General features: G+C 41.1%; 5 protein-coding genes across 9 annotated transcripts; 3 read left to right on the plus strand and 2 right to left on the minus strand.

Moving 5' to 3' along the window:
• Nucleotides 1-4,750: 4,750 nt before the first annotated feature.
• YKT6 (YKT6 vesicular SNARE protein) lies at nucleotides 4,751-18,521 on the minus strand. Of its 2 annotated transcripts, none has more exons than XM_087938970.1 (8): nucleotides 18,346-18,521; nucleotides 16,199-16,332; nucleotides 15,115-15,197; nucleotides 14,349-14,449; nucleotides 13,237-13,341; nucleotides 12,183-12,248; nucleotides 10,306-10,407; nucleotides 4,751-7,316 (listed from the first exon to the last, which is right to left on the minus strand). In XM_087938970.1, the coding sequence occupies exons 2-8, from the start codon at nucleotides 16,300-16,302 to the stop codon at nucleotides 7,281-7,283; spliced, it is 597 nt and encodes a 198-aa protein (XP_087795096.1). In that variant the 5' UTR covers nucleotides 16,303-16,332; nucleotides 18,346-18,521; the 3' UTR covers nucleotides 4,751-7,280. The 2 variants fall into 2 exon arrangements, with proteins under 2 accessions (XP_087795096.1, XP_026573798.1); XM_026718013.2 differs by having other exon boundaries at nucleotides 18,410-18,517.
• Nucleotides 18,522-20,287: 1,766 nt separating this feature from the next.
• Nucleotides 20,288-65,597, plus strand: GCK (glucokinase). Of its 2 annotated transcripts, none has more exons than XM_087938971.1 (10): nucleotides 20,288-21,340; nucleotides 40,345-40,507; nucleotides 40,761-40,915; nucleotides 41,507-41,626; nucleotides 51,938-52,033; nucleotides 53,112-53,211; nucleotides 55,390-55,573; nucleotides 57,220-57,375; nucleotides 59,045-59,278; nucleotides 63,176-65,597. In XM_087938971.1, exons 1-10 carry the CDS (start codon nucleotides 21,296-21,298, stop codon nucleotides 63,318-63,320), a joined length of 1,398 nt encoding a protein of 465 aa, XP_087795097.1. In that variant the 5' UTR covers nucleotides 20,288-21,295; the 3' UTR covers nucleotides 63,321-65,597. The 2 variants fall into 2 exon arrangements, with proteins under 2 accessions (XP_087795097.1, XP_026573804.1); XM_026718019.2 differs by lacking the exon at nucleotides 20,288-21,340 and adding an exon at nucleotides 36,868-37,132.
• Nucleotides 65,598-73,439: 7,842 nt separating this feature from the next.
• MYL7 (myosin light chain 7) lies at nucleotides 73,440-79,305 on the plus strand. The gene is made up of 7 exons (XM_026718020.2): nucleotides 73,440-73,658; nucleotides 74,831-74,941; nucleotides 75,621-75,696; nucleotides 77,316-77,420; nucleotides 78,290-78,368; nucleotides 78,513-78,561; nucleotides 79,046-79,305. Exons 1-7 carry the CDS (start codon nucleotides 73,656-73,658, stop codon nucleotides 79,145-79,147), a joined length of 525 nt encoding a protein of 174 aa, XP_026573805.1. The 5' UTR covers nucleotides 73,440-73,655; the 3' UTR covers nucleotides 79,148-79,305.
• A 5,830-nt stretch (nucleotides 79,306-85,135) lies between these two features.
• On the plus strand, nucleotides 85,136-97,684 carry POLD2 (DNA polymerase delta 2, accessory subunit). 2 transcript variants are annotated; one of them, XM_026718080.2, is made up of 11 exons: nucleotides 85,136-85,548; nucleotides 87,351-87,605; nucleotides 89,088-89,209; nucleotides 91,499-91,622; nucleotides 91,739-91,853; nucleotides 92,878-93,076; nucleotides 93,953-94,033; nucleotides 94,140-94,297; nucleotides 94,698-94,825; nucleotides 95,812-95,913; nucleotides 97,397-97,684. In XM_026718080.2, the coding sequence occupies exons 2-11, from the start codon at nucleotides 87,386-87,388 to the stop codon at nucleotides 97,555-97,557; spliced, it is 1,410 nt and encodes a 469-aa protein (XP_026573865.1). In that variant the 5' UTR covers nucleotides 85,136-85,548; nucleotides 87,351-87,385; the 3' UTR covers nucleotides 97,558-97,684. The 2 variants fall into 2 exon arrangements, with proteins under 2 accessions (XP_026573865.1, XP_087795103.1); XM_087938977.1 differs by having other exon boundaries at nucleotides 85,238-85,667.
• Nucleotides 97,685-97,717: 33 nt separating this feature from the next.
• AEBP1 (AE binding protein 1) lies at nucleotides 97,718-132,177 on the minus strand. 2 transcript variants are annotated; one of them, XM_026718079.2, is made up of 22 exons: nucleotides 131,098-132,177; nucleotides 125,439-125,840; nucleotides 124,321-124,371; nucleotides 123,251-123,322; nucleotides 122,327-122,398; nucleotides 118,688-118,774; nucleotides 116,991-117,068; nucleotides 115,709-115,765; nucleotides 115,012-115,104; nucleotides 114,637-114,708; nucleotides 114,117-114,226; nucleotides 112,192-112,331; nucleotides 111,560-111,644; nucleotides 110,761-110,905; nucleotides 110,408-110,499; nucleotides 109,975-110,098; nucleotides 106,377-106,573; nucleotides 105,457-105,636; nucleotides 104,262-104,604; nucleotides 103,475-103,614; nucleotides 102,424-102,523; nucleotides 97,718-99,621 (listed from the first exon to the last, which is right to left on the minus strand). In XM_026718079.2, exons 1-22 carry the CDS (start codon nucleotides 131,360-131,362, stop codon nucleotides 99,062-99,064), a joined length of 3,465 nt encoding a protein of 1,154 aa, XP_026573864.1. In that variant the 5' UTR covers nucleotides 131,363-132,177; the 3' UTR covers nucleotides 97,718-99,061. The 2 variants fall into 2 exon arrangements, with proteins under 2 accessions (XP_026573864.1, XP_026573863.1); XM_026718078.2 differs by having other exon boundaries at nucleotides 116,991-117,071.
• Nucleotides 132,178-143,683: the final 11,506 nt, after the last annotated feature.

The raw sequence follows: 143,683 nt of genomic DNA on the forward strand, positions 1-143,683 counted from the left end.
TTAGGATGGGAATAAAAAAGATGACAAGTTGCATTTAGTCACAAAATAACACCAACTACTGTAGTTTTTCCCCTAATCGCCAATCACACTTTCTGAAAGACCACCCATACTTCAGTTTGCAACCAGTGTTATACAAGCCACCTAATTGCTAAAATTGAGCAAAAATGAGATGAGAAGGCCATGCGACCATAGAGCTTATGAAAAAAAAAAAGAGTCTTATACATGAGACCAGTTGCAAATGTCCTGGTGGACGTGTGCTTGCCCGACCCCCAACTTATCTGTTATGGTGGCTGGCAAGAGATCTAGAACTCTTGCTGAACAGTTACGCCAGCAGTGAATGACAGGAATATTGTTAATTCTAAGGAAGCCATCCCTAACCACCCCATTCCCAAGTACTTCAGATTAAACCTACTTTGTGCCTACCTACCTTGCCTTGCTTTTATCCTATTACAAGTGTACTACTCTTATATTTTTGGTAGTCTCATATATGAAACTGATGGGTTTCATTGCTTAAATTGCTTTGTGCTTTGTGGGAGAAACTTGTCTGAATCTAAAAAAAAAAAAGACTCATTGTATTTCAGTCGGCTCCCAGTACAAGAAACACAACTTTGCATGATCTGATGCTTTGGGGATTCAGTATCTTAAAGCTAGATTGATTGCATGTACTTGGCAAGAACAGTCAAAAATAGACTGCAAATACATTAAGAGTATGAGCATACCGAGGACAATGTGCCATTGTAACTATGACTTCAGTTGAGATTTGGAAGGTACTAGAGATGCCAAACTACCTCCCAGAGAGAGTTATGTGCTTGATCAGAAATTTGTACCTGTTGGGCTAAAGAACACAAATTGGCAATATTTTTGAGCAAAAAAAGGTTTGTTTTTCTGGAGAGTGATAGTTGCTGTCAGAAAGCTGAATTTTAAGAGAATGGACTAAGGGATTAGCTGAGCTGGGATGGTGTGATGTAGTGTCCTTAACAAGTGGCATGATTATTGCTATTCCCTGTGCATGTTCTAAGGGAGTTGCTTCTGGTGTCATTTCTGTGGTGTCCCATCTAATTTTGTTACTATGGTGCCCCAGTTCTTTGCCCCACGATGATACTGCTTTCTAGTATGACTAATGTGATGGCTTGCTTGTCTTGTCATCCTACTATGGCTGGTATGCAAAAATGATAATACAAATTTCAGTGTTGTGTATTGGCTGCCTACAAGCAGGGTAATCCACATCCCAGGGACACAACAGAAGAAGCTCTAGGGCCCGGTGATCATTTTATAGTGTGATGGAAAGGACCAATGAGAAGAAAACACAAGAGTATTGAATTGCATACCTGTTTTTTAGACATTCCTATGCAAATTCACATCCTTGAACATCTTAAAGCAATCCATATGGTTGAAAGTTTTAGCAACTGGAGCTCATGATGAACTATTGAAATAGAAGACTTGGTTCCTGTTTGGGTTGACAACAAGCATCTTAATTCCATGGAGATGCTGCACCATGGTGGACATGATAGATTTTAAGTGACTCTTTCACTTGAAAATAGGGGGGGAAGCATTTGGGCAAGCATTATTTTGTGCCTTATGGCTAGACTGTAGTTCAGTGGTTTAGACTATGTTCAGGCAGATCTCACCTGTCTTTGCACTTTAGTTGTTTCTTCCATCTAAAACTGCTCCTGTAGCACTGACAGCTGCTTAAGATCCATAGTTTCCCCGCTGGTTACAATAACCAAGGGCTCGGTTGCTCCTTGCAGTTGATAGTGGAAAAAGAAGCCTCTCTCAATCTCTCTTGATAGGGTCTTGAATTTTTGAGGCAAGCCTGAGGCCATCGACTCATTCCACCGTTAAGCGTGAGCAACTTGAGAAGAGGAAGGAAGCGCAGTTGTACGATTGTGCAAACCTGGCAGTTGGAGGCCTTTTAGCATGGAGATGTTTCGTAGCATTCAGGTGCAGCCTTAGTCCAGGTTCTCCTTGTAGATCATCCCCATCATCTCAATGCAGTATTTTGCATGGCTAATGAATGTAAAAGATAATTGGACCAAGAGAGAACGATGGAACAGGGGAGGGAGGGGGGAGGGAGGTGTGAGCAGGCATTGGGGGGGAATGTCCCACCAGCACTGATAATAGCGTTGAAAGCACTTTATATTGAGAGATTAAATCTCTTAACAACTGCCCAGTCCTGAGATTGGGCTTTGCACTGCACCACCGTAATGGCTGGAGTGGCATTCAGCGGAGCACAGGAGTGCAAGAAGACTTAAATCTTGCTCCTTTTTCTAGATGAAGCTCAAGAGGGGGCCTTGTATTGTTTCCCTCCCCAACACAGTTGTGTCCTGTGAGCATGCTGAAGAACAGGAGGCAGGCTGCTTGCTGGGATTTAGGTCAAATATCGTTTTTCCCCCTCCATACACAAGACACCCGCACCGACACTCACAGCTAAAGTGGGGCTGTGATCCCATCAACCCCCTGCACGCGCACATACATGGGGAAGAAGTGCTTCCAAGACAGGATTGTCCAGGGAGGAGACAGTGTTTAGAGCCAGTCGTTTCCAGCTGTTTTGCCTTTGCACCCTTGCGTTTAAACTTTTTTTTTTTTTTGGCATTTCTTTTTTCAAGGGGAGGAGTTGGAAATGGGGGAGGTGGGTATTCGAATAAACATGCAAAAAGGGAGATTTCACAGTGGGGGGGCATAATATAATATGCTTGTATGGTTTCTGTGGAAGACTAACTTGAGAAGTGTCTCTACATCCATGTATATGAAAAAACTTACAAGCCGCATGTTGAAACAGGTGTTTCATTATTAAACATTAATGTACCAGGGTTGCCTCCCCTTTGATGTTCACCTTGTTTACTGTGGAATTCAGTACATTGCTGGGGGTATTTTTAGACTGGGGGAGGGGTTGAATTTTCTTTTGCATGACCTTAAAGAGAAGCAAAATCTGTGTGTGTGTGTGTATACACACACACACACACACACACACACACACATATATATATATATATATATATATATATATATATATATATATATATATATATCTAGTGAGAACTAAAAGCAAAGCTGAAGCTGTTAGTCTGTTCTATGAATGCTGGTGGATCTTTTTTCTTCTGACTTAACTTTCCCTTTCCTTTTCTTACCATTTCACTGTCTTTTCTTTCTGAGCCTTGTAAGTGTAAAAAAAACCCCCAACCAATTCTGACTTTGTTTTTGTCTCAGAGAACTGCAAATAAAATAAAATTTAAAAAGAAACACATGCACACACCCAAACATGAAAAGAGGACTAGAAACATTAGGGGGGGAAATGTCTTGAGTGTGTTTCTGAGCTTTTATAACAAGCTTTCTTTTTTCCGTATCCTGCTTTCTACATGCTACCAAGTCAATTTTAATATAAAAATGCAGCTGTCAGCCTTCCTAGGGAAGTAAAGGAAAATATTCTTTGTTTGCAATACACACTTGAAATCTGCGTACATGTTTTCGAGCATTTTAAGACTTTGCCACAGTTTAATGAATCACTCCAGTTCTTAAATCAGTAGCACCGTTGTTAAGTGAAGCTGGCTTTCCCATTAACTTTCCTTGTCAGAAGGTTGCAAAAGGTGATCACATGATTCTGCAACTGTCATAAATATGAGTCAGCTGCCAATCATCTGAATTTTGATCACATGACCATGGGGATGCTGCAATGGTCATGTGAAAAATGGTCATAAATCCCTTTTCCAGTGCCACTATAACTTTGAACAGTCACTAAATGAACTGTTGTAAGGCGAGGACTACCTGTATTGATCAGAATAATATCGATCATTCCAGGAAAGCTTGAATTGATGAGTACTTTCAAGTGAAGCCTTGTGCAGTGTCCCAGCCTCCTGCAGGAAATTTTATTTGTGGAGGATCTAAATAGACTTTGACCTGCTCTGCCTCTGTGAGAGGAGAAGATTCCTAAGGTTGGGCTAGCTGCACTAGATCCCATTGAGAATATAACATTAAATGCAGCAATTTAAGATATTCATTCTTCGTGGATCATTTGACAGACAGGCCAGATCTGCTTGAGTGTCATTCAGCTTCAGGTTATAGTTCTTGGTTCCCTTATTTATCACATATGATCATAGAAAATACCTGGTGGGTATTGGAACAAGCTGCTTTAAGGTTTAAATACTGTTTTTCAAAGCAATCCTCAGCTAGATTGGCACAATAAAATATTCAGCTAAAATAGGGTTGTTTCATAGTTTGGGTGTTAGGGAACTCTATTATCTCATGGGGTGGCTCACCAGGTAAGACACTGGCCTTGTCGGCTGGAAAAGCCAGCAGCTCAAATTCAGGCCTTGGGTGCCATGCATTGGGGATGACTTCCCATCTTTGCCCCAGCTCCTGCCAACTTGGTGGGAAGGTAACAGTGTTCTGTGATGTCATGCTGGTCACGTAACAGCAGAAATGTCTTCAGACTGCACTGGTTCAATGGCCTTGAAACAGAGATGAGCACCATCCTGTCCCCTACAGTCAGCAATAACAGGTGAAGTAAAATCTGCAGGGACTCGTTTTTACCTTCTACCTTATTACCACACGAGGCCCTAATTTTTGGTCATAATAGAAATTGTTGGAACATTGTTAAATACAACATACAGGCATGGAGTTCAAAAATATGCAAACGCAGCCAGTCTTTCTGGAAGAATATATTGCAATATTGGAAGCATATCTAACAATTGCACCCCTATGAGAAATATGACCCCCAACTAAAATCCCCACAGAGTTAATAAGACACAACCAATTCTAGATGATCAAGTGACAACTTTATAGATATATTCCAATAACCAGTACATACAGACATTAAGCAATATTTATTAAAATACAATCTTTAGTAAAAGCTTCCACATTAGAAAGAGGTTAGGAATTCATGAGCCTAAGGGGCAAAAACAATATAACACAAGCAAGTTTCTACAGTACTGTACATTTCAAATCACAGAATGAGAGGAGGAGGACTCATTTTCTTTTAAGCAAGTAGTAGCGAAACTCACTGCAGTGTTTCACTTACCCTCTTAATCTTTCGGAGGAAAGTTAACAGTCCACAAGGAACTGACCACTGCAAAAATGGACTTCACAGAAAATACGACAGCCCTTAAGTTGATGCATCTGAAGCAGACATTGGAGGAAGAAAAAGAATTAAGGCTGGTGATTTCTGGCACCACAAGGGTGCTGCATCAGATCTGCCAATGCAGCCTCTGCACGAGTTCTTTCAACCAGGTGTCTTCCCCCAAAAAAGACCTCACAAAGCAAAGTAGCCAAGTTGTCAAGTCCCAGGAAGTACCCAGTCAAACAGAAATGTGTTCAAACCCCAGGTTGCTGACTTGTTCCACTTTACTGTACTAAGTTGATGAATATATATAAATTGCACGGAAGTTGGCTCAATAAGTTATCAAGAGCTGATGCAACTGTGCATGACGGACACATTTTAAGAAAGGAACAATGCAAGCCAGAAATACAATTTCTCCTCAAAGTCACATCAGGAACCTTCAACTTTGCCTTAAATTGCCTTTTGTCAGTCTGGCATTTTGTCTTCTTGGCACTAACTGGTTCCTTGCTAATGGGCAAGGACAACTTCCTGGTTTTTTACGTCTCTCTTCTGGAATGGAGAGAAGGCTCAGTGAGTGATGTCAGTTTATCAACAGAGTTAGGAAAGCTGTGCCCAAGATGTTACATCTTGAGCCTAGAAGATGGAATTCTGTCCCAACTGGCTTAATATATCGGAGGAGTGATCATTCCACCATGGGTGGGTGTGCACAAACATGCCATTGAAGGGCAAAGCTCCAAGTGACATGTTTTTCCTATTGCCTAGCTGAATTGCTTCACAAAGGACTCCTGGTTGGGGATCAGCTGACTTTAAGGGACATGGTGTGCAGACATGTCCAACCCACTTACAATAAAGCAAAACACTGGGAAGGAAGGCAGAAATACAGCTGTAGAACGGTAACCTTACCCACCCTGGCCTCCACCCTACAAAAGACAGAATGGGCCTTAGAGCTGAGATGCCACTGACAGAAAGACAAAAGCATTAAATAACATTTCCTACACTTACACAAAACCAGCAGGGACAAATTCTCCGACCATGGGAGAATAGTGTCTTGGCCAAAGACACCACAAGACAACGCCAAGCTGCGTGGTTGCAGCAACGAACACACTGAGACCCAATACAGGATAGCTCATACTCTACAAGGCTCTGGTATATTGGCTAGTGTAAAACAGCAGCTTATTCTTTTGAATGCAGCATGTTCAAGGAGGGCTGCTTACCAGGGCAGGTTTATCATCAGGACAGCAGCCATAATACATAGAGTGGGAAGGTATGCCGGGATTGCAATACAGCTCCCCATTCATTCCACGTCCTGCTGAATGGTGTAGTATCACCAAACCATCAGCTTAGATGAGTTACCAGCTTTTCATCAATAAACCCAACCTAAACAAACTGGAATATCCAAGAGCAACTGAAATCCTGGGTTTGATCAGTGGCAACGATACCGGATAAAAGAGGGAGCTAAATGCTGCTACTTATATCCTTGGCAAAAACAAAACAAATTCTTGGTTTGGGAAGGTTGGGAAGAAGTTTCCCACCTAGAATCAAGAGAAAACTTAAAAGCATGTACATATCCATATTAGTCCTAAAACCACTTTCCCACTTCTTTGGAGTAAAGTATAATTCTATATTACAAAGTATAATCAGTTCTTGGGCTGAATTAGAGATCTTTTTTCTTTTTTTCATGCAGAACGCAGAGATCCATGTTCTTTGAACAATTCTGAATGGGTTCAAAATGGATTGGGTTTTGCTTCACTTCCAAAAATCAGCACCCAACATTTTAAGACACAAGGACACTATGCAAATCCTGGAAAAAAGGCATTTCCAGATGGCCAAACTCTTTTTATTACTCTTAAGTATGCACGAGTCTACATCTGTTTGTAGGTTTGGAAGGAGAGCAGCAAATCCCCACACAGATATCAGCCAATGACCAAAACAGGAATGTGTGTAAGCACCAGGATCCATTCTCAACTCCCTTTGTGTCACCAACCTAATATCCCAGATACACTCTTGCCATGAAAGTTCGTTTTTTCAAATAAGGTTTCAATTTCATGGAGCCCCCCAACATGGTAGCCTATTTCTTGCCTCCAGTGTGGCTGTAATGGCTGAATCTGGGAACATCAGCTGCTGCTGTAGTTACATGTAGGTGCTGCTGCCTCTCTCTCCAGGAGTCATGAAATCCAATCCAATCCAGATAGTCCAAAGTGGTGGTGAAGGTACACGGTGAATGGAGTCACATGATGTCACAGCATGAATTCTGCTTCCGGGCCTTCCATGTCAGGAGAGGTGGGAAGAAACACACACTTATTACAGGTAGTCCTTGACTTACAACAGTTCATTTAGTTCGAAGTTACAATGGCACTGAAAAAAGTAGCTTATGACCATTTTTCACAGTTATGACTGTTGCAGCATCCCCATGGTCACGTGATTTACATTCAGATGCTTGACTACTGACTCATATTTATGACAACTGCAGTGTCCCAGGGTCATGTAAACCCCTTCTGCCACTTTCTGAGAAGCAAAGTCAATGGGGAAGCCAGATTCACTTAACAACCGTGTTACTAATTTAAGAACTGCAGTGATTCACTTAACAAATGGGGAGGGGAAAGTCATAAAAGGGGGTAAAACTACTTAACAAATTTCTCACCGAGCAACATAAATTTTGGGCTCAATTGTGGTCATATCTTGAGGACTACCTGTAATTATTTATATTAGGATTTATTATTGAGAGATGTCTCCATGGTCTTGGGGGAGTGTGGAAGCTGCAGTCCCTTTCCATGATGGAGAGCTATCCTGTGAATCCATGTGTCAAAAATGCACTCCTATGCCAGTTTTATATATATTATTGGTCATGGGTACCTTTATAAGGCACTCTTCGGTTTAAAAACTCCAAGAGTTGCTCATAAATTATACAAACAACTCTTTAATAATGAAAAATTCCAGTAACGTCAGAATGAGAGACAAGGTGGTACTTCCATCATAATCTACATGAGTGCACTGGGGGAGGGGGGCTGTGTGGGTGGAAATAATGCTTAAAATATTAAAACTTTACTTTTAGGAATCTGAACTTTACTTCAGATTCCAGCCTCTGGCTTGTAAGTAACATTCTTTGACATGTTTTTGTTTCTTAACCCTGCTGGCTTTTGGAAAGAGGGGGCTTTTGTAACTGTCCATTGTGGCAGCCATTTTGCTGGAATAACCACAGAATTTGCAAAATGCCTAATATTGCCCGCTGATGTGAAAAAAATTGGGAGGCCTTTTGCCAATGATTCTCATAACATTAAACTTGCTCTTCTCCAAATTCTACTCACTTATTACAGGTAGTCCTCAAACTTACAACTGTAACGGAGCCCGGAATTACAGATAGTCCTTAACTTACAACAGTTCCTTTAGTGACCGTTCAAAGTTACAACAGAACTGAAAAAAGTGACATGACCGCTTTTCACAGTACAACCTTTGAAACAATCCCCATAGTCATGTGATCAGAATTCAGATGCTTGGCATTGCAAAATGAAAAAGGTCTTCTGCAGTCAGGACACAAGCCTAAGATTGAAAATCTTGTCAGATGTTACATCTTTTCTATCCTGCTCTATGGAGTGGAGAATTGGTCTCTGACAGAAAGTCAGTTGAAGAGACTCAGAAAGTCAGTTGAAGACCATTTGATATGTGGATTTATAGGCCACTATTATATATAAGCTGGGTTGACAAAATTAGAAATGAGGTAGTGATAAGCTGTCTGGGAAAGCCAAGGGAAATCATCAAAACCATAAAAAAACAAAAGCTAGAATATTTTGGACATGTGATGTGACACCTGAAAAAATACGGCATACTTCACTTCATCCTCCAGGAAAGATTAAAGGCAAACAAGGTCCAGGTAGAAGAAGAACCTCAGGGCTTCAAAATCTAAAGGACTGGTTTTGACAAAACTCAACATTTTTTCGTGTGGCTGCTGATAAAAATAGGATCGCCAATGTGATCGCCAACATCAGATGACAGATATGGAGGAGGGAGGAGGAGGAGGAGAAGGAGGAGGTGGCGGTGGCAAGTGGTTGATACTTATGATCATTGCTATGGTCCAAGGTCACGTGATCCCCTTTTGCAAAGCCAGGCTCACTTAACTCATCAATTGCAGTGATTCACTTAACAAATGTGATGAAAAAAGTCATAAAATGGGGAAAAACTCACTTAACAAATGTCTCACTTACCAACATAAAATTTGGGCTCAACTGTGGCCGTAAGTTGAGGACTACTACTAAAAGTCATGCTGGTCATGAATTGGGTCATGATTTTGTGAACTTTTTGTGGTGGTTGTTAAGCAAGTGCACTGTACACAAGTGCAAGTGTACACAATGGACACTTTTTGCTGAAAGCAAGTACCAGTTTCTGACCAAAAAAAATGTACCTTAATCATTTGACAGTGAGATCCTTCAAATGTCAATAAAAGCTATCATTAAAAAAAAAGTCATCAAACACTTAAAATATGATCATGTGACCACAGGGGGAGGCACAGCTGTCAGAACTTCGATTCTGGGTTGTAAGTAGCCCTGGCTACATCTGTTGTAACTTCTAAGGCTCACAAAGCAACCAGTCATAAATTGAGGACTACCTGCATAATAAGGAAGCTTTGCATTCAGTAACAATTTCATTCTACTCAAAGGTATCTTTTACCAATCTTTATGCACCTTCCCAATGAGTAACAGTTTTTTGTAAATGTATATTCATAAATAACAACTACTACTGTATTTTGGCTCTAAATGTGATGTATTAACATTACTATCTCCCGGCATTTGCCCTAAAAATGCTTTTCAAAAGGTGAGCTGTTGAGGCCACTTGTGGGTTTATCTGTGTCCTCAGAGTCTCTTGAATCAGAGTGCAAATGGCCGTGGAACCTTCTTGGGGCTGCTGAAAGGACCGTGCCATAGATAAGAGATTGATGGTGTCATATCCACCCCACCTCTGTTGAGAGAGGGCTGTTCAATTTTAACCTAAGATGGTCTCTCTGACCCCTCTTTCAAACCAGTGAAAACAAAACCTTTTCAAGGGAAAAAACAAGAAAGCTCAGTTGCCTTTTGAAAAGCAACTTTGGAACAACCGCGACCTGAATGATTGAGAATCTCCATAGACACTTACGGCATTTGATTTCCAGGCCACAATCTCCACTGACTAAAAACAACCCATACATTTATTGCCTCATAAATAATTGCAGGAAGACAGGAAACACTGTCTATATTACAGAACACTGGCCCAAATATACTTACAGTTTTGTAAAAGGCTTTTGACTGATTTCCAAGAATCTCTGACTTGGCCACTAAGTCATCCAGTTTCTCTCCTCGTTCTAACAAGGACTCCATTGTATTGTGCTAAATGGGAAAAAGACACAGCTGAGAGATAGAGATCCCTGACTTAGGAACCCAGCTGCAGAAGAGGCAGCAAACATGGGAGCCTATGAAGTGGTGAAGCTCCGATCGCTCTGTAATGCCTCAGAGCTTAATTTCCACATTTTCCCTTCACCCATCCTCTCAGCCCCCCTATCAAGCGTTTACGGTTTCCACTTTCTGATTTGGAAAAAAGTTTAGGAAGCGTCATTGTGCTCTTCACAACAGATGGGCCTCCGTCTACATTTGCCTCTTAAGGACACCAATGGTGGCTTGGTCTACCACTACCACCACCATTAAATCCGTTCTTCCACGTTTACTTTAGTCTCTGCCAGAATGCTATCAAAGAGCTATTTGAAGAAATTTACCCCCAAATAAAAATGTTTGTCTCAAAGGAATAGTTTTTGCCATCCTACAAATGCCATTTTCCTAATATTTTAAAATTAGAAACACAAATCTGTTTTCTCTCCCCCTGTGCTAAAAATACAACACTCTAGAGGCCACAGACGATAATGGGGAAGGTGGCTTTCTTAAGGAAGGACACAAAGCAGGACATTCAGTGTTTTATCCCACAACTCAAGAACCTATTCTGTAGTATTTCATACACAGCACACCTTGTGATCTTAAACAGTGGCCTATAGATGTTTGTTCCACTCACAACCTGTTCGCCTGGATATGTACTATCTGTTGCTCTCGCATGACTTTTAAAAACTTTTATTTGTATTCCACCTTTAGCATTTGACAGAAATGTTTAATTTCCAGCCTCTCCCCAGCACTTTTCAGCAGTATCAATTTCCTATTTGTAATCAGTGGATCACTTTAAATTTCTAACAGGCTAAAATGATTAGGGTTCATTTTGAAGTAACTGCAGTGTAGCAGAAACAATATTTATATTTGAATGTATCTAATACAAGACACACGAATCAACTGCTTACAATCCAATCAGTGTTAATTTTGATGAAAATTACTCATAGCGGGTCTCTCAACTAAATAACTCTATTGCTCCACAATACACAAAGAATCCCAGGATTTCAGAGGGATTTTAGGACTGACTATGCTCTAAGAAGGTTGAGGTCACACTATTGACCAGCCACTGAGGATACACTAACTACTGTTCTCCACATATTGCTAGAATGTTTATTCTAGAAAGAATTTGAACAACCTACTCTGCGCACCGTGTTATCTGTTCACTGAATGGAAATTCCACCATGGCATTCAGGGCAATGGTGGGGAAGGTGGCCTCCTTGAGGAAGGACACAAAGCAGGACATTCACCGTTTTACTCCACAATTCAAGAAGCATTTTGTTCATTACTGGTATCTGAGCATCTCTGACGACACCATAATAACCAACAAAAAGGAGGTCACAGCTAAGATAAAAATTAGTCATGACCTACTTTTATCTAATTGCATCATGTTTTCATCTTGTCTTGAAGAATTACATGTAATCATTAACAGACTGAATTAAAAGCTACCCAGAGTCAGGAACATCTAGAACTATATTCACATGTACAAAAAAGAGAGGAAGTTTTGTTTTTATATAACATTCACAGCCTCAAAATAAAAGGATTCTGAGGACTTTAAAATAGGACCTGCATTTACTGAATCCATACTCTGAATGCCATACACAGATCCCTGTGCCAAATAAATCTCCTCACTAAGGTTTTCCCCTAGAATTTGCTTTTTTAAAATTATTGTCCTGCTTCCAAATTTTACCGACATCTAGCAATCTCCATATTAACAGCAAGATGCTAACACTTACCAGGATAACTTTGGTCTCATCCAATTCGGCTTGTACTTTTGTCATTGCATCGGCATCACGAGGATTCTTAAAGAATGATAAAGACTTTTATTTGATGATGTTCTTGGCATGATACTAAAAATTGTGTTTATACAGCATTACAATGTAATATTTAGGAGAGGCAATTTCTTCAAGTATACCAAAGCCATGCAAACTCAGGCCATACCGTGCCCTGAACATCAGATTTTATTATGATAAATATTTATTCCCTCTGCTCTTATCTCAGCAACCAACCACTACTATGAAACATAATAAAAAAAACAGATGCAGTCAACAATGTGAGATCAGAAATATTAGGAAAACAGCCTAATGACAAGGAACAGATTGGTTTCTTGTCAGACAAGAAACTAGTATGTGGTGTTTTTTTGGGGGAGATAATACTATTACAGATTGTAAATTTTAAAGGTTAAATCACGCATTATAGGCATTGTGGACTGAGTATAAATAAAATCAATTTCTGTTCATCATGTGAAGGTAAAAGACATTGGATTGAGCAGTGTAGAGAAGAGCATCAAACAAATTAGGGGACTGGAGGCTAAAATATATGAAGAATAGTTACAGGAACTGGGCACGGTTAGTCTAGGGAAGAGAAGGACCGGGGGAGACAGGATAGCAGCTTCCAATATTTGAGGGGCTGCTATAGATAGGAGGGAGTCAACCTATTTTCCAAGGTACCAGAAGGCCAGGCAAGGAATAGTGGATGGAAACTGAGCAAGGAGAGATTCAACCTAGAAATAAGGAGAAATTTTCTGACAGTGTGAACAATCAACCAACAGAACAGCTTGCCTTCAGAAGTTGTGGCAGCTTCATCACTGGAAGCATTCAAGAAGAGACTTGACTGCCTGAATCTGTCAGAAATGGTGTAGGCCAGGATCTCCTGCTTGGGTGGGGGACTGGACTAGATGACCTACAAGATCCCTTCCAACTCTATTATTCTCAAATCAAATTATTTTTCTGATTTCTGAAACCTTTACAGATTTTTTCTCCCAACAATTTATATTCATTCCAACCATACCTGATATTTACTAAGGTATCCATCCAATGCTGTATAGGTTATCGTTGCTGGAGATCCAGAAGGCCAGTCTATCCTATTAACTTGCCTAGAGAATTCATCAAGTACCTATATACAGAAGACCAAGAGAAACCTAAGAATCCTTTTATGCAGATTTTCAAAGAAGTCTTATATTCCTTTGAAGGAATTCTACACAGCAGTCCCCAAAAATAAAATTAGATATTACATTTTTGTTGAAGCTCAGACACCATATTGGAACTTATAAATTCTAGAATTATATAGCAGAAAGGGACTACATGAAATGAAAAGCAGAAAGAACAGTGACAATGATTAACAATATTCCCTTTTGACATGGACAGCAATGACTCAGACAATCTGATGCTAGTGAAACAGTTTATTATTAGACTTCTATGTTGTTCATCTTGCCGAGGTAATAATTCTACACGTAAGAGTTTATTTAAACCCAATTCAAGTAACAGAATTAAATTTGTGAATGCATTTTACATAGAGTTAGTGGACTTTTTGGGCAGATTTTCTGGTCCTAAGTTACTTTAAATTTTTTGTTAGGCAAAAAGCTCTAAAACCTGGGTGCATCTTGGAGAACTGTGGGCTTAAAGCTCCAGAATTCCTCAACCTGCATAGATTTCTAAACATTTTGGGAGTTGAAATCAATATATCATAAAATTGCTCTGGTTGGGAAATGCTTCTCTACAAAAGATGCTGCTTGCATACAAGAGCATACAAGACTGAAATGAATTTTAAACATTCATTTTAATGCATTTTTTTCTCCACCAACCTCCCCTACATCATCACACACAGTCACATGTGACAGTCCCAATGGGAGCATTGCTTTGTAAACAACTTTGTTGCTGCTGCTTTATATCTAGCATATTTCATTCCCTGGTTTTTCAAAATCTTTATTAATTCTAAATGGCATTTTACCCTATGCTAGGCTTGGATTATGAAATACGATTAATGCAAATTACTTTAATGTGATGTCCGAACTAAGTCAGGGCTCTATTTCAAGGCAAGTTTAACTATGAAACACCTACTCTGTGTTATCTTGCAGTCCATCTGTAGATACTCAAATCCTCCCTGCACAAGCTGGTATTTACCTTATCCAACAATGTGAAACAAACCCGGGATGGATATTCATGATCTGCAATTACCACTCCAGCCAAACCATCATTCCGTACATAAACATGGCAGAGGTATTCTGAAATGAAGAATAACATGAACAATGTACATTTTTCCCATAAAAAATTCCACAGAATTTGTGAAAAAGAACCACAGATGTGTCCCAACTCAGCAGTCCCTTTGTTTATTTTAGGTACAAGATGGCTGAGCTTTTTAAGTCTCACTCTGAACATAAGATTCATTTTGGAAAAAAAGAAAATCCAGCTTCCAAGCAGAAGGAATAGGAATCTTGCTTTTGAAATTTTCACGTAAGACTTAACAGCACTGAACACTATACACATTTCATCTTCTGTTGTTACAATTTACCTTACAAAAAGATCAGAATATGTAATATGTTTGGATGAAGTAGTCCTAACTCAAACTATTAGCAGTGTGTGATCAGTATTTTGACCAAGAGGAGCAGTTTTAGAAGTAACATTTTCACTGTCTATTATTGTATAATAGCAATTGCCAACTTGCCAGAAATTCCTAAGAAAGTCAATTATTTAATTTGACCTAGAGAAATCATCCAGAACATTCCCTTAGATAACTTCCAACATGCTTTTTTTCCCTTAGAGAGCAGTAGTTATCTACATCTTATTATCTGCATTATTCTCAATGTTAAGCCCTACATTTAATATTTGCAGATATACACACCCTTATTTATTATAGTTCTGTCTAAGGCAGACTACTGTGTATGCCTACCTTGTTCCTTTACAGAAGCTCTGCTTCCAAGCTCTGAACGTTCTACAATCAGTTGACTTGTGAAGGTCATAAATTCTTGAACGCTTTTAAATAAATAATTTTAAAAATATCACAATTAGTTACTAAACCATCTATATTCAAATGCACTGTAAAGAAAATAAATTTTATTAGCAGCATCAGCTGCTAATAAAAGATAATTACATCATAAAAATGGTAAAAGCACATGATGTAGGTAGGAGACCACCAGGCTAAGCCCAGGGGAGGGGTCAAGTACATCATCAGACTGGAGTCCAGCCCATCTTGAATTCCACTGATTCTTATCTACTGCCAATTGGCTCTGACAGTTGGTAGTTCAGAATCTTGTAAGAGTGTTTGGGTGTAATAAACCTGTATTCATTTGAACCATTCTGGCTCCTGATTTCTTACACCAGACATATGATTTTATTTTAAAAAAAAAGATTTTCAAAAGCAGCATACAAATCATTTAAAAAGCAGTGTACGAATCTGTAACAGTAAAATAAGGCCAAGGGTAAATGAATAGAAAAAACTAATCCTTTTAAATAGGAATTCAACGTATGTTTTAATGAGTGCAAGTAACTTCAAAATATGAAAAGAGAAAAGGATTTCTGATAAACTGATATTGTTTTCTTTTCAAGCTCTGGTAGTTCCATTTTACGATATAATTTTGCAGGAAGATAGACCCACCATTCAAAGGTCAAATGCAAAACTATATTTAGCCATGTATATTTAGAATTAACAGAAACAACCTAACAAATTCAAAACTGCTAGCATTCTGCTTACAGCTACAAGTATACATGAATGTATATGTTCAGATTTCTCAAATAGGAAACAGTGTTAAACCTAAACAGAATTCATACTGAGGTGATGCACTTTAGAAACAGAAGCATGAATGTGAGGGCTATCATTTAGCATTATTTTTCACTACTTGGATTTAGAAGTTACATCGGGGAAAAAAGTATTACATCTTGAATTCAATGCAACAAATTCAAAGGGAATGTCATAGTGCGGTTACAGGAAAGCATCAAGGGGAGAAAGCTGATCCTAAAATGAAGTGAAGTCTTACCTGGATCTCTGGAAGAAGCTAAATGATGAGATATCATAAGCAGCTTTCAGTAAGTGCACTTTGGGATCACCTTTGTAAAGAACACTTAGACTGTAAAGCTTCATCTTTTTATCTGTTCAACCTTTCTTGACAACCTGAGCAAAGAAAAAAAAAACCACCTACCTTAATCAATAATAAAGTAAAATACCACAAGGATAAAGGCAAACATGAATTCCTAACTAGAGGTCTATCAGCCTTTTACATGGATATTTTTTACAACAGAAAACAAAGGCTAGCAAAACAAACTCTTGTGCTTATTTACCTGCATGATTGTCCTCTGAATTAAGAATGAAATTACCCTGCAACTAATCTTGATATTAAAGCAGCTGATTCATAGGAAGCAGAGGTGAGTCAGAAATGGCACTACAAACTTGAAGGACAAGTTGCCTGATCTAGTTAGGAAGCAGTAGGTAATCTACTCCCAATCCAGGATGATTTGGCACTTGTTCATTATTCAAAATTCATTCTGCCATCTTTGGCCCATATGGATAATCCTTGACTGGATTCCCTTCTATCTTATTTCCATTCCTCTGCATGATAATCCAATTCTAAATGTAGTTGACACAAGGTATTTTTCCATACCAATAGGCTTCCCTTCTGAATTTTCTAACTTGAAGAAGTCTACGGTTTAAACATCACATTTCCCGATTGGTTCCTGACTTCTCAGGTGAGTGCAGGTAGTCCTCGGCTTACAACAGTTTATTTAGTGACTGTTCAAACTTACGTCACTAGAAAAAGTGATCCATGACCATTTTTCATAGTTACAACCATTACAGATCCCCATAGTGACATGATTAAAATTCAGACACTTGGCAACTGACTCATATTTATGACAGCTGCATTGTCCAGGAGTCACATGATCACCTTTTGCAACCTTCTGACAAGCAAAATCAATGGGGAAACCAGATTTTAGAAATTACATCAGAAAAAAGTATCAAAAACCATTAATTTATCAACTGCAGTTATTCACTTAATAACTGGCAAGAAAAGTTGTAAACTGGGGCAAAACTCACTTAACAAATGTTTCACTTAGCAACAGAAATTCTGGGGTCAGTGATGGTCATAAGCTAAGGACTACCTGTATGTGACCTTCACATACTACCTTCACTTAAAGGGGGCAAATCTGAAAGAGGTTTGTAAGGTTGAAACTATGTAACTTTACAAAGGAAAATCCAAGAGCAAAACCCCAGAAAAACTTCCCATATTCCTTCACAAATACATCAATCAAATGTTATATGCAAATTTATTTCAACAAGACCATTCAATTTCCATTTTTTCCCATGAAGGTGAAAGACTCTAATCTTCGACTTAACAAACTTTAGTGACTGTTCAAAGTTACAATGCAACTGAAAAAAGTGACTTACAACCGTTTTTCAGTTATAACTTCTGCAAGCAATCCCAGGGTCATGTGATCAAAATTCAGATGCCTGGCAACTGGTTAAAACCTATGACCATTGCTGTGCCCTGGGGGTCACATGATCCCCTTTTGCCACCTTCTGACAAGCCAGGTCAATGGGGAAGCCAGATTCACTTAACAACTGGATTACTAACTTATTAACCGCAGTGCTTCATTTAACAACTGTGGCAAGAAAAGTCGTAGAATGGGGCAAAACTTACTTTAAAAAGGTCTCACTTAAGAACAGAGGGGGGTTGGGGGGGTAATTGTGGTCGTAAATCGAGGACTACCTGTAGAAGAAACACACCACCCCACACCACCCTCAAAGAAAGGACCCAAGTGAGTTTTTGAAAAACGACTCAATCCACAGGGCTGCTTTCTGAAATAAAGGCCCGCCCTTTGCCAAAAAAAAGATGGAGACGATGAGCCATTCGTTCGTTTTAAGATTTGTTTTTCCACGCTCCATTTTAAGGCCCCTCCCAAACCCAGAAGCCAAACCGAGAGGCCGCCATGTCTGTCCGCACCCACCCCCCGCTGAGTTCGCACCCCCGTCGGCCACTCCAGTCTCCAGCTGGGCCTGAAGGAACCAACACACCCTGGGCCGCCCTTAATAACAAGCCCTTCCCGACTCCAACCCCCTCAAGCAGCTGGCTGGGGATAATAGGCGTGGGTGTCCAACCAGCCAGGGAGGTCTCTAAGGCAGTAACAGTACCAGTGTGGGGGTGGGGTTCCTCGTTCCCGCCCGGTAGGCCGCCTCGCTTCCCGCAAGGACCCACCTCACGACCCGAAGGGAGCCCGGCTCAGCCCCGCGTTGCCTCAGAGACGCTGAGCGGTCCGAAACAGTGATGGAAGCGGAAGCCGGCACGCCCTTTGACCCCGTGACAGAGGAGCCGGAAGAGCTGCCAACTCGACGGCCGGCTGAGCCATAGAGTTACGAAAAATGTAGAGCTAGGAAAGGGGAAGAGTCGCCCCGCGTACGCGGCTGGACATTGCTCGGAGCTGTTGGAGAGACAGCGTGTGGCGGCGGGGGGAGGGGTGGGGTGGATATCTCTCGGAATCCCCCGCTGCCAGACTGTCCTCGTGGAGTGCCCCGTGAATAGGATTTGTAAATGCACGACCACAGTTGAGTCCAAATGAATAGGACGCTGCCACAAAGAAAAGGGGATCAAATTATTCTCCAAAGCACCAGGACAAGAAGCAATCAATTGAAACTAATCAAGAAGAGAAGCAACCTGGAATTAAAGAGAAATTTCCTGACAGTGAGAACAATTAACTAGTGGAACAGTTTGCTTCCAGGACGTGGGCGCGCCATCACTGGAGGTTTTTAAGAAGAGGCTAGAGTAGACAATCACTTGTCTGAAATAATATAGGGTCTCCTGCTTTTGAGCAAGGGGCTGAAGACCTCCAAGGTCAAAAATATAGAACTATTCCAGTTCTATTCTGGGATATATTCTTGGATATAGAAGAACGTTGGTTGCAACTTTCTGGGGCTGCTGTATCGTGATCTTGCTGTTTTAAATGCTGTAATGACATGCCAAAACAACATGCCTTTTTCTAAATGTCAGGAACAAGGCAATGACATAGATGGGGAACAATTTCTGCTTTGGTGCAAGCAAGGATCTTTGCACGTGAGAGTGCAATGGCTGAGACCTGTGCAATGAAAGATTTTACTCCACCTTCCTTCTCGTCACCACAGTCCAGCTTCTCCACAGCAAAATGTGGCTGCAGCAGTGTCTTTTGCCACGACTGGCAATTGAAAAGATGTTTGTTCCTCTGTAAGCACAAAAATTGGACAATTACACATCAGTTCAACCTCATGGAAACATGGAAGAATATCATGCAAAGCTGACAAAATAGGGAGAAGCACAATAAATAGGAAACATTACCATTTTACATATTGTAGATAAAAAGCCACTCAAATCTTCAATTGCATGTTTCTTGGAGATCCTTGGACATTTTGGGACTATTGGATTTTTTATACGACTGAATCTTTTGTACTTGTAGTACAAGTGCTAAGAAGGCAGAAGACCCAAACTTACCAACCAAGAGGTGTCAAGATTAGCTCCAACCCAAATGGATGAATTTAACATGGACACCCCCCTCTTTGATTCCATAACTCACAATAGGACTGGCTCTTTTTTATTCCTCCTCCTAATTGTACTAATCTGTCAACAGTGGAACCTGCTCAGGTTATAATTCCAATCAATCAGAATAGATCTGGAAGGGACCTTGGAGATCTTCTAGTCCAACCCCCTGCTGAAGTAGGAGACCCTATTTAATTGTTCTCACTGTTGGGAAGTTTCTCCTTAATTCCAGGTTGCACCTCTCCTTGATTAATTTCCATTCATTGTTTCTTGTCTAGCTTTCTGGTGCTTTGGAAAATACAGGTAGTCCTCGACTTACAACACGATTGAGCCCAACATTTCTATTGCTAAGTGAGACACCTGTTAAATGAATTTTGCCCCATATTACAATCTTTCTTCTCACAGTTTTTAAGTGAATCACTTCACTTGTTAATTTAGCAATATAATTGTTAAGTGAATCTAGCTTCTGCATTGACGTTGCTTGTCAGAAGCTGGCAAAATATGAGCCAGTTGTTGAGCATCTGAACTTTTATCATGTGACCATGGGGATGCTGCAGCCATTGTAAGTGTGAAAAATGCTCATTGGTTTTTTTTCCAGTGCTGTTGTAACTTCAAATGGTTACTAAATGAACTGTTGTAAGTCGAGGACTACCTGTATTGAGGGTAGATATGAGTTAACTGCAAAGCTATTTCAAGTGAAATGGGTGCTTCATTCTAGGAAATGCTCGCTTGATGTTGCTAACTCCAGGTTGGTTGTGGAAACGCCTTTCTCCCTTTTCATAAATATATGCCCACTGACCTTCCGCCTTTCAGAGAAGGATGCTGATGACCAACTACAGGTTGCTAAGCTTGGCAATTAATTGGCAGAGACAGCTAAAAAAATAATATGGTTGCTATGTCCATTTGAATTAAGCCCTATTTCCATGGTAGCTCTTCCACATGACAGCTTTAATAGAATGGAGAGAGTTGATGTGCAGTGGAACTGCAAAAGAGTTTCATCCATTACTATGGCAATGCAGTGTTAGTCTTGAGACTCATCCCCGGAAGTAGGCCTTGTGGACCGCAGAAATGACACAGCATCTCCAAGCACTAAAGTAAATAAATGTAATGTGTCCAGAAGAGTAATTTAATCAAGAGGACGTCCCAAGCTGGGTTACTCAGGAGGCAATTTTTCTCACTGTGAAACAGCTCACGACTTTGTCTTCAAAATGTTGATGGACAAAAGGGATCTTTGGGCAAGGGAGATATCTGCTCAACACCCCACAAAGTGACTTTGAGAGGAACAAAGTCAGAGAAATCCCCAGGCAAGGAGAAACCCAGAGACCAGAAAGTTCATCGCTTCAAACGTCGTTTTCCAAAGGAGATGAAGTAACATTTTGCCTGACATAAAGCCACCAGAGACAGTGGAATAACGTCAAGAGGCAGAACAAGGAAAGCTGCCTTTTTTGTTAAGGGCATACAAGGGTGTGGTGGGAAAAGAGACAGACAGAGAAGAAAAGCATTTGGCCTTGTTTATTTCTGGACCTTGGGCAGATTGATTTAACCACTGACTCCTGGTCGGTGCTGAGAGTTGCCCCCATGCTGGATCACAGAAATAGGATGGATAGCTCCCAGAAGGAAAGGGTAAGGTCCTATCTTTGTTTTCTCATTCTGGGAAGTCCAGGGTGGGGCTGAGTTTTGTGATTTTGAAGGCCATTCACCAAAAATTAAGATATGGGGGCATTCTTTAAATGGAGGGGGATACAGTGCAAAGCTGTAACCAAATGCATCTAGGTTTATGTACCCCAGTGCAACAGTTTAAGGTTTGACGCAGCAAAGAGACAAGGGAGATTTTTGAGTCATTACAGGTAGTTCTCAACTTACAACCACAACTGAGACCAGAATTTCTGTTGCTAAGTAAGATGATTGTTAAGTGAATTGCACCTGATTTCACAATCTTTTTGCCATGATTGGTAAGTGAATTCCTGTGGTCATTAAATGAATCATGTGGTTGTTAAGTGAGTCCAGCTTTTTCTGTGGATGTTGCTTGTCAGAAGCAGGCTGGGAAGGTCCCAAATGACAGTGGGATGCTGCACCTGTCGTAAATACATGCCAGTTATCAAATATCCGAATTTTGATCATGTGACTATGGGGATGCTATGATGGTCATAAGTGGGAGGATCAGTCATAGGTTACTTTTTCTTAGTGCTGTTGTAACTCTGAACTGTTGCTAAATGAATGGGTGTAAGTTGAGGATTACTTGTACCCCACTTGATTGCATCTGATACTATGAGCAAACCCTCAATGTGGATAGCAAATGAGGCAGATCAGTGGGATAGGAGAAAAATTCCATCCCTTTCAGTTGAAAGAATCGGGAAACTTTATTCTCTAAATTCATCTGGATAACTTATGTAACAGCAAATTAGAGATACCTTTTCAAAGTAAGATACAGGCTATAGACTTGTCTTTCCAAATTTATTGAACTACTGATTGTTCTGAAGTTCAAATGGGCACCCCAAGAGCCCAAAGATTTTGTTAGCCTTGAGAATCCCCATTCTTTGATTTAAGAAGTTAGATTCCCCTTGAAGGTATTTTGCTGTTTTTCCCATTTTTTTCTACTGAGCTCCCAAAATTGGCTGCTTCCATTTTGACACATCCTAGTTTTCTTGCAATACAATCAGTTTATAAGTGAGGCTGAACTATAGCGACATTTCTATATCAATCAAGCCTGAAAGTGAACTTATACACTATGTTTAAGCGACACCCAAGTATCCTTGTTCTCAAAAGATCCTGAGGAACCATCTAGGGATACTGCTGAAAAGTTGAATTGAGGTAACTAAAGCCTGTTTGTTCTTGGCCTCTGGTAACTATACATACAAGTGGTAACACCATATGAAGATGTACTTATATATAAGCCATAAGGGAGGGAATTGCCTAGTCTAGGAATAAGATTTCAGAAAACCAAAATTAGAAGCACGCCAGGTTTGATACCTTGCAGTCAGATATTTTGCACTTTGCTCAATGTAATTTTAATGCCTGGACTTTAATATTTGCTGTATTTTTGAATTGATATAAACAGGTTCCCTGAATCTGCATGAAGTGGGTAACCTAATTAAGCATAGCAGGAGCTGCTGGGTTTTTGCATATGTGTGTTCCGTATTCTACCATAAGTTCCATTATGTCAGGACTCAGAAGGAATTTAGTGGATTTTTAAGGGATTTTGCTAGTATGCAGTCCATTTCCTTGATCCAGTAATAACTTAGGATGCGGTTGCACTAACACAGGAAGGATGGTGTAGATTTTCACTTAGGTCAGCAGAATATATAATGTTAACTCAGACCAATTTGCTCTTGAATTAGGTCACTGTGATATGACAAACATTTTTAAAAAAACCTTTTTATCTGAAGGCTCAAATGTTTAAAGAACGGTTGCGGGAATTGGGTATGTGTAACTTAATGAAAAGAAGGACTAGGAGTGACATGATAACAGTGTTCCAGTATCTGAGGAGCTGCCACAGAAAAGAGAGGGTGGGATCCAAAGCACCTGAAGACAGGGCAAGAAACAATGGGTGGAAACTAATCAAGGAGAGATCCAACCTAGAACTAAGGAGGAGTTAGAACAATTAATCAGTGGAATAGCTTGCCTCCAGAAGTTGTGGATGCTCGAATGCTGAGTGTTTTTAAGAAGAAATTGGACAACCTTTTATCTGAAATGATATAGAATTTTCTGCCTAAGCAGAGGGTCGACTAGAACAGGAGTCTCCAACCTTGGCCACTTTTAAGACTTGTGGACTTCAACTCCCAGAATTCTTTGCTGGCTGAGGAATTCTGGGAGGAGTTCTGGGAATTCTGAGGAATTCTGGGAGTTGAAGTCCACAAGTCTTAAAGTGGTCAAGGTTGGAGACCCCTGGACTAGAAGACATCCAAGGTCCCTTTCAAATCTGCTATTCTGTTATTCTGTTCTTTAAAGGAGATGTTGGAGAAGTTATTTTTCCTCTGTGTAGAATGTTTCTTTTCCTCATGGAATAAATGTTCCGGCATTGCAGAAATAAGTATAAAACTGACAAGCACCTTAAAAGAGGAGTTCTACCTTCTCTCCAGCAAGATAGAAAAGCCTTTCCTATAATGAGGTGTCCTACTACCACTTGCAGAAACTGTTTTTCTCATGTAGTTTCATCACAAGCTTTCTCATAGATTATTGTTGCTCAGATTTGCCATGAATCAACTGGCAGCAGTTTTATAGCAGGTTTTATAGCAGGTTTTGCCAAAACAGGGACGCTATCACTTTACCTTGTCAGTCAACAAAATCCAATGTAGCTGAAGGACATTGCATTAGGAAAAGTTATTTTAGAGGAAATGACTCATGAGACTTTGAACCCTTCTTGCAGAGGCTGCAAACTCTCTGCATGGGGAACTTCTGCTTAATCCTTTTCCAAATTCAAAGTTTTTGGCAGAGCCAGTACATGTTCTGGAATGTCCACACATCAGCTGGATTCTCTGCTTTTTCATGGAATTATATTGGCGACAAAACAGATATGGATATGATATCCATCCTCTGGGGAGAAGTAATTTGTTGGGTTGAGACACAAATTTATGAAAATATGAACATCATAAACTACTAAGTTTACTAATCATAAACCTTAAGAACACATATTTGGGGATAAGACTGGTGGAGTACAATGGAACTTATTTTTGAGTGGATGTATGTAGGTCTGCATCATAAGTTTTTATGAACTGGATGACCATCTTATAAATGTATAACAAATCCTGCTCCTTTAAAAATAAGATTCTGTTTTTTAACTCATCAATAGTAAATTCCCACAGATTGGGTATGGTATAATAATAAGTATATTGGCATAATTAAAGGTAAAGGTTCCCCTCGCACATACATGCTAGTCATTTCTGGCTCTAGGGGGCAGTGCTCATCTCTGTTACAAAGCTGAAGAGCCAGCGCTGTCCCAAGACATCGCCGTGGTCATGTGGCTGGCATGACTAAATGCAGAAGGCGCTTGGAACGCTATTACCTTCCCACCAAAGGGGTCCCTATTTTTCTACTTGCATTTTTACATGCTTTCAAACTGCTAGGTTGGCAGAAGCTGGGACAAGTAACAGGAGCTCACTCTGTTATGTGGCGCTAGGGATTCAAACCGCCGAACTGCCGACCTTTTGATCAACAAGCCACTTGTCTTAGCCACTGAGCCATCGCGTCCCTCACTTTCATAATTAGACAGTGCTAATTTTTAATTTGCAAGTAATGTGCAAGAGGATTATTGTTGACAATGAAGGAGGAATTAAGTTGTGGTGTGATGGTAGGTTTGTTCCATATAACTCACATCAGCAGAGGGTGCTGCTCTACTATCCCACATCTCCAATTTCCATTTCGTAAGGGACCAACAGTCTAATCAAAGAATTACCAAGAAGAAAACAACGCTCCCATCACTTCTCACAGGCAAGTTACTTGTATATAAACAGAGCACAAACCCCACTCCATTCTAGCACTGATGATGTTACTTATTTGGGTAATGAAATGTCTGCAAGCAAACAACCAAACTCAGAAAGCATTAAGGACCTCACAGTTCAACCCTGAGCTACAAATATTATTTTCTATTATTTTGCCTTTTCTACAATATTTCTGCATTAAACAGAGAGGTTTTCCTTGGGTTAAGAGCAGAGGTGGTATTCAGCAGGTTCTGACCAGTTCTGGAGAATCGGTAGCTGAAATTTTGAATAGTTCGGAGAACCAGCAAATACCGCCTCTGACTGGCCCCACCCCCATCTGCCTCCCGACTCCCAGCTGATTGGCTGGGTCTTCTTTCTTTGCCCTGAATAGGAGAACGGAGCTGGAAAGCAGGTTAGTAGGGTGGAGTGGGAATGGGATTTTGCAGTAACGTTCCCCCTGGAGTGGTGTGGGAATGGAGATTTTACAGTATCCTTCTCCTGCCAAGCCATGCCACTCCCACCAAGCCATGCCATGCCTACCAAGCCATGCCCACAGAACTGGTAGTAAAAAAAATTGAATCCCACCACTGGGTAAGAGACACTCCTAAAATTTACCATCCAAATTAATACTAGGAATCTATTTGTCTTTGACTACTTCCCGTAAAAGCATCTGTCCTATTTTGTATATGGTCTGAGTTTTCTGAGGATCAGATGGTATCTGATGGGAGCTCAGTCATTACAAGTCTTTCCAATTTCTTCCTTGAATGGATGAATGTGGTTTCAGGGAAGTGACCTGACAAAGATACTCAAACTTCAAGCCAGGTTAAAACCAGGTAAATCCAGCCAAATACTTTGTTGTGAGAGCACACGGGACATTTTTTAGAATGAGGGAAAGGAAGGGAGAAATAGCCATGGGTCAAATGGCACTAATCCTATGCAAGTAGGGCATCCAGTGAAGATATTGATTTTCTTTTTTTTTAAATCAACTTTACTAAATTTCAAAGAGAGATAACATAGAAAATAACAGAAAGGGAGAAATTGGGAGAATGAGGATCAAAAGGGGAAAAATATGTGACCAGAAAAAAACATATATTTTTTTCTTCCATATCTTCCAATTTTCTTCAATACAGATACAAATATATAATAAAGTGACCTCTTACTCTGAATGAAAACAAAACACAAAAGTATCTTACAAAAATATACAAATTAGACAATAAAAATGACATCAGAATCATGTAGTAACAAAATAACATGTAAACTTAAACATAAACATATAAAATATACAATATATATGTCTAATAATAATAAAATATACTATGTTTCCACAATCATCTGGGCTTTATCAAAGTCTTGGAGATATCAAAAGTGGCTCATCATTTCCTACATTTAGCCTAGGTAGCAACTCTCTTCATTAAACACAAATTACACATTTCTATCCAAGCTAATGGTCATGATCATCTGAGTAGCTCTTCAACAGTCTGAGCATCACACAGAATCTGGTTAAACCATCATATAAATTTCCCATAATGACTTGGACTTAGGTTAAATTGGGACATTATGGAAATTTAAAATTCCCACTAGACCCAAAACACTCAGATGAGATTGAATGTTCCTTTTACTGCCCGCTGCTATGTGTTGTTGTTTTTTTTTCAATTTTTTTTAATTTCAATCTTCATATGCACAACAATACATTAATAGTGTGGCACCCATATATCATACATTTTAGTATAGGCAAAATTAATAATATCAATCATATCTCTCAATGCATATATTTCACATTAATTCGTAATCCTTCAATGCTTATTTTCAACCTTTCAAAACTCTCTCCAAATGCCTACCACCCTATTAATTAAACATACCTAGTAATTCCATTATTCAATTTTCTCCCTGCTTTTATTTTATTTTCTAAAATAAAAAATTCTCATTTGGCAAGCAGTGTGGTTCCAGGTTTCACATCTCAATACAAACATGACCATTGTTACCTGTTCATTATATTTGTTTTGTTTCATATTGCATCATCCTTATTATTGTTAAATATTAAGCTTATCTTATCCAATTCATGTTATATTAAATCATTTTCATATCTTATTTTACAATGTTATCTAAAATTCTTATCTCATTTCTGTTGTCATTTCTCATATTATTTTTTTCTGTCACATTTGTCATTTTATTAATCCTTATCTGTAAATATAATCGTCCCCTCTGGTTAATAATTCGAGCTAACCACCTTCATTCCAGATTAATATCAATCTCCCTATCTAGTATATAACACAAATTATATATATATATATATATATATATATAATCTCAGATTCCGCATTATATTTTCTCAAACATCTTATGAATTATCTATACATTACAAAATACTATTTTCAGTATATTCTTATACATCACAACATATTACCCTGCGGAATGTCCTTCCTTATCCTTTTTTTCCCCACCCATTATCTCTCCCTCTTTGGACAATGTACTTTCTTTTCATCCTTGTTTGTTTCCTATTCCTCTTTGTTTTCTGGTCCTTTCTCTTCATTCCCTTTTTTCCCATTCTTATTCCCCTCCATTTCTCATTCCAGTTATCAAACTTTTCTCTCTCCCTGCTATGTGTTGTTATTGAACAGGCCTTTCAAATCCATTAATAAAGCAGAAGGAAAATCACAAACACTGTGAGGAAACTACATGTGTATGTGTGTGAGAGAGAGAGAGGGAGGGAGAGAAAGAGAAGACTATAGTCTGTATTATCTTCCCTTCCCCCACAGTATGTAATTTTATAAATCACAACATCTTCTGTGATTTCTCATGCAATTTCCTCTTATCAGTATTGTCTGAGCAAATACTGCTTACCAAGTGCAAGATTTCCAGTCAGGAAAATTAGTTTCTGTGTTTTACATTCTGATGAGTCTTCCTGCTTCAGCTCAGACAATCTGGATATTTCTGAGCAAACAAAATAAACCCAAGACACAACTTCAAAGCATACAACAATGGCTTGTATTCCACAGGTGAGCGCCAGATCACCTAAAAAACATATACCGTACATACCACTGGGGTAATGCAGGATTTGTAGTTCACAGAGTTCTCAAATATGCATCCACTATGTTCATGTTGTTAGTTCAACACTTTCTAGGTACTGACATCAGCTGTTGCATTATATTGCTAAACTAATAGTTATGTGGAACAGGCCAGGCCTTTGGTCATTACATGATCTTCTAAATATTAACTCTATGTCAGGAATAACCATTCAACAGAGGAAGAGAAATGTCAAACAAACAAAAAACACCCTCTTTGGATCCCGTACAAGGAATAGGAAATTCTAAGTTTGTACATTGTTCGTTCCATTGCATAATACAGATGACTGATTTCTTCCACAACCTTTCCCAAGTTAATTTTAACATGAATTTGGGCCAGGTTTGTGCATGGAGAGGGAAATAAACTAGAAAATACTTTTTGTATAAATCAGCAACTGGGAAACAAGATTGTTTATTGAAAAAGATTACAAATAAAGAAGGAACCTACATTCACATGACCCATGAATGTGCCCCAAGAAAGAAATCATGATTTATAAATATTGGAAGCTGGATCAAGATAAACTGGGGGAGGGCGGGATATTATGGGTAGCATAGATTAATATCTAATATGAGCCTATCTGACAACAACCATAGCATATGGAAGATTGTGATTAGAATGTAAGAGAAAGAAATGGATATAGAAATGAAATTGAAGATAAATAGAGATGTTAAGTGAAATGAAGAGAAAGGGGAATATGTAAAGGTCAGAATGAAAGTGGTTGGGTTTTTTTTTTGGAGCAGCTGATGCAGCGAAGTGAAATGAAAAGTTCAGTTGGGAATGAAAAGGTTAAAATGATTGTTGTGGTTCACCAGCAGCCTATGCAGATGGCAGTGGAATCGGACAGTGGGGAAGAACGGGGACCAGTCCGGGAGTCTGGAGAGGAATCGGATGAGGGTCCTGTGTCCAATGCAGAGATGGGGCCAGGACCATCTGGGAGTGGTGTGCTGATTCCAGAGCTTCCAGAGTCTGGCAGCAGTGAGGCAGAGGAACAAGGGGAGCCTCTTCCCAGTGCACATGTGCACAGAGCTGCTAGAAGGCAAGAGCAGCTGAGACAAAGTATTACGCCTTGAATTACGCCCTCTTCGGTCTGATTTAAGTATGGTATATAAAATCATACATTGCAATGCCCTACCTGTCAATGAATACTTCAGCTTCAACCATAACAACACAAGAGCACACAAAAGATACAAACTCAAGGTTAATCGCACCAAACTTGATTGCAGGAAATACGACTTCAGCAACAGAGTGGTCAATCTCTGGAATACTCTACCCGACTCTGTAGTTTCTTCCCCAAATCCCCAAAACTTTAACCTTAGACTGTCTACTATTGATCTCACCCCTTTCCTAAGAGGTCTCTAGGGGGCGTGCATAAGCGCACCAACCTGCCTACAGTCCCTGTCCTATTGTTTCTTTTATTTTTCTTTTATTTTTCTTATATGTACCCATTTCATGTATTCATAACTATGTATACACTTATACTTATTATCTTGTAAACAATTGACAAATCAAATAAATAAATAAAATAAAGTAGGCGACTCAGGAGTAAGGTTTGGAGGTGATTGCCTCTCCCATAAGGTATAAAGAACAGGCAAAGGTAAAAAAAAACCTTTGTAGGAAGCAAAGTCGTTCATTTTGTCAGATTAATCCTTGAAGCTCTGTGTGGACTTTGTACTTTGGTTGCTTTTTTATAGTTCATTTGGCACTTTAGTTGTTGGCAGCAATTCAAAGGAGAGAAAGGTGGGTGCTTATCTCGAGGGACTGTTTGGGACTCATTACAGGCTGGGAATGAATATTGAAATAAAACAATTGTTTTAACTAAGCGCGTGCTTAATTATGATCTCAGGAAGCCTTGGTCAGAACAGTGATTGTCAGAAAGTTTGAACTGGTATCACTGAGATTACTGGAATTCATAGAAGATTGATAGCTGCATAGTATGCTTTAGTGAATGGTGATAAGAAAAGAACTAGATATGAGTTTCAGGAAAACTTCTTGCAAGGTTCTGAATGAATGAAATTCAGAGGAAAATGTTGCTCTGTTAGATCACATAAATGGAGAAACAGGAAAGAGACAAGAGAATAAAGAAAAGGACTTTTGCCATCTGTAGACTCAAGAATGAAGGAAGAAATGCCAATTGTTTGGTGGCGATCTATTTAGAAGAAAGTCTGTTTATTTTGAATCATAATTTAAGTATTTTTAAGTCTCCTGAAGTTGTCATAGCAACTGTTCTGCAGAGAAGTCTAACTGGGTGTTCTTTCGCTTTTATTCTTATTCTCCATTTGAAAATGTTCGTTTCCAATAACAATTTTATTCTTGCTTAACCTCTGAGCAAACACAATCACCTTTTGGCTTACCTCACAAAGTTGATTGCAGGCAATTATTATGTTTACACTTGTTAATATAACCAGGGCCCTAGGAAAAGGACATTTCTATTTCTGGGCTTAATATTAATGCTAGCTTAATTATCTGATGATATGCATAGACACACCAAACCTTAAATTCAGATTAATAAAATATAGTGTTAAAATACTGTAGTATGCTATGCCCACAATTACTTTTTGGGGGCTTAATGAATTGATGCCAACCTTGGGGACTTTAACATCTGTCAACTTTCAACTCCTAGAATTCTCCAGCCAGCATGGGGAAGTTAAAGTTTCCAAAGTTGGACACCCCTGGTTTAACATACAAGACTGGTTCCATTAACAACAAAGGAGATGACATGAAACCTGGTTCCTTGAGGTACCATCTGCCTTCCCATAACATTTGCCTGGCAGTTTTGACCCTGCAGGGCTGGCAGCCTCAGGTTCCTTCATTTGTACTATTCATCTCTCAATGACATTGAACCTCAAAGTATACCTTCTCACTGGCAAGGTTCTTCCCAACACCTCTTCCCTTCCCTCCCTTTCTTTCTTCTTGTTAGCCTCTACTCTGAATTTGTTTAGAAGAGTTGTGAAGACCTGGTCCCTCACCCAGGTTTTTAGTGAGGGAGAGTGAGTGATGTTTTATTATAATTTATTTTATTATAATATTAATAATAATAATAATATTTTATTATGAGCTACCCTGTGTCTGTTCCTCAAGAAGAAGCAAATGGGAGAAAGATTCAGTTGATAAATGAGTCCATCCATCCTATTACTTTGCATGTACTCTATTTGCATGACCTAAGTTGACCTAAGTTCCCGTCATAAATTTCTTTTCCAATAGCAAGTATTGATTAAATGAATAGATAAATTAATTAATAGTGTGGTAAGACTGGATGAGCCTGGGTGATGTCCCTATTCCCTTTTTGGCATTTCCTTGATATTTACCAGAAGAAACCAGTCACAGAAAGAATGATGATGAAAGAGAAGCTGGTGATCTGCAAATAACTGGAATGAAACTGATCCAAGTGAAAATCCATTAACACATAAAGTCTCACAGGTGATTGATTTCTCTCCAACCCAGCTACGCAACCTGGAGAGAGAGAGGATTGCCTATCGCAACCTTCTGCCATAGTCCAGGAAAGGGTTGGCTCATTAGCTTAAAAAAAATATGTGCAAGCCACACGTGAGCATTCAAATAATGGGTTTGCCTCAGGAAGCAACTGTTACACATTGTGGGAAGTTTATAGGGGACTTACAGAAAATACCAAATTACTGTGTGTTCCACATCTGCAGAAGTACAAATAAAATCAAAATGAACTTAAATGTTTGAGAATAGTTACAAGACAAACATCTTTATAAACCATGTAGAACTAGACCTTCAGCATGTTTCACGATATATGAAACACAGGAAAACATCATCTAGAATTAATAGACACACTGACTCCTCTTTTTAAGCTTTGTCTTTGTATTTACAAAACAATTGGCCCAATTACCTGTATTCTTTCACCATGGCATCTGCAGTGGCTGAATATTGTAAATGTAGCAGGTTTCCTGACATGTTCTACTCTGAGTAATAAATAAAAAGGAATGATGACAGAATGTGTACGTGAAGGCTCTACATGCAGAAACAAATCAGTAGTGTGACAATTTTAGGAAGAAGACAAATGGGCACCAAAAAGAAATGATAGTGTTGTGCAAGTCTTTGCAATTCTCTTTTTCACATAAGACACTCAGCAAACCTACCACTGCTTAATTCTGTAGCTACTGAATTCAGTATTGTCTTGTCCTTTCCATCCTCCTGTTAAGAAGGATGTGTTCCATTAGAGGTTGTCAATAAACGAAAATATTGCGTAGCTTCAGTCTCAAATAACCAATTGTGAGATACTTGCTTTTCAGCAGCACTCGGGGAAGATTGTACTAGCAAGAGGCCAAGAGAGCAAGCAGAGAAAGGAAAAAGCATATCAGCAAGGCACTTTTCCTCGTTTGATTAATCCTCCCTGCCACTGCCTGTCTTCATGATTCCTGTCTTATCGGTGCTGCTGGAAAAGGAATTACACCACTGCCAAATGAATGCTATTGAAGCAGTGGTAGAATTCAAAAAATTTTTATTACTGGTTCTGTGGGTGTGGCTTGGTGGGTGTGGCTTGGCCTGGTGGTCATGGCTTGGTGGGCGTGGCAGGGGAAGGATACTGCAAAATCCCATTCCCTCTGCACCCCACTAACCTGCTTTCCAACTCCGTCTCCTATGCAGGGCAACCAAAGAAGACCCAGCCAATCAGCTGGGACTCAATGGGAGGCAGAGAATAGATGTGGGCGGGGCCAACCAGAGGTGGTATTCCAAACTACTCAATATTTCTGCTACCAGTTCTCCAGAACTGGTCAGAATCTGCTGAATTCCACCTCTGTATTGAAGGATTATCTTAGACAAGTATCTTGAGGGAATGAATTTCATCAGCACAAGAATAGAAAGTGCTAAGAACAACAGAGTGTCCAATCATGAATACAGGTAGTCCTCGACTTACGACCACAATTGAACCCAAAATTTCTGTTGTTAATGGAGATATTTGTTAAGTGAACTTTGCCCCAATTAATGACCTTTCTTGCTACAGTTGTTAAGTGAATCACTGAAGTCATTCAGTTAGTAACACAGTCATTAAGTGAATCTGAATTCCCCATTGACTTTGCTTGTCAGAAGCTCACAAAAGGGGAGTCACATGATACGGGACACTGCAACGGTCATAAATATGAACCAGTTGCCAAGCATCTGAATTTTGATCATGTGACCATGGGGATGTCACTTTTTTCAATGCTGTTGTAACTTTGAACGGTCACTAAGAAACAGGCGTAAGTCCAGAAATACCTGTACATGATATGGATGTCATCATGCTGTGATCTGTAAATGTTTAAAATGATATATGGGAGAAGATTTGAAACAAACAAAATGTGCAACAGTATTTTGGAAAGAAGCAGACAGGTATGAGGAGAATTGTTCTGAGGTACATTAGGAAGAACTTCAGCAATCCAGGGGCAACCAAACCTTTCATACAGAAAAGGTTAACTTGAAAAGATTTGGAACAATGTATTGATAGACGGTGTGTATGTAGTTCTCCCTCCTTCTCTTTTTCCCTTCTCAGCAACCCTGTGAGGTAGGCCGCGTTGAAAGAGACCAACTGGCTCAAGTGATCAGTGAGCTCCCATGACTGAAGTCACGGTATACTCTTATGTAATTTATTTTACACTGCCATGCAATATAAATGAGAACATATTTATTTATTTGCCCAGAGTCACTTAGATGAGACACACAGGTAAATACAGAAAATTAATAAAATAAATTAATTGCTAATAGATAAAACTGCAAGATTGGGATTGACTAATGGATTGATTATGTACCATCCAGTCTTTTTCAGCTCCTAGCAAACACATAAGGTACAGGTAGTCCTCAACTTACAAGAGTTCATTGAGTGACAGAAGTTACAATGGCAGTGGAAAAAGTAACTTAGGATCATTTTTCACACTTGTGATCCTTGCAGCATCCTTGTAGTTCCGTGATCAAAATTCAGAGAATCAGCAGCTGACTCATACTGTATTTATTGATGGTCCCAGGGTCATGTGATCCCCTCGCGCGAACTTCTGACAAGCAAAGTCAATGGGGAAACCAGATTCACTTAACAACCATTTGACTAACTTAACATCTGCAGTGATTCACTTAATAACTCTGGCAAGAAAGGTCACAAAACTCACTTAACAAATGTCTCACTTAGCAACAGAAATTTAGGGCTCAGTTGAGGTTGTAAGTCAAGAAGTACTTGTAGTCCTTTCCACACTGAACTATTCCTAACCTGGTCTTCCAACACGATGACTTCATGCAACTGTATATACAAATAAGCAATATATTCTGCATTTCTAAATCCTATGTAGTAATGTTCAGATTTCATTGACAAAGGAAATTCAGTTTAATTTCAATTGATTCATTTTTTTTCCTACAAACAGTTGTCTGCTTTTCCAAATCTAAAACCAATTGTTGCTTAATGCCAATGATGCCAATGACTAAGATCTCATAAGGAGCTAAATTGTGCCTGGTTAGAAATCAAAATGCAGGGTGTGGTTTGAAGGGAGATTATAACATAAGTTAAGGTGACTTTCAAGGTTGGAGGTCTCCTTTGGTCTCCTGTTTTTTCTCTTATCTATTTGAACAGCACACGTAATTTAGAATGACTCTTTTTCATCAGGTAAATATTTTAGTGCAGCATCCAGGTTTCTAGTCAACCATTAACTCCAAGACCTAGTTTCTCATCCAAATAATAAATTATCTTCTAGCTTGAACCCTTCAGACAGTAATTCATAATCCTTTTTTGTGGTTAGAATCTTTACATAGGCAACTAGGGCACTAGGACAGGAATAATAGAATTGGAAGAGACCTTGGAGATCTTCTAGTATCAAAATTTCCAGTGTTGGAGCATCCACAACTTCTGGAGGCAAGTTGATCGACAGTTGTTCTAACTGTCAGGAAATTCCTCCTTAGTTCTTGACTGACATCTTTTTTTCTGTAATTATGGATCTATTTTATGATCAGCATTTCCACTATTACTGAAGTTCGAAGTATGAGTTCAGTTGTTCAAAAAGCACTACTCAAGTTCCTCAAATGTCAGATCTAGTTGGCACTTAGACAGCAGCACTCATGCGACAATGGGAAGTTGAAAAAAAATACCTTGGCAGAAGGCATTGGTTATCTCCTAAGGTCCTTGGCTATGGAAAAAGGCCTAGGATATGTTAAGGTCTGACTATTCCCATACAAATTGAGCCATACTGGAAATATTTTTTAAGAGTCCTGTCTCAGGTCCTTCCTGTTGTAGAGGGAGAGAGGTAACCGTTGAATCATGCAACTATCCCTCCCCTGCTAACTCACTGGGCTTCTTCTCTGTTGACATTGAGACAACAGGCAAAAACTGTGGTTTTTCCAGCCAGTTTTGGAAACCTTGAGTTTCAGATAACATTTCATTAATGATCTGATTCAGTCTAGGAGTTTGTTCCTAGATAATGTATCTTTTTTCCTACTTTTTTCAATTGCTAAAGAAGTACATAAAATTGAGAGAACATTGTAACCCAACACTTACAAAAGCCCTATAATGTTAGATAGAAGTCTTATCTAACACATGATATGATTTTTTTCCTCTATCTCCATGTATGAACATTTATTTTTTATGCAATATTTTTGGTTTATTCATGGATTTGACGTATGTGTATTTTAAATTTGACAAAGGAAATTCGGTTAAATTGATTGATTCGTTTTTTTTCTTCCTTCAATTTGTTCATTGCCTTTTAAGCTATAAATTTTTAAGGATATGCATATAACTTCTCAGTCATGGGGCTAATATGTATAGTACACATTCATACTTCCAATAAATGAACTGGTGTTTAAATAAAGGAAACTAGACATATTTATGCTATAGATATTATGGAAAATGAGTAGAAATTAATGTTCAAACTTCTTAGTTTTGTGTGAAAAGAATTAAACCATGACAAATCATCCTGTAAAGGGTAAAGAAATTAGGCATAGATGAATACAAGTAGGTATGAAAACATTTATTTATTTATCTATTTATCTACTTATCTATTTATTTATTTAATGTATAAGATAACCCTTGGCGACATACAATCATAAATGCAAACATTTTGGAATGTTTTATGGAAAAGTGTTTGTTAGCAGAATTGTGGTATCAAGAAGTCGTGGTAGTGCACTGGTTAGATCGTAGTACTGCAGGCAAACTCTGTCAACAGTTGGAGTTCAATTCTGACCGGCTCAAGGTTGACTCAGCCTTCCATCCTTCCAAGGTCAGTAAAATGAGGACTCAGGTTATTGGGGGCAATATGCTGACTCTGTAAACTGCTTAGAGGGCTGTAAAGCACTATGAAGCAGTATATAAGTCTAAGTGCTATTGCTAACTCAATGGCTGAACAATTGCTTTGGACAGGAAAAGTTGATGCCTGGTCGCAGTCTTGTCTATTCCTATATTGATTTATTTAAGGGGCCATAAACGTACCAATTCCTTGCTTGTTTGAATGGGTTTTCACCTTGTGCTTAGTCATGGCTTGTTTCAACATTGTTGGCAGGTTTCACCCATAATGCTGAGGTATAAAAGCATGATTAACAATCCACATTGCCCAGAGCCACCTAGAAGCTGAAGTCCTTCAAAATCCCTAAGAGGCTAAAGGATGAGTTGTCTGGAATGCTATTTGCATCATTCTTGTTAGTGTTGCAATAATGGGTCTCTGTTTTCTGTGCTGCGTTGGTAGTAGCTGGTGCTTTTTTGCCTCTGCCTGATGAACCTTTAATCTTTGGGGTCTAGAAACGTTGCCCCCAGATCTCAGCAACGCTCAGCCTTGAGCTTAAGCAAACAAAAGAAACAGGCAGCTGAATTGCCTTGTCACTTTCAAAGACCAGGTGGCTGAGCGTGTTACAGGAAGGGAACAGGTTCCAGTCTCTCTTGCAGCACAGACCCTCTTTCCTGCTTGGAGAATTTTGAAGACTATCACCGTCAGTGATGAAGAAAAAAGACTTTGAGACTTTGAGACTGGTAAGAGGATACTCTTTCTCCCCAAAACGTTTCTCTTAGGCTTTAAGAAATTATTTCAATGAAATTGCCTTATTATTTATAATTTCTGAGTGTGTAACCAAGGGATGGAGGTGGTGGGATTTCAGTGAACATAGAGTGCATTCCCTCCTTTCTGAAGTCTGTTTCTCTTGCCTCCAGGTCTGGATTTCTCTACTAATTTGGGGTCAATTTCCCTGGAGTTCAGTTGCAAGTGGGAGTGAAGCAGATGTTAAGGCTATCAGAACATGGACAATTGTTAGCCATACCCAAAGAAACTGAATAACCACAAAGCACAGGATGCTCTTAAGCATGGTGATATGTAAAGAGGATTTCAGTGCTCTGGTGTACAAACCGTATAGATATGAGTCTAGGTTTACCTATCATCCTGAGATGTTTTAATCATGGTTTATTGAAGAGTAGAGTAGAATAGAATAGAAGCTGGAAGGGACCTTGGAGGTCTTCTAGTCCAGCCCCCTGCTCAAGCAGGAGAACTATACCATTTCAGACAAGAGACTGTCCAGTCTCTTCTTAAAAATCTCCAGTGATTTCTGAAGGCAAGCTGTTCCACTGGTTAATTGTCCTCATTGTTAGGAATTTTTTCTTCAATTCCAGGTTGCTTCTCTCTTTAGTTAGTTTGTAACCATTGTTTCTTGTCCTGATCTCTGGTGCTTTGGAGAATAAATTGACCCCCCTCTTCTTTGTGGCAGCCCCTCAATACTGGAATACTACTATCATGTCACTCCTAATTCTTCTTTTCTTTAGACTAACCAGACCCCAAACCTGCAGCTGTTCTTCATATGGTTTCGTCTCCAGGCCTTTGATCATCTTAGTTGCTCTTCTCTGAACTTCTTCCAAAGTCTCAACATCTTTTTTGTAGTATGGTGACCAAAATTGGTTGCAGTATTCCAAGTGTGGTATTACTAGGGTTTTGTAAAGTGGCACTAATACTTCGTATGATCTTGATTCTATGCCTCTGTTTATACAACCCAGGATTGTATTAGTTTTTTTGGCTGCTGTTGCACATTGCTGGTTCATATTCAAGTGATCATCCACTAGGACTCCAAAGTTCCTCTCACAGTTGCTGTTTTTGAGCCAAGTCTCACCTAATCTGTACACTAAATGCAACTCCTATGGCTTATTAACCAATTTGGGTTTATTAGGGTGGGATTATGCTTTGCAGTAAGCCTAAATTAAACTAACCGCAGTACAGCAATGAGGGAACCAAGTAGCTGTGTCAACTCAGTATCAGCCATTCAATTCACAGTTGATGGCAAAAGGAAACATCTCTTTCACACACTGCTTCATAAATGTCTGGAATCCTCTACTCCAAGTGGTTTTTACTGGTTTTGCTTTAGTATGTTACACATACCCCTATGATTTATGGCTGTGTGTGATCTGTGGAAACACTCTGAACTGGGATTAACCAAGCAATGGAGAGGTCCTCAAACTTTCTTGATTCATAGCACACTTAGTGTCCCCTTAATTTTTTTCTAGAGCTCTTATCCCAAAACTGTAAACTATCTTGAGCTGGTAATTCATGATCTTAGTTCATGCCCCTTTTGAGTTTGCTACAACATTTTGTGGGTATCTTGACACACAATTTGGGAACCATGGACTTAGTGCAAAATACAAACCCACCAAAAATATTTGTTTAGAACGCAATTCTTGTTAAAAGCTATGAGTTAAAGCCATCTGTTTCTCACTAGTTGTCCATGTTCAATAGACAGGACACTTGCTCTCTCGGATGCTGGAACAAGCAGTAGAGGATGAACTCCTGCTGCTTTCTGATGCCCCATGGTTCTAAGTTTTCTAGTGATATCTAACTGATCATGGTTGGAAATAGAATACTAGGGGGTGTGAAATATATCTTCTCCTGTTTGCCTACAATGGTATTGGGCAAATGTCCTTTGTTTCTGAAACAAAGTCTCACTAAGAAACATGTATTCTTATGAACCAGCAAACTATTATAAACTGTTATATTTAAATAATGTAAACTGCTCCGTGATGGCACAGTGGTTGGAATGCAGTACTGCAGGCTACTTCTGCTGACTGCTGACTGGCTGCAGTTTGGCTGTTCAAATCTCACCAGGCTCAAGGTTGACTCAGCCTTCCATTCTTCTGAGGACCCAGATTGTTGGGGGCAATAGGCTGACTCTGTAAACTGCTTAGAGAGGGCTGGAAAGCACTGTGAAGTGGTATAAAAGTCTAAGTGCTAATGCCAAACTATTTGTTGAATCAGTGTAATATTAGTGTACTATTACTTGAATCAACATCCATAGTAGCATGGATTTAGAAATACGTGCAATCATTACCCCATCACTGAGGTCAAGAAAGATCACAGTTTAATGGTGCAATAGTATTCCAACCTGACTCCAGTCTCCTTTGGTTGTCCAAAAGTGGAATCCCGAGAGACTAATGTAAATATTTAGAGTTTATACTATTGTTAGGCAAGATTTTGAAGGTTTTAAAGAGCAAACTGATCAATAAAATGCCCCCTTGACTTAATCAGTTAAAAATAGAAGTGAGAGGGGAAAGTGCATGCTATTTTGACTGTATGATTATTATTTAATTAGCCGTCATTCCATAAGTAAACTTACATAATCCACCTTAACTGGGCCAGAAAGTGGGACAATGATTAAAAAAAACCCTGTGCATCTGAATTAGAATTCTAGAATTGTGGATTTATGAGGTCCTTGTATTCTTAATGTTTTTTCCCACTTATGTTGACTAACAATCTTGGGAAGCAGCTGTAAATTGGAATCAGCGGACAAAAAGGAGAGAGATTCTCCCCCCACCCCCCGCCCCAATACTCAAGAAATTTGAAATGCAGAAAAACACAACCTGATTTTTTCTCTTGTTAGATCATTTGCTGGTTTAGATATTTTGTTGCCTGTCACTTATTTGTTGCATTGATACTGGGTCCTTCAGATAATCTAGAGCAGATAGTATTTAGCCTTTATAAAAATTTCACAACAAGGGAAGCTAGCCACAATTGTAGAAGTAGACATGGATTGCCTAATAAACTCTGTAGCCATGGAGAATTGGAAGATAATTTCCCTGAAAAGTACACAGTTGAGAAAGCGATTTATCCAGATGCAGATACAAAAAAGAGAAGAAGGGGAGAGGAAGATCATCCACTTTCCAAGTACTTCTTTGCTTCTTCTTGAACCTTTCTTGTATTTCTCCTCTCATAGGTGGAAGAGATCCTGTCTGAATTCCAGCTACGGGAAGAAGATTTGAAGAAGGTGATGCGTCGGATGCAGAAGGAAATGGACCGAGGCTTAAAACTGGAGACGCATGAGAAGGCCTCAGTGAAGATGCTTCCCACATATGTACGGTCCACACCAGAAGGATCAGGTACTTGTTGCCTCATTAGAAATGGATGGTGGGAGATGCAAACTTAAACACTTATTTTTTTAAAATCTCCTTTGCATTGTTCAAAGACCATCCTGTAATTGTAGTCCTGGGCTAGAAATAGGGGCATGCTGATATTAGCCATCATCTTATTGAAATGCCCAATATATTAACCATGGGGTTCTTTTGGAGGCAATTGATCCAGGTTGCTTTCCAAAGACATAAATTGACATGGTGTCACACTCTGGGGTTACAGAAGTTGGAGATTTCCTATCTTTGGATCTTGGAGGTACCAATTTCCGAGTGATGCTGGTCAAAGTGGGAGATGATGAGGAAGGGCAATGGAAGGTGAAGACAAAACATCAAATGTACTCCATTCCAGAAGATGCCATGACAGGAACTGCTGAAATGGTGAGTTGATCATCAGGCCAAAGGAACCAAATGAGAGGTGGGCTGGATTTGCAAAACACAATAAGCTATTAAACTTATATGCTGCCCCTTTCATTGATAAAGCATCTCTGCATAGCAACTCAAAAGAGACATAGTCTATGGAACTTTATATATCAGTCAAATGCCAAAAAAGCTTCAAGTTCCTACAATTACTAGAAAGTCAGCGCAGTGTAGTGATTAAAGTGGATAAACTAATACTAGGAAGATCCAAATTCATTTTTGCCTTCAGTCATGGAAACTCTCTGGGTTTCCTTGGTTGCTGTAGAAATAAAATAAAGAAGTGGTCATTGAATCAATGTCTAAGTCAACAGTTAATCCAAAGTTGTATAGAAGACGGTCTTTTAACAGCTATTACATATTATGAAAATAGCAAATTATCAAAGTCCTGCCTGTTATTGGAAGGATGAGGGTGCCTTGCTTTTACCCTAGGATGTTGTGTCTTGTTCGTTGTCAAAGAACTTGGGTTCTTGAATAAGCATTCTACAAGAAGTGAAAGAAAATATTCATTGAAGGGCAATAGAATTTTTGTGTGTGTCTCTCTCTCTCTCTCAGCTCTTTGATTATATTTCGGAATGCATCTCCGACTTCCTGGACAAACATCAAATGAAGCACAAAAAGCTGCCTCTGGGCTTTACATTTTCCTTCCCTGTTCGACATGAAGATATTGACAAGGTAAGATCTGAAACCAGGAATTTGGAATGCTTTCTGCTTTTGACTGCATGACTTTCTCAATGGAGCTGATGAATCATTCATAATCATACATTCCAATACTATAGGAGGGTATGATGTTCCTTCTGTCTCTATATGAGGGAAGCTTGGGAAAAATATGCTAAATCAGAAAACAATCAAACAAGTAAAACCCAGTCCCTTTGTGCTATGGAGGCTCAGAAGATGATCAATTTCTATAGAAAGTGACTTCTATTTTAAAACAAAGCGAAGCACTTTGATGGGGTCAGCCTTGAAATTAAGCATAAAACCTAGATAAGTATATAGGTAGTTCTTATCTTACCACCATTCCTTTAGCAACTGTCTGAAGTTATAATAGCACTGAAAAATTGAGTTGCACTAATGTGCAAATCTGCCAAGGGAAATGTATCACTCTACAAGTGTAAGTAGATTCATTGTAGGTGAGCTTCCAGACAGATTTTTCAGCAGTGAATAGACCATGTTAGCCATGAACCATTGTACGATTTCTGCAGGATTGCAGACCTTTTGAAAAATTATAATAGCCTCACTCTCCATTGTTGCCTCATCTCCTATAAGAATATTAAAGAAGAGTCAATAAATTTGTTACTACAGGAGCTGTTAATGAGAATGTCACAAGCCATTGTATTTCATAACTTAAGCTTTTTCTTTTTTCTTTTCTTATCTTCTTTTTCTTTCTTCTTTTTCTATCTTTTTCTTTAGGTTTGCTTTTTTACCTGAGGCAAAATACTCAGTAAATATAAATTTTAAAAATCTCTTAAAGCAATGTGAAGCGTTTGTGAGAATGTCATCATTCTCATGTGAGATCTAGTCCAAGATGATCAAAACCAGACAATCTGCAATTATTCTCCATTGCTGGTACATGGTTGCCTACATATGCCGGCCCTTCTTGTTAGATCGGGTAGATCGGTTCTCAGGAAGACGCGAGACCCACAGTGAACATTCAGCTCTTTATTGTGTTTAGCTCAGTACAAAAGCCTTGGAGCCGCGGCAGCCTTTCATATAGGGCTGCTTGCGGCTCGCCGGCCAATGACGGGCATTCAAATTCCCTGCGATCGGTTTGGCCACCCGTGGGCGATTCGTTGAGACCCAATCACAACCGGTCAGTCGGCCAATCGGGTTAGGGTCCGTGTGGACCAATCGGTTTGCAGGGTTTCAAGAATGTTAATATAGAACACCCCTCCCCTCTTGGTTCAGTCCTTACGTGGGGTGGTCACGTAGTCGCGCAGGTAGGCGGGGTGTCATACCTGCCTAGTTGACCTGCGCGGCTCAGTTGTTGTTGAGTCTTTGACTGGTTCAGACGGGCTCCGCGTCGCTCTCAACTCTGTTGATGGAACCGCCTGGAAGGGTGAGCCGGGCCTATGGCTGCAACTCCCACCTGGTCTACCCGGTTCGGTCGAGTTGTCGGCTCCGTTGTTCCCGCCTGGTCTTTCCGGGCTGGTGGAACTGGCTTGGCTGCTCCTTCCGGGTGAAGCCCCTGTCCTTTCATCTGCGTGGTCTCCTGGTGAGTATTGCTGGTTAATTTGTGGGGTTTTGGCGGGTGTTCCTGGTTTTTCTGTTGCAGTTTCCCCCCCTCCTCCAGTTTCTTTTGTGGTGTTTTCTGGCGGTGTTTGCAGGCTGTCTGTATTGGCGGCTAATCTTGACCTTAGTTGGTTGATATGCCTTTTCCAATTTCGCCCATCATCTGTTTGCAGCCGGTATGATCGGGGGCCTGTCACCTGGGTTATTTTCACAGGTACCCAGATGGGATCCCCCGTGAAGTTTTTTGCGTAAACGGTGTCCCCTGTTTTAAATGCTCGGTGCCTGCTTGACGAGTCTGGAGGTATCTCAGGATTATTTGGACTGTAGTTTTCTGCCCATAAGTAGTTCTGCTGGGCTTTTGTTGGTTGTCGTGTTGGGTGTTATATGTTGTATGAGTAGCAATTTATTTATTTTTTCCTGTATATCCCCGGTTTCGAATTTTTGAATGGCTTTTTTTGTGTATTGAACTGTTATGTCTCACCTGTATCCACCGGTGAGAATACAAAGTTCCAGAATTCAAAATATTCAAACAAGAACAAAACCAGACTCAAAAGGGTTAACTGTACTGTTTTCCAGTCCTTGGCAGTCTTCCCGGAATCTGTCTGGCAACTCAGAATTGTTCATAAATCACAACGGCCGCTTCAAACGTATCCTTTCGAATCCACGAAGCACTTTGCTCCAAGCAAAGATTGAGAGTCAACACACCTCCTTAAATCCCCTGGATAGGCGTGTCAATCTCTCTAATCAATGTCTGGCTTGACGCCTCCTTTCAGATTGTGATTGACATTTCAGTCTTCTCCTAGTTCTAGCGTCAAGCCAACATCCGTCAGTATCCTCCTCACTAGAAACCTCTGGCTCATTTTGTGGATCAGCTGTTTGCATGAACGAAGTCAAAGGTTCTGGAGAGGATTGTCTCTCCAACAATCCTCCTGGCAAACATCTGTGTCCTCTGATAATTCAGACTCCACATTCACAGCAGGCTCAAACCTTCCATCTTCAGAGGTATCAGAGTCAAAACTCCCAGCAGGGTAAATCCTTCCAGTCACAACACTATCCTTCACCGCAGGGCCCTTCCCCCGAGTCTGACGATCAGGATGTGGTTTTGAAGGGAATTGTGCATGATATATCCGAATAAGGTCTGGGGCATGCACCTTGGACACATCCTGCCAAGAATGAATCTCCGTTTCATTTTCCAGTCTCCCCACAAAGTACTGGAATCGTCCCTTCAGCCATCGTGAATCATAAATTCCGACCACTGTAGTATCCGTAACAGGTTCAGTGCTGGGCCTAGATGGAGAACCCGTATCTTCTGGAGAACAGAGAGTACAAGATGGGGTGTCAGGTACTAACAGGGAGAGGTGAAAAACAGGGTGAATGCGCATGGAGCGCGGTAGGGTGAGCCAATAAGCCACAGGATTAATAACCGCCTCGATAGGGAAGGGACCAATAAAGTGATGATCCAACTTCCTAATCGGACAATCGACCCGAAGATGTTTCGTTGACAACCACACCTTGTCACCCACAGCCAACGGAGGCGTCGCTCAACGCGAACGATCTGCGAAACGCTTATAATCTGCTTTCGCGCGTTCCAATTGTCTGGAAATTAATTGATGCACGGCATATAACTCCGACAAAAAGTCTCGTGCCTCTGGAACTGGAGGTTGGTAACCCACATTTGTGTAAAAAGGCATCATGTGGGTGGAGGTGTGCCGAGAATTATTAAAGGCAAACTCTGCCAATGGAAGATAGGTCACCCAGTCGTTTTGCCGTTGATTTAGAAAACATCTGAGGTATTGAGCGAGGATGCCAATTACTTTCTCAGTCCCACCATCATTTTCCGGATGGTGCGCCGACGCTAAACATACTTGTACTCATAGTGCGTTCATTAGACTTTTCCAGAATTGAGCGGTGAACTGAACACCGCAATCTGAAACAACTCTGTCCGGTAAGCCATGTAAACGGAACACGTGTTGTATGAAAAGCCGGGCAGTAACACGAGCTGAGGGTAATCTCCTACACGGGATGAAATGGGCCATCTTAGTGAGCATGTCAACCACCACGAGTACCGTCGTATAACCCGATGACGAGGGCAAGTGTGTTAAAAAGTCCATGGATATCGCCCCCCCCAGGGTCGGTTCGGAGTCGGAAGTGGTTGTAGAAGTCCAGGAGGTGCACCTGACGCAGACTTCGCTTGTCGACACGTAATACAAGAGGTAACATAAGAAAAGACGTCAGGTCTGACTCGAGGCCACCAAAAAGTCCGTGTAACCAAGTGAAGAGTTTTAAAGAAGCCAAAGTGGCCAGCAGCAGGATTGTCGTGACATTGAGTCATGATGAGGGCTCTAAGTGTTCTGGTGGGTACGTATAATAGTCCTTGATGACGTAGCAAGCCCTCCTCTAGAGTCCATGGGGAGTCAGGTTCAATTTCCCTTATTCTTTGCTGTGACCAAGCATCTAAGCGCCTCTCTTACTCGAGCCCTTAAATCCACCAGATCCTGAATAACGGCCAAAGATTCCGGTGGCAGCACCGTACGTGGAGGAGGAGTGTCCCGGGGCCAATATACTCAGGTTTACGAGATAGGGCATCTACTCTCCGATTTTGTCCACTGGGAACGTATGTGACTGAAAAGTTGAACCTAGCGAAAAACAACGACCATCGGATCTGTCGTTGGTTCAACTTCTTGGCAGTGGACAAATGTTCCAGGTTACGGTGATCCGTCTGAACCTCCACCTTGTGCCGAGCCCCCTCCAGATGATGTCGCCATGTCTCAAATGCAGCCTTAATGGCCAGCAACTCCTTCTCCCAAATGGTATAATTGCGCTCAGAAGTTGTGAGCTTCCTTGAATAACATGCGCATGGGAAAAGAGGTGCACCATCCATTGGAGCTTGCAACAACACCGCCCCAATAGCTACATTAGAGGCATCTGTCTTGACCACAAATGGACGATTCGGATCAGGATGCCTCAATATAGGTTCAGCAATGAAGGCTGTCTTTAGAGCTTCAAAAGCCTGTTGCTGCGGGGGCCCCCACTTGAACGGGACCTTCTTGCGAAGGAGCTGGGTGATGGGATCCGTCAGCTTGGCAAAGTCCGGGATGAAGGTCCTGTAGTAATTGGCGAACCCCAGGAGACGTTGCACATCCTTTACTCAACGAGGGGGTTCCCAACTACACAAGGCCTCTATTTTCCTCGGGTCAATGGCAATGCCATCGGGAGAGATGATATGCCCCAAGAACTCTATGGAAGTCTGGAAAAAGAGGCATTTCTCCAGTTTTGCATAGAGTTTATGCTCCCGAAGACGTTGTAATACCTGACGGACTTGACGAAGGTGGCTCTCCCTCTTTACCGAGAGTAGATCAAAATGTCATCCAGGTACACCACCACAAATCGGTCAAGCATGTCCCGTAAAATGTCATTCATTAAATGCTGGAAAACCGGGGGGGCGTTGGTCAAACCAAATGGCATTACGGTGTATTCAAAATGTCCGTAGCGGGTGCCAAACGCCATCTTCCACTCGTCCCCTTTGCACATACGCACCAGGTTATAGGCCCCTCGAAGATCAAGCTTGGTGAAAATAGTAGCTTCCCGCAATCGCTCCATTAACTCTGGAATGAACGGCAAGGGGTAACTATTTCTCACCATGATAGTGTTCAACCGGCAGTAATCACAGCACAAATGTAACTCCCCCGTCTTCTTTTTCACAAAAAGAATGGGAGCAGAAAGAGGAGACGACGATGGTCTGATAAATCCCTGGGCCAAGTTCTTATCCAGAAACTCCCGAAGAGCAGCCAATTCGGGCTCAGACATGGAATATAAGCAACCCTTGGGCAGTGGGGCATCAGGTAAAAGCTCTACGGGAAAGTCATATGCGCGATGCGGTGGTAACTGATCTGCCTCCTTCTCGCTGAAAACGTCGGAGAAGTCCGATAGTTCCAGTGGTATGGAAACAGCAGGGACGGCAATGTCCTGACCAGCGCAGATATGTCTCAGATGATCCACACACTGGAGACTTGGGAATAAAATGACGTTCTGCGCCCAAGTCACCAAAGGATCGTGCAATCGTAGCCAGGACATGCCAAGAACCAAAGGGAGATGGAGGCCCGAGGTGATATAGAAGCTAATCGCCTCCTCGTGGTCTCCGATAACCAAACGCAGCAGCTGGGTAGCAAAGCGAATGGGTCCTGACCTAAGCTCACGCCCGTCAATGGTTTCCACCTTGATGGGTGGTTCCACAGCAACCAATGGGGCATCAAAGTGCGTTGCAAAGGCCCAGTCCATAAAACTAGTAGTAGCCCCCGAGTCCACCAACGCAACCGCAGGAATCCCCTCCTTCCAGGACTGTAAGAAAACTTGCATATCCAAAAGTAAATGCCGAGGAGGGCCAGAGCTCACTTCAGCTACTTGAGGTGGTGGTGTGATACGTGCCCGACCTAGGGTGTTCCCAAGGTCAGGCCTACCCCGTTTCCCCGATGGGCTAGGAGTAGATTCTGGCACTGGTCTTCGTGTTCCCCTCTTTTTACAAGAATTGGCAAAATGTCCCGGTCCCCCACAATAAAGGCACAAACCTTCCTGGAACCTTCGCGAGCGTTCTTGCGCTGTCAACCGAGGGCGGAGTGCACCCAACTCCATCGGATCCTCGGTCCTGGTCATGGTACTATAAGATACCAATGGCGCAGGTTCTACTGAAGGTTGCGACCTTGAGTGGGAGGACGGTTCCCTAACTGAGCGTTTGGTCCGGTGCTGTTGTAACCGGGCTTCAATGGGCAAGCATTGTACCACTAGCGCATCCAGGGTTAAAGCCCGCTCTGCATGCACCAATTCATCTTGGATTTCATCTGCCAAGCCCTCCTGAAATGCATCCATGTGGGCTGACTCATTCCAAGTAGAGTCCATGCAGAGCAGACCAAACTCTGCAATATATTCTTGCAAAGGACATTTCCCCTGGCAAATGTCCCTCAAATGTCTAGCCACAGTTTGGCTCTTTATAGGATTTTCATACATAACCCATGTTGCTGGAAACCCTGGTAGTCACTTAATAAAGGGCTATCTTGTGTCAACAGAGGAGTAGCCCATTTAGCAACCGGTCTTGATAAAAGGCTAATAATAAACCCCACCTTAGCCCGGTCATTAGGAAAATCTTCAGGCCATAATGACATGAATAATTGGCATTGTCCCATAAACGCTGGGAACATATCTGTCTGTCCCGAGAATTTATTCGGCACAGATACTGGGCTTTTCCTCAGAGGAGGAGCTGGGGGAGCAACTGGAGCCTGTAATTGTGTTACATGATTAACCAGTTGAGTTACCTGTTGTTGTAAAACCTGGTTAAGCTGCAAAAGTTGATCTATTTGTTGTTGTTGCTGCTCTACCAGTTGCTTTAGTTGTGTTGGGTCCATCTTGGTTATAAGATGGAGTCTTGGCTTGGAGCAAAAATGTTATGTCTCACCTGTATTTATTTGTTTCTCTGGCAATGTCTGGCGTGGTCAGAGGTGGGTTGGGCAATGTCTCTATCTGCAGGGTTGTTGTTGTGGGTGCTGGGTCGTCCTCTTGGTCTGGTAGGGGGGAGCGGCTTAACACGTCTGCATGTGAAATGTTCTTGCCGGGTCGGTGCGTTAGCCAGTAGCTGTAAGCGGCAAGGAACTCGGACCACCTTGTCATCTTAGACGACAGGATGTTTGGGGTGGTCCTGTCCCCTGCCAGGATCCCTAGCAGCAGCTTGTGGTTGGTGACGATAGAAAAGGTCCTACCGTAGAGGTACTCGTGGAATTTTTTGACACCGGAGATGACTGCTAGGGCCTCCTTGTCTAGCTGGCTGTAGTTTCTCTCTGGCTTGGATAATGTTCTTGAGAAGAAGGTGATGGGTGCCTCCTTTCCGTCTGGTAGCGTTTGGCTGAGGATGGCCCCGATGCCAAAAGGCAATGCGTTGCATGTCACGGTTAGCAGTAGGGTCTTGCTATACTGAATGAGAACTGCGTCCCTGGTTAGTGGTTCCTTTGTGCATTTGAAAGCGTTTTCCTCCCGCTTCCCCCAGGTCCAAATGGCTGTTTTATCCAACAGTCTATGCAAAGGTTCTGCCACGGTCACCTTACGGGAGAGGAAAACATTGTAAAAGTTAATCAGTCCTAGAAAGGCTTGCAGTTCAGTTTTGTTTCTTGATCTAGGGGCTTCCTTAATGGCTCGGAGTTTTTTGTCAGTGGGGTGGATTCCGTGCTTGTCAAGGAGGTAGCCCAGCATTTTTCTTTTTTGACTTTTAGCCCAGAGTCTTTGAATTTTTGTAGTACCTCCCTCAGGCGGCTTTCCAGTTGGGTTTTATCAGTAGCCGCCACTAGCACATCATCAAAGTAGGGCATCACCCCCTTGATCCCCTGAAGCAGGCTTTCCATTAAGCTCTGGAAAACCCCCGGTGCCATGCTGACTCCGAATTGGAGTCTATTACATTTGAAGGCCCCTCGGTGGGTTACAATAGTTTGTGCCGCCGCCGTTTCAGCATCGACCGGCAGTTGCTGGTACGCTTGAGCCAGGTCGAGCTTTGCGAAGACCCAGCCTCCCCCCAGTGAGTGCAGGAGGTGCTGTACTACTGGGACGGGGTAGGCGCTCTGCTGCAGCGCGTGATCGTAGTCACCACAGATGCTTATGGACCCGTCTGGTTTGATCGAGGTGACTATGGGCGTCTCCCACCGAGCATGGTCAATTGGCTCTAGAACCCCTTGCATGATGAGCTTGTCCAATTGCTCATCGATCTTGGGTTTGAGTGCGAATGGCACTCGCCGCGGTTTGAGGCGGATTGGGGCAATGCTAGGGTCTAGATTGAAGGAGATTAGGGACCCCCGGTACTTGCCTAGGTTGCCGTCAAAGTCTTCTCGGAAGTCCCTTGCGAGCGCTGCTTCCCAGTCGGCCTCGGTGACGTGGTTGATGCCCATCTCCTCGATGCCTAGTGGCACAAACCACTGTAGTCCCAGCAAGCTCGGGCGGTCTCTGTCCACGATGGTGAGTGGAAGCACCTCAGTCCGTCCCTTGAAGGTGATCTTGAAATGGCCGATTCCGACTACAGGGATGCGGTTTCCCTGATAGTCCTTCAGGATTAGTTTTTGGCTCTGCAGCTCGCGTCAGTGGAGGGTAGGCACCAGGCGCTTGATAGTGCACCAGGAGACCATGGAGAGATAGGACCCGGAATCCACCTCCATCTCACATGGTTGATACTCAATGCCTACCTCCACATACACCTTCCGGGTGTCGATGGTCGAGGAGTAACCGATGACGACCATCTGATGTGTCTCCTCTCTTGGCTGTGCCTCGCTGAGCCGCCTGCTCCGGCTGTCTCGGCTTTAACGACTCTCGGCATGGCGGTCCTTGGTTCTTGGGGGGTGCCGTCTCATCGTGTGGGCTGCCGGCTTGACGCCGGGGGCTGTAGTTCCGCTTGTTCCGGCACACCTTGGCGATGTGCCCCCACTTGTCACAATGCCGGCAGATGGCATCCAGGAAATGGCATTCTGAGCGGGGGTGATCGCCTCCACAGATGGCACACTGGAACCTCGACTTACGTCCGCTTAGTTCCCATTGCTCGCATGCTGCCTGGAGTTGGTGGATTTCTTCTTCCTCGTCCTCGGTGTCGGAGAGGGAGTTGATGCTGCCATGGTGGGTGGAAGTGGTCACCTGGTGGCTGGTTTCCACGTGCTTCTCTGAGGCCAGGGTTGTCTCGATGGCCGCTGGCTGGTCCGCCATGTTTGCCTGCCGCATCCGCGCCAACGACTTTCGGGTTGCCTCGGCTGCCATTACCTCGGCGATGGTGTCGGCGAGGGAGATGTCACCCTTGGCCATCAGCCTGCTCTGTAGGACGGGGTCCCTGAGTCCTAGGACGACTCGGTCTCACAGGGCCTCGTCCATGTTGGTGAACCCGCACAGACCCCCGAGGTCCCTCAGCGCCGCCACGAAATCGCTGATGCTCTCATTCTCGTGCTGGTCCCGTCGGTAGAAATCGTGCCTTCGGATGAGGGTAGACACGGCAGGGGCGTAGTAGTTTCTTAGTATGGGTTCGAGGTCGGCCCAGTCCATCTCTTTTATGTCGGCGGGCTTAGCTAGGGCTTTGGCCATCTTGAAGACCGCGGGCCCGCAGTGTGTTAAGAACATGGCCCTTTTTTTCTGCCCGTTGGCATCCTTGAGGTTGCTGTATTCCAGAAACATCTGGAACCGGTCGGTGTAGGATTCCCAATCCTCAGCAGCCGGGTTGAAGGGTGCGGGTGGCGAGGTACTGCCGACCATTCTGTGGGTTATGTTGCGCTGCTCGCCACGTGCTCGGTTGGTCTCTTGTCTCACGATCCCACCCTTGTTGCCAGTGTTAGATTGGGTAGATCGGTTCTCAGGAAGACGTGAGACCCACAGTGAACATTCAGCTCTTTATTGTGTTTAGATCAGTACAAAAACCTTGGAGCCGCGGCAGCCCTTCATATAGGGCTGCTTGCGGCTCGCCGGCCAATGACGGGCATTCAAATTCCCCACGATCGGTTTGGCCAATCGCAGGCGATTCATTGAGACCCAATCACGACCGGTCAGTCGGCCAATCGGGTTAGGGTCCGTGTGGACCAATCGGTTTGCAGGATTTCAAGAATGTTAATATAGAACACTTCTGATTAAAATGTGGCTTTTTTCTTTGCTTGAGACAAACTTTTCCTTAATATATTGACCCATATTGTTTGTTTCAGCCAAGTTGTGCTTGTTTTGCAAAGTTTCGTCTGATTCTTTCCATGTCCTGATTTGTAGGGCATTTTGTTGAACTGGACAAAAGGCTTCAAAGCATCTGGAGCTGAAGGGAACAACATTGTGGAGCTTTTGAGAGATGCTATCAAGCGAAGAGGGGTGAGAGGAATAATTTGGTAATGTTTGATGCCTGGCTTCTTTTCAGCTAATTCTCAGGGTCAAGAAAAGCAGCCTTCTAACACATTGGGCAACTTACTCATTGAGCATAACCCTGTCTACTTGCTCTCTAAATACTGTGAGACTAAAATAAGATGTTTTGATAAGGAACTGCAGAAAAATGTGGGAGAAGGGAGCCATAGAAATGACTGAACCTGTCCTTTATTCCCTAAGCTTAAGACCACATTTTTCAGGCACTGTCATGTAAGATGAAGAACTAGATGGACACAACGTTGTGCTTTGCTTTTAGCAGATAGAATATTTAGGGTTTTCCTACACCAAACACCAGGCATAAGACTGTTACCTTGCTATTTATAAAGATTTTTAAATTGGAAATGTCAAGGGTTAAACTTCCAGCATTATATGTGAAGGAACAAGATCTTAAAAACATGGCAGTGTCTACAGAGAGATCTGAAATGAATTAATTATCTATGATACCAAATGAGGGACCCTAGGAACAAAGGAGAACAATTTAGATAGAAGTAATCTTTTTTGAGAGACTGGAGGTAGGGCCCACCTCTTGATTATGTTACTTTCTGATTAGTTTCAGTTCCCTATAGGTACAGAACAATCCAGATGCATGACATCTCCTAGACAATAAGAGAAAGGGATAGATCTCTTCTCCAAGGAATTTATAGCCTATTCTTCAACATAAAGGAGGTGGGAGGAAAGGGAGGGGAAATAGGAAGGTTAGGTATTTTTTTTCCCTCTTCCATGATTCCAGATTTGCAAGAATGCTTATAGAATGGCCACCTTCAAACCCAATGACACATAACAAAAGGAACATAGCATTTATTTTGTGGTGTGGTGTGACAACTCTTCTTTTGGTTTTGTGCAGAATGTTAGGAAAATCCCAGAGAAATTTACCTTAATCTCTAGCCAACTTCAGAGACAACAACCTCCTACCTCCATCCTTGGAGTTATCTGATGGTATCTTTCTGAGAAGGTGGTCATTCTACATGTGTTATTTCTTGAGATGTCCTTCTAGAAAGATAACAATGCTTTTTTAAACCCACTGCAGGATTTTGAGATGGATGTCGTTGCAATGGTCAATGACACAGTAGCAACAATGATCTCCTGCTATTATGAGGATCACAGATGTGAAGTTGGCATGATTGTGGGTAAGTGGACCTACCATGTTCATATACTTCCCCCAGGCAAAACCATTGTAATCTGAACAACTCCTTCTTGCTGATTCAAACAGAACCCAGTCTTACAGGGAGGCTGCCTTAAACCTTCCTAGCTTGATATTATCCTGGTGGCCTCCACTGGTCTTAGTCAATATGGCCATAAAATGTGTCAATTGGAAATTAAGGGAATTATAGCTAAATATGTTTGGAAAACAGCACATCCAGCCAGTGATGTGATTTGTTGAACTAATAGTTCACCAACAAATTCTGACCGCAGATGTTTATATGGATATTGTAGAAAACCATGGACATTGCCATTTTGGATTATGGCCTTTCCCCAGAGCTATAGCTTCTAAAAAGCTGGGTGGTGGGATGGAATGTTGTCCAGATTCCAGAGGACCAAAAGACATCACAGTTTAGATAGTTTGTGTGGGAGAAAGAGGGTGAAGATGTCTCCTTCCTAATAGTTTCCAAAGCATATATTTTACAGTGCTTTAGTTTGCTTTAGTTTGTCAAACTGCTTTAGCTTTAGATTTCTGTCTATAGGTGAGGAACAGTGAAGGAAATTGCTTGGAAGAATCTCAACGGAACTGTCTTGGGTTTTGGAGCCTGATAGCACAATTAGTACATCTTTGCAAATAGCTCCACCCCCATTTGCTCGAGCACTGATATATGTTTAACATTCCTTGATGTTCCTGTCGGATTTTTGAAAGAACACAATGGGAACAGAATGAACAGGCTTTTTCCTGTAATGGGCAGGTGCTAAAGAACTACAAAGTGAGGCAAGGTTTATCCATTTATCTGACGATGAGTAATGCTATTTGCAGTACAGAGAGTTGGTTGCCTGGAAATTTGTGTTTTGGGTTGCTTCCCCCCACCCTTTTGCTGAGGTGCTCAATATGGCCAAATTCTTATGTGACTATTATTATGATATGAGTATTCTGGAAACAGCTGTTATATATCAAGTGGACGTTGCCAAGCAGTACTTTTTTACCAGCACCCGAGGTCTTTCTGACATTCTAAATATATATTAGTTGCAGCAACCACAGTAATGACTCTGCTTCACTTGATTAAATGCTAACTAAGAGACTTGCAGGTGTTTTACAACACAGGAGTCAGAAGCACTCTGCACAATCTCCTTCTGCAAAGTTGTAAATTCTACATTGTTGTCAGTATGGAGAGTCCTTGACTTAAGTCTAGTCATTTAGCCACCATTCAATGTTCCAACAGATGTCCCCCAGGCTACTTACAATCCAGATTTGAAGTTCTGATGTCTGCTCACACACACACCCTGCCAGTTATACAATTACATTTTGGGTGCTTGGCAACCAGCCCACATTTGTGGCTGTTTGCAGCATCACATGAATAAGATTTATGACTTTTTTTTGCAGGAAACCAGCATTTATTTCCAATTTCTAACAAAAACAAACAAAAAACAAAAAACCCATACCCATTGTGAAAAATGGATTTGTCTAATGATTGCAGTATTTGCTTTCCAAGCATTGCATTTGCTTAATGATCATGCAAAAAAGTTGTGAAATTGAGTGTGATCACATGGTGATCTACATAACAACCAGCATGATGTACAACTATAATTACGGTCCTAAATAGAGGACTACATATATGTGTGTTGCATAATTTTCATAATGTAATTCTGTTACCTTTAATGAAAAGACGTACTAAGGGTGACATGATAACAGTGTTCCAATATCTAAGGAATTGCCAGAAAGAAGAGCGGTTCAACCTATTTTCCAAAGCACCTGAGGGCAGGACACAAAGCAATGGATGGAAACTAATCAAGGAGAAAAGTAACTAGAACTAAGGAAAAATTTCCTGATAGTTAGAACAATTTATCAGAAATTGTGAAATTGTGGGTGCTCCAACACTGAAGGTTTTTAAGAAGATGTTGGACAACTATTTCTCTGAAATGTTATAGGGTTTCCTGTCTGAGCAGGGGGGTAGACTAGAAGACCTCCAAGGTCCCTTCCACCTCTGTTATTCTGTTACTCTGTTATCAACATTAGCCTTTATATGTTCCTGAGATTAGTTGGACCTGGAGTAAAATGTCAGCTTCCAAAAATCTTCAACATAATAGACATGTCAAGGGTCTCCCAATGATACTTGGACTACCGTTGACTGGGAAAATCTCTTTGCCTCTCCTTCTCTTAGGCACAGGCTGCAATGCTTGCTACATGGAGGAGATGGAGAATGTGGAACTGGTAGAAGGCAATGAGGGACGAATGTGTGTGAACACTGAATGGGGGGCTTTCGGAGAGTCAGGAGAATTGGACGAATTCCTCTTGGAGTACGATCGTGTGGTGGATGAAACCTCATTTAACCCCGGTCAGCAGCTGTAAGGAATATGGCAGATATAGTTAACCTAATTGTTTATTCTTCTCTGATGTACTGGGGAACAGGAACAAAGCACTGAAGCTGGCTTGAAAGCTGTGGTCTCACCATAACATCTAGGCACAAGTCTGAGTTTGGGAGAAGGCAATTCCTTGTGCTATCAATCCTCTGCATGGTGCTAATTTTAAGATCAATGTTTCTCAACCTTAGCAACTTTAAGATGGGTGGTCTTTAAGTCCCAGAATTCTGGAGGTTGAAGTCCAAGTTGAAGTTTGAATCATGGAGATCCATTGAAAATTGACAAGGTTGAGAAACACCTTGGCAATTTTTGAGAGAGTAACATCTGCTGTGCTTTTCTAAGCTTAAAGTAAAGGTGGGCAATCTTAACTCTTGAAAATTACTTTGTTAGAAGTAATCTGTTAGGGTTCATGTGCAGTGGGCATAATCCAGAGATAAGTGGGAACCCTTGTTTGTTTGTTTCTTCTTCTTCCTTCTTTCTCTCTCTCTCTCTCTCTCTCTCTCTCTCTCTCTCTCTTTCTTTCTTTCTTTCTTTCTTTCTTTCTTTCTTTCTTCCCTTTCTTCCCTTTCTTTTTCTTTTCCTTTCTTCCCTTTCTTTTTCTTTTCCTTTCTCTTCCTTCTTTTTCTTCCTTTCTTTCTTCTTTCTCTTTCCTTCCTTTCTTTCTTTCTTTCTTCCCTTTTTTTCTTTCTTTCTTTCTTTTCTTTCTTTCTGCCAGCCCTCACTTCTTCTTCCTCTTTTCTTTTATCCAACATCCAATTTTTCTCTCTCCCAAACAGCAGATTGCCAGGGAAGAAACAGAGAGCACTTACCAAAATCTGGACTGATTATGTGCACATTTTAATAAGTACTAGAATCACATGACATTCTTTGGGCTATATGTAGTCCATACTTTCTGTAGAGTAGCTTTGGCTAATCTGGCCACTTTAAGATGTGCTGGGTTTGGAGCTCTAAGATATTGGGACAAAAAGGGTTATGATATAAAGAAAATGCCCCAGAATAGAGTTTTTTAAATTGGCATGTCTAAGCTTGTTGGTGTTATGTTGGTAACTTCTAGATGTGGGAACTTCAACTCCCAGAATTCTCAGTAAAGGCCATGTTGGCTGAGATTTTGAGAGTTGACATCCACACATCAGGAGGATGTTCAAGTTGAGTAAAGCTGCTTTAGAATAGAAGTAATAACATTCATAGTTTCCTTTCTTGGCCTCATAGTTAAAAGCAGGACTTGCAAAAAAAATTAGAAAGAAACCCTTCTAATACTGAAAATATCATAGACCTGAGATTTAAACTGGCACAAATGACCTGTGCACACACTGGTTACTGGAAAAAAGAAGTCAAGTTAAGCAAAGAGGGAAAGTGGTTGTTTTTCCTTCGTTCAGAGAAAACAACCCCTGTTGTTAGGCAATCAGTCTTCCTACATGAGTGGATTTTGTTCAAACAAACTCAAGTGATTTCATCTGACACACTAACACACTTAACCTTCCTATTTATATATATATATATATATATATATATATATATATATATATATATATATATATATATATATATATATATATATTGATCTCCATGCCTTGTGGGTGTTGCACAGAGTTTTTCCTGTGTGTGAACCAACTGTACCTTCCTTTTTCCAGATTTGAGAAGATCATAGGGGGGAAGTACATAGGAGAGATTGTACGACTGGTGCTGCTAAAACTGGTCAATGAAAACCTGCTCTTCAATGGAGATGCTTCAGAAAAGCTGAAGACCAGGGGATCGTTTGAAAGTCGTTTTATCTCTCAAATTGAAAGGTAGTCAATATTGTACAAAGTTTACTTGGGGCACTTTGGAATCATCAGGAGAGGCTATTGGTTGCTCTTCTAATAGTTCTTAGTGAAAATAAGAGGGAAGGTTGTTTTGATGACACAAGCAGGTTTTTGAACACCCTGGAAAAAAATATTGCAATGCAGACTGGTGATTCCTCCTCTTACCACTTAACAATATATCAGGCATTTTAGTCCTTTGTTATTTAGAATTTTATCCATTCTTCTGCAGTAGTTTTATTCTGTTTTAGCTTTATGTTTCATCATCATAATAATAATTTGGTTTTCAAAAAAGAAGGTGCTGATTTGCAAAAAGAAAAATCAATGTGCACTATAAACTCTATACTAGGGGATGAATTTAAAGTACCATAGGCTCTTCTAAAGTGGCTGAAATCTATCTGTCCGGGACAGTGGTGGGATTCAATTTTTTTTACTACCAGTTCTGTGGGCGTGGCCTGGTAGGTGTGGTATGGCCTGGTGGGTGTGGCCCTGGTGGGCATGGCAGGGGAAGGATACTGCAAAATCTCCCATTTCTACCCCACTCCAGAGGAAGGATACTGCAAAATCCCATTCCCTCCCCACGCCACCAACCTGCTTTCCGGCTCCTTCTCTTGTGCAGGGCAACAAAAGAAGACCCAGCCAATGAGCTGGGACTCGGGAGGCAGAGAATAGATGGGGACGGGACAAATCAGGTGGTATTACAAACTACTCAAAATTTCTGCTACCAGTTCTCCAAACTACTCAAAATTTCCACTACCGGTTCTCCAGAACTGCTCAGAACCTGCTGAATACCATCTCTGGTCTGGGAGTATAAAAATTCCAACAGAGTCTCATCCTTATCAATTTTCTTCTGCAAATATTATAAACTCTTCTGTTAATCAGCCATGATGAACAACAAGTCAAAATTATCTGCCATTTTCTAATTCAGATTTTCCATTGAGGCTTGACAGATTTTCACTGAACCATTCATGAAATTTTCATGATGTGGATGGTTATATATGACCATCAGTTCCATGGTTGAGAAGGAAGAGAGTTTTTTTTTATTCATGCAGCAATAGATTTTCTGCTTTCGAAGGGAATACTGGGCTACCTTCAGTATAGATTACTCAAAAAAAGGAGGGGGGGGAGGAATGCCAATCATAGATTTCCCCTGGAAATTGTCAGGCAGTAGGTTAGATTAGAAAGCCAAAAAACGTTCAGTCAGAAAGCAATGACAAGCCACCAGCTTAATGCTATCAAGAAAGTTACATGAATGTATCCATAAAGTCATTTCTGACCATGACTCAGAGGAAATTTTACTTTTAGAGGGATGCAAAACAATCTCAGACCAGAATACTTCATCCTCATGTTGTCCTATTTCACGATTCCACAATGGCCATTCCAGTTATGCTGGAAACAGGCCAACCCTCACATAGATTGTTCCAACCTTGAACCTTTTGCACAGCTGTATTTACAATCATCACCTAACCATTCTGCTTTTCTCTAGATTCTCGGTACAGTCTTGCTTCCTATTCCCCTACACTCTACAACTGGGGTTGCCTCTCTTACTGGCCTTGCTGTATCCATCTGATAGACATGATTCAGAAAAGCTTTTCTTAGAATAAAATTAACTTGTCATTCTGCTGCCCTGAGTTTTATATTTCCATTTTGCTTCCAGTGATGCCGGTGACTGCAAGCAGATTTACAACATTCTAACCTCTTTTGAGCTGTTGCCCTCTGCAATGGACTGTGACATTGTCCGGATGGTCTGTGAGAGTGTCTCCACACGGGCTGCCCAGATGTGCTCAGCTGGGCTGGCTGGAGTCATCAATCGCATGAGGGACAGCAGGAACGAGGAGAGGCTGAACATTACAGTGGGTGTTGATGGCTCAGTTTATAAGCACCACCCCAGGTGAAGCCTTGACACAACAGCCTTCTTTTCCTTTTTTAAAAATATAATTTTCATTTTATTTATTTATTTTTATTACACAAAATTTAAAGTTCATTAATTTTTCTTTTCTCTGGTTTGTTCTTGCATGCTTCTAATGATGTCAGAGTCACTCAGATCAATTATAACAAGTGTACATCCTCTGTAGTACTTCCCACAAGCTGTTCCCAGTTCAGAATTGTTGCCACTGAAGCGATGGACACCAGTTTTGACCAACATAGCATAGTACTCAATTTCTGATTTTCTCAAAGCAGGACAGTTATTGGCTAGGGTAATCAAGTTGGCTTTGCCCTGCTGAATCATTTTCAGAGTTTGTTTATAGCCAACTACATATTTACCACTTTTCTGAAGCTGAAGCCTATGGACTCTAAAAAAATATTTTTTATTGAAGAAACAAAATGAAAACAATGGAAATGGAAAGAAAGGAAAGATTGTAAAGAAGTAGCTTCCAATCTTTTTGACAGCATTTATATTTTACCCTATCTCTCTAAGATAACATCATAATTTCCTTCTTGCTAAGCTACTCTTTCTAATCTTCAGGCTCATAAATCCCAAATTCATTTCTCTCTTTTTTTTCAGCAAAAATCCATAAGGAGTTTCCAATAAATGTTGTTGTTGCTCTGTCTCTAATGAACAAATTAATTTTGTTATCTCTTCTAGTTCTGTTATCTTCACCAACGATTCCTCAGTTGTCAATATTTCAAAATGTTTCATTTTTTTAAAACAAATTTTATTTCAGTTTTCCACATTTTAAAAAGTCTCTTTTTAGTGAAGAAGCATGATTACAGGATCATCTTTACATACAAATATGACCATAGTTACGTATACAATTTTTATATTCAACTTCATATCCTAACAATGCTTTTATACATTTTCTACTTTATTATATTATTCCAAATGCTTGCCTCGTTATTTAATTCACCAATATTTCTCATATTTCATAGTTATTATACTTCAATACTTTTAACTGTCATATTTGCATATTTCATCACATATTCTTATAACATCCATTCATAAAATCTAATTTAATACAATCATTCTATAAAATTAGTTTCCCCCTTAAATTACCAATTTTAAGTGTGCCACCTTGTTCTGTCTTTAGACAGCTGGCTGAATATAAAGACAGACAGACAACTCTACAAAGGCTTCTATACAAAGTTTCTTTATTGCGTCACCAGGCATCCTCAAATATAACTCATGGTTATGTCGAGATCCATCTAATGTCCAATTCTTTGCATAGCTGACTTCATAGTGTAAAAGAATAGTGATCTTTCATCCCATAACCAAGGAGCAAGGGGTTGAGGCACCAGCACGCTGCTGGGGTCCAGGCAAGAGTGAAGGAACCTCCCCCAACCTAACCAAGGGTCAATTCAGTGACCAATCAGGATTACAGATATGACCACATGACATGAACTACATTTCCCAAGATGCATTAACTACATTTACCATGAGGCGTTCCCTTAAGGGGACAGCTTCCAATTCTAACTTAACTATCTCAATTCCCATTACCTATATACTGTCTGGACAGCACACACCTCTAAAGTTTACATATTCACTAATTATCTCCCCTTTTAATCCCAATAAACATTTAACTTTTATTACCTAAAAATTGAAATTAATAATCCTTTTAAAACTACATAGCAAATATAAATTAGATTCTGCATGGTTTTTTCCCTTCTTAAATTCATAAAAATTATTTACAATTTCAAACTAAAGAAAACATATTAATCTATTCATTTAACCCTAAACTCTGATATTAATTCCATTCCAGCTCTCTTCCTATATCATTTCAATTATTTTAATACACATATTCCATTAATTATTCTATTCATCTTTATATCATTTAACAAAAAAAAGCTACTTTCCAGAACTAAAAAAAATTACTCCATTACAACCCCCCTCATATTTCATTTCAATTATTTCAATATATTTAGTAAACATCTTCCATTAATTATTACATTCATCTCTATACATATAAGAAAAGAGCTTACATTCCAATACCAAAGAATATCAGTTCTATTTTCCATCTTAATAATCTATATATCCCTATTTCCCACAATATTCATAACTTTAAGTATATTTAAAGTACGACTCCTGATCTTGCAGAATCCCCTTTTAAGATATTAATTAGCCATTGTCTTTATGCCTTCTAAATAAACAATTCCTTTTCATTTTTTACAATTCCCATATTTCTTTGTTTCCAAATCCTGCTTCTTATCCCTTCTTTTCCCTTTCATTTTTCCCTTTATTCTGCCACTCCAGTTTTTATCCCCCTCCCTCTTTATAGCTTCCTTCCACTCTTCAATTTTCTGCTGTTTCTGTTTACCTTTTTTAATTTTACAAATATTCCCTTTTTTATTTAACTTCTTACATCTCATATTTTTATTTCCCATTCTTCTTCTCCTTCTTTTCAGAGTTCTTTGTTCCCGATGATAGTTCTGTAGTCAGCTACACCTCATCTTCCATCTTTTGTCTTTGTTGTCTTTATTGTTCATATTCTAAGATCACATTTTCCAAAAATTTTGAAGTATAACCCAATGATTCACCTCATTCTTGTAATATTTCTTTCATGTTTCTGAGTTCCATTTTTAATTCCAGAAGAGATATCGCCATTTTACATGTTTTTGTCTAATAATTTAATCTAAATAGTGTCTATGAGGTTAGTTTCCAACAGTCAACTAGAAAAAAATGTCTAGGATCCCAGGTGAAGGTATTATGATAGGATTTTGGTGTCTCAGAGGACTGGACAAAATATTTGATCCCTCAAGCAAAACAGCATCCTAACAATCTAAACTATCTCTTGAGGGACCAAAACACTAGACCAATAGTTCTCAACCGATGATTCATGGACCCCTGAGGGGGCTGTGATGTCATCACAGGGGTCTACAAAGGCTTGAAAAAAAGTTGTGATTTAAATCTTGAGTTAAGTCTTGGGCATCCAGGGTCATGGTCCATGGCCACAAAAGGTAAACAGGGTCCATGGTGAAGAGAATGTTGAGAACCTTTTCGAGTAAATGCAAACTTTTGAATATGTGTTACAATCTGATTTTCCCATTGTTTCTTAGAATCTGGCATCCTCTGCATATCAAATACATAATTGTGTATGTGTGTTAGTGCATTCATGACTTTTTAAATATTGTCCATGTTGCAAATCCATGGGCTGTCCATGGGAATGAGAAGAGTTACAGCTGAAAAGCCATAGGTGGACAAAAGATTAGAGGTGTTTTCATGCATAATATTTAGTTTGGCCCTTATTCAGCCAGGTTGAAAAAACTGCTGCCAAAGACATTCAGTTTGCTCCAAAACAGCTCCATATTGTGACAACAGCAGACTTCAGAGTACCAGGCAGGATATCAGAAACAATAACTGGAAGACGAAACACCTCACTTCCATGTTTCAAGCTCATTGTTGAGGCTTAACCCAACAAATTGGACTCTTGAATGCCACAAAGGGCCTGTCTACATGTCTAGGCTGCTTTCAACACAACCTGCTTCATCCTGGATAAAATGAAACCTGAAATATGGGGTGGATAGGAGGGATCCATTTTAAGAAGTGGGAGGCTTACCAGTTCATGTTGTTCAGAGTTCTGCAGATCTCGCAGAGTGCTGTTCAATTTATACTCCAGAGTTTCCTGAAACCCAAACAATTTAACCAGGTTTGGTTTTATAAACAAGGTCACCATGTTGTGTTAATATAGCTGTAGAGTTGCAACATTGATGTCTGCATGGAAGGGCTCTGAAAACCCTGCCTGTGCAAGAGATTTCTTCTCAAGTTTGGAGAAGACTAATTCAAGAGGGTGATTCTGAAAACACTTACTCTTCCTTTCTCCTCCTTCTCTTCCTGTTTTTCTTCTGTTCACAGTTTCAAAAAGCGTTTCCATGCATCAGTCAGGCAACTCACTCCGGGCTGTGACATCTCCTTCCTGCAGTCAGAAGAAGGCAGTGGCCGAGGAGCCGCTCTCATTTCTGCTGTAGCATACAAAATGGCTTGCATGATTGGCCAATGAGATGGACCATGGAAGGAAGGCTATCTTCAAGGAAAGCATCTCTTCTTTTCAGTGACCCAGGATGTGTTGTTTGGGGTGTGCCAGGAGCAGGACCAGTAGGAGGAAATTTTTCCTGGGGAGTAGAATGATCACTGGACAGCTGGATGATGGCTGGATCAACATTGGGTTCCTCCTAATGTCTATTTGTAGAGAATGCAATTATTCTTTCAAACTTCAACTTTTCCTTTTTCTTCAAAATCTCCTATAATGCATGAGGGTGGGAGGGGGATATGGGTTAGAGTTTAACTAATGAATTGAGGGGTGTTCAATTTATGTATTAAAACAATTCATGTAATTCTATGGTGGTGTTAAGTGAACAGGGAGGAAGTTAATTTGTTGGGAGCAAATTTGCTCAACAAAAGATCTTGACCAATTGGTCAATAAGAAGAGTAACCCAAAAACTGTTTTCCCAGTGAAATGATTATTGGAGCCTTGTTTTATAGAATGCAGAGCATTGCACTTAGAAGATAGCAAAGGAAGGCACAGATACCAAGTCTAAAGTGTAGAATCATCCAAAATGTACTACTGGTTTCTTTAGAAAATTTGATTCTAAGGAGATTAAAACAAGGGTCCCTATCAACATATGGTGGCTAGATATGATCTCTATTTCAATGTTTCTAGGAAATGTTGGTGCTGATTTTCTTCCCCAGGTAGCTCTTAATTCTGTCTTAATGTAACTTGGGCTATATTATCTCCCCACTTGCTTTCAACCACAGCACAAAGATCCCCTGCCATAAGAACCTCTTTTTTTCCACTGGATTCACATGGCACTGCCTTCACTTTGTCCCTAACCCATTTGAGACTGACTTATTTGTGGTTAGCCACAAATATTTTATCCTGTCCCCTGACAGATGCCTTGAAGCTGCTCCTGCTAAAATCTGTTAGACTTTGCCAGCCTTGTCCTGGAGAGAACTCAGGGCGATGACTGGGATCAAAGACATTAGAATGGATCACAAATGAGAACAGCCAAACTCACATTCCTTATAGTTTTCTGCCAGCTCAAAGCAGGTGGAATTCAACTGATGAACAGAGAAAGGCCCTAAGTGAATGTATCAAATCTGAACTTGAGATACTGTCTCCAGAAATAGTACAAGCCAGATGTTTGAAGCTTCATTTGCTTTCATGACATTCCAGATCTAGGTCAAACGTGAATCCAGGAGTCCTGAGAACAAACAGATTATTCTCTATACCAACAATGACGTTAGAAGAGTGAGAGAGAGGCAGAGTGACAGGCTCATTAAGCATCTGTCTGAATCCAGGGGTTACATTTTCCCCTAGTGAATATGAATGTGGGCTTAGATAGGATTCACTTGTGTTGGGCTTTAACACCCAGATTTAATCTATTTGCAGTAGAGGTTAATTGCCCATAAAACATTAGACTACCACACTACCTATTGTTAACAAGCATTGGAGGAGTCTTGGCAGAGTATAAAAAGTCGGTGCTGGAGCCTTACATCCTTATCATTTCCTAATTTTCTTTTCTAGCTTTTATTTTTTTAGCTCTGGTTCTATTTTTAGAGACTGAGAAAAATAGAAACTGCAATACTTCCTCTAAAACCACAGATCCCAGACTGTCATTTGCTAACTATGAAACGGTTTTGCAATTTCCCTACATGGCTGAATTTGGGCTGAGCAATGATTTGTTGATATTCAAATAATGAGCCGATTAATGTGGAGTTGTAGTTAGGAAGAAATGCCAGTTAGTAAAGACAAGGATGATTTGTGTTGCAGTGGCTGAAATTGACAATTGGGTGAATGCTATAAAGATTCTAGTCCAGATGTACTTGAGATGAAATAAAGAAAGATTTATGGGTAGAGTAATGAAAAAAGTTGTGCGGAGATTCTGGAGCAATTTGTATGAAACACTGGGTAAGATGAAAAATGTACAGGCCCTTGTCATAAAATCAAAAAGATAAATCAGAAAGATAAATTGATGAGCAGGTCAGAAAATGACAAACAGACACATCTATTTCCTGGATGTTTAGAATACAAACATATTTACACAGTTTAGAAACACACATAATTCTGCTTTTTTAATGGAATATCTTGCCAATCTCCATATTCCCTATTGTGTTTTTGGTCATACAGTTGCTTGGCTTAGGCACGCTTGCTTTCTTATCACTGGCATAATATTGTTTATTTTCCTGTTTTATTTTACTTCTGAATCCTGCTACTTTTCCATAGTTTTGAAGGCCCTTTTATATTAAGTCACCTACATTAAAATAAATTAAAATATCGGTAAAAGTTATTCCTGTGTCATTCATTTTCCAATGATTATTCTATGCACTAAATTGGAATACAATACATAACTGCAGTATCTGTAAAGAAGTAGTATACAGAGAAATCCCAGGCAGGCAGGCAGATATGAAAGTCAGCCTTACTCTTTATTTATTTGTACAGGGTTTCAGAATGGTTATTAGAGTGGGGTATGAAACATTCAAATACACAAACAGTGATGAGAAACTTAGGGAATAATTTAATAACATTCACTTGTAGGGTATTTTTAAAAATATGAGCATATATAACCGTGGTGGCAAACCTAGGCCATGCATGCCAGAAGTATCACGCAGAGCCATCTCTCTGGGCACACCAGCTGTCGCCTGTTGCTCTTCCGGGTTCCAGCGGGAGCACGAGAATCCAGAAGAGCAGCTTCTGGCGCACATGCACATGCGGGCCAGCTGGTTTCGCACGTGCAGGAGCACCGGAAACCAGTTCCCCAGCATGCATGCCCATACTGGCCAGTTGGTCTTCACACGTGCATACATGTTAGCAGTGCTGGGATTCAAAATTTTTTACTACAGATTCTCTGGGCGTAATTTGGTGGGCATGGCATGGCTTGGTGGGCGCGGCAGGGGAAGGTTACCACAAAATCCCATTCCCTCCCTATCCCACTAACTTGCTTTCCAGCTCCGTTCTCCTGTGCAGGGCAACTGTCAGCTGGTACTCCATTCAAAATTCAAGAAAGAAATACTTAGACTCTTTTAATTAGAGAAAAGATGTCTTTTACTGGAAATGAAGTGGTAGTAACAAGAAGATTCTGAATCTGAGGAAATAGGCACGTAAATCACATATACAAAGTGATGGAAATATTCCCACCCCCAATAGTTCAAATGGTTCTTCCAATTAAGTTGTGAATATCATGTGGACATCTTCAGGTGGTGATGAAGTTTCTGTCCGTTGACCTTGGCATACTTTGATAAAGGTTTGCAGCTGCACAGAGAAAAGAAAGCTAAGCAAGAAATAGAAACCTAAGCAAGAATGCACTCTCCCCACTCCTCAGTTTATACAATGCTAAGTTTTACCACCTCCAGCTCGCTTCCCATACTTTTCCCCCCTCCTCCCCCCATTACTTATGGCAGCTGAAAGATGCAAAGCAGAAGTAGAAGATCTTGAAGGCTGACATTCAGCCCTCCTAGAAAAAAGACGTTAGTCCTATAAGAGAAAGAAATATAAAAGATACTAATTAATAATCAGGTACATAAAATGGACACATTTCTAGGGTTTATCAGGATATTTGGTACGAAAGGCTTTGATCAGCTTAGGGGCTCTAACATCTCTTTCGTTGACCCACTCAGCTTGGGAAGAAGGGAAGTGTTTCCAAGCAACCAAATATTCGAGCCGACCCCTCCATTTGCAAGAGTCCAAAATTTCTTTAACTTCAAAATGTTGTTCACCCTCAATCAGCAATGGTATAGGAGGATCAGTCTGGTTGGCCTCAGATTGGAAGTATGTTCAGGTTTTAACAAACTAACATGGAAGACCGAGTGAATTCGTCAAAGAGTTTTTGGTAATTTCAGCTGAACCGCCACAGGGTTTACAATCCATTCAATTGTGAAAGGACCAACATAATTAGGACCAAGTTTCTTCGACTTTTGAGTGGTTTGTAGATATCTGGTGGACAAGAAAACTTTGTCGCCCACTTGATATGGTTTCTGTGGAGTTCTCTTTTTGTCTGCAAACTTCTTATGAGCTTGATGTGCATCATCCAATGCTTTACGAGTGACTGGCCAATTAAGCTGGAGTTGTGTTATCCATTCATCTAATGACTGGATATTAGGCCTCTCATGAGGAAGTTCAGGTATGGGTACAAAATCTTGTCCCGATGCCACCTTGAATGGGGTAAATCCAGTGCTGCTATGTACAGAATTGTTATATGCCACTTCAGCAAATGGCAATAGGTCAGCCCAATTATCTTGCTGATAATTTATGTAACATCTGAGGTACTGCTCCAATAACGCGTTAGTTCTCTCACAAGCCCCATTGGTTTGGGGATGGTGGGCAGAGCTTAACCCCTGGGTGGAGCCCAATAACTTCAGGAACTCCCTCCAAAAGTTCGAGGTAAATTGGACCCCCCTGTCAGAGATTATGCGCTCAGTAACGCCATGTAATCTATAGATATGCAAAATAAATAGTTTAGCCAAAGTTTTTGCAGATGGAATCTTCGAACAAGGTATGAAATGCACTTGCTTGGAAAACAAATCGGTTACCACCCAAATAACTGTGTTTCCCCCACTTTCAGGTAATTCCACTATAAAGTCCATAGAGATTTCCTTCCACAGAACCGTTGGTCTAGCCACATTTTGTAACAACCCTGCTGGCTTACCAGGAGGTCTCTTGGCTGATGCACAAATAGAACAGCTAGCCACATAAGTTTCAATGTCCTTCTTCAAAGTGGGCCACCAGAATTGCTGCTTAACCAAGTGTAATGTTTTGACAAATCCAAAGTGACCAGCTGCTTCATGAGTTTGTTGTAATATTTGGCTCCTCAGTTTCTTTGGCACGTACAACTTGGTTCCCACCCAGGCCAATTCATCTCTAACTATACAGTTATTCAAATGAGCCAGGAACCAATCATCAAGTTTTAGAGCCTCTTTTAATTGGGTAGTCAAGCCGTTCGATAGAGCCATTTCCTGCTTCTTCTTTTGGGCTCTAGTAACTACTGGAGCTGCTAGCTGTTTGGTTGGGACAATCGGCCATATTACTTCCTGGCGAGTACTATTATATTGAGGTAGTCTAGATAGAGCATCCGCCATGAAGTTCCTCCCCCCTGGAATGTACTTCAGTGAGAAATTAAACCACTTAAAGTACTGGGCCCAGCGAACTTGTTTGGGGGACAGCTTCCGAGGCATTTTTAAAGCCTCCAAATTCTTATGATCAGTCCATACCTCAAACGGGTGTTTTGCTCCTTCCAAGAAATGTCTCCAAGTCAGTAGGGCCCAGCGGACTGCAAAAGCTTCTTTTTCCCGGACGGCCCACCTTCTTTCGGTTTCAGATAATTTATGGGAGGTATATACACAGGGTTGTAAAATCCCTTTCTCATTGATTTGTAGTAACACCGCTCCAACTGCCACATCACTCGCATTGGCTTGGATCACAAAAGGAGCATCCATGTCCGGGTGCTTTAGCACTGGTTCAGCAGCAAATAGTCATTTCAGCTTTTCGAAGGCCACTTGACATTCCATGGACCACTCCAACGGTTTACTGGGCTTTGGTTTCGCCTCCCCTTTAGTTTTTAAGAGGTTGGTGATAGGCAGTGCTATCTTTGCAAAAGCCGGGATAAATTGTCGGTAAAAATTGGCGAATCCCAAAAAACTCTGAAGTTGCTTTCTGATGCGTGGGGGGCCCTATTCCAACACGGCACACACCTTCTCTGGATCCATTTCTATGCCCGCATGTGAGATGTGATACCCCAAATAGTCGATTTTCTCCTGATGGAACTCACATTGGACAATTTAGCATACAACTTAGCTGCTCAGAGTTTCTCTAAAACTGACCGCACTAGTTTCACATGTTCATCCCAAGTCTCCGTGTAGATAAGGATGTGATCAAGGTAGACCAAAACCCCCTTGTATAAATGTTCATGTAACACCTGATTGATCATCTGCATGAATACTGCTGGGGATCCCTGTAGGCCAAATGGGAGGACGTTGAATTGGAACCAACCCATTGGGCAGTTAAAAGTGGTTTTCCATTCATCTCCTTCCTTAATTCGAACTCGGTAGTACGCTTCTCTCAAGTCGAGTTTTGTAAAAAATTTTCCCTTGGCCAGGTGGGCCAGCATGTCCTTCATCAGGGGGAGGGGGTACACATTTTCCACGGAAATTGCATTCAGGTTTCTATAGTCAACCACCAAGTGCAAGGAGCCATCTTTCTTTTCACGGAACAATACTGGGGCCGCTACCCGGGCTCTAGTGGGTTCCAAATTTTTATCAATAAACAACCGCAGCTCTTCTAATTCCCCTGGGGTCATCGAGTATAGCTTCGGTTTCGGGAGTTTCACCCCGGGTAAAATTTCAATACTACAATCTGTTGAACGATGAGGGGGAAGCTCATCCAAGGCCTTCTCACTGAATATTTCCTTTAAGTCCCAATATTCCTCTGGAATGTCCTCCTCCCCCTTCAGTTCCTCAGTACCCATGGAAGCTAACTCAATAGGATTCTGCAGTTCCGGCTGAGATTGACCCTCCCCTTCCGGCCGCTGGTCGGTACGTATGCGCAATTACCCTTTCCTCCAGTGGACGTGGGGGTTTCATTTCCGGAGCCAGGGTAATCCCAGTATTAGCAGCTGTTCCATCCCAGGGGCCACAATAAAACACCGAGTCTCTCTATGACTCCCCATGGTCATTTCTATGGGTTCCATTATGAAGCATGCAGGGCTGCCCCCTGCCACTGATCCATCCAATTGGCAAAAAGATATGGGCGTTTTTAAAGTTTTTAGTCTTAAGCCCATTTTCTCCACTACTCCTGTGTTGATTACACACCTTGTGCACCCAGAGTCTAGCAAGGCTAGCATTTTCCCTTCAGCCCCCGATGTGGGTACCCTTAATTTCACTGGAATGGTCATGGGGCCTTGTTTGGACTTACGAGGGAGTCATCCTCTGAATCGGATTTACTCTCTTTAGAGGAGGTCGGAGTTCTCAGTTCCTCTCCTTTTGGAGGGGCGACCTCTACAACCTCCCTCGTCTTAAGCGCCATCTTGCAAGGTTTCACTGGGTTTTTTTCAGGCTTCTTCCCTCCTTTTGGTGCCCCTGTTGGGTCCAACTTGGCCCGGCAGTCTGCAGCCCGGTGACCTTCCTTCCCACATCGGAAGCAGGCGGTGGTCTTGGGTCTTGCCACCATCCCTCCCTTTTGGGGTTTGAGGGCTTCTTGAGGACGTGCGGGAGGAAGGCTTGCTCTAACCAGATCCCTCCCGGCATCTATTCCGGGTTAGATCAATTTCCACCTCTGCTGCCAGCAAGTACCACATCTGCAAATCATTTGGGTCTCTTCTGGCAATGCAGCTCTGGTAGACATCTTCATTTAACCCATCTTTGAATGCTTCTATCAGGGCTACCTGGGACCAGCCTCGAATATGACACGCTAACTCCCTAAATTCCTGGGTGTAGTTGGCCACTGATCTCCGCCCCTGATTTATGGTCTTCATCCTGATCCTGGCCTTACGCTCTGCCAGTGGGTCGTCAAACCTTGCCCGCAGTGCAGTCATGAACAGGTCATAATTCAACAGCTGGGGAGCATTATCATTATGCAAAGTCACCATCCACTTTGCAGCTGGTCCCTCCAGAGCCCTGGTAACACATCTAACTTTGGCTGCTTCTGAGGGAAAATCCCCTCCGTATTCTTCCATATAGCTCCAAACTTGTGCTAGGAAAAATCCCAATTCTTTGGGATCCCCCGCGTATTTTACTTCCAACGGAGGTAGCTTTGGAGTTCTACGTCTTCTGGGAATTACACCTCCCGCTGGGGGCCCCGGGGCTGCTACTGCCTGTTGCGCTGGCCCAGGTTGATTTATGCTGCTCGGCTTCTTCTGCCTGGGGCTGCCCCCCCCTCCTCTCCCTCATACCTTTGTGCAGTGTGAGGCTCCCCAAGAGCTGCATCTAGGAGGTGTCTGGCTTGATTCAGTAAAAAGTCTTTCCTTTCCTTCTCTTGCCATGGCTCCTCTCTTCCACGCCGACGGGTAGTGGTGACTCCTGGGGGGGGGCCTCCTCTGGATCCTTCCAGCCGACTCCCAATGACCATTTGGGTTTTACAGCTGGCTTTTCCCCAAGGCTGAGCTCTACTAGCAGTTCAGCTTCCCATGCCTCCTCTAGCAGCAAGGAGTCTTGAGCCCCAATGGCACCCAGGTCTTCTTGGTTGCTGGTTGGAGTTGACCTGATGTTCAGACCCCCTCGGAAGAAATTGTATTATCTCTCCGGGTGGGCTGGTAGGACGAGATTCAGAATAATGTCAGCTGGTGCTCCATTCAAAATCCAAGAAAGAAATACTTAGACTCTTTTAATTAGAGAAAAGATGTCTTTTACTGGAAATGAAGTGGTAGCAACAAGAAGATTCTGAATCTGAGGAAATAGGCACGTAAATCACATATACAAAGTGATGGAAATGTTCCCATCCCCAATAGTTCAAATGGTTCTTCCAATTAAAAGTTGTGAATATCATCATGTGGACATCTTCAGGTGGTGATGATGTTTCTGTCTGTTGACCTTGGCATACTTTGATAAAGGTTTGCAGCTGCGCAGAGAAAAGAAAGCTAAGCAAGAAATAGAAACCTAAGCAAGAATGCACTTTCCCCCCTCCTCAGCTTATACAATGCTAAGTTTTACCACCTCCAGCTCGCTTCCCATACTTGTCCCTCCTCCTCCCCCCGTTACTTATGGCAGCCGAAAGATGCAAAGCAGAAGTAGAAGATTTTGAAGGCTGACAGCAACAAAAGAAGACCCAGCCAATCAGCTGGGACTTGGGAGGCAGAGAAGGGATGGGGGCAGGGCCAGTCAGAGGTGGGATTTGCCAGTTCTCTGAACTACTCAAAATTTCCACTACCAGTTCTCCAGAACTGGTCAGAACCTGGTGTATACCACCTCTGCATGTTAGAAACCGGAAGACCAGCATGCCAGGAAGCTAAGCCTCTGGTTTCCAGCACTCCTGCACGTGCGAAGACCAGCTGGCCAACATGTACATGTGCTCTGGGGAGCTGTTCTTCTGGTTTCTGGTGCACGCATGCACATATGCTCCCATTTCAGCGCTTTGTGCCGAAAAGGTTCATCACCACTGATATATAATAAAATGAATTGCTAGTTATTAATATTCCTAAAGAATATAACATATAAAAGCATCCAGGGAATGCATCGAAAGAAAAAGAAGATGTAAATATAAGAGACTGCTTATAATATAAAAACTCCAGTATTTATGCTGAAATGGTAAATTTCAAAGTTAGCATTTAAATGAAAACAAAACACAACTCATCCCATAATAGCGGCAACTAACATGGTAATCCTGCTAAAATAAATGGGAAAATCCCACTGGGGGGCAAATGCACTTAGAGTTAGGATTAGGTCCAGTGGTAGGATTCAAATTTTTTTACTATTGGTTCTGTGGGTGTGGCTTGGCGGGCGTGGCAGGGGAAGAGTACTGTAAAATCTCCAGTCAGAGGTCGGATTTGCCGGTTCTCTGAGCTACTCAAAATTTCTGCTACCGGTTCTCCCGAACCTGCTGAATACCACCTCTAGTTAGGTCTCTATGAATTCGGAAAACTAAATGGACATTGCCAATTGATTTGGAGCACATTGCTATGCTTAGGTGGATACTGGCTTTTTGAGCCTGCCTTATCTACATTTCCTGGCAAAATACATGGAAAAACTCCATCAGGAGGCAAATCCATTTAGAGGACTAATCTATTAGTTTATTGGCAGGCTTACTCCTGAAGCTTAATTTTCTGAAAGTCTGATATTTTAAATATTGTTTTTAACTTTAAAATTTAAGTTTCTAATTTTAAAGTTTGGAGTGATTAATGGCCTGTAAACTCTCTCTCATTGTGGGCAAAAAGTGCAAATGAACTTTATTGCCCAGGAATGGGGGTGGCTTACAATATTGTTTTTCTGTTCTTCGTTAGTCAGCCTAGTGGGATCCTCACTGGTACATAAGGAATGACTCTAGCAATTCCAGTAGATTTGCTTTAAGTAGGAAATTCTAGTAGGTTTTCTTTAAATAATTTCATGAATAAAAATGGTGGTAAAGTAGGTGTGTCGTACAATCAACTGTTAATATATATACTGCACCCATTGGGATCAGCCAGGAAAACTCTTTTCAGAAGGGAATGCTCAACCTGAAGATCCAACCTTTTTCCATCAGTGAAATGCTATTCCCTGGGCCTTATCAATCATTACAGAGTCAAACAACCAAGTTTGGCTGTCTTCTGCAACTGAGTTCCCAATTTAGCTCACCAAGAGATAAGCTCTGAGATATAGGCTGAACTTACTCTCAACACCAACTGGACAACCTTTGTTCTTCAGGAGGAAACCCAAGATGGTGAGTAAGACCATGTATCCATTGTTGTTCTGTTGTATTTCTTGCAGTGGTTGAGTTTTGACTGAAGATAGTTCTCTCCCCCTCCCCCGTACCACATTAACTGAGCTGAGGAGCCTACATACATTTTTTCAATCCATAGAGTGAACAAGCAAGCCACCTTTGGGCATTTATGCATGCAAATACTAATAATAAGCAAAGAAACATGCTCCAGTCATGCTGGAAAAATCTCATATCTCTATGGTTGAACACAGTTTTTGTAGAAATTCAATAAGCAATTGCTGAATCAAAATAAAATTGTGGCATGCTTTAAGGCATACTGCATCTGCTTTAACTGCTTCCAGGGATAATCCTGATTTTTTTTAAAGATGTTTCATTTTGGTACTCAGATTTCTCGGATCCTTTGCTTTGCATGGAGACACTGTTACAAAGAAGGGTTGCGTGGAAGCAAAGAAAGAGTTTTTTTGCAATGGGTAGTGTTCCCCCACCTTCTCTTCATCCATCCATCCACCCCTTCATTCAGTGAGTTCAGTGAATCTACAGAGGGTATAGGAACTGAGAATGTCAGAAATGTTGTGTATTTTGTTTCTTTTGTGCTTTACAAGAATGTAGGAGCTAGTACATCCATTTGGTTGTTCTCAGCAGTGTTTCTTAAAGTGTGATCCTAGGACCTTTTCAGAGCTCCTCATTATATTTGCCAGATATGGAAGGTATCTGCAAACTTTTAAAACCAGGGCACTCTTCTCCTAGTATTTTTATTTGCGGAAAAATATAGGGTTGTTTGGGAACAATATTATGTTAATCCAGTGGTGGGATTCAAATAATTTAACAACTGGTTCTCTGCCCTAATAATTTCTTCCAACAACCAGCTCACCAAACTGCTCAGAAAGTTAACAAGCGGTTCTCCTGAAGTGGTGCAAACTGGATGAATCCCACCACTGTGTTAATCTCTAAAAGTCTATTGCTTTTCTTAACCTGAATCAATAAATCTATTCCACAGCATCATTAAATTAAATTTTTAATATAGTCAATGTTGATAAATATAACCCTTGAAAGAAAAAACATTTTGACAAGTCTGCCATAAGTTTTAAAAACAGGGAATGGTTCTGGAAGCAAAAAGGTTAGCTGAGCCTTAGGATTGTAGATTTTCTATTGATCTTTCTTCCTTTTTCCAGGCTAGTAGAAAAGCCGGGACCCGAAGCAAAACTGCTGCTAAGCGGGCACAGAGAGGTTCTTCCAACGTCTTCTCAATGTTTGAGCAATCACAGATCCAGGAGTTTAAGGAGGTGAGCCAATCTAGGTTCCTGTAGCTAAGAAATTTTCAATCAAAACTGTGTCCAGCATTGCTTCTTTTTAAAATATTTATGCTGTGCTCTTTTAAAGCCATTTCAGCAGCTCCTTTATTGTAATGATGATTATACTGTACCCGTTCTTCCTTTAAAAGGGGAATTTTTCTTGCAGAGTGCTTGATGTAGCTAAGGATAATGATGTTAAGTGCCATGTGAATAATCAGATTTTAGCCATATGGTGAGTGGAGGTAATTCTTATCTTGAATGGGAAAATGTTTTGCCCTGTTTTATAGCCAGTTCCCTCATTAATATGAACAATAAAGGAGAGGGTGTGAAACATATTCCAGGGATGTTTTAATTTATTAAAAAAGATTAAGTACCTTCCAAATCCAGTTTTGGTGCAGCCGCTTTATTTTTCAGACTGGGTTTATCACTTGGTGTTGGTGATACAGGCTAGGAAAAAAATATGTGGAAGATACTGCATGAAAGTGAGGAATAAATAAAAATAACACTTGTGGCTTCTGTCAAGCATCAAGGATGTCTAAGCTCTTAAAAGAGCACACTTGCAGGAGAGATAAGAGTCTGAAGAATGTGGTTCCTGAGAATACAAGGCAGGAACATATTTGTATGAGTAATTGTACTTAAGGAAGCTGACTATGTTTGCTTACTCCCCAAGGCATTCAGTTGCATTGACCAGAATCGAGATGGAATTATCAGCAAATCTGATTTGAAGGAGACATACAGTCAACTCGGTGAGTGACTTTACTGTGGTTATGAGACAATAATCTGAGGAAGTTCAGGAATTTTTTCTTTAATAAAGATCTTAACAAAAATAAAAACAGCCTGGCATTTTCCTGAGATTTAACGGCCAGTTTTCCAGCAGAATGTCACAAAATTCTGGTCTCTTCCAAACTTGAAAGGCAGATTGAATCAGATAGTATGTTTATCTACTGCTTTATTCATGGACACAACTAGGACATAAATTCATAGTAAGTGTAGCAAGATGTAAAGGGTTATACTAATAAGGCCCACATATAGTGGAAGATAAATTAAACCATCTAGCTGGTTTAACCATGGCTGGCTGGAGAATTCTGGGAGTTGAAGTCCGCAAGTCTTAAAGTTGCTAATGTTGGACACCTCTGAGTCGGACTATTTATTTAATTTGTTTCGTATTGCTTACTCCGACCAGGAACAGTTTTACAGGTCTCAGGTAGAGAGAAACATTTCTCACATTTTCCTTTTCAGCTATCACCCCTCCTCTTGTTCTTTCCATGCTAGAGACAATAGGAATGTTTTATTTGCAAAAAGAGAGAGAGAGAAAGAGAGAGAGAGAGTCTTTTAGCATTTGTTCTGCTCCCCTCTGCTCTTAATTCCTTCTTTTGAAGAATTTGTTACATTCTCTGGACCAAAATGCAACATTTGCAGTGATCTTTCAAAGTGGAAGTACAGTGAAGGGGGGAAGATGAGGAGAAAGATGGAATTTGCTTATCTGTAACACTAGCTGTAGTTGTGTTATTTTTGGAACTCTAAGTACTCCTCTTCAATTCTGGATGGTGTTACTGTTAATAAACAGTTTCATAAGATGGAATGAACTTTCCCTTTTTATCATGCATGCAATGACTGGTATACTGTGCTTTAATTTGACATTGGAAGACCCATCCAAGGACAGTCTTTTGTTTCAAGGCATTCTTTCCTTAGAGGAGAAGAAGAAAATGTGAAGGTCATAGGACTGGATGTGGCCCCTCAGTTCTAGGATGCAAGATACCAAGATGTCAAAGTATTGCTTCTAAAATTATAATTTTTAATGTGCAGGAGAGAATGGTTACTGATAGAAAGAGAATATTTATAGCTAGGGGTTGAACTACGGGGCTCTTGGAGCTCTCTGAGCCTGGTTGTTTCCTTGCAAATGTTTCATTACCAAACTAGGTAACATAATCAGTGCTAGTGGTTGTAAAATTATCACATTGTATATGAACTGGTTCACTGCTTTGTCCTGGTATTGTCTTGTCCTGAAGGCCATGTTAAGGGAAAATATACCTTCAAATGATGCCCTCTCTGAAAAGGCAGCTATTGGAAGTCTGTTGGTAAGTAGAGATGTTATCAAAATTCCACATATCTGATATTTTCCCGAGATGTTGGGAATCTGGATTGTTTCCTCATGATCTAGAAGACCCCCAAGGTCTTTCCCAACACTGTTACTCTGTATAAAAGTGAAAACAAAGCATTCAGGAATTGTGCCTTGTTCAAACATTCCACATCTGCTATACTCTGGAAGGAACTTTAGACTCACAAATGATCAAAGCAAACAATAGTCAATATAGGCCATTGTTGCAGCTAGGAATGTTGACTGCGATCAGCTTTCTTTCTACAGGCAAAATGAATGTGAAGGATGAAGAGCTGGAAGAGATGCTGAAGGAAGGGAAAGGACCAATTAACTTCACTGTCTTCTTAACACTCTTTGGGGAGAAACTGAATGGTAAACGAGCATTATCATATCTTGGAATTTGCTCATTAATCAAGAGGAGTTTCAATATTTTCCTTTTGTTCCAACACTCCCAAATTTCCACTTCTTCTTAGAATGTTGATATATTCTGTCATTTCTCTCCCAAGACAAGAGGAACATCTTCCCCATACAAGATTCGTTGTTTAGCTATAGTTAAATGGCAGAGTTCCACTATTATGCATGCAGAAAACTCCAGACTTTATCTAACACATTTCCAGGGGGAAAAAACTTTTATTTGAAGTCCTAGAGAGGTGTTGGCAGTCAGGGGCTGCATTTGCACCATATATTTAACCAGATTTAATAAAGCTTTAACAGAGGGCATTTACACCACCTAAATTTGATTAGATTTAATGGGACATCTGCAAAATAAGTAAAGAAACTTGGGAAAGTGCATCTTTATTTACTAGCAGATAAACATGTTGCACAAAACCAGCCTGTTTCAGTGATTTTAAATTCAATGTATAGTACCAATGCAGGAAATAAATTAATTCAATAACCAGGTTAAGTAAAGATTCACATCCCTGGGATTGTGGGGTGATAAGCAGCACCCTAAAGCTCTGGATGCATTTTCTGGAAATCTCATAGTTGTTGTTTTAATGTGATAAAAGAGGAGAAATATTAAATCCATGACAATAAGCATATTCTATTATAATTCAATTTAAATAATATGAACTCCAATTTAGCTTTATGATACTAATTATTTAGAAGGTTGCTTCTGTATCCTCTAGCCTGGAAAACTTTGCCCACACTTGATTTAAGCAGTATTGAGAGCCATCCATATCCAATGAAAAGAACTCCAAAAGGCAGTTTTATCTGTTCCTAAGTAACCGTATCTTCTTTAGGCACTGATCCAGAGGAATCCATCCTTGCTGCCTTCAAACTCTTTGACCCAAATGGAACTGGCTTAGTGAACAAAGAGGAGTAAGTTCAAGAACCATGTGCTTGTGTATGTGTTTTATTATCCCTTCAGGCCTTCTATTGAACAACCAAAACCAGAGTTCCGTAGGCAACATTTTCAACAACACTGACACTTTTTAACAACACTTTTAAAAAATTGTTTTCCAGGTTTAAACAACTTCTGGTAACTCAAGCTGACAAGTTTTCTCTCGAGGAGGTGAGATAATCCTTCTATCAAAATCCCTTCTTTGGCACAATTTTTTTTCTCACAAGACCAGCCAAACCTAGGAGATGCCTTTCTCTCATATATCAATTGATAAATGCTTGATACTGATAGAATTTGTTTCAAAATGGCTACCCTTGTCTACATGTTCAGACATGACACATGGAATTTTTAATTTTACTTTTCAGATCCTGAGGTTTTGTCATTTAATCATTGCATTAGATTTATTTAACATATCATATCTATTTTCTTTTTTCAAAACACCTCACCAAATGTTAGAAGTTTGCTGTTGATTTTTGAAAACTTTATGCTGGTGTTCTCAGGAGCTGTTAGAAAAACTGAGGACGCCTGTGTGACCAATGGGTTGTTTACCATTGGCCAGGGCTTTGATGGAGAGAGGAATCCTTAGGGACCTTCAAAGGTTGATTGACTGTGCTTTCCCATACTTACTCTAGTCTCTGGGTTTCTTCCTATCTAGGTAGAGCAAATGTTTTCTCTTGCTCCTATGGATGTAGCTGGAAACATTGACTACAAATCTTTGTGTTATATCATCACACATGGAGATGAGAAGGAAGACTGAAGACTTGAGTAAGGCAAGGCCTGGAGGCAACTCCCTTTCACCCACCCTACTTTGTTAAAGATTACAATAAACAACTTCATGAAAAACAATGAGACCTTGGTTGTGACAGGTGGGAGAAAAAGATGAAGGATACAGAGTAGAAGTACCTCTTGTGTTTGTGTGGTGGCTAAGGATTATGGATATGGTAATACATCCCATCTGGTGGGCACCAGATTGGGACAAAGATGTGGTTGCAACTCACTGACTTGCTAAAGAAGTTTTGGTCTTGTTAGTCCCAAACTTGGGCATATACCAACCTAGGGCCAAGAAAAATATGGGTTGCCCACCTTAATATGGATTTCTTCAGCTTTGCGATGAGATAATAGGCCAGTTCCAGCTCCATTCTGGGATGGTCAGAAGAAATGGGGATTAAGTTAGGGATGCTATCCATCCTGCTCAGCAAATGCCACCGAAGATTCCTCCTTTCTGCATATGCCAGTCCTACTTTCTGTATCCCAAGATAATACTGCCGTCTTTTAAGAGACCATTTAACTAGGAAAGTAACTGCTGCCAGATAGCTCTTGGCTTATTTTAAGCTGAGTAGACCTGGGCTAAAATGAGAATTTTTCAACCCTTACACTGCCACCACCAATCTTCAAAAAAAAAAAAAAAAAAAACTTGAGTAGATTTGGTGTGGAAGGAGAATAAACTCATGTTCCACCTTTTGGTTTTGAAATGATGATGGGCATTGGGAGAGCAATAGCAACAGCACTTAGATTTATATACCGCTTCACAGTGCTTTACAGCCCTAAGCAGCTTACAGAGTTCAGCATATTACCCCCAACAACCTGGGTCCTCATTTTATTGACCTTGCCACAACCTTGAGCCTGTGAGAATCGAACTGCTGGCAGTCAGTAGAATTACCCTGCAATATTGTATTCTAACCACTGCGCCACCCTGGCTGGTGAAGAGAGAAGGACACAAGGCATAATGATGATGATCATAATTCTTTAGATTTCTTATTTGCTCAATCATCTATAAGTAGCTTTCTAGTTCAATCCCTCTAAGCTATCATATTGAATCTGGCCTCATCCATTGAGAAGTGCGTATTTGTAGTGGGGAATAAAAGGGAAGCAAATGACAAAACAGACACCTGAAAGTTGCAATGCAAACTCTGCTCCCTTTGCACTTGCATCATGGTGTAGTTGTTTCCTTTTTGCTCTTGGCCTTGATGATGATGTGGTTGGTGTTATTGTGGAGTTATTATGTGCCTCATGCTGCACTCTAAACTTTCCCTTGTCTTTCAGCTCTCCAAATTGATTGCAAGTGAGCTTTTCAAATAATGTTTCTGGGAAACCAGTATTTTGATTCAGTTTCTCTGGAAGGCTAAATTAGAGGTGAAGATAATAGTGTAAACAAAATTAAGACACATGCTATTTGTCATATAAATATAAATAACACTGACAAGGAAGCTCAGAACTGAGTGGAGGGGATGAGAGAATTTAACTCTTTCCCACTCTGATTTACACCAAATTCACTTGTAACCACATAGGTTACAACCTGTATTTTAAAGGGAATGCAAATCATTTGCTTAACTGAATGGAAGACAGCCATGTCCTTAAGATGCTCAACTTAGGAAGAGTAAAGATTAAAATTAAAATTTTGTCATCTTTTACCAGGTTCTTAATTAATTTAAGACCCCCTCAAATATTTTTAAAGGTAAATATTTGGTCTAGTTTTCTTTTCAAGTAGATAGTATATATACTTTGAAGAGGCATGATTTTTACAGCAGACTATGGCATAAAAAGTAAAATCAGCAGATTTGTTTGATCTCTGACAGAGATCATGTATTAATATCTTTAAAATGGGAAAGAACAAAATAAAAATCACTCCAATAGTACACTAAGAGTGTTGGTATCTACATGAAACATGGAGTGCTGATGGTCAACTGGATAAGAACAGAATGAGGGAGTACATGCATCTGAAGAATGTTGGTTCAACAGCCTTGTTGACTGCAGAGCAGGAGAGAAGCATATCTTAGATTTATATGCACCCATTCTGCAAAGCAACTTTTGGCAGCTTATAAATTTAAATAACAAATAATAATGTCTTGTAGAAGGCAATTACATGTTGCAACCTTTTGTTGCAATATCCACTGTAATAGCAGTTCCATAAGAAGTGAGTCCTAAAATAAAAACAATGCCTTTAGAATAATGTACCTTTTTGTTCATAAACTTTAACATGTCATTCCTGTCACATCTCACTGTGGAATTTTTATGGTCTCTTCATCTCCTGGCTGTCTCTCCCAGAGGTGATAGGTTCCGGCCATCTGGGTTTCATCCCTCCATTGTATCATGTGTAGGTTATACAAATTCGATATAAGATTAAATATATTCAGGTTACATCAAGAAGAATTTCTTTATCAGTCCCCCCTCGCCCTTTTCTTCTTCCATTGAAGAAATGACAGATACACGGATCTGACACTTTGCTTGTTGGAAGCCATCTGAGAAGTTTACAAATTATGATCACATGATCCCAAGCAGGACAGTGCAACCATGGTAAATACATGCCCAAATTTTAATCACATAACTGTGGAGATGTTGCAACAGTCATAAGTGTGAGGACTAGTTGTACATTTTTTCAGGGCTGTTGTAACTTCAAACAGTTGCTAAACGAATTGTTGTAAGTCAAATACTATCTGTAATAGTCTTCAGATAATGAATTGAGGATTCCAGCTGAATTTCTTAATGGTAAGCACAACTTGAAATATAGAACCAATTACTTAAAGGTGGGGTATTTCCTCTTGTTGAATGTGCCCAGCACTTTGTCAGGGATACTTTAATTTTGATTTATATGCTGAACAGATGGCTCAGTCTATGATTCTTTGATCTGGAAGAGATGTTTAAAACTGAGGTGAAAACTTTGAAATCCCAGTGGTTTCAGACAAGGCTTTTGCCATCTTTTCTCCTGGTTTTATGATTATAGATGATTTATTAAGTAAGTTTGTATCTCTATTTTTGGCTTCTACAATGAAGCCCAAATGTATCAGCAGCACCAGCTAATGGCTAACGTAAGTTATTATGATTAAAATCATAATCTGTATTTTTCTTTAATTCTCCAAACACTTGCTGCCACATAGTCAAGCCTAACCATTCTGTGTTTTGTTTTGGGGTGTGTTTTTTTTTTTTTACTTTATAGCAATCTCTCCTCCCTTTAAGGGATAATACACATTTGGGATGATTTGCTATTTCAGGAGAACGTCAGAAAACAGTTATTAGATGCTCTCTGATTTCTGTTGTGGTGGAGTGAGTTTTATCTATCATTTCTAAACATCAGAGCATGGTACTGTAAAAAGTTAGCACCTACCCCTCTCCTAGAAGAATGAAATATTTTGAGAAATATTAAAAAGGCAGGATAAAATATTTCCCCTAGAAGAGAAATAAAAATCCTAAGGGAGACAGAAACTCAGAGCTCTAGCTCCCTGCTCCAAGCAGATACTAAGCTGAGGCCAGCTTTTAGAAATGCAGATTTGGTCGTCCATTACTCCCTGCATCAAGGTCTGAAGAAAGGTAGGATTATTTATTTTATTTTATTTATTTGTTTATTTTTGTCAATTGCTAACAAGATAATAGGTATAAGTAAAAACATAGTTATGAATACATGGATACATATAAGAAAAATAAAAAAAATAAAAGAAACAATAGGACAGGGACAGTAGGCACATTGGTGCCCTTATGCCCTCAGCGATAATAGGAATTGCCCAACACCCTTTCAGAACACAAGCTCTTTCATTGTATCATCTCAGTTGCACCACACCCTCCAAACTGCGACCAAACCTGGAAGCTCAGACAACCTACAGAACCAGCTATGACCCCTACAACAGCCAACAGAATACATATTCTGGAACAGCGGAAACTCAAGTTCAAAGCCCAAGAGAAGATATAAAAACCCACCCCTCTCAACTCCGTTTTGTCAGCTGCCCAGAACTCATGTGGTTCTGCTTCATCATTAAACCATCTTTCCAAACAGCCTCCATGTTTCCAGTATCTTTCTCCTGGCTTGGAACTGAACCAAATGGATATTCAGCAGGTTCTGACCAGTTCTGGAGAACCAGTAATGGAAATTTTGAGTAGTTCGGAGAACCAGCAAATACCACCTCTGACTGGAGATTTTACAGTATCCTTCCCTTGCCACGACAAGCCACGCCCACAGAACCAGTAGTAAAAAAAAATGAATCCTACCACTGTCCCAACAGTATTTTTCACAGAATGAAATAAGACCCATTTCAAGCTGCACTCAGGGCAGATCATTTTGGTCACCTCTTGTTAACAGAAGTATTAGAAAACTTGGAATGCTATCACTGGTGACAGAATCAGTAGTACATGGCTAAGGAAACCTGGCTCTCTTTTCTAGCTTAAATTGACCTTCTGTACAACATAGATCTGAAGGAAATGCTAGCCTTGCCTTTTATGCCTTGGTAGAACTATCTTTCAAGAGTATGTGGAAAGGGAACTTCATGAGGACAGTGGTGACACCCAAGCAGGAAAAGCCCAAAGGGAACATCAGGCCAGCCATAAAACAAACTTGCATAGGAAAAGAGATTTAATAAAAGGTATTTGAAAGAAGCCCCCTAGACAAAAGCCAAGTAATTAAGAAAGCTAGGGAAACAAGAAAAAGAAATCCCTTACAAACAAAAGGTCATGCCAAATCAGCAAAACAAATAGACAAAAGACACGAAATAAATTCCATAGCAGACAGGAGATTGCCACCAAACAAATATAAGAAAACATTAGGAAGACAACCCCTGACAGGATTTAAAACATTAAGAAATACAAACACAAGCACTCACACACAAAAGGAGAAAAGGTATAAAAATCAGGGGTTTATTATACAAAGATGGCTAGCCCCAGGAACGCAGACTTCTTGCTATCTCTTCCCTTCCTGAAAAATAAAAGGAACCCGCTTCCAAGCAGTTGTCTCTGTCTGTGTCCTTGCACCGGAGCGCTCCCAGCAGGAAAATCGAATCCTCAAAAGAAAGGCATTTTCCAGCCTTTCAACAAGTACTACGCACAGAATATACAATATAATAAGCCCAAAGTAAGGCTAGTAGATGCTTTGGAAAGTGTTCGTTAGGCAAGATGTGGTCAAATGCTTCAATTGAAGACAGATGTTCATTGATCCTGAACTCCAAGCCCAAATGACCATGGAGACCAGAGCCACAAAGATAATTTCTGGACACTGTAATTGAAAACACTGAAAGCAGGACATGGCCATGCTATAAACATAGATACGAGGGCAACTGGTTCTCAGATCAGTTCAATCTTTCAGATGAATGAAAATATGCTGTAGCGCCAAATAAAAATACCAATCTAAGACTCATTTTTTAAAAAGCCATGTTGTACAGGTCCTGCCTTCCTTCCTTCCTCATTTCCTAGTTGAATTATTGTAGAACCACCAAAGGGTATTGGGGCACCGAAATGCAGCTGTTTTTGTAGGTTTTTTGAACAACCTACAACTGTAAGCATAGATTTCTTCTAAAACAGTGTATTATCCTGTCTTCCAATGTTCTAATCTAAAATACTAATTTCCGGGTTAAATGAAATACACTCTTGATCTTTAAAATTGCTGTTCTATCTAGCCACCATCCTTATGTCCAGCATGGCTGGAGTGACCCTTAGAGTAACTTAGTATTTATCTTCCAGGCTTTCACTGAAGTTTCTCCCCTTTACTTTTTATAGAAAGAGTAAATATCCAGTGCTTCCGAAGTCAGTCTGTGTTGGGGTTCTAATCTAAAGGGTTTTAAGGATACGGTTTTTCTGCGCATTTAAGGAGAAGAAAAACCTCGCATGAATCCACGCAGCACACCCTAAAATGGATTCAGCGCATGCGTTGTTGACCCCCGCCCCGTCCCGCGTGCCGCAGAGCCAGCCGTTCTAAAACGCCCTCCTGCGGGGCGGTGTCATAGGAAAAGCCCTCCCCTCCCCCTCAAAAAACCGACCCGGAAACATCAGTTCAAGGCGATATCGCTCTACATGTGAGTCCATGGTGTGATTCTATGGAAGGAGGAAAGACCGCGCGGCGCCTCTACGTCACTTCCCGTCGGCGTTTCTCAGTCTCAGCCTGGGATCTGCCTTTGGGTTTGGCGCGCTTTTCCTCCGCGCGCGGTCCTCCCAGGTTTCTGAGGGCTAGATCGGCGCGAAGGAGCCGCTGACAGTTGGCTGGCTTTGACGGGGGAGATTTTCTTTTCCTCCGGGTCAGCTCTTGAAGCGGAGGGGGCGGGAAGACGGCGTGAATTTGTACGGCAGGTGAAGCCTTGGGGTGAGGGAAGGCAAAGGCGCTCCAACGGCGATCGGGAGCCTTGAAAGGAAGAGCTGAGCCCGGCAGGCGGAACAAGGGAAGACTTGGGACTTGGGCGTGGCGTGGTAGGTTTGCATGGGTTCTGCCTCTTCTTGTTGCTGCTATTTTTTGAATGTATCAACCCCCCAATTCCAATGGACTCTTGCTCCCTCCTTGCAAAGTACTGGCATGCAGGGAACAGAAGGTAACTGGCATTTCTAATCTTTCTTTTTATGTATATATATGTGTGTGTATGTATGTATGTATGTATGTATATATATATATATGTTTTCTGAGGTTCTCGCGGGTATTTGTATGTGGATCTTTGGTTGTTCGGGTTTTCTCCCGCGTAAGATTCAAAGTGTCTAGGCAACGTTTCGATGAAGTCTCATTCATCATCATCAGGCCTCTGTCTTTGGCTCTTGCTTCTCTGAAAAGAAGTGTGTGTGTGTGTGTATGTATGTGTATATATATATATATATATATATATATATATATATATATATATATATATATATATATATATATATATATGCGAAATACCCTCATGCATCATCACAAAATCTCCAGAACCGTAAAGCCTACAAACTTGAAATCTGGCACTTATGTTCCTCGTGGCTTCTAGGTGCTCACTAAGAAAGGATTTTTCAAAATGACCATCAGAACGTTAGTATTTCCTTTATTTTTATTAACATGCTCTGATGCTAAGGAGTTCTACTCCCCCACCCCACCTGAAAAGAAATCTCTTCCAAATGCAAAACACAAGCAGAGGAGAGTTTCAGTTTTACTTTCACAGCTGCAAGCAGTTTTAGTAAAAACAGTTGAGCTAAGACACGCCTAGGCTTCTTGCTGTCTCCTTGCTCACACAGCAAATACTGTTTCAGTTTCCAAACAGCCCTCAACTCTCACACACTGACAAGACGCTAGCCAGATGAATACCGATGGATGCTGGTAGGCAGAGGCACAACTTTTCCCCCTTATTCTTCCAAAAAACTAAGCCCGATCACATAGTTTCTTAGCAAAGCACAGGTATAGCTGGTATTGCATAATACTATATGAAAGGATGCTTCACAAGCAGTAGCTTTTACATCACCAATCTCAGATCCTGAAATTTAAAGGGGCTCTTGAGTCAGCCCCAGCTCAGGGCAGGAGTCAATGTGATAAATGGCTGCCAAAATTAACATCAGACCAACAGTCAAGAAGTACCGGTAAATAGCAATCCAATCAAGGAACTGCCTAAAAAGCTAACAGTAAACAAGCCAAAAGACCCCCAAGATCACCCCCACCAACACTGACAGGGCAAGCCACTAGAATATAAACTTGAGAGGAAATCCCACTTCCTTAGTAGCACTGAAGATGCCCCAAAAGGTGCTTTTTCAGGAGGCAACTGGACTTCCTTGTTTTTCTTTGAAGACGTTTCACTTCTTGGATGAGAAGCGAAATGTCTTCAAAGAAATAGAAAGTCCAGTTGCCTCTTGAAAAAGCACCTTTGGGACAACTATGATCTGGATGACTGAGAATCTCCATAGACGTTTAGCATGGATGATGTTACCTAGTTCGGGTAATAAAATATCTACAAAAAACAAGCTCAGAAAACAACAACTTCAAATACGTCTTCCACCTAACAGAGTCATTTACTGAGATGGGTGATTATAGAAGTCAATCAACAAGCAAATAAATAAACATGTTCTTAAAGGTTTACGTTCTTGTGAGTTTCAGCTACTTTTTGAGATACAAAAAGTGGCAGCTGGTGAAGTAAGCTACATCTCATGAAAGTATGCTTCTTAAGAAAAACATGCTATGTCAGAAAAGGTGCTACCAGATTCCTGATTTCAAGCTCTGTAGAGTACTTCCCTGATTACTCACCTAATTTCTTCGTCTCCAACAGAAATCGTCTACGTAGCTGCTTAATTCTTGAACACAATGTTCTCAGAGCAGGGTATCCAGTCTGCACAGGGCCTCTTGACATCCCCGTCTGCAGTGACTTCCACCTTTGCCCGCGTGCCCATCTCAACATATACCAACTGCTCCCAGAATTTCAGGCTTGGGGAGCGAACTTTCAGTCGGCAATACGCTCACATCTATGCTACACGCCTTATCCAGATGAGACCGTTACTGGTGGACAGAGCCCGGCATAAATGGGGTGAGCTTATCATCCTAATGAAGTCTTGTTTTGTGGATACTGCAGGACATTGATGACGTACGTAGTATCGCAGTATTTTTTTAAAATCTTGATATGTGCTTACTTTTATAATATGCTGGTTTGGAACTTCTATTGAACATCCTCCCCCCCCCCAAAAAAATAATACATAAAATCTTACATTGTGAGCCCAGAAACTAGACAGATGTTGGACTTTCAAGCTGGTTGACCAGAAGTAACCCTTCTAATTAACAGATAACAGATAATCAGAGTTAGAAGGGACCTTGTAGGTCATCTAGTCCCCCCTGCCCAAGCGGGAGACCCTAAACCATTTCTGACAAATGGCAGTCCAATCTCTTCTTGAAAGTCTCAAGTGATGGTCCCCACAACTTCCAAGGGCAAACTGTTCCATGGGTTGATTGTTCTCACTGTCAGAAAGTTTCTCCTTATTTCCATGTTAAATCTCTGTTTGCTCAGTTTCCATCCATTATTCCTTGTCTGGCCTACAGGCACTTTAGAAAATAGTTTGACCCCTTCCTTCCTGTGGCAGCCCCTCAAATATTGGAACTACTATCATGTCTCCCCTGGTCCTTCTCTGGACTAGCCAAGCCCAGTTCCTGCAACTGTTCATTGTATGTTTTAGCCTCCAGTCCCCTAATCATCCTGGTTGCTCTTCTCTGTACTTTTTCTAGAGTCTCAACATCTTTTTTATAATGTGATGAACAAAACTGGATGCAGTACTCTAGGTGTGGTCTTACTAAGGCTTTATAGAATGATATTAGTACTTCTCTTGATCTTGATCCCTCTGTTAATACAACTTAGGATTGCATTAGCTTGTTTGGCAGCAGCTGCACACTGCTGGCTCATGTTTAGCTGGTTGTCCACTAAGACTCCAAGATCCCTCTCACAAGTTACTGCTATTGAGCCTGGTTTCACCCAGTCTATACTTTTGTTTTTTCTTGCCTAAGTGTAGGACTTTACTTTTCACCACACTGAATTTCATTTTGTTAGATACAGCCCAGTATTCTAGTCTGTCAAGATCCATCTGGATCTTGAGCCTATCTTCTTGGGTGTTAGCTATTCCTGCCAGCTTAGTATCATCTGCAAATTTGGTAAATACCCCTTCTATTCCCTCATCTAAGTTGTTAATGAAGATATTGAAGAGTACTGGGCCTAAGATGGAACCTTGTGGCACCCCACTGCTTACTTCCCTCCATGTAGACTTAGACCCATTAAGGACTACTCATTGAGTATGGTTTGCCAACCAGTTGCGAGCCCATCTAGTGGTGGTGCTATCTATTCCACTTTTTTCTAGCTTACTAAGAAGTAGGTTGTGGTCTACTTTGTCGAATGCCTTGCTGAAATCTAAATATATTATGTCCACAGTATTTTGCTAATTTAGTCACTGTGTTGAAGTAAATTAATTCCACATCATAGGCTCTTAACATTTTCTCATATTTAATCCATTGTCTACTTTTCCTAAAGGGAGCAACATTACAGTGAAAAAGCTATGCGAGTTGCAGATCTCAGAAAAGTGTTGTGTGGTGGGAACACTCTTCAAGTGCATGCAGCTTCAGCCTTCCATATTACGGGAAATCAGTGAAGAGGTATGAGAAAAGAACCTTACAGGTTTCATTCAAGAAGCATGGGAGGTGTCAAAGGCAGGCTCAGATATCTTCTGCATCTAAAGAGTCTGCAACTGATTTTCAGACCCTTTCAAGTTTTGCAATGACCTTTCTGGACTCACAGTCCTAGTGCCTTGTATAATGCTGGGGTTAAGAAAACATTCCCTGAACAAATTCCTCTTGCATAATAACTGCTCAGATTTGTGAGCAAAAATAGAAATTTTCTGTCTGGAAGGACTTATTGTCTGTAAAACAGACTTACTGTTTTAAAAAACTGCTCTCTTGCACAGTTGGCTTAACATTTAGCTTATTTTGGAAAGACAATTTATGAGTAATATTAAAATTGTCCCAGTAAGACATTCAGACATGACTTAATGGCAAACGTGTTGGAAATTTACCACCAAAAATTGGCTTTAAAAGCTATTGATTAGATGAATAACATCATTTTGTTGGTTTGTTTAATAAAACCCACTTGCTGTTTTCCTGAGTGCCAACAAACAAAATAGAAACATCTTAGGAATTACTGTTGATCCATTAGTCAGAACAGATTGGGAAATCAGTGCTATTTATTCTAAGATTATTTTGCCTCATCTGTTTTTTGTGGTTGATTCATTGCTGTGTAGTCAATGACTGAAAATATCATAAATCCACAGGGCTGTTGATGATTTCAAAAGTATTATTTCAGAATGTTAAGAGTCTAATGATAAAAATGTGGGAGGATTCAGCCATTTCCAATTGTCTGTCTGTGCATGGGATGTTGGAGAAAAATTGTGGGATCAGGGGGTAGGTTGTTTTTGCCAACAAATGCCAAGTTTTTCCTGTGGAGGAAAAGCCTTCTGCCAGGACTTTTTGAGTTAAATGCACAGTGGAAACTTGACTTTCCTGTTTATTGAACATGTGGTTCTTCAATCTTCGCTTTAACTCTGCAGTCTGAAGTTACTTAGTTATCTATTTACGGACTGCAGTATTTTTTTCTTAAAATGCCGCCAACATAAAACAATTTTATTTGCTGTAAACCACTAGTGACAGTGGTAGAGAAGCCTCTGCTCTGCTTACCATGGGAGAGCAATAGAATATGTGATGATTCCTAAAAAATATTAGCGGGCATTTCTGAAGGTAGTATAGGTAATCCTCGATTTATGACCACAACTGAGTCCAAAATTTTTGTTGCTAAATGAGACATTTGTTATGTGAATTTTGCATTTTACGACCTTTCTTGCCACAGTTGTGAAGTGAATCTGGTTTTCCCATTGACTTTGCTTGTCCAAGATCACAAAAAATGATCTCATCACCCCAGGACACTGCAACTGTCATAAATAGCATCCAAATGTAAATCATGTGACCATGGGGATGCTGCAATGGTCATAAGTGTGAAAAACCCTTATAAGTCACTTTTTTCTCTGCTGTTTAATTTTGAATGGTCACTAAATGAACTGTTGTAAGTTGACGACTACTTCTAGAATAAGAGGGTATTAAAAAAGTATCTTACAAGCCACAGCAGTACTAAAACTCAAACTATCAATTTGAAAACTATAAAAAAAATCACTGATGGCCATAGGATAATTCAGTGCTTAAGCAGCTTTCCAGAATAGGTCTTGATGCTCCCTAAATGTAAAGCAATGAGAAATGAGTATGTTGTATCCCATCCAAGTATTTTGTTCCTAGACTTTTAAACACCTGTGTTAAAGGTTCAAAATGTATCTGGTGGTCATCTGAGCTCCTAGGAGCCATATGTTCAGCTTCTACAATGCAGCAGCTGCTGACTTAACCAGGGGAGGATGATTTCAGTGTTCTCAGAAAAGCTTGATAAGCAACTGTATCCATACATTGGTGCTCTCCTGGTGTCAGCCAGTCTGCCTTCCTTATCTGATTCTTGAATTGAAGAAAAGTTGGAACAGAACATTGACAAAAAAAAACCGTAGTCTAGAATTGCAGGCATTCTTTTGACTACACCCCAGTATTTCATTTGGAAATGCACCCCTTATTGGAGGGGGGTGGGAGTTAAAGGTTAGATGGAGGGATGGAGACCATTTGCGGGGGGGGGGGAGGTGCAGGAGAGCGACTGGAAGAAACTTCATCAGTTTGCACTATGCTAAATTGTTTGTGTTCACCGTAGCAATTTTTTTGTGAGCCTCTTAGGCCAAGAAGTGATTTAAAGTTAAGCAGCTTAAAATCTGTGCTTTAGCTCCTGCCAAGTGTATCAGAAGCTCAGCATCAAAGCTGGTGCGCATTTTCTTCTTCCTCACAGCAAGACTCTGTTCATCTTCACAGCACAACCTGCCTCCCCATCCTCCCCGCCTCAAATACATTCACGAGTCAGATGAACTGATCCTGGAGGATGAGCTGCAGAGGATCAAACTTGAGGGAGAGATACCTATTGACAAGCTGGTGACAGGTGGGCTGATGACCCTGTTTTGAGCTTCTTGCCCTTGACATCTTTTGAATGCCTGGCTTTTGTGGAGGCAAATGTTCCATTCGATTACTCACATCTGTCCCTTTCTGCTGTTTCAGGGACCATCCTTGCCGTCTATGGTACAGAGAAGGACGATGGCAGATTCCTTGTGGAAGATCACTGCTTTGCAGATATGCCAACCCAGCTGCCTATGATGGGGCCCAGCACAGACAAGTGAGGCCCCCTATAACCTTGTCCCATAACAACCTCTGCTGAAGCAGTCCAGGGCTCTCTGTCACTCAGAATACAGGTAGTCCTCAACTTATGACCACAATTGAGCCCAAAATTTCTGTTGTTCGGTGAGATATTTGTTAAGTGACTTTTGGCCCATTTTATGACCTTTCTTGCCACAGTTGTTAAGTGAATCACTAAAATTGATCAGTTTATAACTTGGTTGTTAAGTGAACCTGGCTTCCCCATTGACTTTGTGAGTCAAAGGGTTGCAAAAGGGGATCACGTGACCCAGGGACACAGCAACGGCCATAAGTGTGAACCAGTTGCCAAGTATCTGAATTTTGATCTCATGATTCATGGGGATTGTAACTGAAAAATGGTCATTAGTTACTTTTTTCAATGCCATTGTAACTTTGAACGGCACTAAGTGAACTGTTGTAAATCAAGGACTACCTGTACTTTTTCCACCAATTGCCAGTCTAGAACTGGAACAAGGAACAGGCTCCCAGGTTTGTTCTTGTAAGTGGCCATCTGCAGAGATACGATTCCTCAGAGTTCTCTCCTTAATGGTGGATCAATCAATAATTATATGTGTCGGCCACGCTATAAGTTCCCCGTCTTCCTTTGGTGGTATGGACCTTGGAGTAGCTACGATGGCATCACTGAAACTTAACAGCAAACTGACAAAACACCATGCACCCTTTTGGGCAAAGAAAGTAAAATAGATGCACGAAACCTTGACTAAGGGTAATGCACATATTGTCCTTTTTCTTTAAAAACAACAATCCCTTAGGATAAATGAACCTAAAATTGTTCTCTGGTGGCAGCATGGCATCCCTTCACCCTCATGGCTGCTGGATGCTCATTTACAGGGACCATCTTTGTGGCCGAGAGATCCTAGTGATGGGCCGGCTTCCCTTCTTTCCTTAGAAGTTTCTTTGTTAAGTGTCCCGACATAAGCCATTTCCCAAATACAAAGGCCACTCTGTGTTCTGACCGCTGTGGCTTGTATTTCACCTTGCAGATTTGTCTTGCTGGTGTCAGGCCTGGGCCTTGGTGGCAAGAGTGGAGACAGTCTCCTGGGCATGCAGCTTCTGGTGGACATGGTGACAGGACAGCTGGGCGCAGAGGGGGAGCAATCCAGCGCGGCCCTAATTTCTCGGGTCATACTGGCAGGCAACTTGCTTAGCCAGAATACCCAGAGCAGAGACAGCATGAACAAGGTGAAGGTGTCAGAAATGTGAGCCACACTATTAGTGTGCATTGCATTTATGTTGTGTCTTTCTTTCACTCTCCATTCCAAAGAGGATGCATTTATTTATTAGGTTTATTTTTATCATATCATTATTGTAGTGTGAACAAGGTGGTGACAGTTGCTAATACTCCCTCCTATTTTCCCCACAATAACCATCCTCTGTTGGGCTGAGAGTGATTGGCCCCAAAATCACCCAGCCAGCTTTCGTGGCTAAGGCGGGACTAGAACTCAATCTCCTAGTGATTGGCCCATCCAGCTGGCTTTCATGCCTAAGGAGGAATTAGAACTCACAGTCTCCTGGTTTCTAGCCTAGTGTCTTCACCACTAGACCAAACTAGCTAAGATGTCTAGTTCTGTTCCTTCAGATGGAATATCACAGCAAACTCATTGATGATCTTACAGTAGTCAACCAATCCCTGTGAAAATTTCTCAAGAAAATTACTATAGAATATTAAAACAAATGGATAGCTCAGGCCAGGATTCCAACCTATTGTAGTCATGAAATCTCCAATGGGATTTTTATGCTTTACCAATTCAACAACATTTTGGTTTATCTCCTATTTTGAGTTGGGAAGTTTTGAGCCTCTCTACCAACCCATTCCAGACTGTGCTATCACTTTCTTTGTATGTGTTTCATTCCATCTTTTGAACTTCGATGTTAATCTTGAATATCAGTACAGCCCTAGTCCTTGTTAAAAAGAGATTTAACAAAGGGGATATTTCTGCCTTATTAAATGGGGAAGAGCCCTTCAGTATTATCCTTTAGCTTTTCTTGTATTCATTCAGCATTTATTTCATTCCCTTTTAATTCATACTTCACTCTTTTTTGTACCTTGTCATGCAGGCAAAATACCTCACCAAGAAGACTCAAGCAGCCAGTGTGGAAGCTGTAAAAATGCTGGATGAAATTCTGCTGCAGCTCTGTGTAAGTTTTGTGTCAAGAAAGGGTGAAGAAGCTGTTCTGTTCTTCCCTCTGTCCATGGTGAGCAGTGTCCCCTGGACCTAAGGGCTTGCCCACTCTCCCCTTACAGATGTCCATCCCTATCGATGTGATGCCAGGTGAGTTTGATCCAACCAACTACACGTTGCCTCAGCAGCCCCTGCATCGCTGCATGTTTCCTCTCTCAAATGCATACACCACCCTGCAGCTAGTCACCAACCCATACCAGGCAAACATTGATGGAGTCAGGTAAAAACCAGCATCTTTGTTCTGTATGGTTGTGGGACCAGAATTTCCATCGCTAAGCAAGTCGGTTCTTACGAGAGTCTTGCCTGGTTTTATAATCTTTTATGCCACAGTTGTGCAGCAAATCACTGTAATAAGTTGTTAAATGAATCATGCGGTTGTTAAACAAATCCAGCTTCCCCCATTGACTGTTTGTCAAGACCATTTTTTTCAGCACTATTGTAACTTTTAGCAGTCATTGAATGGTTGAACATTAAGTGAGGCCTGCCTGTATGTTACTCTGAGTTACTCTGAAAATATACGTAGAATAAAAATATAATGCATTAAAGTCCCTTCCTTGACATTGTACACCAGAGTTTCTTCTTATTCAAATATAGAACAATTGCCATTTTTCTCTGTGTAGGTTTCTGGGAACTTCAGGCCAAAACGTAAGTGATATTTTCAAGTACAGCAGCATGTCTGATTATCTGGAAATTCTGGAATGGACCTTAAGGATTGGGCATCTCAGCCCCACAGCTCCAGACACTCTGGGTAATATAACTAAGAGATACCTTTGCTGGGTTTTGTTTGTCTTATTTTAAGCTTTGCAGATGAGCTAAACCAACTCTCAGTTTGTTTGACCTAGGGTGTATTATGGGGGATTAAAGTCTGGTTGCTAGCAAGACCTCTCAAATATGCAGCTCGTGCATTTTGGGGTAAAGGAGGAGGGGATGTTTGCCTGTAGTAGAAGATCAGTGTCTGCTTCCTTCTCTTTGTCTTAATTTCTGTTATATATCTTAAATATATGATTAAATATGAGATTGCTCTATCATAAAAGAGTGCCCATAGTATCTAAGCCAGTGAGAATTCAATGCAGAAGCATAAAACTTGAGTTGCAAATGGAGAATACAGTACCTACATTTTCAACAATATCTCCTAGGGATGTACAGTAGAACATTGTAGGTAGAGCATTCTATGCACAGGATAAAGCATCTGTGCTTTGTCAGTGCATGGAACTGGAGCAGGTGTTAAATCCCTGCCCCGACCTGAAGCTTGTGTATTCCAATAGAACTGTTCTGTGGGAGAGAGCAGGGAAAAGGAAGGCTGGATGTATGCTTTGGCAGGAAAGTAAGACTAGATCTCTTGAGTGGGTGTGGAAGGAAAGAAAGCACAGGGAAGATGGGGATGAGGCCCAGTGGCTATGCATATATGCTGCATTTGGATTCAACCTGAGGGGAGGGAGGAAGGTGCCAGAAAAATCATAGGGCAGAAACACCATGGAGAGAAGGAGGAGCAGCAGAGTGAGGTGCACCAACTGAACCCCACTTACCCTTTCAAATTCCCTTGGTTTTGGCCCAAACCCAAATCAGCCTAAAATGATCTGTTATTTTATAGGGAGGTCACAGCCTGCCTGGAACTGTCAATCTTCTGAGGCATATCATGTTGATTCCATGCAAGGAGCAGATCACATGTTTTGCCTTAAGGTTGACTGCTGGTGGGCCATTTATTTAAAGTCCCTGATCTGCCTTGTCTTTCAGGCTGTTACCCGTTTTACAAGACAGACCCTTTCATCTTCAGTGACTGCCCTCATATCTATTTCTGCGGCAATGCACCCTCCTTCAAATCCAAGGAAGTCAAAGGTAAGCTAGTATTGGCAGCTGCGTCTTCTGCAAGACAGGCTTGACTTCTTCCTGGCTGAGACTTGGTGGGGTTTTTCCCTAAGGGTGTAAGCAATAAATTGGAAGCCACTGTCCTGCAAAAGACAAAGTTCCACTGCCAGATAGAAAAGAATAAAAGCAGGTTGGGAAGCCCAGGATGCATCACTTGAGTTTCATTGTCCCAGCAAATAACATGATTTAACCACAGTTGATTAAATGAACATATTTGCTGGATCTCCCATCATGCTAAATCAGAGTTGGCAAAGAGAAACCAATAATTTTCTGGTGGTTTTTCTGGGGGGAAAAGGTTTTTTTGGGGGGACGGGACTGCTTGTTTAGTTGCTTTTAAAATCAGTAACTTCATATAAATATTAGGATTGACACAGGATATAGACCTGCTCTTTGGTTCCCCCCGCTTCTGTAAAGTGGATTGCTCCATGATGGAGTTTGCTGTCTCTTATGGGGTTTGTTGCAGAAAGGAGCCTGAACCATGCAAAACAAAGGGGGTGGAGGGTGGCAGACATTGCCAAATCATGGAATGTTCTCAATATACCATAGAAATTTCTCACAATTCCTCTGTGCAGAGGTTTTGATGTGGCCTTTGTAGTTGTTGCCAGCATAACATGACTGGCTGAAAAAGCTCACCCCTGTGTAACCAAGGTGTACTTGAGCCTACAATATTTTGCCCAACAGTCTGGGAAGTGAGTTAAACCAGGCTTTTGAAATGTTGCTTGAAATATTTGCAAGCAGAACATTCAGATGCAAGATTATATAGTTTTCTGTTATTCAATGTAAGTCATAAATCTGTCCCAATAAGTTAGATAGTTCAATGTTTTTGTAAGTACCGAGACCCTTTCGCATCTGCATCAGTTCTAGTTTTATAAGTTGGCTTATTTTTATTAGATATTTTTGTTAGCAGATCCCACAACAGCTACATTAGCCTCTACAGCCCTGGAATCTGTCTTATACCAAGAGCTTTGTTCATCCAGCCCACTACCACCTGCCCCAAGTCTACTGAAAGTCAAATAAAAACTGCCCTAGGTAGAAAAAAATGTCAATCCCCTGAATTGCAAGTTGTTTCCTAGAATATTTTATGTCTTTACCATCCCCTAATCCTTAATCCTTTCTGATGAGAGCAGGGCTTCAACTTGGGAACTGTACAAAGCACACTCTCTGCCATGGTAGTAGGGCAGGAATGGGCAATGTGAGTACATACTGCAAACACGGCTGAATCTGGTGTCTCCCTTGGTGGCTCTAAAAGTCAGTGGTGAGAGAGAGGTAAATGTTAATACAAACCCTGATAAAGATTAGAAAAGCTTTCTTAAAAACCAACAGCAATCAGAAATGTTTTTCCCAACTTGGGAAGAGGGGGACAAGAGAAAAATACTGACCCTTTCCTCATCCTCGCTTGTTCCTTCCAAAGTTCTGATAGTGGCCTTCACTTTACTTCCTTCCTCCTTTGCAGGAGAAGATGGACAGAAAGTCTTGCTGGTGACACTTCCTGATTTCAGCTCAACACAGACAGCTTGCTTGATCAATTTGTGCGATCTCACTTGTCAGCCGGTTACTTTCTCGGCCTTTGGTGATGATGAAGAAGAAGAGACAGTGATGGAGACTGGTGACTGAGAGACATGGACTTAGGTCTCCTTCTTTCTGGAACTTGGTAGTCCTCCCTGTTCCTGCATTTTACTGTAAAGTTTGACCTTTGGTTCAGATAGATAGGAATAGAATAAAATATTCTGGTTTGTTTGTATATGTTTGATCTTCATGACCAAAAACAAGGGAATTTCTTGTATAATTCATTTTATTCAATGAATACAACTGTTGGAAAAACAAAAAGGCTCAAGGCGACCCTGGACTGCTTCCTGGGCAGCAGCTGCTTCAAACTTAGAAAATCACAATCTTCCTCCTTGACTGTTGCAATCAAGGCAACAGCTTTCCTTGATGTTAGGAGGACCACAACAAAGTGATACTGACTTTGTAACTGGGAAACAATTAGGTTGTATCAACTCCTCACTTTGGAAAATACCCAGAATGCTGGGTATATGGGAATTCAAGCCAAATCAAGTGAGCAAAACTGAAAGAAAGCCATTTATGCTTTGGAAACTTAACCTGATTGGCATATTGAGAAGTCAAAAATAGATTTTTCCCCTCAATCAATTTTCAACTTAATCAATTTTTGCTTGGTTCTAGTTATGGCTCTTATTCTAATGCTTTAAGAATTCTTTCACTTCTTAAATAGAACTCGAAAGAAATATGAATTTTTCATATAGCACATCTCTTTCATAAAAGTATTAAAACTGCAAATAAACAGTCATGGGAGCACTTGGATAAAACGGTTGGGTTGTGTCCCAAATATGTGTCAGTGCTTGATGGGCTCCATTATTTCAGTGGGAAGCATGGGGAAGCAACAGCTGTGGGCCACTGGATAAAGGCCTAGCCTGCTTCTCTCTCTACATTGCAAGAATCCTACACTGTAGATTACAGTAAAGCAGCTGCCCCCAACCTTTTGGGCAACAGGGACTGGTCTCATTGAGAAAGTTTTCCATGGACCGGAGGGGGCGTGGTTTTGCATGCTCCCTACATCCTATGGATGGGGCTTTGCTTGTTTGCGCTGCCCAGTTGCTGGCATGCTGAGGACCAGTGCTGGTCCTTGGACTAGGGTGGTGGTGCTGGGGACCCCTGCTGTAAAGAACATCATAGAGTAGAATGGAGTAAAAAAAAGTGAATATACCAGAACGATAAAGATTAAGCCAGATTATGTTCTTAGCTTGTTCCCTATTCTATAGTCAGTCTGAGATGTACAATTCGTTCACCTCAACTTTCCATTCAGCAGGGCTTTAGTGTTCCAGCCCTATATAGAAAGCTGAGCCTTTTTATCCAAAGAAGAAAGAGAAAATTGTTCGTTCGAAAGTTGTGTGTGTTTGAAAAATAAATGATGCAAATGTGACGGCTCTTGGAGCCTGCTTAAAGCAAGGGGTTCCTGGTGGGTCCTAAAACTAGGAGAATGTGCCTCCACATACTACAGTGAATAGATATCACTACCTGCTCCAGAAGAGGCGGAGTAGGCTTTAGGAATGTCTTTAGAGCGTTCCTGGCCTGCAGGCCTCACAAATTTGACAGACTAATCCTAATCGCCAAAGTTCACTGTGTACGTCTCTGCTGTGGTCATGGGAAAGGCTGTGCCAGTCATCTCCGCCTCGGTTATTTCCTCCGTTACGGTTTCCCATTCTGTCACCGTCTCCGTGTAGACATCGGCATCCCAAGAAGTGGCTGATTCTGCTATGGGAGGCTCTTGGCTCCATGGTGGGAGCGTGGTGCTGCTGAACCAGAAGGGAAATGCAGAACTTGGAGGAATGGTGGTGGGAATGCTTGTGCTGGTTTTCCGCAGCCGTTCAAGCATCTTCTGGCGCAGGCGAGCTCTTTGGCGCATCCTCATCCTCCAGCGCATGCGCTCCTTAGGTGTCATGGGTCGTCCCAGCATGGGCCTCCCAAGAGGGTGGTTGCCGTTCATGGCTATGATCTCTCGGATGCGTTTCCAGTTGGACCGTGACAAGATGAAGTTGCACTGGGTGGCTCCGATGTCATAAAAGACGCTGCAGGTTTTGACACTCGGATTGTAGGCTTCGGCCTTGGCTGTAACACGATATTCGCCAGGATTCAGGATGCGCCAGTAATCGCCTCCACTTGCTGGAAAACAAGAGAGCAACATCTGATGAGCCATGGTGGTACAGTGGTTAGAAAGCAGTATCACAGGCTAATTCCGACTGCCCACTGCTAGCAGTTCAGCAGTTTGAGTCTCCCCAACCCAACGTTGACCCAGCCTTCCATCCTGAAGTCGGTAAAATGAGGACCCAGATTGTTGGGGGTAATATGCTGACTCTGTAAAATGCTTAGGGCTGAAAAGCACCGTGAAGCTGTATATAAATCTAAGTGCTGTTGCCATGATGCTGAAACTGCAAATAAGGAAATGTGTTCCAGTATTTGAAGGGTTGCGGAGAGTCAACCTATTTTCCCGAAGCACAAGAAGACAAGACAAGAAACGATGGAAATTAAAGAGGGAGAGAAACTAGAACTAAGGAAAATTTCCTAACACTGAAAACAACCAGAGGAACGGCTTGCCTTCAAAAGTTGTGGATGCTCCATCACTGGAGGCTTTTGGTCTGAAATGGTATAGGATCTCCTACTTGAGGATGGGGTTGAACTAGAAGACCAAGGTCCCTTCCAACTCTGTGTGTATGAAAAAAGGCACATGCGGCTTCCGGTTTGAGCTTCAGCGACAGACCGAAACCTCGTCTCTGCGAGGCTTCGATCCGTGCTTGCCGCTGGAGCGCCCCGAGCTGGCTGGTTTCAGGGCTAAGCCACCCTGTAGAGGTGGTGAAGAGAGGGGAGACTGCCAGCAGGGTTGAGGAGAGTTGCATCTCTCCTCTCCAGCTGGCCATTACTCCCTTTCCCGAAGGTGGTCAGAAATGGCCACCACAAAGAAGAACTCGACCGGAAAAGAATGTGCAGGAGGAAGATAAGAAGAGAAAGTTTTGATTGACCGGGTCAAACAGCAAAAGCAACAAATAAGGTACCCTGGAATTGAAACTATTAAAAAACAATAACATTGTTCCCTAAGAAGATTTTTAAGGTGCGAAGGAGAGAGAAAAGGGAAAATATTTGGTTTTCTCCTTTTCCTATACTGACAACTAAGAGACTTAAGCAAGAAATTGGGGAAAAAATCCACTTTGACATCAATAGGCATTTAATGTTGAAAATAAAAAGTCAAAGGGATAATAAAGATTTCTGGATAATTAAAAGCTTTTGAAAACAGGAAAGGAGAGAAAAAGAATAAAAGGGTAGGATCTGGAAGGGAGGAGACTGCCTGGAATTAAAAAAGAACTTACAGCAAAATCTCAACAAGACTTCTAAAAGATACATTCTAACTGAAATATCGCAACAAAAACCCCAGGAAGAGAAAGTCAAAAAAGAAATAAGAAGATATAACTCGGGACTATCTGGATTACTTGATGATTTCTGGATTCTTGGTTATTGTTTTGAATGACTAAAATCAATCGGGTGGTTGTTTAAAACTGTTTAAAATGGCTCCACTTTTAGAAGAACTGAAAATGGAACTTAAAAAGTACAAAGAAGATGCACAAGAAAGGAGAGGTTCTTTTGGCTTCGTATTTCAGTTTTTAGAAATGGAGATTTGGAATTATGAGAAACAACAAGAAATGCCTGCAGAACAAGAAGATTGCGACAAAGAAGAAGCCATCTTTAATGAACAAGTAATCTTAGATGGGGGAAAAAAGGAAAGGGAGGAAAGAGAATGGAAAGTTTAAGATTGGGAAAACAACTCCCCCCCCCCCAAAAAAAAAATAGAGTGAAAAATAAGTATAAAATCAGAAAGCAACAGAAGAGGGAAATGCAGAAGAGAGAATTAGAACTAGGGAGACAAGGGGGTAAAAAGGGGAGGGAGAAGATGAGAGGGAAGAAAGAAAGGAAAAGAAGTTATAAAGGACAGAAGCAAAATATAGAGAAACAGGGCCTATTTAGAGAGAATGGGTGAAAACTTAATGGAAAAAGGGATTCTGCAAAGGTACATAAGATAGTATGGTTATCTTAGAAACAAATAATTTTAGAAAATATGAAACTGTATGATTAAAATGTCTGATAAAATAGCTACCGTAATTCAGTGGAATGCTTGTCAATAAGTAAATGTAACTAAAGGTATATTTAATGATTTATAAAACATGTGAAGAGAAATAAGGGAAAAATTAATTATGGAGATTATATGTGTTTTTAAGGAAGTATGATATTTAATTGAAAAGAAGTGTTAAAGATGTTAAGATTTTAATGATTATTAATGATAGAACTGAACTGGAATGGAATGAGGGTTTATAATTACATATATTTACAATCTTTTTTTTAAAGAATATAGTGTGTATTATAAGAATGTACCAAGCAGAATTCGATTGGAAGTTATGTATTATGTATTACATTGAAGGTCATAAACTTAAGATATATATTGAAGTTTAAATAAGAGTTGAATGGATGTAATTAAAAGATATAAAGGTGTCATACTCCAATTAGTAACTACAGGAGAAAATTTGTTTAATGAGAAAAGATAATATGAAATTGAAACAGGACAGACAAAAGTATAAGTATAATGATTTGAATTGAGATGAGATAATCAAAATAAAATTGAGAAAATTAAAAGAGGGGAAAAACTATATAGAAAATGTAAAATAGTATAAGATATGGAATAGAATACAAAAAGGAGCATGAAATTGAGTTTTGTGTCTGTATAAAGAAGTTCAACCCGGGACCATGCTATTTTCAAAAAAGACGTTTTACTTGTATTTTGTATGTGTGAAAACCCAAATAAAACTTTATTAAAAAAGAAAAAGGGCACATGCTTTGCAAGCAAAAAGATCAAGGAGATCTGTGTGCTAAGAAGGCTCGACGAAAGGACTTGTATATTTGGCTTCACTATTCTAGGCATACCTGTTTGCACATCGTGTTTGATCCCCATCACAGAAATGGATGCATTTGCAATAGGATCTCCTTGTTGATCTGTCACTGTGCCCTTAATACCGCGATGTACCTGTAAGACACAGCCTTTAAGATTGGAAAATTACATTTTTATTTTAAATTGCTTAGATGTTGCCTTTCCTGTGGTCATCTACCTCAGATCTCCAGGCTTCCAAAAAGTCCATTAAGCTACTATGAAAAGACAGGTGCCTGCTAAGAACTCAGATGGCTCATAGGATACTTGGCATGTATTCCAAGTTAGTGCACTAGATATTTTGCATAGTACGCAATGGGAAAAAAGCATGTTCTGGTAATCTCCATCCACCAAAATGTTTGAGGGTGCTCAGAGAAGGACTGTACAGGAACTAACCCTGTAAACACTGTCCAACCATCCAATATTTCTACTGTCCTTGAATAGCAGAGACAGAAGAGCTAACCAAGCTTTCAATGCTCCAGCGAAGTACATAAAAACAATGTAGTTTAGCAGGTTAGGCACTGATCTCGAAGTCGAGATACTTAGATTTAAATACCTGTCCAGCCTAACAGTTTATTAAGTGACTTGGGGCCAGTCACTTAGCTCAAGATAATAAGTTCATTGGTTTATTGATGGGATAGTAAGTAGAGACTCTGCTCGAGACACCACCTTGAACTCCAAAGAAAAGATGGCTTATAAATGTAATTTTAAAATGTGCATTAATCATTTCCCTCTTTTCCATTAAAATGACTATTTGGAGACAACAAAAGAAAGTACAACTGTTTTCCATCTACTCTATCCAGCTAGCCAGCTGTGTTGTTGTTCCAAGTTGTTCTCTTCATGACTTGGTGAAGGACACTCACCTACTTCTACATGCAAGTAGAAGTAAAGGTATATTATTGGCTTAATCCTTATTGACTGAGCAGGTTATCAGGTGCACCTGATGTATATTGAGATACTCTAAGCACAAGGTGCTACTTTTCTATATCTGCCCTGCGTAGCTGAAAAGGTTTGTTTACTGCCACTCTGTGGACCAATTCTGCACCTCACCTGCTCCATGAATGTCAGCAGAGATTCCTTGTTGTTTTCCCACTCCTGTGGAAGTTCACTTTCATGGGGAAATTTGTCACACCCAGGATAGATGGAGAGCTCCAGACAGTTGGAGTGTAGGTAGCTGAAATCATTCAGGGCTGAAAGAGTTAACAGGAAAAGGACATCACCTTCCACTCTCCACTTTAATTCCCTTGACAAACTCGCTTCTACAAGTTGTATAAAGACTGCAAAGTCAGGATGAAGTGAAATTTAGAAAACCCAACTGATGTTTAAACCCTCAAAGGGTGAGAAACCAAACTTCACGAGAGAACTGCTTAAACAATAAATATATCCTATTTAATCTCATATTCTATTGGAGATCATACTGATCCAGAAATCTATCTAAACCTAGTGTCACCACTGCGCATGCATGCATGCACACATATACAAGATTACAATTCTGAAATTTCCTTATGCCTTTAAATTCTTCAGCTTGCTAATTCTCCGTTCCTTTTTGTGTTCTACAAAATGGGAGGATACTTTGAACCAAAAAGATCAACATTGTAATGAAAAAATATAGAATGCCTCTCATGTGCTCTATGCAAATTCAGAACCAAGCAGGAGAGGACCAAAAAGGCATTGGACAAACACGAGTTGAAAGCAAAAAGGAGGCAGGAGAACTTGAAAGAATCTTGTTTGAAATGTGTACATCCACATGCAGCTCTGTTTTATCAATAGCAGCACTTCTCCTAACAGATCAAATGGTTGAGGTTCCTTCTGCTTGTCTTCCATGCTTCATACTTACTGCCCGCTTGTGGTTTCCACTTGGCCCCATTGACAATCCCCATTCCATTGGTCACATCTTGATCCTGACAACCTCCACGAAACGTTTCCGTCATTGTGAGATGGGCCGATGCATAGGAAATCGCCAGCCAGCGGAAGATGGCATGGTCTGGGGTCTCTCTGACTTCTGGGTTTTCCTCTTCATAGTCTTCCAGGGATGGTGGCGGACCTACTTCATTCTCATTGATGGGCCGAGCCATGTTAAAAGGATAGGTAATGAGTTTCTCTCCCCCTTGGAAGTTGGCACCAAGCACAAAGGGGATCTTCTCCATCCAGGCTAGGATGGCCTTCACCTCAACTGCCACCTGGGAGAAAAAGGTTCCAAAGTAAAGTCATGGATGCTGGAAAGAATGTGATCACACCAGAATATTCCAATGAAAAATAAGTATTTTTTTTCTTGTAAGCCATGATTAAGCTGCTTTTTTCCCCCCATTTTAAAAGTGAAGCTATATAAAGTTCTACTTCAGTTTCCATCTCAACTCCTGGTGACTTAAAAATCAATTTAGTTTTCTTAGTAATACCACAGAACCAATCTCTCCTAGAAAGCTTTTTCAACAACTAGACTAAAGCCCTGTTCAGCTTTTCTAAAATCATCCAGCCCAAGCAGATGGAAAGAAACAAAAAAGGTTGGGTCACTCTTTTTAACTGATGGAAGCTTGTTAAAGAGAGTTCCAACTTAGAAGTAAGAAGAATTTTTTTATGACAGGGACAACAATTAATCAATGGAATAGCTTCCCACAGAGTTGTGGGTGTTCCATCACTGGAGAGGTTCAATAATGGACTGGACAATTATTTGACTGGGATAGTATAAGGTCTCCTGCCTTGAGCAGGTAGTTGAACTAGAACAGGGGTCTTCAACCTTGGCAACTTTATGACTTGTGGACTTCAACTCCCAGAATTCCTCAGCCAGCTTTGCTGAGGAATTCTGGGAATTGAAGTCCACAAGTCTTAAAATTGCCAAGGTTGGAGATCCTTGAACTAGAAGACCTCTGAAGTCCCTTCCAGCCCCATGACTCTATACGTTTCTTGAACTGGATTATTTCTGGCTTTAAAAACCTCACATACATATTTTAGGGGCTGGTGGGTTTTTCCTGCACCAGCATGCTAGTTTTTCCTGCACCAGATGTTCACCCATCTTCTTCTGTCTGTGTACTTACTGCAGCATCTTCTGCAAGGTAGTGATCAGGAATTGGCATGTGGTGGTTGGGGACTCTGTGTGGTACCCATTTTCTCTCTTCTGCAGCCCAGAGGATGCTGTTGAGATCAGGGAAGTTCTCAAAGAGATCAAAGCCTTCTTCATTCCAATGTCCCAGAGCCCAACTCCCTAATTCTGAGCCCTGGAAAGAGGATGGTGATGATGTTATCCATTCAATTGTGTCCGACTCTTGGTGATTGTATGAGCCAGGTCTCTCCACATCTTTCAATCTTACACTACTTCTTTGAGTTTTTCTATGCTCTGGCTGGTGTCAGTTTTGATGGTATCCAGCCACCATGTTTTTTGGCAGCCTGGTTTCCTTTTACTGCTAACTCTTCCAAACATAATTGCTTCCTCCAGTGAATTCCTTCATGTGACATGGACAAAATGTGGGGGAAAGAGGACATGCTTGCATAATCATATTCATGGGTAGGCCTTACATTTATTTCTATTGGTTTTTTTGTTGCTTTTTGAGACAGCCTCAATCACAAGTAGGCCTCCCTATTTTTGTTTGTTCCCTGTGGGAACAAACCAATGCCAAAAGCTTTCTAGAAACTGTTAAGGTGTGTATAAAACTAACATGGCAGTTGTATATAAACACTAACTTCAAATTTGCAAGGCTGAAAATTGCTTGGACGCTTTGTGCTCAACTTGGGCAGAAGACCTAATTCTGAAATGGCTCAACCAGCCAACTTTTTTGTTTTTCTAATGGAGAAAGTAAGGAACAGCAGTGCAAAGCCAAAGCAGATCTTAGTGTGCATGAATTTAGAAAGTTAGCAAACTGGTATAATTGTTGTTGTTGTTGGCCCCAGCTGTTCCAGCTTGAGGTTCCCTCCATCTGTCTTTGGATTCCTTCAGCTCAGTCTACCGAGTCAGACTCACCATTTGGCTGGCAATCTCATAGCCATCAGGATTGAGCGACGGGACAAGGTGGATGCGGGTTTCCGTCACCAGATTCCGGATGCGTGGATTTCCATCCTTGAACTCTTTGCATATAAACTGCATCAGCATAAGCAGCAGCTCCCGACCCAACACCTCGTTGCCATGGATGCCAGCTGTATAGCGGAATTCTGGCTCTCCTATAATAATCCAAAATGAAAAGCTGCTGATACTCCATTAGAAAAGGCAACAAAGACCCCATATTTACATCAACACCCATCATGCTGTTCGTTCCTTTGGAAACCATATTATGCAAAAGGCAGAAAGAAAGTAGAGGGCAAAAGAAATTAGAAGCACATTTTATAAGGTAATGAATCTATTTTCTTTTTATGACCCTGTAATCCCTTTATTCAGGGTGGAGTGAGGGTGACTGAATGGAGCTGAGTGTTTACTGGCTAGATGCCCTTCCTGACACCTATGTGGAGTTTGCAGCAGCTCTTTATGTCCTGGTAAAGAAACCTCTGCTGCTGCCTAGGATTGAACACTCAGCCTTCTGAGTGGGAGATGAGTGCCTTCACTTCTAGGCCACCACCACTTACTTGAACTAATATTATATATATATATACTATTACGTATTGCTTCAATTATTTATGACATTATCTCTATCAAGCATGACTACTTTTGTCTTTAATATCATAATTTTTAGACCTGCAGGTAATCCTTGACTTAGAACTATTTGTTTAATAACTATTAGAAATTACAACAGGACAGGACTTCCGGTTTGAAGGGCTTCGGTGACAGACAGAAATCCGTGATCGTGCGCGGTTTCTGTCAGCTCGCCACTGGAGCGCCCCGAGCCGGCTGGTTTCAGGGCTAAGCCACCCGGAAAGATGGTGAAGAGTGGGGGAGACCACCAGCAGGGTGGAGGAGAGCTGCATCTCTCCTCTTCAGCTGGCCATTACTCCCTTTCCTGAAGGCAGTTGTAGCAGTGGTCAGAAATGGCCACCACAAAGGAGAACTCGACTGGAAAAGAATGTGCAGGAGGAAGATAAGAAGTGAAAGTTTTGGGTGACCGGGTTAAATTGTAAAAGCAACAACTAAAGTACCCCGGAATTTAAACTTACAAAAAATAACATCACTCCCAAAGAAGAGTCGGAAGCAGAGAAGGAAAATGAAAAGGGAAAGGTTTGGCTTTTTTTTCCTTCTCTCTCCTTCCCTATACTGACAACTAAGAGACTTAAATCAGAAATCAGAAAAATCCGCTTTGACATCAAGAGGCAATTAAGCTGAAAAGAAAACAAAATGCCAAAGTGATAATTAAGATTTCTGGACATTAAAAATTTTCTTTTTCATAAGCAGGAAGGGAGAGAAAAAGAATAAGGGCAGGATCTGGAAGAGGGAGGAGACTGCCTGGAATTAAAAAGAATACAGTAAAACTTCAACAAGACTTCTAAAAGATACATTTTAACCGAAACTTTGCAACTAAATAGTAACACCAGGAAGAGAAAGTGAAAAAAAGAGCAAAAAAGAAACCGCTTGCATGTATTTGGATTATTTGGTGATCTTTGGATTCTTGGTTATTATATTTGAATGACTAAAATCAATCGGGTGGTTGTTTAAAAATTTATACAATGGCACCACTTCTGGATGAATTGAAAATGGAACTTAAAAAGTACAAAGAAGATGCACAAGAAGGGAAGGGTTCTTTTGGCTTCGTTTTTCAATTCTTAGAAATGGAGATTTGGAACTATGAGAAACAACAAGAAAAGACTGCAAAACAAGAAGACTGGGGCAAAGAAGAAGCCATCTTTAATGAACAAGCAATTTTATGTGGGGAAGAAAAAGGAAAGGGGGAAAAGAGAATGGAGAATTTAAGACTTAAAAAAACAACCAAAGAAAAGAAAAATAATTCGAAAAATAAGTATAATACTGGAAAGCAACAGAAAAGGGGAATACAGAAGAGAGAAATAGAGGTAGAGAGACAGGGGGTAAAAAGGGGAGAGGGAAGAAGAGAGGGAAGAAGGAAAGGAAAAGAAGTTACAAAGGACCAGAGCAAGATATAGAGAAACAGGATCTATTTAGAGATAATGGGTGAAAATCTAACTGAAAAAAGGATTCTGTAAAGGTACATAAGATTGTATTGTTATATTAGTAATAGAAATAACTTTAGAAAATTGGAAACAACGTATGATTAAAATGAGGGATAAAATAGTGTAATTTAGTGAAATGTTTGTGAATAAAATAAGTGAAATAAAATAAATGAGAAAATTGAATTAGGAAGGAACGGGAACATTTTAATTAGTTAATGTTCTATAAAATATAAGTGAAGGGGGTGGGAATTAACTATGGAAAGCTTATAATTGTTCCCATGGAAGTATGATATTTAATTGAAAAGTAATGTTAAAGATGTTAAGACTTTAATGAATATTAATATTAATGATAGAATTGAATTGGAATGGAATGTTGTTTCAATTATATACATTTATATCTTTTTCTTTTTTAAAGAATACAGTATGTATTTTAAGAATGTACCAAGCAGAATCCGAATGGAAGTTATGTATTATATTGAATGTTACAAATTAGGGAAAAGATATAAAGGCGTCATACTCCAATCAGTAACTACAGGAGAAATTTTGTTTAATGAGAAAAGATAATAGATAATTGAAACAGGACAGACAAAAAATATAAATACAATGATTTGAATTGAGATGAGATAATTAAAATAAAATTGAGAAAATTAAAAAAGGGGAGAAGCTATGCAGAAAATGTAAAATAGTAATAAGATATGGAATAGAATATAAAAATGAGCATGAACCTGAATTTGTGTCTGTACGAAGAAGTGTAACCCGGGATTATGCTACTTTCAAAAAAGATGTTTTATCTGTATTTTTTTTTCTCTTTGTGAAAACTCAAATAAAATTTACAAAAAAAAAAAAGAAATTACAACAGGACTGAATAAAATGGCTTATGACCAGTCTTCACATTTATGACCATTACAGCATCCCGACAGTCATATGATCAAAGTTCAGGTGCTTGGCAACCACCATGAATTTATGACAGTCGCAGCATCCCATGGTCATAGGATTGTCATTTGCAACCTTCCCAGCTGGCGGGAAAGCCAGATTGACTTAATGACTGCAAGATTCACTTATCAACCACACTGATTTGTTTAACAACCATGGCAAAAATAATAATATCATTGAATGCTATCAACACTTAACTTATTAACACCCTTCTGAAAATAACAAGTAAAATTTGTATGTCATATTGTGCATATATATATGTATGTATGTATGGATCTTTGGTTATTCGGGTTTTCTCCCACATAAAATTGGAAGTATCCTGGCGACGTTTCGACGAAATCTCATTCATCATCTTCAGGCTTGTGTCTTTGGCTTTGTGCTTCTCATACAAATACCTGCGAACACCTCAGAAAACATATATATATATATATATATATTAAGTTTATGTTATGTCTCTGTGTGTACACACAGACTCTTCTCTTGAATTAAGACGAAAAGATCTGTGATCCAATCTGCCTAATATTTTGGGATGTCTGCCTCTTTGGGGCCTGGCCTGCCAAAGGCAGTGGGATTCTTACCCAGTTCATGCTCGCCTGGATTATCGGATATCTCCATAGCGTAGATCTTAAGTCCTCGAAAGCTTTTGCCAATATTGTAGATGCGGGTGATGGTGGGACATTCTTCATTCACTACTTTCATCAGCTGCAAGGAAAGAAAACAATGGTACTCCCAGCCCGAAAATTGAAGTTAGAGATGGGATTAGAATAGGAGTGGGTTAATGGAAGCTTTTGAACCATTCACAACCTGCAACGGTGCTGAACTCCACCCAAGGAGAATTCATAGGGCATACAAGACACACAGACACACTGTTGCACTCAAATTGAAATTGAAACTTCAAATTGAATTGAAACTTTATCACCTACTATTTTTTAACCTCTTTACTTGCCTAAATCCTGTCTCCAAAGCAGCATTTCTTGAAGAGTAAAGATCTTTTTCAACATGCATATTTACCTGTCTCATATCCTTGTAGTTGTGATGGCGGAAGTCCAGGTTGTCCACTGATGTCATCACTTCGTTTTGCAAACTGTAATAGTTGTAGATGCCTGCGAAAAGAGAGGGGGAGCAGGAGGGGAAGAACAGATTAAACATGGCTGGAACTTTAATATCAAATCGTCTCCCTTTGATACCAAATGAATAGCTGCTTATTACCCAGTCAGAATTTTAGCTCCAATTAGAGCAGTTTTGCTAGCAGCAGACCTCTAAGAGTTTAGTCTTTCCCATCACCTTCCACAAATTACCTTCTTTTTAAATGGTCATTTTGAACTGGACAAGGGACCAAGGACTACTGTTTCTTCCATACTTACTGGAGAGGGGACAGCCCAGAACTTCCAATCTCATACAGAGACTACCATTCCACGTCAATGGGTAGAGCCGAATATAACGGGCCACCTTTGGTTCTGGAAATTCAGTCATTACGGGAGTGTCTTTGTCAACATTTCCATAAAAAAGCTAGAAAAGAGAGAAGGAGAAACAGGGAAAGCTTTTTTTGTTTTGATTTTTTGCCAATCAAGAAGATCCAGCTACCATATAATCCTTAAGCCTCTCATTTTTCTTTTGTTCAAAATCTTTCTAATGTACTTTAGCACTTTAGAGTCCTTTGGACATACGTCCATTAAAAGAAGTATTTAAAAAAAAAATCTGCCACACTTTTCATATCAATTGGTGCTCCCTTGAACAATTTTTAAATAGTTTTGATTATCCTATGAGTTTGCACCATCAAGCGCGATCATTTTCTCTGCAGTCCTCTGGAAATTAATTTTGAAATTGATAGACAGATTTGCAAATAAAGGAATAACCAAAGTAAAGAGTGACTATGGTCCTCAAACTTTCTCAACCCCCTTGAATTCAACAGCACAGTACAGGTCCTGGCTAATCAGGATAAAGTTAATCAAAGATAAGGTCAGACTGACTTTTTCTACTTGACATCCTTTAGCTTGTTAGGACTAGAACCTCCATAATTCAAAGCCAGCAGAGTCACTGCCAATTTTGGGAATTGCTGTTTCAGCCCATCTGGACGCAGTCAGTCAGGTGTGAATAACATTGTTAAAAGACAAACCATTTCACGTCAGGCACCAGAAGGCTTTTCCAAGATCAAATACATACCATTTCTTCATAACCATTACTGTACATGAGCCAGTTCTGGCTATCGTTGCTAAAGCCAATGTAGAAAGTGGTGACAAAGTCCTCACTAGGACAGACAAAAGAGAAAGAGAAAATGAATCAATGGGAGCTAGAAAGCTCATTGGAGGTAACATCAGTGTTCTCATCTCTCCCCCTTTTAAGAAAACCAGAATTCTAGTCTTGATGAAGAGAACCTGAATATATGGGAGTGATGCTTGGTAAGGACTCAGAAGCCAGTGGCCTAGAGGTGGAGCTCTCGCTTCACAATTAGGAGGCTGTGAGTTCAATCCTAGGTAGAGACTAGATGACCTCCAAGGTCCCTTATTATTCTATGATCTACTTCCACTAATCAGAAACTGGAATGCCCCAATCCTATTTGCTCACTATAGCAATAATTATACAATAAGCAATTATAAGTTCTTACTTAATACCGTACCCATCATCTAGAATTCATTTTCTTCTTTAGTTGCAGAATTGTAGAGCATGTGGAGATCTAATACAGAGCAACACTATATTGTGGTCCACTTTTCCCATCCACATCCATTTATTTCTCCCATTCAACTGATTCTCCAAGACCCCACACATACAGCAGACTTGCCCAGACCCTCACATACTGGAGCAGAGAATCCCGGCCTTGGGTGATGACGCCCGTGAACTTGGTAATTCGCCTAGTATCCACTTGGATCCACTGTATGCTACTGTCATCTTCTGCACACCATGCACCATCAAAGTAATCATTCTCATTGGATCCAGCCTGGAGGGGCAAAATATAATAAGAAAAGCACAGAAGTACATCTTTAAATCAGCACTGAACTGATTTAATGCATGCAAAGCATGCAAATTGTTCAACTTTCTGGGAAAAGATGTATTTTAACAGATTAACAGAGTTGGAAGGGACCTCCCCACCCAAGCAGCAAACCCTACACCATTTCTGACAGATGGAAGTCCAGTCTCTTCTTGAAAGCCTCCTGTGATGCCCTCACAACTTCTGAAGGCAAGCTGTTCCATTGGTTGATTGTTCTCACTGTCAGAAATTTATCCTTATTTCCAGGTTGAATCTCTTCTTGTTCCGTTTCCATCCGTTATTCCTTGTTTGGCCTTTAGAAAATAGGTTGATTCCCCTCCTCTCTGTAACAGTCCCTCAAATATTGAAAGACTGTTATCATGTCACCTCTGGTCCTTCTCTTCACTAGATGAGTCATGCCCAATTCCTGCAATCATTCATTGTATCTTTTAGCCTCCAGTCCCCTGATCATCCTGGTTGCTCTTCTCTGCATTCTTTCTAGGGTCTCAACATATTTTTTATGGTGTGGTGACAAAAACTGGATGCAGTACTCTAGGTGTGGTCTTACTAAGGCTTTATAGAGTGGTATTAGTATCTCATTTGATCTTGATTGTATCCCTCTGTTAATGCAATTTAGGATTGCATTGTTTGTTTTGGCTGCTGCCACACACTCTTGGCTCATATTTAATTGGTTGTCCACTAAGACTCCAAGATCCCTCTCACAGTTACTGCTATTAAGCCTGGTTTCACCCAGTGTATATGTGTACTTTTGGTTTTTCTTGCGTAAGTGTTAAGTACTTTTCTCTATGTTGAATTTCATTTTGTTAGATACGGCCCAGTGCTCAAGTCTGTCAAGATCCATCTGGATCTTGAGCCTATCATTTAGGATGTTGGCTATCCCTGCCAGTTTAGTATCATCTGCAAATTTGGTAAGTCCCCTTCTATTCCTTCATCTAAGTCATTTATGAAGATATTGAAGTATACTGGGCCTAAGATGGAACCTTGTGGTACCCCAGTGCTTACTTCCCTCCATGTAGACATAGTACTGTTAAGGATTACTCATTGAGCATGATTTGTCAGCCAGTTACAAATCCATCTGATAGTGATGATATCTATCCTACTTTTTTCTAGCTTACCATGAAGTAGGTTGTGGTCTTCTTTGTCGAATGCCTTGTTGAAGTCAAAGTATACTATGTACACAGTATTTTGCTGATCCACTAATTTAGTCACTGTGTTGAATGAAGCGAGTAATTGCTAACACCCAGAATTGCTGGGAATTTGGCAGCAAATAAATTTAAATTATGGATGGTCACCCAGTCAGCTAGATGTTTAAACTAGATTTGACATTTTGTCCACCTATTGACCCCTTCCCAAGGATCTAGGGCAGGCAGATGCTGTTGGTTAATAATATTTAATAATATCATTGAAGGATGCAAACTGTTCCTAGTAAAACTGCCTTTTGCAATTGACTGATGATGGTGATTTTGTCAATGCCAATGATGTTCAAGTGGTGTTCTTAATGCTTGGGAATTTGAATCAAGGTATCTATATTACTACTGATACTATCTTTACTTTCTTCTGCCATAGGTATTCTACTTCTATTCTACTTCTATTTTGTGATTTTTCTCCATTCTTTCTCTTCCCTTCGGCTTTCTCCAGGTATTACAAAGGCCACTATCCAGACTTTTAATTTACATATTAATATCATTTCAGAGACATAGATTTACTACTTGAGATATCAATTCCAGGAAATACCTGCATATTGAGACGTCCACGCTGAGCTCCTAAACCATGTCGTAGCATGGAAGAAGACAAGATCTGATCATCCTCAATTCGATGAGATTCCATTCCAATGGGAGGGCATTCTGAAAATCAAAAGACACAGACAGGTCACATTTGCAGGCACTTTGATAAGCAGCTGCTGAATCAGTTGTCCAAAGAAACTCTGAAAGGAACACTTTTGAACTGGTATATAGTCAAGCAAAGACCTTCAAACGGCAAAATACAGAATGATTAGGATTTCACAAATAGATACAATAAGTTGCATTGATGCATCTTTTACTCCTATGTACAGGTAATTCTTATCTTACAACCAGAGTATTTGCCCACTCTTCTACTAAACAGAATCAAGGTGGGGTTACTTTGAGTCTCTTTCTCACACTCCCTTCTTTCCCAAGACTGAGGTGCTCATTTCTCATTTGTTTTCTCTCAACAGTTCTTCTACCAACTCTCACATTCCTTTGACAGTGTGATCCCTACATTCCTTTACACTTACTTATTTTCTCTTCTGGAGTCCATACATTTTCATCAGTTTCCCATTTTTTCCCTCCTGTTTTCTTTGGCTTCCCTGCATGCAAGGAAGAGGCAAAAGAGAAGTTATTCAAGTAGGAAAGAAAGCAAACAAGAAGATAAAAGACAGTAATTGAGAAACTGATGCATGAAGGGGAGGCACTGGATAGATAAATATTAGAGATATCTCTCCAATAAATATTAGAGATATCTCTCCAATCTTCTGAAGTCTATGACCCATAGGAGCTGCTTGGCAGAACCTAAGCACCAATTACTCTGCATCAATAAAACACTAGAGCAAATAATCTTTAAATTACAAGCTCAAGAAAATGCTCCTCTCTTCTTTCTGAAGCTTACTCACCTTTCTCCTTGCTTTTCTCCTCTGTCCATTTGTTCTCCTCTGTCTCACCCTCCTCTTCCTCCTTGCTACTGCCTCCTCCTTTCTTAGGTTTCTCTGATTCAGAGCAAAGAGAAAAAGTGTTAATATCAGGCACTGAGATTCCCAACAGTGCATACTCAATCTTTCTCACTTTCTTGTTTGTTGGGGCAAATGTACAGATAAGGAAGATAAGTGACTGAAAAGCAATCTGATGGAAATGTTTTAAAGCCAAAGTGGTGGCTTACAATTGATGGAGAAGTGTTAATCATGCAGATGTGTTAATTCATGGAGGAAGTTATTGGGGCAGAGTTGCAGGAACACCAATGTTGACTCCCTTCCTTGCTTAAAATTGAGAAGGTTGGGATGGTCCAGTGTGGTGGCCTAGAGGTGGAGCTCTTGCCTCACAATCAGGAGACTGTGAGTTCGATCCTAGGTAGAGGCTAATATTTGGAATAGCCTCATCTACTTGAGCAGGGGTTGGACTAGATGACCTCCAAGGTCCCTTCCAACTCTGTTATTCTATGTCTAAAACTCAACCTGGGATCTGCCACATCTTGGGTCAACCAGTTCATCCAATTCACATTCCCTCCTAACAACAAACCCCTTCCTGCAGAATCAAGCCAACCCAGTTTCCATGTCCTCATTTGGTTTGAGTTTCTCCTCATCTTCTCCATCTCACCTTCATCTGTTTCACTGGGGAATTTTTTGGGCTCCTGGGGAGGCAGACCATAATCCACTACAGGGGAAAATGAAATCAGAAATGCAATTAAAGGAGTATTCAGGGTCTCCACAGTTTCACCATCCTTTCAAACTGAGCTATTCCAACTTCATGATAGATATATTCATAGGGATTTTTTTCAATGTGTATATTTCATCAGCATGATTCAAAACTGTCTCCATAGCCTAGATATTCTCCAGAAATATGGACTTTCCTGCCGACATAGGAAGTTTTGGAATGAGATGTTTCAGCATGTTTGTACACTATTACTTTGGATAAGGCTGATCTAAACTATGGTGCAGCAATTACATCTGGTCTTGGCCACTTCAGAAATGTATGTATATTGTTATAAATTTCTGAGAAGGCGGAAAAAAATGGAGCAAATAAATACTCTACTATATAATCATTAATTTAACTTTTCTCCAAATCCTAAAAGGTTAATTCATCCAGGCCTTTCTCAAAGTCATCAGTTTATTTCATGACCAAGTTAGCACAGCCCAGTATGAATAAAGAAGTTTAAAACCTATATTGTAGTCACCTAACTGGTCTTCAGAATGTTGAAGAATATTGCCCTCTTCCACCCCATGGTCCCAGCAAAATCAGTTACAGAGGGAATTTTTGGCAGCAGGGAAAGAAATAACACACTATTCTCTATTGCAATTGCTGAGCTGTTCCATATTAATAGTTTCATAATAAACAAAGAATGAAGTGTACATAAAAGAAAATTCTTGGGACCCTTTCCAACTGGAGGTTCAAGAATACCAAAATGGATGTGCACCTGTTGAAGACCAAATTGACCTTTCAGATTTATCTCTTCTGACAAAGATCCACTATAAACTTGCTGTGTTGGGAAGTCTACTGAGGTACATTAAAGCAACATCAGGACCCATTCCACCTTCCTAGCTGAAAGGGGGCAGTTAATTGAGGAACATCTCTGCATTGTTTCATCTACGCCATTCTTCCTCAGCCTGGTTCTTTCTGGATGTGGCTCATGAGCAAGATAGCTGGGAAGAAGAAAATTGTAGCCCCACACAACAGTCAAGCACCAATAAGGAGAATTCTGCTCCAAGCCACGTGCTTGCCTAAGAACTCCAATGATCGCTCAGGAACATTGGAGAAATTGCAAAAGAAGAGTCGATGTGAAGGAGATTCATCTTGGGAGAAAGAAATTAATCAGCAGAATAATGCTGATTCTTCTTCTTCTTTTATGACTCTTCCATAAAATACATGAAATAGCACATACCATCTTCATAATCTGGCAACTGTATCCCTCCATCATAATGACTCTCGAAAGGAGGGGTGGGAGGTTCCTCCACCTTCTCTGCTGAGCAAAACAGAAACAGTAGTTGGATTCCAAAGAGGCAATAACTCTTTGGTTAAAGGTCCTGTGGAAGAAGCCTGTTTACATCCAGCTTGAATACTCCAATAAAAGTCCAGGATCATTTTCATTTATGAAAACTTACTTGTTTATTAAACACATAACATGATATTACTGAGGTGAAACTAACTCTGAATTTATCTAGCATCAGTTCACAATATTAAACAATGAATTTCCCAGTCCAAACCCCAGGATCCCACATAGAGTATATAAACAAGTTCTCTTATTATGGGAACCATCTGCCTTTCTCTTCACATCTGTTAATAAGTCCTTGAAAAGTTTCCACATTTCCACAAGCTTCTGTGGGACTGCAGGAGTTTCATTTCTCCGACTAACCCATTTGTAATAAACACCTCTCCTTTCTATAATGACAAGCTGAAATGAATGAGGCAGATAGCTGCCAATGTTTCACTCTTGACAAAGGCATTTCTAAGCAGACCATGCTTGTGGATCTTTTGCTACTACCAATTGTCCCAATATTAAGTATTTAGAAGAACAGAAACACGTGGCCAGCAGACATAAAATTGGAGACTGTGAAATATCTTCTGCCTCTCTTGTAATTCAGAGCAGGAGGAAGTGGGTGAAAATTCCCATTACATGAAGTTGATCGGGAAGAGATTATCCAGTTAAAATTAGCTGTGCAACCCTGAGCAATCTGAGTGTGTGTGCATGCATGCACATCTTTGAGTCAGTGTGGACCCTTGGCAGCTGTGTGGACAAGTCCCTGCAATTTTCTTGGCAAGATTTCAGAAGTGCTTTGCCATTGCTTCCTTCCGAGGGCTGAAAGAGAGGGCTTGGCCCAGGGACACCCAGATAGCTTTGTGTCTAAAGCAGGACTAGAACTTTTGGACTCCCAGTTTCTAGCCTGGTGCCTTAATCACTGCACCAGCCTGGTTCTCTACTAATCAGAAGGTTGATTTTTTTTTAATGAAAAAAGATTGGCAGGCTTCAAGGTCACCATTTTCCATTTGTGTGTGAAACTAAATTCCTCCGTGTTTTAAGCTTTATGAACTTTCAATATGTACCTAGATAGGGAGGGAGAAACTCTCCCCAAGGAAGTGGAAAGAAATGGGCTAAATATCCCCCTAGAGTGGTGTTTCTGAACCTTGGCAACTTGGAGATGTATGGACTTCAATTCCCAGAACTGAAAAGAGTTGAATGCACACATCTTAAACTTCTCAAGGTTAAGAAGCATTGTCCTACAGCACCATGCCCACTACAACCCTCAGTGAGAAACAATAATAATGACAACAATTATTACAATACAACATATACATACAGCAATTATTACTATACAATACATTATAACCATTTGTTCTAGCCACCCACCAAAATGACCATCTATTGCTGATGGTGTAAAAACAATGGCTTTCCAAGGATTCAATAACTTTCCCAGCATTATCTTAAAACCCCAAGCCAAGAAAGGGTCATTTTATTCCTTGCAACCCTGTGAAATGTTTCATCATTAGGCTGAGAAGCATCTTCTTGCCTGCCTCTGGCTCTCAACCTCCTTGTATTTTTGAACCTTCTGGTGAAATGATAGGGAGGCCAAGGATACCTACTGGGTTTCTCCTCTGGTTCCAGCCTGGGTCTCTCAGGTTTCTTTTGCGATGGTTTTTTGGGTTTTTTCTCACGCCGGACATATTGATCTGTACAAAGAAAAAGGATTTCGTCAGAAGGAGACCGGGAGGTTGTAAGGGAGGAGATTCCATCCATGCATTTCACCCTATGTTCTATTTTCTCTTCTTAAAGCTATGGAAGGTCTCAGCAGTTTGTTTATTTATTTATTTGTATCCTGCCTGTATTGTTTTTATAAATAACTCAGGGTGGCAAATATATCCAAACACAGCTTCATTCCCCTATTTTGCCCACAACAACCACCTTGTGCAGTGCGTTGGGTTGAATGAGTATGACTGGCCTAATATTACCCAGCTCCCTTTCATGCCAAAGGTGGAACTAAAACTCAGAGTCTCCTATTATGATTAGCCCAAAGTCACTCAGGTGGCTTTCATGGCTAAGGCAGGACTTGAACTCACAGGGTCTTGCTTTCTAGCCTGGTGCCTTAAACACTAGACCAAATTGGCTCTCTCAGTTAACGAGAGGGACTGTTACTTTGGATAAAATGAACCAGTGGTCTGTCAGATCTGTTGTCATAATCTGGGAGTCCTGCAGACACAGAAGCCTCAGCATGCAGAACCTTCCACAATGCTATTGGAGGTGGGAACTCCAGGAGCCAAATCTCACATGACTTGAGGGAATCCAGATTGAGGAAGGTAGTCATATCCAATAAGACAGACTTTCATGGCCAAGTTGGCCGGAGAGTTTTTGAGGTCTCATTGCAACAGATTTAAGGCCAAATGTCATGCTCACACAACATGGGAAAGTCAAGAAAGTCATTTTGGGCTCAGAACAATCACAAATATATCTATCAAAGCAGCAGAGAATCTGATTTTTTCCAAATTTATCAATTGCAACTATTCAGAGTCACTTGAACTATGAGATGGGCAGAAAATAAAATGAAGAAAATTATTGTGAATCCATTCTGGAGCCTAACACAACTCTAACAAATCCTGCTTGCAACTGCATCTCTCCACTTAATCCCTTTTTGACAACAGTTCTGGGAATAGCCCTCGTTTGTCCACTCAGTCCTGGAGGGGCAGGGGAATGTGCAAGCCAAAACTGCAGGAAGTGCCAGTGAGAAGTGAGCATATATAAAGTCATAATTGTTTAACTTTATAGGATATAAATGGAGAGACGGAAGCATTCAGACTCCTGGGCCTCCTAATTCAGTGGTTGGCATAAAATAAGGAAATAAGAAAATACTTTTTCACCCAAGCCTGATGCTTCACTTAACATTTGTTTTGGCAAAATCTCTCTCATCAGTCAAACATTATTCAGAAAATGCTGGGCATTTTCCATTCATGTAGGCCAAACTAAAGCTAGAGCACATGAGGCGGAAATGAAGGGTAAATCTGACGGATGAGGGGGAGGGAAAATTTCTGTGGTGCTGAACTGCTCCCTTCTAAGACAGATTCAAGGCACTGCAACATGGTAAGCATGATGATGATGATGATGATGATGATGATGATGACAACGTCAACTACAACTACTACTACGCATCCATAATTTCTGCCATGTACAAAAGGAACTGACTTTCACAGCAGAGATCAAGCCAGGATCCGCCTTTATTTCCAATTCACAGCATGGAGCTAAAATAGTTTTTCTGCAGCTCTTAAATGTTCTCTTTCTCTTTTTCTCAAATGCCTAAATGGGAGCAATAGTTCTTTTCTGAAATGTGGCTTGGAGAATTTTCAACACATGTGTCTGCAGGGCAGAAACAGGCAACATAATGCTCCCTTTATGCTTTCAAAAATTCAGTGCAACTGGGCCATAGCCCCTCTCTTGGTAGAAGATGATCCCAAAAGGCAGTCTAGATTCTCACTGGGGTTGACATGAAAGAGCAGGAAAGAACAGACCAGCTTGGTCCAGGGAGGTGAGGCACAGACCATAAGGAGAATATAGGTAGCCCTTGGCTTAGAGCCATTAATTTAGCAACTGTTCAAATTTAGCACAGCACTGGAAAAGGTTATTTACAACAGGTCCTTGCACTTACGAATGTTACAACTTCTCCATGGTCACATGATCCAAACTCAGGTCCTTGGAAACAGCAAGTATTTATGACTTTGCAGCATCCAGAATAATGTGACTGCTGTTTGTAACATTCTCAGTCAATGGGAGAAGTTGGCTTCACTTAACAATTGTGTGATTCCCTTAACAACTATGTTGATTCGCTTAACTGTTGCAAAAATGGTGATAAAATTGGGTGCGACTCATTTAAGAACTGCCTTGGTTAGCAATGGAAATTCTGGTCCTAATTGCCATTGTAAGTTGAGGACTACCTGGAGATAGTATAGAGCAATGTTTCTCAATTTTGGCAACCTGAAGACAAGTGGGGTAGTTTAGGCAATTCTGGGAGTTGAAGTCTACATGTCTTAAAGTTGCTAAGGTTGAGAAATATTGATGTAGAGCAAAGTTCAAAATATAGAAAACACAGGTGTGTGACCTGCAAAAACAATCAGAACTGGCACCACTTTTGGGGGCGCCATTAGATCACCCAAAGATTGTCCTATAGCATAAACCATTGAAGTGGCAGAGCCTGGCAGACCCAGTTGTAAAAATGTCTGGCCATGCCAACCCAAAAAGGCAACTTCTGATGAATCTATCAGAGGGTCACTTCCTACCCTTAACCCTGAAAGATTTCAAAATCCCATGTAACCAAGCAATGAGATATTAGTTCTGTGGTCTAGTCCGCATCTCTAGAAGCAGGGAGATGTCTACAGAGATTCTCAGTCATCCATGGTTGTCCCAAAGATGCTTTTTCAAGAGGCAACTGACTGAACTGAACCAAAGAAGCTTCTCAGATGAGAAGCAAAATGTCTTCTAGGAAAAAACAAAGAAAGTCCAGTTGCGCTTGAAAAAATACCTTTGGGATAGAAGCAGGGAGGACCCTACAGTACTAATTCAGCATAGCCTCCACCAGTATCAACCAATGCTTAGCTCCCAAATTCCTAGCCACCATAGATAATATAGTTAGGATTCTGAGAGCTGGAAATCCCCACATCCGGAAAGCACTAGATGGGGAAGGCTGACATGACCGATCAGCAGGACCTCTCCAGGATATGATGAATATTTTCCACTCATGGAGATGATGGAAATTAAACCCAAGATCAGTTACATAAACGTATTTGTTCCACCACTCAGCTAAAAAGCTAAACACTAAGTCAAGTCTCTTCATAAATACATTCCAGATCAAAGCCCAGTATGGATTCTGCAAACTTGAATTAATTTTGCTGGTCCCAGGGCATAGAAACAGGTTTTAAGGATCCTCTGACCATGGCCATGTCATTAATCTTTCACGTTATCTTTTTTTTGTCACCAGATGTTTCTACACAACCCAAGAAGCTTTGTGGCTAGGAAGATTAGGTAACCTTTTCCCATAGAAAATAATTAAGAGCATAGGAATCTCTGTCCAGAGGTCCTGAATTGTATTTAACAACATCAGATCATGCCTGAATCAAAGAAACACAAAGAATCTGCTATCCTGAAGCTTTGCTACTCCTCCACCCACAACAGGAGATGGCTACTCCCCAAGAAAGAGTATGATTCTTGGATAGGGTAAGTGAACAAGAATGGCACCGTACAATCCTCGTAGTCCTCACGCTCAATCTGTTCATTGTAGTCCAGTGTTGGTGGCTCTTGTTCTACAGGAAATTCTAGAGAACAAACAAAAAGCACAGACATTTCCTGAGTTTGCGGGTTGTGTCCAAGACACAAAGTCTTGGTTAGCTAGAAAGAGTTAGAAAGGCAATGGTTAGTTAGAAAGAGAATAGGTTTGATTCACTTCAACCATCCTTTCCCAAGCCGGTGTTCTCCTTCCAGGATAGATCTCAATTTCTTCCATTCTCTGCCAGGAAGGACAAAATGTGTAAGACATGTAGGACAAAATGTGTAAGATGTATTAAGTGGTCTACCATGCAGTAATACATCAGAGGTCTTATATTTTTAGCTCTTTCAAAAACTCTGCAAATGTTTTGACTACAACTTGCCAAGACACTTCAATAGCAAGTTGAATATAGAAAGCTTAACTTCTCCCCAAAGCATTAGAGCACAGAAAGGCAGGAAAGGAAGATATAAATCACAATTTCAGTAAAATAACAACTATTCCCATGCATCACATTGACTATAGCAGATAGTTGTGGCTGGCCCTTAAATTCTTCCGAAAACTTGTTTCCAGCATGCTGGCTTTTTGCACAGATGACACCAGTTACATTCCACTCTGTAAGAAAATTTATAGTGAAGGTCTGCCCAGACGTAGAACCAGGAATGCATCTATGCAGAATTTTCTAGGATAGCTAAGAAAACTGATCTAATCCCACAGTGGGATTCAGGAGTGCTTTTAGGCATATACCAGTCTCTGGGTGGCTTTAGAGGACAAGCTAAGAAATTTGTTTGCAAGAGGAGTGAAGAAATATCTTCCTTAATCCACTTTGTGGTCTTGACAGCATGATTTAAAGATAGCAAGAGGTCTGAGAAACAGCCAACTTTGGGAATTAATGTCTGTTTACCTGGCTGACTTTCCGGATCTTTCTCATTGGTGGGCGTCTCCTGTGGCTCCGTTGGAGATTCATAGACATCAGCTGAACAAAAAGCACAATCAAATTAGCAGGGATGTAAATACATATATACCTCCATAAAGGATTCATTGTAGGGTGGGATTCTACCTGGTCAGACTGGTTCCATAGAACCAGTTGTTATGATTGTGCCCAGTTTGGAGAACTGGCAAATTGTGTCACTGGCTGGCCTCACCCCTCCCCTCCCCACCCCACCCACTCCTTACCTGGCATGTGCGCCATCAAACTTGCCTGCTAAATTGCTATTTTTCCTTCCCCCCCGCCCCTGACCATCAGCTGTTCTGCTCTGCCAGGAGAATTAGATTACTTAGAAAGCAGGAAATCATTGGATTTCTTGTTTTCTAGCTAATCTAAAAGCAGAGCTGAACCTTCCTTAGGACTGAAGCTTCTATGTTTCAGTGCAGACTCAGGCAGCAGATTGCAGAAAGGTAGATCTCTAAGTGAATCTGTGATTCTGTGAGCAACTCAATCTGCCTGTCTGCTTTGCTTGATTTTGGGTAAAAGTTGCTCTTTTTTAAATAAAAAATTAAATATTTACATATTTACAATTTTTACATACAAGCCACGCCCACCCAGTCACTTGATCACCAAGCCACTGAATTCACCCAGGGCACTTTGTTGTTAAATCAAGTGCTTCAATGTTAATGCATCTTAATGCTTGAAAACCCATTAAAATAGGAAGATCACCTTCTGGATTAAATTTAATCCTTTCCTAGCATGGTCCTTTTCTGTAACCCTTCAGCACATATGTCAATCCCCAATATTGTTGCTACCTTGAATTTAATCATCCTTGCCCTGTTCATATGAAATCTCTTTGGTTCCTTTCTATCAGGATGACTCTACATTATGCAACTTCCTGATGAATATAATATTTTATCCTAATCAACTGTATTCATGTCTTTTCTCTTTTTCTAAATGTTAAACTGCTTTCCCACGTAGTCTTAGCAGCCTATAAATACCTGTTGAGATGTTATTACTATACCCCACAATCTGATTATACTTACTGTGAAACCTAGATGGATCTTGTTTCTCAATGACCTTCTCAGGATAGAGAGCTGCAGGATAAAACAGAGGGAGTCGAAGACGAACATTCTTTCTTCACATCACACTAAACTTTGATTGTTTGGATGTTTTTTATGTGATCAACTAACCCAGAAGCAAATATATTGCTTTAAGGTTTAGTGTGATGTGTGATACAAGGCAATGAGTGTGTTTGCACAAAAAACTATACCCAGATTTTTTTAAAAAAACTATGGGCTCCTGAACAAGCTAGGAACCATTCAGGGTCAATCTTGTAGATCCACAAAATAACGATGGGTTGTTTGTCCAGTTTGTGTCTGAGGATGACAATTTTTCAGTGCAACATTCCTGTAGCATCCATCAGCTCAGTTTGGAAGTAGAAGAGTGAAGATAGAAAATTGCTAGTAGGGAACAATTAAATGATCAAACAGTAGAAGGAAATTAAAAGGAAAATTAAGCAAAAGAGAGTAAGGTCTGGGTAGATCTTATGTATGTGACTAAACTGGCATGTCTCATGATAAATTATGTCTTAATGCTTTGGAAATAGTTCTGAAACAGAATAAGAGGATTGGAAGGGACCTTGGAGATATTCTAGTCCAATTCCCTGCTCAAGCGGGAGATTCTATACCATTCTGGGAACGTGGCCGTCCAGTCTCTTCTTAAAAGCCTCCAGTGATGGAGCACCCACGATTTCTGAAGGCAAGCCATTCCATTGGTTAATTGTTCTCACTGTTAGGAACTTTTTACTTAGTTCTAGCCTGTCTCTGGGATTTAAACAACTTAGAGGAAAGACAGCACTGCAAAGCTCCAAGTGGTGCTTTTTGGCTATGTGTGGGAGAAAGTTTCTGCCTGGGCCTTTGCTTCCAAAATGCCTGATTACTACTTTCAACTAATGCCCTTCTCTAGGGATTCCCAACAAGCATCTTTGCCCCAGGGTGCTTTCTCTTAAGAAGTAAGAGAGGGATGAGAAAGTAGCTTAAAAAAAACAGGAAACAGAGTAAGTCTGGGTTCTCACATCAAGTCTTGACATTATGTGCAGGCTAAGTCACTGTGTGGTGAAGACATGAGGTTGTATGATGGGTGAGAAATGCCCTGAACTTACATTCGCCCCCTTCTTCGTTGACTCGGGAGAAGTCGTCTTCTCGTCCGTAGGGTAAGAGATCTGGCAATCCATAGCCATCTTCGACTCCTGTTGTGGGTGGGATCAGTGGTCTTTCTGGAAAGTGATACCTCTCTTCTTCTGGTGGAACTGGAGGAGAAGGCCTTTCCACCTTCTTTCCTGCTGCTGGTTTCTTGGTGGCCTTGGGACGCTTCTCCTTAGGTTTCTTGGTGGCTTTGGGACGCTTCTCCTTTGGCTTTTTGGTGGGTTTGGGAGGCTTCTCCTTTCTTGGAGGCTTTGGCTTTGGGGAGCTCTTGGGTGGTTTTTCCTTTGGCTTTTTTGTAGGTTTAGGTGGCTTCTCCTTCTTCCCTTTCTTGGGCTTCTCCGTCACTCTCTCCTGTGTTACTTTGGGAGAGAGAAGATGGTTAGTATCTCCTTTTCTAAATAGAATCCAAGAGTTGGAGAATTTATTACACCGGACACATTTAATTCTTATTCAAACAAATTTTTGGTTATAGACAATAGGCTTACTTGCGAGTCACTTTTTTTTTTTACCCAAACATGCCATAAAACACAACTAGAATCACCATCAAGATAAAGATATGATTACCACCATTGCTCTTTTCTCTCTGATTCAGTAACAAATGGATGACACCATACTTTGGACACAAAACTAGATTTCATTCAGGATTCCTAATGGAATTTTTCCAAAACTTTTCTTTCTGTAAAATCCTGAATATGAAGGCCTGAAGTAGATCTGGGCAAAGGGTCTGGCTCTATAAATCAGAGGCTCTCCCTGGACAAACTGCTAGTGATTAATGTCAACTCATAACCCCAAGAGAGCAACAGCCTCATTCCTAAATTCTGAACAGCGGCATTTCTACAGCCTGTGGGAAAAACAGTCCAGGCCAATTTGAGCAACCAGCTGTAAAACAACCTGGCATTTACAGTATACCAAGAGCTTGCCTTGCTGGCAGGCTGTCTCAGAAACCATCATTCATGAGAATTATGAATCCACTGACATCTCTCTCTCTCTCTTCTTCTGCCATGAGATACCAAGTCCATGACTAAAGCAAGGTCAGGAATTTGCAGAAGATAAGAACAGATCTAGCTGTCTAAACTCTTCCTGCTGTATCCAAGCCACAAAGGAAATCAAGGTTGGAAACTCTACTGCAGCCAGAACCAAACCACAATGACAAATGGCAAAGAACAGCAAGGAGTTCTTTGGGGCCATTGTGCCTAAGAAAAGATATGCTTCCAATTCCAACTGAGTCATGTCCCAGCTGGGATATCCTTCCATCCAGATCCACTGCATGGGCAAGTCCTACGTGCCAAGCTAAGCAACTGCAGTTGAGATTCATCAGCAATGATCCACATGGGACTCCCTAGCTAGTTCATGGCTCCTAAAAGGGCAGAAAACAACAATGTTAAGAAAGGCAAGCAAAACTATCAGCTAAGAGGGATTAAACAGATGGGGAAAAATTAGGAATGCAGTAAAATCACTTGAATGCATCATCAGAAGGATGTTTCCAAGAACTGATTGGGTTTTCTCCAGCTGATTAGAGCTTTTGAGAAGCCTCACTAGAAAGCTTCGCACACATTCCCAACTAAGATAATTTCTGTGTAATGAGGAAAACTGTGCAGACTGTCGTATCAGCGACCTAGTACAAGCTCCTGTTCTGTTAACGGAAAGCATCGTTGGCCTGTCAATGCTCTTACTAAAGACCTCTGCCCCCTTTGTTTGGCAGGCAAACTTTGACAGACCCTGAAAAACAACAGAGCGTTTTCCAACGCTTGAAGAAAGTACAGGAAAACCAGTTCAAGTGAAATGTCTTTTCAAAGGAAGAAGCCTTTTGAGCTCTTGTCTTGCCTTCATGGAAAACAGGGGGAAAAGATTTCATCCTGACTTAGGTGCAGGTAGTCCTTGACCACAACTGAGCCCAAAATTCCAGTTGCTAAGTGAGACGTGGTTAGGTGAGTCTCGCCACATTTTGTGATCTTTCCCACCAGTTGTTAGGTGACTCATGCAGTTGTTAAGTTAGTAACCTGGTTGTTAAGTAAATCTGGCTTCCCCATTGATTTTGCTTGTCAGAAGGTCATAAGAGGAGAATCACATGACCCCTGGACACTGCAACCGTCATAAATATAAACCAATTGCTAAATGTCTGAATTTCGATCATGTGTCTCTGGGGATGCTGCAGCGGTGGAGTGAAAACCGGTCATTGCTTTTTCCAGTGACTTTGTAACTGTGAACAGTCACTAAATGAATGGCTGCAAGTCAAGGACTGCCTGTGTATGATAGAACTCACTGTATGCTTGGTTCCACCTAACTCTTGATGTCTCATCTCAGGCCTCCAGAGCATCGTTCACCCTTCGCCTAAAGTGAAACCAAAGATCTCCCACTAAGAAGCTGCATGATTGGGTATTATGGGCAAGACGGGGACCCAACCATCAGTCGCACTTTATGATCTGGAACTGATCAATACTATCCAACATTCAGCCTCGTGGGGTTGCCATGCAGATAACATCAGAAAGACGGGGTAGAAACCACATTGATTTTCTTTTTCTTTTAAAGCAGGAGGAAAAATTATATACAGGTAGTCCTCAGCTTATGACCACAATTGGGCCCACAATTTATGTTGCTAGGTGAGAAATTTGTTAAGTGAGTTTTGCCCTACTTTACAACTTTTCTCGCCATGTTTGTTAAGTGAATCACTACAATTGTTAAAATTAGTAACTTGGCTGTTAAGTGAATCTGGCTTCCCCATTGAGCAACATCAGGTGGTCATAAGAGGGGATCGCATGACCTTGGGACACAACAATGGTCATAAATGTGGGTCAGGTGTCAAGCATCTGAATGTGAATCATGTGACCATGGGAATACTGCAATGGCCATAAGCGTGAAAAATGGCCGTAAGTCACTTTTTCAGTACCATTGTAACTTTGAACGGTCATTAAATGAACTTTGTAAATCGAGGACTACCTGTGCACTGTCTTGTGCCTCTTGGAAGAATGGAAGGTGAAATGGGTTATAAATGAATATAATGTACTACTTATGTTTCATAATATAATGCAATAAAACAAATTTTTGGAGAATGCGTAATAGCATAGGCTTTTATCTAGCTACTGGGAACAGGGCTATCATTCTCGCAGGATTGCTTCCATTGGAGAAGAAATGGAATTGTGAGCCTGATTCCATAAAACAAAATTTAACTAGCTGAAATACATTCATCAACTTTCCTTGTCAAGGGCTTCTGCTCCTATTCTAACTGCAGGCAAGAACTTGCAAGAACTTGCATCAAAGGCATATAATCAGCCAGTTTAATGAGGATCAAATAAGTAGTGCAGTGGTTTCTTGCAGATAAAGATGCAAGAATTAAATCTATACCTCACAACTACACACAGGGAGATCTACCATGGGGTAGAGACTACCCTTGGGGGCACATGTCTAGCTAAAACATTTCCTCCCACAAAGTTGCAGGTGCACAATATACTGTAGTAACTCTATTGAAACAAAGCTGATCTAAGTTCAATCAATGGAAGCTGCCCGAAGACCTAACCAATCTTGCTAAATCATGGTTTTACCAAGTTGTACAACAAGGCACATACAACTGTATGCTATAAAACACTGTTTACAATGTATATTAGCTAGGTTCCTAATCCATGGGAATCCAAAACCAGTCCAGATATGTCCCATGACGAATGTGGGTTGACACCCCTGCTTTAATGCATCTACAATTCTACACATTTCTTTAAGTACCAATAAGAGAACAGAAGTGAAGCTTTTTCTGTCCTCAGTTGTGAATGGCATGCCATGTGGTGAAGAATTAATAAATGCCAGTATAGTACTAGTCATAATATGACATTATATGAGTAATAGGCAATAACTATAAAAGGAGTGGCTGCTGTTCCATAAATATATGCTTTAAAAAGAAAGGAAAGATCACGTATTGGCATGAACCACCTTCCTCTTGGGACACTTCTTGCTCGTTTCTAGGCTTTTAAGGGACGGTTGAAAAAGGATTTGAACAGGAACGGACGAATTGAGTAGACACAACAGGACAGTTAACTGCATAGTTTGCTGATTTCTCAGCCCAAGTGCGTGAAGTGGAAAGGAAAAAAAATTGCATCCACAATCATTCCGTGCACAATTCCTGCTTTTTTCCTAATAATAAACAGTAACAATTTTATAATAGCCTCAGTTTTCATGGACTTCCTTAGATGAGTTGCTAACTCCAATTGGCAGCTAAGGACAGCAAATGAACCCCAACAGGAAGAATGGACAATGACTTCACTCCTAAAATTAGAAGTATGCTTTTTGCTTTCCAATAACTCCATTTTCTTTCCATAGGTAGATCAGCCAACAGAGTACAATGGACTCTTATTCTTGAGAGCTTCTAGCACAGTAAGTCTTTAGGATGCAAGAAAGCTACTCTGCTGTATCCACAGATGTTACAAAGGCTGATGTTCCTTGAGGGACCAACCTCTGCAACAAAATGTTGAGTCAAAAGATCCTGAGCCTAAAACCTTCTAGCAACGAATGTAGGTTGATTTATTGGCATTTATTCATTTCAGGTCTCCTTATCCTGCCTTCATTTGGGGAACTCAACAGGACACCTAAGGGGGTCTGCCTCATTTTAGGCAATAGGTTGGATTGAGACATGGTAATCAGTTCAGAGTTCACAAGAGTCAAGGGTTTCCCAGATTGTAATCCAGCATCTTCAACATTAGCCATATAAACTTCCAGAAGCCCTGAGTTCCTAGAGAACAGTAACATAGCACTCCTGGACTGGGATGAAGAAGAAATGAAACACAAAACTTTCCTAATAAATATTAGCACATCCAACTTTCAGCATCTTCCAGACTTGGTAAATGACCTTTGATTATCTAAATTTACTGTCACTGCATTTAGGGCAAGAGGAGGCTGTGACTCAAAACATTATTTACTTTCACCAATAGATACCATTGTGGAAAGTTTAAAATTCTTCATGCTACAACATTTAAATGTGGTTTGCTGACTATGAGAGAATTGGCCGGGTTCGCATATCATGAAAAACAGAGGAAATGGATCTCCAGATGTTGTTGGATTACAACTCCAACTATCCCAGCCAGCAAAAAGAGATGCGGTGTGTTGCATTTCACAGCCTCTAGAAGGCCACAAGTTTTCCATGCCTGGATTAAAATGACAACATTGAACTCAGAAGCTGCAGTGGCTGGATTCCCACAGCACATCAAGATCAAAATAGATCATGACTTTATAAAGGAACCTGTTGTTAAGTCAAGCCACTGATCAACTGTATTTAATCAAAGGTTACCATGTCCAGGGGGCAAAAATTAGATAGCAGCAAGATAACTCTGTGTTGCCATTAGAGTTTTGCAGCCCAGATAGATGGGAAGCCTAATCTAATCCACAGTATTCTGAATAGCAGTTACCTCCAGGCTGCAAGCCTTTCCTATCATTTCTCCATCCAAATGAAAGTTTAGGATTTACTTCAGGTAGAACAAGCAACATTTCTCAAACTTGTTTAAGTTTAAGATCAGAATTCCAGCTGGGGAATCCTAAGAGTTGAAGTCCACACATCTTAAAGTTGTCACGGTTGAGAAATACTGATTGTAGAGGAGATCTTTGACCAATGAGATAGAATGACATATCAGGTCTCACCTTCTTCGACCTCCTCCGTTGGAGCTTTCTCTCTTTCTGCAGGATTCAGGTTTCCTTGATTTTTGGGAAGCTCCTCACCAACAGCCACCTTTCCTGTCTCTGGCCCTTCCAAGTCTTCATCCCCCTCTCCCAGGAAGCCTTTCAGGAATTCCTCAATTTCGTGGTCGGTCAACACAGACTGGGGGTCTACAGGACTGGGGTTCCAGAGACACAAGATTCCCACCAGCAGGGAAAGAAGCAATCGGGGCCCATCACCTTTCATCATGCAGATGCTGGAAGAAGGGAAGGCAGATACGTCCAGGTGATCTGCTACCTGTTTTTCTGGTATAGGATCTGTCTTCTCTGGAAGGCGCAGCTGAGTGGGGAAGAGGCTAGAGACAGAGGGAAGGAGAAATACGGTCGAGGACTTGACTTGCGGAAGGGAACGAGAAGGAGGACGAGTCGATCACAGCTCGTCGGAAGAACGAGGGAAGTCGGCGTTGGTAGAAGCCAGGCAGGGTCTCCTCTTCCCAGCTCGCCCTGGAGCTCCAACCGAGCAGCTTCGAGGCTTCCGAGCTCAGCGGGCGACGGCAGGACTTGCCAGCAGTTCGCGCCGTCCCATCTCGCGCGGCTGCTTCTAACGGAGCCCAGCAGCGGCTGCCAAGTAGCGAAGGCAAGCCGGAGCGCCCAGAAGGGACAGCGCCGCTTCCCCGCAGCCTCCTTTCGCCCCGGGAGCCTTCAGTCCTGCCGCAGGGAGATCGGAGCGGGGGACGCCGCCGTTCCGCGCAGATGCTCTTGCCTTGCCCCGAGCTCGCTCCGTCTCCTCTTGGCAACCAAATGCGGGGAGGGGACCAAGGGCCTGGAGACGGAGGGAGGGAGGGAGGGAGTTGCTGGCAGCCGCGGGGAACCTCCGGATCCAGTTCGAGCAAACGTCGCTGCTGGTCTCCTCCCCTAACTGCGGTCGGTCCCCCTCCCCGATCCGATCCCAGCGAAGGGTGGGTCTCGGTCGGCTTCGCCACGTGGAGCCAGCGCAGTTCAACTCCGCTCCTCCGTTGCTGGCTGGGGCTCCGCGGTGGGTTTCCTCCTCTGCCCCCCAAAGACGCCTTGCGGGAGGGAGGGGGTGGCTTAATTCGCGGGCGGGGAGGAGGGGTGTGTGCCCGATGCCGGACCTTTCTTGTGGGAGAAGGGGGAGCGCTGGGATTATGTGATCGGGAGCGCCACATAAATGAAGGATGGAGGCAGGCAGAGACAAGCAAGCATCTGCCTGCCCAGCCTCAGTTTTAGCCCCATGGATGGAACCAACCTGAAGCTTCTAAGGAGCCCTGGTGATAGAATCGGCGGTGGGGGAAAAGCATTAAGAAACGGCCATGGATCAATTCAGGACAGATGTCAGCCCAGCGGATAATATGCCCACGAACTACTCTTTAGTTTCGCTAATACTGTTCGCTCAAATTGGCAGCAATCCTGCTCCCTACAGAGGTCTTCTTTATCTGTTTGCTCAGGCTCCTCTCTCTAGAGGCCTCCTTCACCTCTTTTCACTGGCTATAGGCAGTCCTTGACTTACAACCACAATTGGGGACAGAATTTCTGCTGCTAAGCAGAGTGCCTGATTTCATCACCTTTTTGCTATGGTTGTTAAACAATCGCTATTGTTATTAAGTGAATTGCAGGGTTGTTAAGCAAATCTGGCTTCCCCCATTCCCTTTGCTTGTTGGAAGCCAGCTGGGAAGGTCACAAATGGGGACCAGAGAAGCCTGGGATGCTGCAACTCTCCTAAATGCAAGCTGGTTGCCAAGTGCCCACATTCAGATCACATGACTAAGGGGACGCTACAAGGGTTGTAAGTGTGGGGGCCAATTGTAAGTCACTTTTTCGGTGCTGTTGAAGCTTTGAACAGTCACGAAATGAATGGCTGCAAGCCAAGGGCTGCCTGAACTGGTCATCGAATCCAGGAATCTTTCTGGGTCAAAGAGGAGCTTTGCCACTGAGTGGTGAAAACTTTGGGATTCAGATGTTGCTGCAACTTCTCAGGACCAGAATAGCATATGCCTTTCAACGGAGCATCTGGACCACAGGATGCTCTTTCATGCTTCCCCAGAGTCCTATTGACGGTTTCAGATCCATTGCACTGAAGTATTGTGCAACATGGGCTGTCTCCTTCCAAGAAGAAACTGGCCACAACGCTGTAATTGTGGCGTCCTCGGTGCTATACTTTTCCATCCCACATTTGCAAAGACTTTGCTTTGCTGTGCATTTTTGCCACACACAGACCACAGGCTGCCATTTTTATTACACACAGCCTCATTAATGGCATCAACCTCCAAAGAGTGGGCGACTCATGCTTAAGGTTCCATGACTTGCTATTGCAGGGCAGTAGCTGCTGCCAGGAGCAGTGGCAGATTAAGGCTCACTGGTGCCCTAAGCACTGAGAAATCTTGGTGTCCCCACTCCTTTGTACATACCGTGCAAACGAAGCCATATTCTCAACTTTGTGGTGCCCCCTTTGGGCCTGGTGCCCGAAGCACATGTTTAGTCTGCTTAATGGTTAATATACCACTGGCCAGGAAAACATCACTAAATGGATTCTTGAACATGAAAAGAAAAAGTTCCAATGTGGTTAACAGACCATGGCCAGAAATGATCTGACTGACCCTAAAACTGCATCTTGTGTTGTAGCAGAAAGGCAACATCACTGCAATTATTTGCCAGTGATTTTTCTCCGTAAGGTATCCTTCAACCATTGTCCCTTGTTGGGCTTCCAAGGTCATGTTGCAAGAGAAAGCTGCTCTGAGAAGCAGATAGACCTCGGGAGTTGTCTGAGGAATTCTGGGAGTTGAAGTCCACAAGTCTTCAAGTTGCCAAGGTTGGAGACCCCTGGACTAGAACAGTGGTCGCCAACCAGTGGGCCAGGGATCACTGGTGGTCCACAAGAAAATTTTGGTGGTCTGCAGAGAAATGTCCCCCTCAAAGCAATTAATCCAGACTGCGCAGGAACACAAGGCTGCACCACCCAAACGGCCTGTGGGAACACAAGGCTTGCGTCGCTTGCATTGTGAACAACACATAGGGGAAGGGGGAAAGGGCCCCACTCACCCCACATGCCTGGCCTGGCCACCAGCCTGCTTCTTTACGCTTCTTTCTTCTGCTTTTGGCTGCACGCAAGGAAAGCAGCAAAAGCCTTTCTTTCTCTCCCCCAAACTCCACCAGAAATGAGTCTTTGGGACTCTGCAAGGCCTCCTGCTCCAAGAGGCTGCGCCAGTGCGACAAGTCTCACAAAGACTCATTTCTGGTGGAGTTTGGGGGAGAGAAAGAAAGACTTCTGCTGCTTCTGCTGCTTTCCTTGCATGAAGCCAAAAGTTTCTCTCTCTCTTCCTCTCCCCCTGAGAACGGAGCTGGAGATGGTATCCTGCGATTCCAAATAAAGAATGATCAATCAGTAGGAAAACGGGGTGGGGAATTTTCCTGCAGACTTTTGGGGGGATTTTCCCAGAGTCTGTGGTCTGCGGGATTTAAAATTATGAGTTCGGTGGTCCCTGAGGTCCAAAAAGTTGTCGACCCCTGGATTAGAAGACCTCCAAGGTCCCATCCAACTCTATTATTTTGTTCTGTTATTCTGCTGAAGAACAAAAAGCAGAGTAAAGCAGAGTAGGGGCTAGAGAGACTAATCATCCAACATGTAGGCTTATATCTTAGATTGAACTACAATTTACTTTAACTCCACTTGTTGAACAAGCTACAGTGGTCACTTTCAAGTAGTAGGCTGTGCCATTAATTATTATTTACATTCATCACAGCTTCATACTGCACGTTAAACAAGTCTCATTGGGATTAATAAGTTATATGAAATAATGGACTACTTGTTCAGGTTCCTTGTTTTCAGATTCAAGGAAAGGCTTCAGAATGAAAGTCTATGGAGATTCTCAGTCATCCAGGTCAGGGTTGTCCCAAAGATGCTTTTTTCAAAAGGCAACTGAAGAGTTCTGAACTGAAGTTCTGAACCAAAGAAGCCTCTTAAATGAGAAGCTAAGCGTCTTCAAGGAAAAACAAAGTAAGTCCAGTTGTCTTTTGAAAAATACATCTTTGAGATCAATCCTGACCTGGATAGCTGAAAAAAGCATCTTTGGGATTTCAGAATGAAATATCAACAAAAAGAGACAGGGAATTGAAGGCTATGAAATGTAGAAACAGAAGTCAGAAATTACAATGAGAAGAGGAAAAATCTATTGGATATTGAGATGACTTTTGGACTTTTGACAGTTTATAATCTCTTTCATCATAGAAGAAATAATGATTTTATTGCTTTTTAAAACTCACACAAACAAGTTAACTTGAATAGAAACAAAGAATAGGAATACTGTCCAGTGTTTTGCATTTATGAATGACATTTGGATCCATTTATGGTGACATCATGAAAGTCATTAAATGAATCCAGCCGCAGTTATAAATTGGAAGGAAATACAAAGGCATGACATCATTAATCATGGGATGCAATGCCTTTTATCTGCGTAGGCATTGGTCCACCAAGCATTTTTTTGTGCAGTGGTAATCTCCTTGGATCACTGACATAATTTCTTGTGACTTTTACTAATCTTTTGCAAATGGTGCTGGACATGGTTTTGTTTATTTACAAAACTTTAGTGCCATAGTACTGACAAGAATATCCTGCTAGATTAGGTTTAAGATCCACTGCATCTAGCATCAGGCTTCACCAGAGGCCTGTTGCATGAATCTGAAGATAACAGCAATGGCTTTCCCTCACAGTGGAACCACCACAGAATAGTAATAGACTTATATACCACTTCACAGTGCTTTATAGCACTCTCTAAGTGGTTTACAGAGTCAGCATGTTTCTCTCAACAATCTGGCTCCTCATTTTTATCCATCTCGGAAGGATGGAAGGCTGAATCAACTTTGAGCTGATGAGAATTGAACTGCCAAAATGCTGGCAGTCGGCAGAATTAGCCTGCAATACCGCATTCTAACCTTGCACTACCATGGCTCTAAAATAAATAATATATTTTACCACCTTAGGCAGAAATTATCTCAATTCTCTCACTTTCTCATTCTCTCATAATAAAACCAACAATCAAACTAAATAGCAACAATCCAATTTTTCAGGATAATCTTCTCAGATAGTCAACTCATATTGCTTTGTGGCAGGATAACCAACATATAGCCAGTTCTGTGAACAACCATGAATGGACCAATTTTCCTGCTTAAAAGCCTCAAAACATTAAAACTCAGACCTTCCTTTGCCTTCCTTCTTCTGTTGGGATATTTCCTTTTAAGCTTCAAACTAGAAGGCATGGAGAATAGATGATAGATAGACAGACAGACAGACAGACAGACAGACAGACAGACTGTCTCTATATAAAATTAGCTGCCATTGAATAGGGTTCAGTTCATGCTGACTGCATGGAAAATGTTGAAAATTTTATCTCAGTAATAACCTGTAGCTCTTCCAAGGACATTTCATAATCTCTTTGATCACATCCATCTATTTTATCCATTGTCTTCCCCAACTCCTATTTCCTTCCACCATGCTAAAAGGCTTGCCCATTAATCTTTTCACAACACAGGTCCAATATATAAACATTTCTGGCTGAAAAAATGTTCCTCGGTGTTTTGGTTTTAAAAAATGATTAAATGAAGCTGTCCCACACAACAAATAGTTGGCTCTGAATGAAAACACTCCTTCAACCTGCTCAGTGAATTCCACTACAACATCACAATGGAAAGATGTTTACTCAGTGCTCAGGAAAGGTGAGTCTATTTTCCACAGATGCCCCTTAGCATGATTCCCATATTGATGTAAAACTATACCTTTGAGATATCAATCTGCAGAAGGTTTGAACTGAAGGGTGCAGAAAATGGAATAGGCTGTGATAGGCTGACCATTCTTTCATTTGCATTTGTTGAGTTAAGTAAGTCCAATATAGTTAAAAGAGATACATTGACATGTAGCCATATTATTTTCCAGGATAGTATTTCCGAAGCTGGAGATCTCTCAGACAGCATAGTATTCTGGGATCTGTAGTTCTAAAACATCTGGAGGGCTCCCGGATGGTGAAAGCTGCTCTAGAAGTGGAGAAGCATCTTGGATGAGAAGTGAAATGTTTTCAAAGAAAAGACCAAGGAAGTACAACTGCCTTTTGGAAAAAGTGTCTTTGGGAAAAACTTAAGTTAGTGTAGATGTTTCACATTCGAAACTGTTGGCCAGCAAGGAGTTAACAGGAAGTCTTCTCTGAGGTCTGGGGGTGGGTTGATTACTAATATTAACTGGGCTAATGATGAATAGCTCTGGCTTTAATTAGAAGTGAAGAGGACATTTCAGTCCAAGCACATCCTCCAAACTCACAAGGAAATGAAACTAAATAATTTTGAGCTTTGTTTTATGACCTCATTGACAAAAAAAAATAATTCTGTCAAGGACAACACATGGATGCCTTAAACTTTCCTTGCATGCAGAAGAGTCATCAAAATGTTGATGATTCCAGAGTAATCTTTTGCTACAAGGAATTGAATACAAGTGGGGAGGAGAAGGCAGCCCACCCAGTTTTATTTGAAATGGTGTAAGGTTTCCTGAGCAGGGGGTTGGACTAAAAGATCTCCAAGCTTCCTTCCAGCTATGCTGTGCTGTGCTATTCCCATTCTATTTATGGAGTCTTGCTATTTTATCTTGTATTTATTGGGAGTGTCTGCAGGACTCTGCTTGGACATTGGCTCTGGAAGAGAAGCTGAAGATCTCAGCCTACTTTCTGATGACTCCAGTTAAAAGGAATAAGGACTGAATTTGTTGGACAAATCTAATCTGTGCCTATGAAAATACAACCCATGTATGTTTACTGAATTAATCTAAACACCCGGGTTCCTGCAACACGCATTATCTAACCTAGCAAGCTGTGCAAATCCAGCCCCTGGTGTGTTGCTTGAATATGCACATCCAAAGCCCAGAGGAATTATGCAGAAAGGAAATCTTGCTCGAATCAGATTGGGGACCCCCCCCCCGGCTTCTTTTCCTTAGAAGACCCTGAAGCAAAATACAAAACTGAACATCTGTTCCTGTAGGGAACAGCCTGAAGATGACATCCATTCTGTATATTTCTGACGTTTTCCATAGGGCTATGACATCCAGGTGTCAGCTTTAAAATTCAGCTGCCACATTTTTTTTAAGAGAGTTGTAGGAGTTGAAAAGTTCAAGGTTATTCTGTATGTCGTATTAAGAAATTCCAGTGGCAGTTAATTGGTTCTCGTGATTTATGAAGTGTAGAAGTGGGAGGAGAGAAGGGAGGAGAGAAGGTGGATTCTGTGTAACGCACAAAAATAATTTCACTTGGGAAATTGCCTTTGACATGCCAGATCTGTTTCTAAATAAATCAATTGGAGAGAAAGGTCTCGGAGTGATTGATATCATGGATACTTTCTGGATGCCTTACATTTATTTCCCAAGTCAAACTTTTATTTTTGAAGGGGCTTGACTGATACCCCGGGGTTCTTTTTCCTGAGATGGAGAATTATCAACAATCAGCCGAAGTTGGAAATATGCAGGGGGGAGAGTATGGGGGTCCTCCCTCTGGAACATTAATTGAATCTGCAAGCCTTTGTTTGGAGGAGATGATGGATGCTTCCAGAATGACAGTAAAAGAAAGAGGTTTGGGAGATATACCGAAGCATTTCAACTCAAGAAGTTGTTATAACCCAGAGGTAACCCAGCTGGTTGAAGAGAAATCTTTCTCGAGCCCCAGGCAGATTACTATTCTGTCTGATTGGAGGGAGGAGGCTATACAGATGCCAATTGGAGGAAGCCAGAAAGACGCATCAACTGACAGAGGGATGTTGCAGCCTCCGAGGCAATCCCCTCATTTTCCAGAGGAAATTTTGCCCCCTGCAGAGAGTATCCCTCCAAGGTGGGGATTTTATCCAGGCCAGGGGTGGGTTAATGCCAATGCCAGCCAGCACTAACCCAGCCCTGGTCTGAAGAGAGGTTGCCCAGACAACAGACAGCAGCCACTTCCCCTCCACCTGATCAGGGAACCAGGCCACACCCATCTTCCTCCTGGCCACCACAAAGGCAATCACAACTAGCAGCAAGGCCACAGGGACCCCTATTCCAGAGAGGCACTACCCAGCCAGGATACTGGAGGCCTACCCAGCCTATGTATGCCACCAGGCTGGTTCCTTTCATTCCAGTACACCCTGCAGGGGCCTGGCCTGTGCCACCTCTGCAACCACGACCCAGGCTGGACCAAATACCTTTTAAGGCCGTATTCGATGGCCGCCATGAACATTTCAATTACTTCCTCACTCAAATCTGATCCCATATAGAACAATTTGGAGATCAATACGCCACAGAGTATGATTTGATTATGGCCATAACAAATGGAATGAATGAAGGGGATGCTTCAGACTGGGTGGCCCAACTACACAACAAACAAGCCCCCGAATTACATGATGTAAATGAATTTATTCAATTATTAAGACTCAGATTTGAAAATCCAGACAGGGTAGCAGAGAATGAAGAGAAGTTAATGGAAATGAGGCAAGGCAAGTGACCCCTGTCAGAATTTATTTGGGACTTTAAAAGGGTCGCAGGCCACCTCATGGATTGGCCTGAAAGAATGACTTTACAGTATTTTAAAAATGCCATTGATCCAGAAGTAAAGAAGGCCTGTGAAATTAGGGGAATCCCAGAGACCTTACAATCGTGGTATGTCACATCCCTCAGCTTAGATCCCAGCATCAACCCACACAGGAAACCCCTTCCAGCAGCCCTGTCTAAGAGAATTGTGGCTAGGAAACCGCCGACTGGATCAGCCGAAATTGCTCGTACCCAACCTACCAGGATGGGTACCCAACCTACCAGGATGCTGAAATGTTACTTATGTGGCCAAGCCGGCCACAGAGCAGCAGACTGTCTGGCCCCTGCTCCTGTACCACAAGTTCCGCAGTCAAAGTCGAATCCAGCTGTTAGAGGTCAGAAGAATCAAGAAAGACCTCCAGCCAGGTGTGGGTTTGCCAAACACATCTGGGAAAGCCCCCTCTGTGCAAATGGGAGCAATGGACCTCCAGACCGCCACCACATCCCTGAGAACCCGACCTGTAAAGATGACCCAATGGTGAGTGATCCCATCATACTTTTTACAGTCAAGGTCAAGTTAGTGGTACCAAACATGGGGGAGGCCGGGGAGTTAGAAGCTGTCATTGATACTGGGTGTTCTAGATGTCTTATCGGACTTCCCATCATTGAACAATTGGGCATAAAGACTAACCTGCTAAAACACCCAATAAGATTTGAGCAAGTGGATGGAACCTTAATTGGGGGGGGGGGGAGGCAGTCATTCAGATGACTGAATTGATCAAGATGAATTAGGGCCCCATCGTGAACTCATACGCTTCATAGTGGCCCCCAAGATATCAGAATCAATCATACTGGGACTTGCTTGGCTAGACAAATGGGCCCCGATGATCAAATGGGAGGATGGATTCAGAAAAATCCTCATTGGACCAGGCACATTGCCCCCTTTTCCACCCACTACAAAGCCACCGATCAGCTTGAACCCAGAGCCTGAGCCAGCATCCATGGCATCCCACTTTCTCCCAGATAACCCCCAGGTACTCGACCAATACAAAGACTTGGCTGAAGCACTCAGTGAAGAAGAGTGTAATGTCTTACCTCCCCATCGTGCCACTGATTGTGCCATAGAATTAGAGCCCGGGGAGAAATTACCAAAACCAAAGATATATTTCATGATGCCTGCTGAAATGACTTAATTAAGGAAATACATCGACAGCAATTTGGAATGAGGTTTTATTTAGCCTGCCAAATTAAGACTAGCTGCCTGTATTGTTCAAGGAGAAGAAAGATGGCGAGTTGATATTGTGTGTTGACCTTAGAGGCGTGAACTCTGTATGCGTCAAAAACATGTACCCTCTCCCCCTTATGAAGGACTTATTGAATCACCTGTTGAAGGGCAAGATATTCACCAAACTAGATCTCAGGGAAGCTTACTACCGGGTCCACATCAAAGAAGGAAATGAGTGGAAAACTGCTTTTAACTGCCCTCAGGGTAGCTTCCAATTCAAAGTCATGCCTTTCGGACTTCAGGGGGCTCCTGCAGTGTTTATGCAGCTCATCAATGAGGTGCTACACCTGCACCTTTCCAGGGTGTCCTCATGTACCTTGATGACATCCTTATCTTCAGTGAAATCATGGAAGAACATGTTCAATTGGTCCAAAAAGTTCTAGAAAAACTTCTAGCTGCCAAATTATATGTGAAACTCTCAAAATGCGAATTCCACAAAGAGTCATTGGACTACTTAGGCTACCGAATATCCAACCTGGGGATTGAAATGGACCCTGGAAAGGTGAAAGTGGTGCTGGACTGGCAACCCCCCAGAACCCGAAAACAACTTCAAAGTTTCTTGGGGTTTGCCAACTTCTACAGAAAATTCATTCCGTCCTTTGCTGACGTTGCCCTCCTGTTGACGGAACTATTAAAAATGCCTGTCACTCACCAAACCGAAGCCAAGTCAACTCCTGGCTTGGACTATGGACTGTCAGAAAGCTTTTGAGGCCTTAAAACGCCTCTTCACAGCTGAGCCCATCCTCCAGCACCCAGACACGACTAAGTCTTTTATTGTCCAAATGGATGCAAGTGATGTAGCGGTGGCAGCTGTTTTGATGCAAAAGGACTCTCAAGGCCGACTGATGCCTTGCGCTTATGTGTCCAAAAAGCTGACAGACACAGAGTGAAGGTGGGTGGTCTGGGAGAAAGAAGCATTCACTGTACGATGGGCTTTGTTGACTTGGAGGCATTTTCTAGAAGGGGCGCCAGAGGCCTTTGAGGTATGGACTGATCATAAGAACCTCAAGGTTGTAAAGACCCCTAGGAGATTATCGCCCAAACAAGTCCACTGGACCCAATATTTCAAGTGATTCAACTTTAACATTAAATATATCCCCGGAGGGAAAAATGTATTGGAGGACGCTCTGTCCAGAAAACCTCAGTTTGACAGCCACTGAGAGGAAATAGTACAAGCCTTAATTTCAGAAGTTCAATCGGCAGGCCAAGTGACCACTTGAGCCCAAGCCAACCGCAACCCCAAACACCTGGAATATAAGCTGACTACAGAATTGAAAATGGCCCTATTGACCGACCCTTGGTTCCTGGAGCATCAAACCAAATTGACAATGAATGATGGACTAGGTTGGAAAGGGACTAAGCTTTATGTACCCACAACCCTAAGACTACTGGTACTAAAACGTAGCCACGACTCCTGGCTGGGAGGCCACTTTGGATTCCTAAAAAACCTACATTTACTGAGAAGTCAGTTCAGGTGGCCAAAAATGAAACCTAATGTCGAGGACTATGTAAAAAGTTGCTCAATTTGTGCCACAATGAAACACAGAACTGGAAAAACCCCTGGCCTCCTGCAACAAGTTGCTGAACCAACCCAACCTTGGGAAGAGATCGCAATGGACTTTATTGTTGAATTACCTAAGAGTGAAGGGAATATGATCATTTGGACTATAATTGACTTATTCTCTAAACAGGCCCACTTTATAGCCTGCAAAAGACTTCCATCTGCAAAAAAACTTGCAAAGCTGTTCATGAAATGTATCTATAGACTACATGGAGTAGCTCGTAGAATAATATCAGACAGAGGGGTACAATTTACCGCAAAATTTCGAAGGGAATTTCTGAGATCCATTGGTTCATCTCAAGGGTTATCCTCAGCTTTCCATCCTGCTTGTAATGGAGCAGCGGAGAGAACTAACGCCATGATTGAACAATACATTAGATGCTATGTAAATTATCAACAAGAAAATTGGGCTGAGTTACTACCTTTTGCAGAGGTTGCTTACAATAATGCACTACATAGCAGCACGGGATTAACTCCATTCCAAATCAACACTGGAATGGATTTTGTCCCGATGCCAGAGTTACCTAGACTACCTCCCTCATCCATGTCCCTAACAGAATGAATTCATTAAAGAAAGGATGGGAAGATACAAAAAAAAGCTTTGACCAAAGCTGCAAAAAATTATAAAAAACAGGCAGATAAACATAGATCCCTTTCAACTACCTTTTAAAGTAGGGGACAAAGTATATTTGTCGACCAAGTATCTTAGGTTGAAACTGCCCAGTAAGAAGCTGGGTCCAAAATTCTTGGGTCCATTCCCAATTTCAAAGATAATCAATCCGGTCACTGTCCAATTAAGTCTTTCTTGAATATTATGGAAAATTCATCCAGTATTCCATTGTAGTTTACTAAAACCAGCTACTACATCAATGATAAGACCACTGCCAATTGCTCCTCCTAAAGCGTTAATGGTACAGGGGGAAACACATTATGAAATTCAAAAAATTCTCGATTCTCGATTATACCGTAGCTGATTGCAGTATTTGGTCTTATGGAAAGGATACCCCCTCTCAGATGCTAGTTGGGTAAAGAGTTGGGATGTTAATGCTGATCAATTGGTTAACCAATTCCATGAGGATTTCCCCACAAACCGAAGGGTCCTCGTGTGTGGGGGAGAGGGGATTAAGGAAAATGTGTTAACCCCTGTATCTGGTTTTTTTCCTTTCTTTTAGGAGGAGGAGTT

The sequence above is a fragment of the Pseudonaja textilis genome, chromosome 9 (assembly GCF_049901715.1).
Source record: "Pseudonaja textilis isolate UNSWEBS1 chromosome 9, rPseTex1.2, whole genome shotgun sequence".
NCBI lineage: Eukaryota > Metazoa > Chordata > Lepidosauria > Squamata > Elapidae > Pseudonaja > Pseudonaja textilis.

Excerpts from the sequence above, each read along its gene's own strand:
- GCK (XM_087938971.1), top strand. The coding sequence starts at position 21,296 with ATGCTGGATCACAGAAATAGGATGGATAGCTCCCAGAAGGAAAGG. Across the intron at positions 21,341-40,344 it reads ATAGCTCCCAGAAGGAAAGG|GTGGAAGAGATCCTGTCTGA; the intron begins GTAAGGTCCTAT and ends CTCCTCTCATAG. Across the intron at positions 52,034-53,111 it reads ATGCTATCAAGCGAAGAGGG|GATTTTGAGATGGATGTCGT; the intron begins GTGAGAGGAATA and ends AACCCACTGCAG.
- POLD2 (XM_026718080.2), top strand. The coding sequence starts at position 87,386 with ATGTTCTCAGAGCAGGGTATCCAGTCTGCACAGGGCCTCTTGACATCC. Across the intron at positions 91,854-92,877 it reads ATGGGGCCCAGCACAGACAA|ATTTGTCTTGCTGGTGTCAG; the intron begins GTGAGGCCCCCT and ends TTCACCTTGCAG. Across the intron at positions 93,077-93,952 it reads GCAGAGACAGCATGAACAAG|GCAAAATACCTCACCAAGAA; the intron begins GTGAAGGTGTCA and ends CTTGTCATGCAG.
- MYL7 (XM_026718020.2), top strand. Across the intron at positions 75,697-77,315 it reads GGAGACATACAGTCAACTCG|GCAAAATGAATGTGAAGGAT; the intron begins GTGAGTGACTTT and ends TTCTTTCTACAG. Across the intron at positions 77,421-78,289 it reads CTTTGGGGAGAAACTGAATG|GCACTGATCCAGAGGAATCC; the intron begins GTAAACGAGCAT and ends TATCTTCTTTAG.
- YKT6 (XM_087938970.1), bottom strand. The coding sequence starts at position 16,302 with ATGAAGCTTTACAGTCTAAGTGTTCTTTACAAAGGTGATCCCAAAGTG. Across the intron at positions 10,408-12,182 it reads ATGAGACCAAAGTTATCCTG|CACAATACAATGGAGTCCTT; the intron begins GTAAGTGTTAGC and ends TTTCCCATTTAG. Across the intron at positions 7,317-10,305 it reads CAAAAGCCTTTTACAAAACT|GCCCGGAAGCAGAATTCATG; the intron begins GTAAGTATATTT and ends CTGACATGGAAG.
- AEBP1 (XM_026718078.2), bottom strand. The coding sequence starts at position 131,362 with ATGATGAAAGGTGATGGGCCCCGATTGCTTCTTTCCCTGCTGGTGGGA. Across the intron at positions 110,500-110,760 it reads TCTGGGCTGTCCCCTCTCCA|GCATCTACAACTATTACAGT; the intron begins GTAAGTATGGAA and ends CTCTTTTCGCAG. Across the intron at positions 105,637-106,376 it reads ATGAGATTGCCAGCCAAATG|GGCTCAGAATTAGGGAGTTG; the intron begins GTGAGTCTGACT and ends TCCTCTTTCCAG.